Here is a 121,896-nt window from a genome sequence, read left to right as displayed (position 1 = left end):
AACTGATGGTAGACTTCACAAGGAGTCATTTCTGTCTCGGAAGAAAGGAAGCAAAGATGTGAAATGGTTGATAAATCCAATGACTTGCAGGGTTGCGATGATTTAGTTTGCGATGTAATCCAGAGAACAAACCCACAGAGCAATAAATGATCATCGCCTGACAAATTCCTTTCCCCTTGCATTCCTATCCCAAGCCTATTGACTGAGGAACTGGCACTGTCTCTCTCTCGTGGGACCCTGCTTGCTCCTCTCTTTGCTTGCCAACCAATTTGAGTCTGGATTTGAGAGTGTCGGTGGGAGGCGGGGGGGGGGGGGGGGGGGAGAAGGGGGGGGGGGGAAGGGGGAGACCTTTTCCACTGTGGGCAAGTTGATCCAGCAACCAAACACAGCATTTCAGGGGCTCCTGCAATACGGAATCATCCTGAGGGTCAGGCTAACTTATGAAAAGGGATCTTCCTTTCACTATTGACATGCAGTGTCAGCACAGAGGGTTTGGATTCCACATCGATACAAACAAGGAGCTGCAGAGGCAATGAACCAAGGAACAGCATCACTCTGCAGCTCAGCAGGGCAACTCTCCAGCTCCTGCTGGAGGCCACATCTCCGGACTCAAATTTGGTATGGAATCAAACTACGCGGCACTAAAGCTGCAGATACAACATAACGGAGGCATCTAGATAGTCCTTTGCATTGCGGTAAACTGAAATCTGAAAATTGTGAAGAAATTGTGTTTCGGGTGAATGAGGATCAGAATGAAGGTTGGTCTTCCCTCTGTAACACCTGTCCAAAACTACTTACTTGGTTTTGTGGCTTCCTATATTCTTTATGGCGGTGGGGAGTGGGTGGGGGTGGGTGGGGGCGGATGAACGTCTGTGCTATAACGTGGATCCTATCTCACCAGTTGGTGGTCATTGTATGGCATGGCCTGGTGCTTTAGTTTTGAGCCATCCCAACACCATCTCAGCTTGGTGCCCCTAACTATACGAGCGTGATACTTCTGTTTCCTGTGGCAGGGTATCTCAGGAGCAGTTTGGCTATTGATGGACCTCCTTCAACTCTTTCCACCCAAGGATTGTGAGCAGTGAGTTAAGATTCATCCCTCGCTCGATCAGGGTTCAAGCCAGATGCAAGGATTAGAAGGACCCTGCTTAGCTCCCTCAATTCACTCTCAGAAAAATTAAAATGGGCGGTAATAAAATTGGAAAATTATAAACTATTAATTTTCTGCACCATAAAGGATTTATTTGATTTATTATTTTTTTTAAAAGGGAATCAGGTTCACTGTTGCTACTAGAGGATATTTCCCTTTAAAACAAAAGAAATTCTCAGAAATATGGGTCCAAATTTGGAGGAATGTTAATTATTCAATTTGTTTCCACAAGTTTCAAAACCGGTTTACAGCCTCTCTTTACATTTAACTAAAATTTAATAAAAGCAAAGCTTTTTCTGTACTTTTTCCCAGCTGAGTGCATACACATAATCTCGCAAACATTCACAGTTTCATTAAAATGAGCACACACACTCACACATACACTCCATTGAATTATTACTATTTAAAAAAGCTGTTATTGTCTTCTGTACTCAGGATAAAATATAACGGTTTATATTTTATTTTACATGTTCAAGGACACATTTTGTCAAATAATTTCTATTTCCCCCCTCACAGTTCTCTAACGGTGAACCAAATCCATCTTATTTTTTTGCTCGTTTTCCAGTTCGGACGTCATGGAATGCAAGATTTTTGTTTGTTTAACAGAACTAACGAAGGCTGGAAGTGAGTGCTACATTTGACAAGGGGGGTTGGCACTTCGATTTCTAATAGTCACCTCAACAAATAACAGACCATTTTGCCATGCACTGCATGGTCTCGGTTTGAATTGCACCAGACAAGTCATTCACTTGCATTTGTGTTCACAGCATCGAAACTATATATTTCTTTCTCATTTTTTGAAAACAATTAAAAACAGTGAATGTGTTGCATTTTGCACATTACATCCCAACATTGTTTCACACTATGTCGATGTATCTCAGCTGGCACGGTCCAGCTGTTAAGATTGGTTCGGTACTTCTCACGGTGTGTGGCGGGTTGAATATAAAATCTTCGGCATCTCATCCCAAAGGCACAAACAGCAGATTGAAGAATTCAACCCAAATGATAAGGCTTGACATGAAATCGAGAAAAAAAGGAATTGGATCTAGGGATGCTTTGATGTTTTATATATAGGCTGGGAAAACAAATCTCTTATCTGACAAAATTAATTTTTTTCTTAATATAAATGTTCCGAAATAGAATTATAACTTTGTATACGCTTAAGGGGCAGAGCTCTGTGAAGCACTTGATTCAATTTGAGTGTGTGACCTGCTTGTGTCAGCTCTCTTCTGAGGTTTACGGTAATACGTGGTGGCTGCAAAAAGAAAAGAAATAAAAAGTTAGCGATTTATCTTTACGCTTTTGCACAAGTGGATTATTCATGGTTTGCTGTGGGTTAGGGCGGTAGAGTTGCTGCCTTACAGCGCCAGATACCCGGGTTCGTTCCTGATGGAAGATACAGTTTCCGCGCTGTATCTTGAAACTAAACTAAACCTAAATGCCTTGCCGATTGAAATAATTTCAATCACACCCTCCACCAACACGAGAGGAGATGGTGCATCAGGTGTAGTGAGGAGGTGGCGGGTGACGTGGTGTTGTACAACGCTTGCAAAGTTAGGGTGACATGGTAGGTAGGGCTGCCAACTATCTCACTCCCAAATAAGGGACAAAAGGTGACGTCACCGCCCTGCGCCCCTTGTGACTTCACCCAGCCAGCGGCCACGTGCTCCCGCTCCACCAATGGCGGCTGTCCCGGCCGGGAGGCAGGTTGCAGCACAACCTCCGACAGGCGGTGCCCGGGCCTCCGGGCCTACACTGTCTGAACCTACACTGTCCGGACCTACAGTGTTCGGGTCTACAGTGTCCGGGCCTACAGTGTCCGGGCCTACACTGTCTGGACCTGCACTGTCCGGACCTACAGTGTCCAGGCCTACATTGTCCAGACCCTACAGTGTCCGGGCCTACACTGTCTGGACCTACACTGTCCGGACCTACAGTGTCCGGACCTACAGTGTCCGGGCCTACAATGTCCGGGCCTACAGTTTCCGGGCCTACAGTTTCCGGGCCTACAGTGTCCGGGCCTACAGTGTCCGGGCCTACAGTGTCCGGGCCTTCAAGCCCCCCCCCCGAGTCTAATACGGGACAAGGGCGGTCCCGCACGGGACAAACCAATTTAGCCCAAAATATGGGATGATCTACAGTCCCGGCTAATACGGGACAGTTGGCAACCCTAGTGACAGGACAATTCTTTCTTAGCGGGTAAGTGTAAGTATCCAGCCTTGTGTGTATCCAGCCTTGTAACTATTCAGCCTTGACATTTGTGTAAGAACTACCTCAACGAGGATGTAACTGATTTGGAATGGCAGTGTTGGGCTGGGACCTGCAGATAAAGACTGAGCGATCCATGGGCTGCAGGCATCCTAGTGTGTGTGTGTGTGTGTGTGTGTGTGTGTGTGTGTGTGTGTGTGTGTGTGTGTGTGTGTGTGTATGTGTGTGCGTTTGTGTGTGCGTGTGTGTGTGTGTGTGTGTGTGTGTGTGTGTGTGTGTGTGTGTGTGTGTGTGTGTGTGTGTGTGCGTTTGTGTGTGTGTGTGTGTATGTGTGTGTGTGTGTGTGTGTGTGTGTGTGTGTGAAAACCACAGAGATGTTATGGAGCCGATTCAGTGGCCAGTGCTGCACACATCTCCCACCCATCAGTGTGTCAGGTACATGAGGGCTGAAAGATCTTAAGGCTTGTGATTTCCATTTCTCATTGAAATTTCTTCAAAGCGGTCGTGATTAGTTCCAGCCAAAGACACTAATGGGACATTCAAAACACTGTGCACATTTTATTTTACTGATGTGGACACAGCCCGGACCATCACACAAACCAACCTCTCTGCCAATAACTCCATTCACACTTCACGCTGCCTCGGCAAGGCCACCAGGATAATCAAGGATGAATCTCACCCCGGCCACTCCATCTCCTCCCACCTCCCATATGGCAAATGGTATAGAAGTGTGAAAACGCACACCTCCGGATTCAGGAACAGTTTCTTCCCAGCTGTCATCAGGCAACGGAACCATCCTACCGCCAATTAGAGAGCAGTCCTGAACTACTATCTACCTCATTGGAGACCCATCGGACTATCTTTGATCGGACTTTATCGGACTGTATCTTGCACTAAACGTCATTCACATCATCCCCTTTATCATGTATCTGTACATTGTGGACGGCTCGATTGTAATCATGTATTGTCATTCCGTTGACTGGTTAGCACGCAACAAAATCTTTTCACTGTACCTCAGTGCGCGTGACAATAAACAAAACTCAAACTCAAATTTGTGCATGAGCCCGAAGGAGGGTCCTGACCCACAGCGGCACCTATGCAGGTTCTCCGGAGATGGAGTTACTGCAGCACTCTGTGTCGAGGTTTGTACTTACTGTCTATGCAGGTTATCCTTGGCTGCTCCCACTGCCCGTTTGGCTGGCATTTGATGTTGGGGAAATGGCGCTGTAGGAATCCATTTTTACACCGATATCGTATCAAGGAATTAATTTCGAAACGCTCTCTCTTCTTTCCAAAGCTCTTGGCGTGTTCCACCTCCGGAGGTTGACCGCATGCAACTGGTTGGGGGTGGGGGAGGAGGAAACGAAGATCATTACTTAAAGAACCACCGATGGCTGATACTGTCCACTGAACCCGCCTTAACCCAGCCTAGCTCACTGGCGTCAGTTGTGTGTTGTGCTGGGAGAGCTGTACATTGTGCATTTAGGGCGGTCACGGTGGCGCAGCGGTAGAGTTGCTGCCTTACAGCGAGTGCAGCGCCAGAGACCCGTGTTCGATCCTGACTACGGGCGCCGTCTGTACGGAGTTTGTACGTTCTCCCCGTGACCTGCGTGGGTTTTCTCCGAGATCTTCGGTTTCCTCCCACACTCCAAAGACGTACAGGTTTGTAGGTTAATAAGCTTGGTAAATGTAAAATTTGTCCCTCGTGGGTGTAGGATAGTGTTAGTGTGCGTGGATCGCTGGTCGGCGCGGACCCAGTGGGCCGAAGGGCCTGTTTCCATGCTGTATCTCTAAACTAAACTAAACTAAACTAAACTAAGCTCTGCATTGCTTGATGGCATCAACTTTCAAAAGAACATCTAATATGTCAGTTCTGATGGATATTGATGATTTTGAGGGCGTCATGGTGACACAGCGGTGGAGTGGCTGCTGCCTTACAGCACCACAGACTCGACTACGGCTCGATCCTGACTATGGGTGTTGTCTGTACGGAGTTTGCACGTTCTCCCTGTGACCACGTGGGTTTTCTCCAGGTGCTCCGGTTTCCTCCCACACTCCAAAGACCTACAGGTTTGTAGGTTAATTGGCTTTGATAAAAAATTGTAAATTATTGCTAGTGTGTGGGATTATGCTAGTGTACAGCGTTATTGATGGGCAGCGTGGACTCAGTGGGCTGAAGGGCCTGTTTCCACACTAAAGTATGTACCCATAAAGTCTAAATCTAAAGTCTAAGCTAAATCCCTTACCCTCCATTTAAAAGCAAAGAAATCAGTTTGTTTCATGGCAAACATCCATCCCACAAGAGAAAAATCAATTAGTTCCTGGTGTGTGTAGCATAGTGTTAATGTGCGGGGATTGCCGGTCAGCATGGACTCGGTGGGCCGAAGGGCCTGTTTCCATGCTGTATCTCTAAACTAAACTCAATTAAACTAGTCAACGAACTCACTCCTAATTGTAGGTCTGTTGCCAAGTTCAAAATTGAAGCTAAATCAGCCAGGTTGACAGAAATTATTTTGCTGTGATATATCGTTTTTTTGTGTGATACACTTGCGAGTTGAAATAAATAGTAAAATAATCTGTGCATCTAACAAGAACTGTCTGAGTTACTCCAGCACTTTGTGCTTTTTTTGTAAACCAGCATTTGCAGTTCCTTGCGTCTGCAAGAAATTATGCCTGATACCTACTCATATCGATATTTGTTTCATTTATTTTTGCTTGAGAATATTTTTTGACCTGATCAAGGCCTCTGGCTCATCTTTAGATAAATATCCATGACTGACCTTGGATCAGAAAAGTCATAAAGCCTTGAAAAGAATTAAGATTATCCGACATTTCAGTTAAGTAGATTGTAGCAAGGGAGGAGTCTTTTGAAATGGACTCAAAGTTTTGACAAACTTTATTTCTTCTTAATGGTCTCAGAAGGATCAATTGTAATTGATCAATTGTGCAATTGTAAACTTGGTAACCAAGTTCCTAAATAAGGCCATTTTAGTGTTGTACTACCAATCATTAAAGAGTTCCTGACACTTCAGGTTCCTTGAAAGTTTCTTGAAAGAGACACCACAGGTAGACAGGGTGGTCAAAAAGGCTTTTGGCATATTGGCCTTCATCAGTCAGAGCACTGAGTATAGCAGTCGGGAGGTCATGTTATTGCTGTGGAAGATTTTGACGAGGCCACACTTAGAGTATTGTGTTCGGTTTTGGTCACCATGTGTAATAAGGAAAATGTTGTCAAGCTGGAAAGGGCGCAGAGAAGATTTACGAGGACGTTGCCAGGACTCGAGGGCCTGAGCTGCAGGGGGAGGTTAAGCAGGCCAGGACTTTATTCCTTGGAGCGCAGGAGGACGAGGGGTGAACTTATAGAGGTGTACAAAATCATGGGTGGAATAGATCGGGTAGATGCACAGAATCTTTTTGCTCAGAGTATGGTAAAAAAGCACAAGAGGAAATAAATTTAAGGTGAGGGAGGAAAGATTGAACAGGAACCTGAGGGGTAACTTTGGTACACAGAGGGCGTGGGTATATGGAACGAGCTGCCAGAGGAGGTAGTTGAGGCAGGTACTATTGTTACATTTAAGAGACATTTGGACAGGTACAGGGATAGGATAGGTTTGGAGGGTTATGGGCCATGGCGGGAAGGTGGGACTAGTGCAGATGGAACATGTTGGTTGTCATGGGCATGTTGGGCTGAAGGGCCTGTTTCCACGCTGTATGATGCTACCACTCTCTATGACTCTACGACAAGCATCAATCTGAAATGGAGACACAAAAAACTGCAGATTCTGGATACTTGTGTCAAACAGAGTGCTGGAGTAACTCAGCAGGTCATGCAGCATCTCTGCAGGGCATGATGGGTGACATTTCGGGTCAGAACCCTTCTTCAGAAGGATCTCAACCCAAGAGGTCATCTGTCCAGGTCCTCCAGAGATGTTGCCTGACAGGCTGAGATACCCCAGCACATTATAATCTGAAATGGGATTTAGCACAAGAATGCAGATAGTGAAAGTGAAGGAGGACAATAAGCAATGAGCAAAATGCATCTGTCATTGCCGTTTTCTGATTAATGTTAGGATCGGGTCTGTTTTACCAGAGTGTCTTCATAAGTTCATAAGCTCATAAGTTCTAGGAGAAGAATTAGGCCATTCAGCCCATCAAGTCTACTCCTCCATTCAATCATAGCTGTCGTATGTTGAAAGGCTGGAGCGATTGGGCTTGTATACACTGGAATTTAGAAGGATCAGGGGGGATCTTATTGAAACATATAAGATAATTAGGGGATTGGACACATTAGAGGCAGGAAACATGTTCCCAATGTTGGGGGAGTCCAGAACAAGGGGCCACAGTTTAAGAATAAGGGGTAGGCCATTTAGAACGGAGATGAGGAAGAACTTTTTCAGTCAGAGAGTGGTGAAGGTGTGGAATTCTCTGCCTCAGAAGGCAGTGGAGGCCAGTTCGTTGGATGCTTTCAAGAGAGAGCTGGATAGAGCTCTTAAGGATAGCGGAGTGAGGGGGTATGGGGAGAAGGCAGGAACGGGGTACTGATTGAGAGTGATCAGCCATGATCGCATTGAATGGCGGTGCTGGCTCGAAGGGCTGAATGGCCTACTCCTGCACCTATTGTCTATTGTCTATTGTCTATAGCTGATCCATCTCTCCCTCTCAACCCCAATTCTCCTGCCTTCTTCTCATAACCCCCGGCACCCTTACCAGTACCGAATCTGTCAACCTCCGCCTTAAAAATACCCATGCTAGATATTGGAAGCTTGTGTTATATAGAACTAGATGGTATGTTTGTGCGAATATTGAAATATCTCCAGATAACCAATCATTGTTACTTTTTAATTTTTTATTTGGTAAATGTACCATACTGTCTTATCATAATTTCTATTTATCTATCTATCTATCTATCTATCTCTCTCTCTCTCTCTCTCTCTCTCTCTCTCTCTCTCTCTCTCTCTCTCTCTCTCTCTCTCTCTCTCTCTCTCTCTCTCTACCTACCTACCTACCTACCTACCTACCTACCTATCTATCTATCTACCTATCTATCTACCTACCTACCTATCTATCTATCTATCTATCTATCTATCTATCTATCTATCTATCTATCTATCTATCTATCTATCTATCTATCTATCTATCTATCTATCTATCTATCTATCTATCTATCTATCGTTGTTTTTTTATTTTGTTTATGTTGACGATGTTGTACTGATTTGTATATACCCCTGTGAAAAATCGATAAAAACTTAAGTGAACCCCCCCCCTCACTGACTTGCCCTCCACAGCCGTCTGTGGCAATGAATTCCACAGATCCACCCCCCTCTGACATGGAGCACGGGTGTTACAGTGCAGGTGTAGCCCCAGCTTACCTGTTCCCTTCTTGCACGTGTAAGGCAAGTGGTAGTTGCAGGGGACATCATTCCACTGGCCATTCTCGTGCCATATCATCACCACACAGTCTTCGCCAGTGCTGAAGAAACTGTCCGGCTGATTGGGCCGCCAGTTCTCGTACAACTGTTGCAGAGAAAGAATGTCACCTTATCCTGAATAGCTAATAGAATTACGCACACAGAGGATAATACTAAACATAAACACCGAATATTTAATCAAACACCCCTCGCCTTTATCCACCTATCACTTGTCCGGCTTTGTCCCACACCCCCCCCCCCCTCCCACTGTGGCGCAACGGTAGAGTTGCTGCCTTACAGCGAATGTAGCGCTGGAGGCCCGAGTTCGATCCCGACTACGGGTGCTGTCTGTACGGAGTTTGTACGTTCTCCCCTTGACCTGCGTGGGTTTTCTCCGAGAACTTTGATTTCCTCCCACACTCCAAAGACGTACAGGTTTGCAGGTTAATTGGCTTGGTAAATGTAAAAAAAATTGTTCCTAATGTGTGTAGGACATTGTTAATGTGCGGGGATCGCTGGTCGGCGCGGACTCGGTGGGCCGAAAGGGCCTGTCTCTGCGCTGTATTTCTAAACTAAAACCCACTAAATGAATAGAGATCTGATATTGTCATTTTCTGATTAATGTTAGGATCGCCAGGTTGAGACTGGTTTATCCATGTCTTCTTAAACTCAAGGTGCAGAATTCCAGCTTTCTCCCCATACTATAATCAGTCAGTAGAAGGCTCACGACAGAAGAATAGTGAAAGGCTTGGATAGAGCGGATGTGGAGAGGATGTTTCCATTAGTGGGAGAGTCATAGCCTCAGAATTAAAGGACGTTCTTTTAGGAAGGAGATGAGGAGGAATTTCTTTAGTCAGAGGGTGATGAATCTGTGGAATTCTTTGCGACAGAAGGCTGTGGAGGCCATCAGTGGATATTTTTAAGGCAGGGATAGATAGATACTTGATTAGTACGGGTGTCAGACGTTATGGGGAGAAGGCAGGAGAATGGAGTTAGGAGGGAGAGATAGATCAGCCATGATTGAATGGCGGAGTTGATGGGCCAAATGGCCTATTTCTACACCTATCACTTATGACCCAAAACATTGTCTGTCCATTTCCTCCACAGTTGCTGCCTGACTCGCTGAGTTACCCCAGCACTTTGTGTCTTAATCTAAATGGAAGATCGGCATTCCACCCAATTATTAATTCTCCCCCCCACCCCCACTACGATCAGTCTGACGAAGGCTCCAGACCCGAAACATCGTCTGTCCTTTTCCCTCCATAGATGCTGCCTTAACCACTCAGCTCTCTGAAGTCACCACTAGACAATGAGATAAAACAATGGCTATTTGTGACTAGCTTCTTCAGTGATATTTCAATTAAGTTTGTAGGAAAAAAAAACTGCAACTGCTGGTTGAAATCGAAGGTAGACACAAAATGCTGGAGTAACTCAGTGGGTCAGGCAGCATCTCTGGAGAGAAGGAATGGGTGACGTTTCGGGTCGAGACCCTTTTTGATGAGTTAAAGATTTGTTTATTTATTCACTGCAGAATCTTGCCATTCATTTCCCCACGTTCACCAACGGGTGCTTTTTGTTCTTATTTCTCCTGTGACGAGCTTACATTTACTTTATCATAGAAACATAGAAAATAGGTGCAGGAGTAGGCCATTCGGCCCCTCGAGCCAGCACCGCCATTCAATATCATCATGGCTGATCATCCAAAATCAGTACCCCGCTCCTGCTTTCTCCCCATATCCCTTGATTCCGTTAGCCCTAAGAGCTATTAAATTTTTAAATTTTTTTTAGAGATACAGCGCGGAAACAGGCCCTTCGGCCCACGGAGTCCGCGCCGCCCAGCGATCCCCGCACACTAACACTATCCTACACACACTAGGGACAATTTTTACATTTACACAGTCAATTAACCTACATACCAGTACGTCTTTGGAGTGTGGGAGGAAACCGAAGACCTCGGAGAAAACCCACGCAGGTCACGGGGAGAACGTACAAAATCCGTACAGACGGCGCCCGTAGTCAGGATCGAACCTGAGTCTCCGGCGCTGCATTCGCTGTAAGGCAGCAAATCTACCGCTGCGCCACCGTGCCGCCTATATCTTACTCTCTCTTGAATACATCAAGTGAATTGGCCTTCTGTGGCAGAGAATTCCACAGATTCACAACTCTCTGGGTGAAAAAGGTTTTTCCTCGTCTCAGTCCTAAATGGCCCACCTCTTATTCTTAAACTGTGGCCCCTGGTTCTGGATTCCCCCAACATTGGGAACATGTTTCCTGCATCTAGCCTGTGCAATCCCTTAAGAATTTTATATTTTATATCGTCAAGGATCTCCACCATCCGGGCCGTGCCGTCTTCTCAGCGCTAGCGTCAGGCAGGAGGTACGGAAACCTCAAGTCCCACACCACCAGGTTCGTGAACCAACCTGCACAACCGTAATCCACAATGCACAATCCAAATGCACAACATTTAAGAGATATATAGGAAAATAACTGCAGATGCTGGTTTAAATCGAAGGTCGACACAAAATGCTGGAGCAACTCAGCGGGTCAGGCGGCATCTCAGGAGAGAAGGAATGGGTGACGTTTCGGGTCGAAACCCTTCTTCAGACTGAAGAAGGGTCTCGACCTGCATCGTCACCCATTCCTTCTCTCCTGAGATGCCGCCTGACCCGCTGAGTTGCTCCAGCATTTTGAGTCTACCTTACATTTAAGGGATAGGTCGTTAATTCGCAGTCAAAGCTCACCAATGGGCTGGAATCTGTCCAACGGAAATCCCCCTCGATTGTCTTGTCATTCAATCCAACCCATTGATAATCCTGGGCATAACCTACAAAGAGACAGCAAAAGGCACATCTTACTTTGGCCAGTACTTGGCAGAAGAAATATCATGGATATACTTTTCTTTCACTCTTGTACTTAAGTACGATTATGTTCATGTACAGTCAGATTTTACTGAACTGTATGCAAGAGAGGAATTTCACTCTGCCTAGGTACATGTGACAAAGTACCATTGAACGCCAAATTAAAGTCAGTGCACAGATGCTTCTTGATAGTAAAATACAAAGTCCTGGAGTAACTCAGTGGGTCAGGCAGCATCTGTGGAGGGAATGGAGAGGCAACATTTCGGGTTGGGTCGGAAGAGGCATTCCTGCCTGTTCCCTCCACAGATGCTGCTTGACCGCTGACTTATCCCAGCAGTTTGTGTCCTCTTAAAGATGCTACATCTATCCGAAGCAGCATTGACCAAAGTAATGTAGGTAAAATGGAATTGACAATACGATTGAAGGCAAGAAGGGAAAATAATCATTGTATTGGCCCTAAAAATAGGAATTAATATTGGAACAACGTGCACGCATGCAAGAACATTTATGAAGCGTTTTGAAAACGTAGCCTTTTGTAAGGAATTTGTGTTGTTGATGGAAAGGAAGTGTCTGGTTTGGGACAAAGCTAGTTGGAAGCATGTTCATTGATGGAAGAGGAGCGGACATTTCATTTGAGATTGGAGATGAAAGGTTAGAAACATTTAAAAGATGATGGAGACCAGATGAGAAGGTGACGTGATGTTGACGGTTTGAAACATAACACGTGATCCTTACAATGCGTTAAATACAGCGCGGACAATCGGCGACTGGCCGGGAACGTGGACGGATCCTGCGGCCGCCGTGAACGAAGACCCTGTGGGCCGATGCCTACAGGGGAAGCTCGGAAACCCCGGAGACTGGGGCTGCTGGCGGCTACAGATGCGAGGAGCGGGCCGGTGGGAGAGGGAACTGGGCATTGCCTCCAGCGCCTTCAAGGTCAGCTGTAGGAGGCGCCCCCGGGATACAGGGGCGGGCGGTCGATCTGGCGAGGAGAGGGACGTCGGTTGTGGGCCTGCAGCAGCCTGGGGCTTACCTGGGCTCACCTGGGCTCACCTGGATTGGGGGCACTCCAGTACTTTGGACTTTGTCTTTGTAAACGGCGCCAAGATATGGCGACTGTGCATTTGTGACCTGTGCAAAATAACTGTGCTGTGCAATGCATACGCGGCAATAACGAACCATGGAGCCATTGAAATACTCACTGTTGACAAAGGCCTGTTCCTCTGGAGTGGTAAGGCTGGCCAGGTGAGCTTCCTGCTTCCTGCACTGGTTCTCAGCCTCCTCCCATGTCTGTCTGTCAGCGAAGTGCTTGTAGCAGTGACCCTGAAACTTAGCCCAACCAACGTCACACTTCTCCACATCTACGGGGCAAAAGGTGTCCATTACACACTGCCACACAATCCTTTACTGCTGGAGCTCAGTTGCACACGCGGAACGCCATTCAGGAATTTGCTTCCAAAAATCATCATCGACAAATGATTGCAGCACACAAGCTTTCAGGAAACCATTCCCTTAAAACCAGGGAGATTCAACCACATGCTTTCACCTGTACTTTGTCACCCATTAACTTATGGCACTGTTGTGACTGTAGAGGTTGCAATGTTCAGCCATGGCTTATTCCTGTTCTTCATTGACCTGTGTGTTTGCACCATGTGACTTTGAGGTTCATTCCCTTGAACAGTTTGAACGTGACTCCTTTTCCTACCATTGCAATCACAGTTCCTACCGGTAGGCATACAATAAACAATAGACAATAGGTGCAGGAGGAGGCCATTCGGCCCTTCGAGCCAGCACCGCCATTCAATGTGATCATGGCTGATCATTCTCAATCAGTACCCCGTTCCTGCCTTCTCCCCATACCCCCTGACTCCGCTATCCTTAAGAGCTCTATCGAGCTCTTTCTTGAATGCATTCAGAGAATTGGCCTCCACTGCCTTCTGAGGCAGAGAATTCCACAGATTCACAACTCTCTGACTGAAAACGTTTTTCCTCATCTCAGTTCTAAATGGCCTACCCCTTATTCTTAAACTGTGGCCCCTTGTTCTGGACTCCCCCAACTTTGGGAACATGTTTCCTGCCTCTAACGTGTCCAACCCCTTAATAATCTTATACGTTTCGATAAGATCTCCTCTCATCCTTCTGAATTCCAGTGTATACAAGCCTTTAGCCTATACAGGAGGCTTCAGCCTATTCCCGTGTTGGTAGACTGGTACCTCACTCGGTTTGCTACGCTGCGGAATTCTGCTTCATTACGGTGTGGCCCCTCCCCTTGTTAATGAAGATGTACGCTTTGGTTGCTGAGAGGCTCTGCAAAGCTCCCCCCTCTGTCGGAAAACCTCCAGCAAAGAAGACCCCAGGGCTCCAATGTGGAGAGGCTCCGTACGAGGTATGGCGTTGGGGGTCGGGGAAGTTGGCAGAGTTGTTTAGTGGCGTTAGGAGCTGCACCCTGGGCTGCACAGTGCGGGAACCATGCTGGCATCTCCTTGATCCACACTAGCTTCTTCCTCGTCACCTCCTCTCAGAGATGGTAGGAACTGCTGTGTCTCCCCTCGTGTGCTTGTCATCACGGAGAGAGCGCGGCATCGGGAAGAGCTGTGCTGGCAAAGTGCACTTGGGACACCAGCTTCCTTCATACCTCAGAGAAGAACACTGGGCCTGAATGGTCTGAGGGCCAACTCTGAGCAACGGTTCACATCCAAGTGCTGAGACCAGGCTCCTTGTCCTTTAGTTTAGTTTAGGTTGGAGAGGCAGCGCGGAAACTGACACTTCTGGCCCACCGAGTCCGTGCTAACCAACGATCACCCATGCACGAGTTCTGTCCTGCACACCCGGGACAATTTACAGGAGCCAATTAACCTACAAGACCTGCGCGTCTTTGAAACGTGGGAGGAAGCCAGAGCACCCGGAGAAAACCCCACACAGTCTCAGGGGGAAAGTGCAAACTCCCTGCAGACAGCACTCGTAGTCAGGATCGAACCCGAGTCTGCAGCGCTGTGAGGCAGCAACTCTACCGCTGTGCCACTGTGCCATTCCAACCAACCCCAGCTGTTATCCTACGTGACCAACACCAGCCTCATTAGCACCCTCCCCACACGCCCATGGCTGAGTTGATTCCTGGCACCTTCGCTACAGTACATCAGTAATGCAGCTCTCTATACATTATGTTCCGATAACACTTTCTAACATTGACTCCATTATTCCCCTTGGTCCCAGCTGTGCTGCCTGAAAGCTGAGAAACATTAGTCCATCATATATCACCATAGTTATCGGCAGTGTATAAAATGGTAGAAGCCAAAACCCAACGGACACAGAACATAATCAGTCAAGCGCTGGAGAAAGTTATCAATTCAAAGAGGAGGACTTCAAAACGTCAAGGAGTTTAAAACTTCAAGGACAAAATCAGAAGGTTTATGCATTCAGTTAACTCTGTGGACCAGGCAAGTCTGCAAAAGTTCTTAAGATTTATGGCAGAATTTTCATCTTGATGTGGCCTGAATTCACACAGACGCAAGGACTTAGGAATGGCCCTGATTGTTGCTTCGTGAACCCTGAAACTCTGATTGATAATATCCCATGTACTTTGTTTAGTGAAAAGTCTGCACTCAAATATTTAAGTTGCCTCCACATGCCTCCTACACGGATCATGTGACAGATCAAAACTAGAAGATTAGATCAGTGGATGAACTGGAAGGAAAAGTGTGGAGAGATGAATAGATTCAGGCAAGGGCAGGAAGAACAGGTTAATAGTCATGCTGGGTCTAACATCAACATAAACTGACTTGCTGTTAATAGAAATTACAAGCTGTCTTAATTGACAAACCAGATCTATTTTTTTTAATTTGGTCTCCATTTATTGAATTTTTAAAAAAGTAAATGGGTTTGACACAAAACTAAAATTTAAAACTAAAGTTAAAACTTGAGTTTAGGGTTGGATGTACAACTATACTCATCATCTCCCAGACCTATCCCCATAACCTTTATATTTGTAATTCTCTTTCTTCCTTGCTAATAAAAATAAAAATAAAATATTAAAAAGAAAAGAAATTACAAGCTGTCTGATCCTCACTTCTACTCAAATAAATGACCATTGATGGTAAAATGGATAAACTAGTTTTCAAGTTTCTTGGAACAACAACAGTTAAAAGACATTTGGACAGGTATTTGGATAGGAAAGGTTTAGGCTATGGGCCAAACGTGGGCAGGTGGGACTAGCATGGGGCATCTTGGTCAGCATGGATAAGCTGGGCCGAAAGGCTTGTTTCCATGCGGTGTGACTCCATCAAGAACATTTGTCTATTGTCTATTGTCTATAGTTCGTAAGTTCATAAGCGATAGGAGCAGAATTAGGCCGTTCAGCCCATCAAGTCCACTCTGCCATTCAATCATGGCTGATCTATCTTTCCCTCTCAACCCCATTCTCCTGCCTTCTCCCCATAATCCCTGGCACCCGTACTAATCAAGAATCTGTCAATCTCCAGCTTAAAAATAGCAATTGACTTGGCCTGTGCTCCTTCAAAGGTTAAATGACTGTCTTATTCAAAAGATAAATGCGATCTATCTATCTTTGCAACAATCCAGCACCTGTTCACTTAACAAATAAAAAGTTTATTTGCTAACATTAAAGAAAATTGGGAGGCATCACAAAAGTGGCCAACTCTTTAATCTGTCAACCATAGCTCCCACCTGCATGGCAAAACTCCCAATACCTCAGTGCAGCATTTATCAAGAGAACAAAGTATTAACCCAGTCAGTGTGGGAAGGAACTGCTGGTTGAAACTGAAGATAGACACAAAAAGCTGGAGTAACTCAGTGGGATAGGCAGCATCTCTGGAGTCTCGGGTCGAGATCCTTCTTCAGACTGAGAGTCGGGGAAAGGGAAACAAGAGAAGAACTGCAGATGGTGGTTTAAATCGAAGGGTGAAACAAAATGCTGGAGTGACTCAGCAGGTCAGGCAGCATCTCTGGAGAGAAGGAACGGGTGACGTTTCGGGTCGAGACCCTTCAGTCTGAAGAAGGATGTCGACCCGAAACGTCACCCATTCCTTCTCTCCAGAGATGCTGCCTGCCCTGCTGAGTTTCTCCAGCATTTTGTGTCTACCCACAGGGGATATAGATGTTGATTTAGAGAGATATAGAACAAATGAACGAAAGATATGCTAAAAGGTAACGATGGTAAAAGGAGACAGGCCATCGTTAGCTGTGGGCTAGGTGAAAATGAGTTACAGACAATGAAACTCATCAGGAAGACATTGACAATGACTCGGCTGGGGGAAAGACAGAGAGAGAGGGGATGCAAGGGTTACTTGAAGTTAGAGAAATCAATACTCATACCACTGCGTTGTAAGCTGCCCAAACTTAACCCTGTCAGTGCTGGAGGGGAAAGGACAGATACCAGGGTGGCAACAATCAGGGTTGGGCAAAACAGAAATAAAAACTGTAGGTCATGCAGCATCAGTGGGAGAGAGTAAACTGCTCTGATGGAAAGCCAACGAGCTGAAATGGTTCATTTTGTTCCATCGATCCAGCATGTCCTGTTTATATTTCTGTTTTTATTTCAGATATCCTGCGTTTGCAGCGTTTTGCTTTACAGAGATGGTACACAGGAATTAATTGCATCGTGGTGAAAATTTTGCCAAAGGGTCAACAAGCAATATGAAATGGAGGAAAAAAAAGTCAATTGTTACAAAGGTTTGAACATAAGTAGCATTACAAAGATCTAGGTGATCTATAATAGTTTGTTCACAACATATGATGTGGAAAAGGGGACCACTTATACCATTGAGGTCGGATTATCAGGGATGATTTATCCCTATGTCTCGCATTAAAATAGTGCAGATTAATGATTGATTGATTGATTGATTGATCAATTGATTGATTGATTGATCGAATGATTGGTTGATTGAATGCAAGATTCAGCATTGAAACAAGCCCCTTGGCCCATGAAGCCCACACTGATCATCGATCCCCTGTTCTATGTTATCCCACGTTTGCATCCACTCCCATCACCCTTTACAGAAGCCAAAGAACCTACAAACCCTCACGTAGTTGGGATGTGGGAGGAAACTGGAGTATCCGTAGGAAACCCACACGGTCATAGGGAGAGCATGCAAACTCCACACAGTCAGCACCTGAGGTCAGGATTGACTTGGGCTCTGGCGCTGCGAGGCAGCAACTCTATCAGCGACACCACCGTGCTGCCCTCATGGTTGATGAGAATAGTCTTAACCTTACCTTGATATTATTCACGTAATGATCTAATTCTCAGTTTAGTATGGCATGGAATGCTGGTTTAATTGTTCACTTGGGGACTAAAGTGTGGATTCTGTCTCATATCATGAATATGTCAACTCAGGAGTTGAATTCAAAGTGAATAAAAATATAAAATCTTGCATTCTATGAATGCCAAAGCAAAAAGAGTAAGAAGCTCTGGAATACCAAAGGTGGCAGCAGATACGAAGCTGGAGACGATGAAGGGAGCGTTGGATCATTGACACCAATGCGGCATGGTGGCGCAGCGGTAGATTTGCTGCCTTACAGCGAATGCAGCGCCGGAGCCTCAGGTTCGATCCTGACTACGGGCGCCGTCTGTATGGAGTTTGTACGTTCTCCCTGTGACCTGCGTGGGTTTTCTCCGAGATCTTCGGTTTCTTCCCACACTCCAAAGATGTACAGGTATGTAGGTTAATTGACTGGGTAAATGTAAAAAAATTGTCCCTAGTGTGTGTAGTAGGATAGTGTTAATGTGCGGGGATCGCTGGGCGGCGCGGACTTGGTGGGCCGAAGGGGCCTGTTTCCGCGCTGTATCTCTAAATCTAAAAAAACCCAAAAAAACCCCATCTAACACCGCAATTCCACCCACTTTCTTCTGACCCTACTGATCCGCAATAATCAGTGACCATTCTTCACGTACTGTTTTAGTTTGTGATTTGACTGAAGGGTTATCTCAGCTAAGCCCAACCCAGTAAAATGCTACTTATGCAATTTTGGATGGTTGTCCCTTTAGCTTGTAACCAAGCACTTCTACCTGTAGAATTTGGCTGAACGACTTTGATTATGTGGAGGTATGCACAAAACGCTGGAGTAACTCAGCGGCTCAGGCAGCATCTCAGGAGAGAAGGAATGGGTGATGTTTTGGGTCGAGACCCTTCCTCAGACTGATGTCAGGGTGAGGGGGCGGGACAAAGATAGGATGTAGTAGGAGACAGGAAGACTAGTGGGAGAGCTGGGAAGGGGAGGGGAAAGAGAGGGAGAATTGGAGGGCAGGAGGAATCGCAGAGGAGGAGCAGTGAGAGAGCATGTTGCTAAACTCTCGTCGAAGAGAGGAGGAGAACTTATTCAAAGTGGACATACTTTGAGGAGAATTTGCAGTGGCGCGGCAAGATGATGTACATGGAAGCCGGCAGAGAGCAAAGAAGTTTTGCCTTTCTGTTCATAAGTGCTTGTGTACTCCCTTCCTTGTCCCTCCCTTCCCCTCCCCCTTCCCAGTTCTCCCACTGTCTTCCTGTCTCCACCTATATCCTTTCTTTGTCCCGCCCTCCCCGACATCAGTCTGAAGAAGGGTCTCGACCCGAAACGTCACCCATTCCTTCTCTCCTGAGATGCTGCCTGACCCGCTGAGTTACTCCAGCTTTTTGTGACACCCCCATTCACTCAATGCTCATTTGAGATCATCTTCATTGCAAGGTCACTGGATGGGGATGAAGATATTGAATTTGCAGAAGAATTTCCTATTCCATTGTCAAATCTGCAGTGGTCAATGATATCACTTGGATTATTCTTGGTGTAATCTTATAAATGCTTCTGTGCTAGATCCATTATCTACCTGCAAGTTCTATCATAATCCCTCCCCCCCCCCCCCCCCCCCCCCCACCTTTCTTGAACCAAGATTTAAACTCACAAGATTTAAAACTTATTGGTTTGTAGCTTGAATGTATTCTTGGCCACAAACTGAGATTGACACCTTAGAAGAAAAACCCAACAAACCATCAGCAGGGCAGCAGTTGAGAAACGTACGGCATTTTCGCATCCTTCCTGAAGCACCACTCAACATTATTATCAACTCAATGCTCTCTCTTGATCAGAGGTAACCACAGAGGAAAAGCTGCGAGAAATTTTTCCCTTTCAGATAAATAACTCAATAATGCGTTCTGGCCTTTTCCTACCTCCAGTTCCCTCCCCTCTACTTTCAGTCTGAAGAAGGGTCCCGACCCGAAACGTCACCCATCCGTTTTCTCCAGAGATGCTGCCTGAGCCGCTGAGTTACTCCAGCATTTTGGGCCAATCTTCAATAATGTGACTGCACCTTTCGTGGGCTGGCTCCTTCACGCCTACTCTGCAATCTATTCAGTTTTTGCTACAGATATGTCTGGTTGTAATATTATCCATTTGAGATAGCCGTCTGTTTCTCTTCAAAGGAAAATCAGATTCAGAAGATGAAGTGACTTTGAGTTGGACATCTAGTCTGGATTGGCTACTGGAATATTGCATAACATCCCAAACGTTGAAGCAACCTTAAGCATGGAAGTGGATCGTTGCACAGAATTCTGGAGATCTAGTGAAATCTTGGGATTGTGAGAATTTAATATTTAGTTTCGTTTATTTACAGCGTGGAAAGTGGCCCTTCGGCCCACCATGTCCACACTGGCCTCCGATCACCCATTCATGCCAGTTCTATGCTATCCCACTTTTCCATCCACTCCTGCACACCGGGGACAATTTCAAAGCTTTTCACGGTACCTCAGTACACATGACAATAAACTAAACCTAACCAAAAAAGACCTACACGCCCACACATCTTTGGGATGTGGGAGGAAACCCACACGGTCGCAGGGAGAACGTGCAAACTCCACGTAGACAGCGCCAGAGGTCAGAATCAAACCCAGGTCTCTGGTCCTGTGGGGCAGCAGCTCCACCTGCTGCATCGCTGTGCCGCCCTGAATGCTTCAAGCCAGCCAGGAGTCAAACCTAGAATTTTACAATCGATAATTAGACGCGTTATCCATTGCCCCACCTATCCCAATATTCCTCAGGACATATATTGGTTTGCACTTTTAAGATGAACAAGACGACTCTTTGGCCCCAGCCAGGTTGACGATGTACAGCAGCCTCACTGTAAGCTGACGAGTAAATGGAATGCAATGTGGAGCCCATACTAATGGTAGGATAGACACAAAATGCTGGAGTAACTCAGCGGGACGGGCAGCATCTGTGGAGAGAAGGAATAGGTGACGTTTCGGGTTGAGACCCTTCTTCAGACTGGTACGGGGTACTCATGGTCGGATTCCAGGTTTAATTGCTGCTCTCTTTCTTACCATGGTGATCTTAATTGCAGCACTTCTGGAGAAGTCGGGTATTGGAATTGGTTCAGTGCTCTGGTCCACAAAGACACGTGAAAGGAAATATCAGGCATGAAGAATGGTCACCGTTGACAACAATAGTCTAAAGGCGCAGGTAGGAATCAGTACACTCAGGAGAGAAGGGGGCAGATGTGTGTTGGGACTGAGCAGATTGGAGACACAAGTTGATCTCCTTGTGAAACTCTCTACAGTCCATATCAGAAATTTCACCGAAACATTGTCACAAATCACTGACAAAGTTTGAGTTTGTAAAATGTAAGTTTCTGTGTGATGATGAATCTCATCACACAGCTGATCTTCTTGAGATCCACCCCATTTGTCGCCTGGGACAAATTTACCTTGTACACTGCACAATGATAATAAAGTTTGTATTGTATTGTATTGTATTGTATTGTAAAATCACCCAAAGAATTGGCCTCCACAGCCGTCTGTGGCGATGAATTCCACAGATTCACCTTATTGCCCATATTCATCGTCACACAGAAACTTATATTTTGCAAACTCAAACTTTGTCAGTGATTTGTGGCAATGTTTCGGTGATTTTCCGATCTGGACTGCGGAGAGTTTCACAGAAAGGTCCAAGATATTCGTGGGCCTATCTTTTTTCCCCAGGCTTGGCGCTTCATTGGAAATAGAGGATGGTTTCCTTTCAATTAATCTAACATATTGGTTTAGATTTCAGTGTAGTTTAATTTAGTTTAGCGATACAGCACGGAAACAGGCTCTCCGGCCCACCGAGTCCGTGTCGACCAGCGATCCCTGCACGGTAAGACACTATCCTACACGAGGGACATTTTTTCACATTTATACCAAGCCGATTAACCTACAAGCCTGTACTTCTATGGAGCGTGGGAGGAAACCAAAGTTTTCGGGGAAATCCCACACAGTCACGGGGGGAATGAACAAACTCCGTACAGACAAGTACCCATAGTCAGGATCGACCAGGGGTCTCCAGCGCTGTGAACGCTGTCAGGCAGCAACTCTACCGCTGCACCTAAGTGCACGCAAATTTTCCCAATGTTGTGCACAAACTATCAAAACAATCACAGTCGGGTCCCTAAGAAAGAGAAGAAAATGTTAATCAGGGGAACTAAAATGAAACACTGTGGAAGTCAGACCCAGAATAAGTTGCCCGGGACAAGTCGGGCGAGAGTTTGTAAGCTTGTTAGTAGAATTAGCTGAAGCCTCTTTCTCGTACCAATTTCACAGAGGTTTCCTCCGTAGCTGGGTAGGCACAAGCATTTGACAGAGTCGATGCCATCCGCACAGGTAGCTCCATTCAGACAAGGACTCGAATGGCACTCGTCAATCTCTGCAAGAAATCAAGTTCCGCCATTAGGATTTCAAGCAGGGAATTCCTGGACAGGGTTGGGAGAAAGAGAAAGGGGATCCCTCTGCACACTTATCCGGACGGCATCCATTTGGTGCCATGATCAGCTCTATTGCCACAACTACCCTAGAGAAGCATGCTGAGCAATTGGAACCTGACTGATTGCTTGAGTCAGCTTCTGAATGGGACCCTTATCACCATTTAGAAGGTAGACACAAAATGCTGGAGTAACTCAGCAGGTCAGGCAACATCTAGGAGAGAGGGAATGGGTGACGTTTCAGGTCGAGACCCTTCTTCAGACTGATGGATGGGTCAGTCTGAAGAAAGTTCAGTCAGTACAAGGGTCTCGACCCGAAACGTCAACCATTCCCTCTCTCCTAGATGCTGCCTGACCTGCTGAGTTACTCCAGCATTTTGTGTCTACCTTCTAAATTATCACCATTTAGCTTAGTTTAGTTTAGTTCAGAGATACAGCGCGGAAATAAGCCTTTTGGCCTACCGAGTCCGTGCCGACCAGTGATCCCCACACATTAACACTATCCTACCCACACCAAGGACAATTTGCTTTTATACCGAGCCAATTAACCTATTAGCCTATGAGCCAATTAATATTAATCTATTAATATGAGCCAATTAACCTACGTCTTAGGAGTGTGGGAGGAAACCGAAGATCTCAGAGGAAACCCACGCAGGTCACGGGGAGAACGTACAAACTCCGTACAGACAGCACCCGTAGTCAAGATTGAACCCGGGTCTCTGGTGCTGCCAGGCAGCAACTCTACCGCTGCGCCACTGTGACGCCCACTCTGGCAAACATCCCTTTTGCTTCCCCTAGGATTTTGTCATCTTGCTTGAGTTGTCTTTGCCTGTTAAAGTTATTTTGTAGGAATTTGAAATGACAACATGAGAATCCAAGTAGCTTGTTCTGGGAAGACCTGTCAAGAACTAATCAGATTCCTGTCTTCCTCACTGGAATATACAGTTGGAATGACTTCTGACCATGTCATAGAGTCATAGAGTCATGAGATTAGTGTAGATGGGCAAAATGGCCAGTATGGGCAAGGTGGGCCGAAGGGCCTGTTTTACTGCTGCACGACTCTATAACTGTGAATGTGAGGCAAACATTGAAAATCATTGCGCCTTGTCAAAATTGGAGACTTATGTGGCTCGTCCTGCAACACGTCAAAAGCTAAATAACCTAATTCTTTCCTAGTTGATATTTCTAACGCTACATTCAGCTCCTCAGCAGCTTCATCATGCATGGCTCAAGATGGAGGCCTGTGGATAAGCACACAAGTCTTGCCCTTTCATTAGTACCTGCTGTAAGCAGAGGGTTACAGTTTTTGCAAGAGTTTAGGGATGAGGGATATTGGGGCAGGAGCATATATTGCATTCAAAATGGCGCCTAGTTTGCTCAGACATTGTGGCACTCGGGGGGTTGGGGGGGGGGGATGCAGTAGCTAACTAGCAGAGCAACATTGTTTGAAACTGTAAAACCTCAGTGATTTACTGAAGCAAACCTTCAGGACTGAATGCAAAGGTTTTACAAAGGTACAGGGAAACAATTGTTGAGCAAACTAGAGCAACTAGTAAAACAGTTAGTCACAAATGTCAGAGCATTCATTACACATTGTTCTTCAAAAATGAAAAAAAATAGTTCACAAATAATTGAATCAACTTTACTCGTCCAGTGTGACAATTGCATTGGGCTTAATTGACTACATCACACAATCCTATAATTGCAGCCAAAAGATATTGTGGGCTGCAGTCCGCATTTCCATTTCACACAAACCTTGGTGACTTATCCTGTAAAATAACTCTTCAGATACAAATATTAGACATGTTCATAACTTCATGCAAAGGGAATGGATTGCAATGGGAAATCCCAATGTTATCTGCAAAGGCACAGGTCAGGGCTGCAATCTCCAACCCAGTTTTACACCAGATCTCATGCTCTTTCCCAGGACAGCTCGAGCAACAGTGAGACGTGACCTTCATGTTCACAACGCAGTGGGTTGGCGTAAAAGGGATCGTGTGTAATACCAACGATGCAGAAATAATGAGTGGCTTTTCGTTCCTCTGTTCTCCTCTTGTAAATCAAACTAAAGCATTGCCAAGGAAATACAAGGAACTGCAGATGCTGGTATACAAAAAAAACCCTCAAAGTGCTGGAGTAACTCAGCATCTCTGGAGAACGTGGACGGGTTATGTTTCAGTTCGGAATCATTTGACCAACCGTCTGCCCCCTCACCTCAACCCCTCCCGTTACCTTTATCCACCTATCACTCACCAGACTTTCATCCCATGCCCTCCTCTATTCCAGTTTCCATTAGTTCATAAGGGATAGGAGTAGAGTTAGACCATTCGGCCCATCAAGTCTACTCCGCCATTCAATCATGGCTGATCTATCTCTCCTTCCTAACCCCATTCTCCTGCCTTCTCCCCATAACCTCTGGCACCCGAACTAATCAAGAAACTATCTCTCCCTTAAATATATCCACTGACTTGGCCTCCACAGCCTTCTATGGCAAAGAATTCCACAGATTCACCGCCTCTGACTAAAGAAATTCCTCTTCATCTTCGTAAAAGACCGTCCTTTAATTCTGAGGCTATGACCTCTGGTCCTAGACTCTCCCACCAGTGGAAACATCCTCTCCACATCCACTCTATCCAAGCCTTTCGCTATTCTGTATGTTTCAGTGAGGTTCCCTCTCATTCTTCTAAACTCCAGCGAGTACAGGCCCAGTGCCGTGAAACCCTCATCACATGTTAACCTACCCATTCCTGGGATTGTTCTTGTAAACCTCCTCTGGACCCTCTCCAGAGCCAGCACATCCTTCCTCAGATATGATGCCCAACATTGCTCACAGTTTCTCCTTCCTCCACCCCCCTCACCACAATCTGTCTGAAGAAGGGTCCCGACCAGAAGTGTTGCCTGTCCATGTTCTCCAGAGATGCTGCCTGAGCCGCTGAGATACCCAGCACTCTGTGTCTTTAACAGCATTGGCATGCACTGCATCATGAGCCAGCAGCTCAAAGGGACAATACCTGACACCTGACAGCCTACCCTGGGAAACCTGGAAGTGTCTAAATTCTCCGTATCAAGCCTTGCTGACCTGTAAGTATTTACTGTATCCACTGACCAGAAGTTTTGTATCACAGTCTGCAAGATGTGTAGGAAGGAACTGAAGATGCTGGTTAAAACCAAAGATAGACACAAAAAGCTGGAGTAACTCAGCAGGACAGGCAGCACCTCTGGAGAGAAGGGATGGGTGACATTTTGGGTCGAGTCTGAAGAAGGGTCTCGACCCGAAACGTCACCCATTCCTTCTCTCCAGAGATGCTGCCTGTCCTGTTGAGTTACTCCAGCATTTAGTGTCTACAATCTGCAAGATGCTCTGTATTAAAAAACAATTCTGAAGACTGCAAGCTCAAGTCGAAATCTTATTAGTTTCCACTGAACTCTGGTTGAATCTCTCCAGAATAATCCAATTGGACAAGAGAGCTGCAACCAAATGTAAATGCCACAGTTGATCATCAATTGCCTGAAAACAGGATTCGTTTAGCTTTTAATGTGCGGTTGTTGGAGTCGGATATCATAAGCTATTTCTATTTGATTCCATTTTGTATTTTGTTACCGTGACAACTTGCAAATGGAAAGAAATTGCCAATATAAGTCTGTAGTTTGATTGATCTTGGGATTGTGGGAATTTAATATTTGATTTAGTTTAGAGGTAGAGCATGGAGGCAGTCCCTTCGGTCCACTAAATCCACGGCGGTCATCAATCACCTGTTCACGCTAGTACTATGTTATCCCATTTTCGCATCCACTCCCTACACACTCAGGGCGATTTACAGGGATCGGTTAAACACATATCTTTGAGATGTGGGAGGAAACCAACTACCTGCGTTTGGCCCATATCCTTCTAAATCTATCCTGTCCATGTACCTGTCTAAATGCTTCATAAACGTTGCGATAGTCCCTGCCTCAACTACCTCCTCCGGCAGCTCGTTCCATACACCCACCAACCTTTGTGTAAAAAAGTTGACCCTCAGATTCCATTGAATCTTTCTCCCTATCACCTTGAATTTCTCCCCTCACCTTAAATTCCTGGGTAAAATGCTTCCAAGCCAACAATGAGAATAGAGTGTCACTTGGTGAGATGGCCGCTGTTGGGAATCTTATGGATGATATCAGGCAGGAGAGAACCCACTTGGTCTCACCCTGGCCCATGTCCTGCACATGAAGCACACTGGCCTCCACTGGACTGTTCTTTCAACGAGAGAGGCAATGTGCACACCTCATTCAGTGCAGTTTGTCTAATGTACATTGGCCCATTTACGTGAAAGAAATGCAAGGGCTGGCCACAAGTGCCTAAAAAGGGATAAAATTCAAAGTTGCTAATTGGGTAAATGTTGTCAGTATCACTCGGTGAATCAGAAGCAATGATTGCCATGTACCTGTTCGTAGGTTCATAAATGATAGGAGCAGAATTAGGCCATTCGGCCCATCAAGTCTGCTATACCATTCAATCATGGCTGATCTGCCTTCCCCTCTCAACCCCATTCTCCTGCCTTCTCCCCATGACCCCTGACACCCGCACTAATCAGGTACATGTCAGTCGCTGGCAGGCTGACTGAGGCTCGGCATGTTTTCATGTGCTGGCATCTCCTCTGGTCAGTGGGTGGTGTGGAGTAGGGGTGGGCAGTGGCCATGCTGGGAAGGAGGGGCAACAGACCACTTACCAGTGTCGAGGGGCTGTGACGTGTACAGGTGCACAGGTCCTGGGTCAGATCCAAAGATACTAGAGGAGCAAGAAGGACCACTCCGTCGATATCGCCTATACTTAAGTGTAGTACGCAAAGGAGCGTAACGTCCGCCATTTTAGTAAGCAAAACCCGCCGTCCGTTATGCCTCTCGCAGTGTAATCAGTGTTTTGGGGGAACAGTATGTGTGATGATACCATACAAAAACGCAGAATATATCTCATCTATCAATTCACAGATTTTTGTTATTTTTCTTTTTTAAATGTTTCTGCAAGTTTCTGCCCACCAAAATGGCGTCGTGACCTACTACGGATTTTAGGGTCGAGTGGTCTATCTTGCTCTGCTCTAGTATGTTTGGTCAGACCTGAGGCAGAACGCATTCAGTCCCAGAGTTGCACCACAAACCCACATCTTGCTCAGAGTTTAAACCATGAGTAAAGCAACGTGGTCAAAGTCTGGTCACAATTTGGTAAAACTTCCTCGTTGAGGAAGACAGAAACAGATGGAGACTGTCATGGGGGGGGGGGGGGGAGAACAATAAACAATGGTGGACCCTGCATGAGGGGGGGGCACCATGGAGGGGTGGTAGAACAGTAGAGGACCTGGCAGGGGGGTAGAACAATAGAGGACCTGGCGGGGGGGGGGGGGGGGTAGAACAATGGAGGACCTGGCGGGGGGGGGGGGGGATAGAACAATAGAGGACCTGGCGGGGGGGGGGATAGAACAATAGAGGACCTGGCGGGGGGGGGGATGGGGGAGGGGGAGAGAACAATAGAATACCTGGAGTGGGGGAGGGGGAGGGGGGGAGAAAAAAAGGAGGGGCTTTGTAATTTTGCCAGTGCCGTACGTCAAACACAAACACAAAACATGATTGGTAAATTTATTTTATTTTCACTGGTATTTTCACGATCATTTTGGTGTTTGCCCTTTTCCTTCCACTCTCCAGTGGTCCCAGTGTTACATGTTGAGAACTAAACTGATGGTCCTCAGCTCAGACTCTGGGGCATCTCACTTCAATCCCTCTCATTCTCTCTTCTAACTTTAGTTTCTATATCTGTAGACCTCCTCACCCAGTATCCTCCTTGTACAATGATGGTGCGATTTTACTTTTGAGCTCTGCAAGCTGTTCTTCAACAAATCAACCGAGACATGAATATGTCTCTTCTTCAGTCTGAAGAAGGGTCTCGACCCAAAACGTCACCCATTCCTTCTCTCCAGAGATGCTGCCTGACCCGCTGAGTTACTCCAGCATTTTGTGTCTACCATGAATATGTCTGACAATAGACAATAGACAATAGGTGCTAGGAGTAGGCCATTTGGCCCTTCGAGCCAGCACCGCCATTCACTGTGGTCATGGCTGATCATCCACAATCAGTACCCCATTCCTGCCCTTTCCCTATACCCCCTGACTCCACTATCATTAAGAGCTCTATGTTTGTGTTTGTCTGAGCAATGCTTTGGGATTAGCAAAGGGTACCCAGGTGTACCCAGGTACCCAGGTCTCAGTAAGGTAAGGAAAAGCCTACTGTTGATACTGGGTTTATCCTAATATGGGTGTATAATGGAACTGTGTATATCTCAGGCCCCCACTCTCCCAGCCACTCTATCCACATGGTCAGGAGCTACAGCATAGAATCTGAAGTAACTGTCAAACGTGCTTCTTCTCCCCGCTCCCGTCCGATATACAGTAGGTACAGAATCTTGAAAGCACGCACCACCAGACTCAGGGACAGCTTCTTCCCCTCTGTTATCAGGCTTCTGAACGGTCCTTCCATAAGACAGTGCACTGTTTGATTCGCCTCTACCCCATTACGGACACTAGACTTTGTCTCTGGAGCCGATGCGCTACGATGCTGAGAACTATATTCTGCACTCTGTATCTCCCCCTTTGCTTCGCCTGTTGTACTTGTGTTTGACATGATTGTATTTATACATAGGATTATCTCATCTGATTGGACAGCTTGCAAAACAAAAGTTTCCACTGTGCATGACACAATAATAAACCTAAACCCCCCCATGCCTAAAAACCTTAGGGACCATTTTGAATATCTTGGAATTCTTACAGTGTGGAAACTTCAATAAATGGGAGTTGATGGCTCATCACAGCCAGTGATCCAGGTGAGAACTGGCAGACTACACTACACTGCACATTTTAATGGCAGTTTATTCATCCTGTTATCTCCTCCATTTCTATACCTTCCTATATCTTCTCCGTGCCCCTTACATTCAACACCTAATCATTCCTAAATGTAAATGTCATGATCATTGGTGACCATGCCTTTGCCTGTTAAATTCAAGGGATACTCCTCACAAACCCTCTGTTCCCTGCATCTCTTTCCTCTTTTAAGACACTCTTTAAAGTTTGACTAAGACTTTGGTTATGTGCTTTTACGCCTTGATGTCTTGGTCAGTTCACTACCAGGTGCCATGTAAGAACGAAGGTTGACACAAAATGCTGGAGACAGCATCTCTGGAGACAAGAAATGGGTGACGTTTCGGGTTGAGTAGGTCTCAACCTGACACGTCACCCATTCCTTCTCTCCAGAGTTGCTGCCTGTCCCGCTGAGTTACTCCAGCATTTTGTGTCCATCTTCGGTGTAAACCAGCATCTGCAGTTCCTTCCTACACACTATGTAAGAACGAACTGTTCTTGTTGTCCTTGGCCCTGTAGGTCTCTTTCATTCCAAGCTCAGCGTACTAGGTTTCCATTTCAAATTTACTTCCCTGAATACCTCCCTGGTTGGAGAATCCCTGTATTACTGTCTCCAGAGGTCAGTAGACACTAAGGTCGGCAAATTGTGTTCATGCATCGATGAGTGACTGTGCCAACAGAAATCAATAAGCAAACTCAATCTACCTCTGAACGTGAAGCTGGCAGATGTGTTATAACAGCACATGCTGTACAGGACAGAGAGTCAGGATCTTCCACCACCAACCACGCCATTGCATTTTGGGAGAATTAGAAATGAACACCAGTGAAAGGTCACCTTCCGTGTGATTGAACAACCTTCCCGCTTGGCTAGGTAATGTAAGAGATGGCTCACGTACCTATTTCACAATGCGTGCCTATCCATCCGGCTGGGCAATTGCACACGGAGCTGCCGTCTCTCAACACGCATGTTCCTTGACCACAGGAGATGTCTTGGCACGGGTCAGGGACAACTATGGAGAGACCAGGAACATCACAGAGTGACACAGACACTTAGTATTTGGCACACGCAATAACCAAGAGATCCCGGCATCCAGGCACATAAAACACAACTGCAACCAGTCTCTTTATTACATCCAAATTTTTTTTTTTTTTACTTTAAGGATACAATATGGAAACAGGCCCTTCAGCCACACCAACTATTGATCCCGTTACTTTACTTTAGACTTTACTTTAGAGATACAACGTGGAAAGAGCCCCTTCGGTCCACCAAGTCCACACACCCAAAAAGTGATCACCCCGTACACCAACACTATCCTACACACACTAGGGACAATTTACAATTTACAGAAGCCAATTAACCCCCAAAAGTTTTTCCTCATCTCAGTTGTAAATGGTCTGCACCGACCAGTAATTGCACCATGCACACACACTAGGGACTATTTACATTTTTTTCTGAAGCCAATTAACCTACGAGCCTGTACGTCTTTGGAGTGTAGGAGCAAACCGGAGCACCCGGACAAAACCCAGGGAGAATGTATAAGCTTCACATAGACAGCACAGGGGTCAGGATCGAGCCTGGGGTTTTCATTCTGAGACAGTGGCTCTACCAGCTGTGCCACTGTGACTTCCCAATACACAATGTGAGACACTGGATTATCCTCACACCTACAGGCATGGACCCTGGAGTGCAACGATGGAAGAAACTGATAGGGATTTGCTCTTCTATTAACACCTGCACAAAGATGGTGCAAATTCCATGATCATTTATTGGGGTATGTTGGCAGAGAACTGGCTGGGCGGGCACGGAGGAACAGCAGTAGAGTTGCTGCACTTACAGCGCCAGAGACGCAGGTTCAATCCCGACTACGGGTGCTGTCTGTACGGAGTTTGTACGTTCTCCCCGTGACCACGTGGGTCTTCTCTGGGCGCTCCGGTTTCCTCCCACGCTCCAAAGACGTATAGGTTTGGAGGTTAATTGGCTTCGGTAAGAATTGCAACTTGTTCCTAGTGGGTAGGAAGGTGCTAGTGCACGGGATGATCGCTGGTCGGCATGGACTCGGTGGGCCGAAGGGCCTGTTTCCACGCTGTATCTCTAAAGTCTAAAAGTGAGGCAGCAGCTCTCCAGGCATTAAACGCTTGAGTGTACTCAACGCAATAACACCAAACTTCAGTGGAACTGAGTTCCAGAGTGATTTCAGTGCATCTGGGCTAATATTGAGTGCATGTGCGAGAGAATGAATTTCTATGCAGTGAGGCTTAAAGTACATGATCACTCATTTGCATCCATTGATTTCAAGGAACTGAATGTCGGGATGGGAACAAAATGAGTAGGCTCTCATCTGGTAACAACTTTCTCCTTTCAATCTCCCTGACAGGCTCGAGAATGATGAGGATAACCATTGACATTTTACCTGTCAAACACTCTGCTGATCAGGCAACCGACGATTAAATAAACCGGCATCCCTCGAACAAAGAATAAATAAAGACAGGCACAAAGTGCTGGAGGAACTCAGCAGATCAGGCAGCATCTCTGGAGAAAAAGGATGGGTGACGTTTCGGGTCGGAACCTTTCTTGAGACATCCTTTTTCTCCGAGACGCTGCCTGACCCGCTGAGTTACTCCAGCACTTTGGGTCTATCTTCCGTATAAACCAGCATTGTTTCTACAAAGAGTAAGTAAACTCTGAATGACCTTGAGCTGCGGTGAACATAGAAGCGTGCAGCGCAGAAACAGGCCCTTCAGCCCACAATGTCCGTGCCAAACATGATGCCACGTTAAACTAATCTCCCCTGCCCGCAAATGATCCATATGCCTCCATTCCCTGCATATCCACGTGCCTATCTAAAAACCTCTTAAACACCACTATCACATCTGCCTGCACCCCTTGGCAGTGCATTCAATGGAGGCCAATTCACTGGATGTTTTCAAGAGAGAGTTAGATTTAGCGCTTTGTGGCTAACGGAATCACAGAATACGGGGGAAAAGCAGGAACGGGGGCACTGATTTTGGACGATCAGCCATGATCATATTGAATCGCCGTGCTGGCTCGAAGGGCCAAATGGCCTCCTCCTGCACCAATTTTCTATGTATCTGTGTTCCAACCACCCACCTCTAACAAAATATACTGCAGAACTTCTTGAAACTTTGGTCCTCTCATCTTACAGCAGTCCTTAACATTCCCTCATTCGGACAAAGGTTCTCTGCCTACCCTTTTTTATAGTTTTACACATCTCTAACAGGTCCCTCAAACTCAGGCATTCCAGAGAAAACAATCCAAGTTTGTCTAACCTTCCTTATGTCATTCTCTCGAATCAAGGCTTCATTCTGGTAAACCTCTGCTGCATCTTTTCCAAAACCTCCACATCTTTCCTGTAATGGGCAATCAGAACTATATATAATCCTTCGAAGGCGACCTGACCAAAGATCTCCAAAGGTGCAACGTGACTTCCCCCGACTCTTGTACTCAATGCCCAGACAGATGAGGGCAAACATACCATACAATAGACAATAGACAATAGACAATAGGTGCAGGAGGAGGCCATTCGGCCCTTCGAGCCAGCACCGCCATTCAATGTGATCATGGCTGATCATTCTCAATCAGTACCCCGTTCCTGCCCTCTCCCCATAACCCCTTGACTCCGCTATCCTTAAGAGCTCTATCTAGCTCTCTCTTGAATGCATTCAGCGAATTGGCCTCCACTGCCTTCTGAGGCAGAGAATTCCACAGATTTACAACTCTCTGACTGAAAATGTTTTTCCTCATCTCAGTTCTAAATGGCCTACCCCTTATTCTTAAACTGTGGCCCCTTGTTCTGGACTCCCCCAACATTTGGAACATGTTTCCTGCCTCTAACGTGTCCAACCCCTTAATAATCTTATACGTTTCGATAAGATCTTCTCTCATCCTTTTTCGATAAGATCTCCTCTCATCCTTTTTCGATAAGATATCCTCTCATCCATCCGCCTCCTTTACCTCTCTATCTACTTGTGTTGCCACTATCAGGGAGCTAAGGACTTTGGGGTCCAAATTCCCTCTGTACATCAATGCTTTTAAGGGTCTTGCCATTACCTATATACTTTCCTCTTGAATTCAACCTCTGAAAATGTAATTAGAGTGTACAGATATCCCACTGCCGAAAGACACAGTCTATTTTCAATGCCTCTATCGTTTGGTACAGAATTTATAATGCATGGTGCAACACTCCGATCATGATTAAAACTGGCACTGAGGAGAAGAATGTGTATCAAAGTGCTTAGTACCTTCTGCTGCCGTGGGTTCATGGACAATTGGCACAGTATCCGGTGAGATTTGAGGCGAAATTGTTGAGAGGAGGACGGGTGCGGAAGGTGTTACTGCTAGGACTTCCACAGTCTCTGGATGTTCTTCAGCCGCTGAGCTGTCTATGGGTACTGAGGAAACCTCATCTCTTCCTCGCTGAGCTTCCTCGGGTAGTTCGACTTCTACATGGGTTATTTCCATAGTCTGTATTGCAATTGTGGCCAGCTCAAGCAAGGGAGCGTCGGTAACACCAGGTGCTATGGGGACGGGCATAGTGGAGGGCTCGGCAGGAGCTCCTGAAGGCTCTTCAACCACTTCTGGTTCTTCGCTGATGTCCATGATTCTGGAAGTAATGAATGTCTGGGAAAGTCCGGAAGCTTCGCCGCTAACCTCGTCTGGCTTTCCAGTGACGTCCTGCTCCCCGCTCACAACTGGAGTCCCAGATGGCTCTCCACTTATGTCCAGAACGCCGGACGCCACTCCGCTAACTTCAGGAATACCAGATGGCTCACCGCTAGTATCTGGAATACCGGATGGGATCTCGTGTATCTCAGACACCCCGGACGACTCCCCACTTGCGTCAGGAGCACCGGATGGGAACCCACTTGTCACGTCAAGCCCCGATGACTCCCCGCTTATGTCGGGAACGCCGGATGCTTCTGCGGATATTTCAGGGATCCCGGAAGGCTCCCCACTGGTGTCAGGAATACGTTCTTCAATCGGCCCCTTCCCCACCTCTACAAACTCAGTGACTATCGTTGGGTAAAGCTGGTCCTCTGTCGTAATCAGGACCACCCCAATCCCCGAAGCCTCACCACTTACATCCACCGCTTCCAACCTCTCCCCACTGCTCTCCGGCATTCCAGAAGGTTCCCCACTTATGTCAGGCATTCCGGAAGGTTCCCCACTAATGTCAGGTATTCCAGAAGGTTCTCCACTTATGTCGGGTATTCCAGAAGGTTCTCCACTAATGTCAGGTATTCCAGAAGGTTCCCCACTAATGTCAGGCATTCCGGAAGGTTCCCCACTAATGTCAGGTATTCCAGAAGGTTCTCCACTTATATCCAATATTCCGGAAGATTCTCCACTGATGTCCGGTATTCCAGAAGGCTCTCCACTAACATCGGGTATTCCAGAAGGTTCCCCACTGACGTCAGGTATTCCAGAAGGTTCCCCGCTGATGTCAGGTATTCCAGAAGGTTCTCCACTTATGTCAGGTATTCCAGAAGGTTCTCCACTTATGTCAGGTATTCCAGAAGGTTCTCCACTTAGATCAGGTATTCCGGAAGGTTCCCCACTAAAATCAGGTATTCCAGAAGGTTCCCCACTGAAATCAGGTATTCCAGAAGGTTCCCCACTTATGTCAGGTATTCCAGAAGGTTCCCCACTTATGTCAGGCATTCCAGAAGGTTCTCCACTAAAATCAGGCATTCCGGAAAATTCCCCACTGACTTCTGGAATTCCAGAAGGTTCCCCACTAATGTCAAGTATTCCAGAAGGTTCTCCACTTAGATCAGGTATTCCGGAATATTCCCCACTGAAATCAGGTATTCCAGAAGGTTCTCCACTTAGATCAGGTATTCCGGAATATTCCCCACTGAAATCAGGTATTCCAGAAGGTTCTCCACTTAAATCCAATATTCCAGAAGATTCTCCACTTATATCAGGTATTCCAGAAGGTTCCCCACTAACATCTGGAATTCCAGAAGGCTCTCCACTTATATCCAATATTCCAGAAGATTCTCCACTTATATCAGGTATTCCAGAAGGTTCCCCACTTATGTCAGGTATTCCAGAAGGTTCCCCACTTATGTCAGGTATTCCAGAAGGTTCTCCACTTATGTCAGGTATTCCAGAAGGTTCTCCACTTATGTCAGGTATTCCAGAAGGTTCTTCACTTATGTCAGGTATTCCAGAAGGTTCTCCGCTTACGTCAGGTATTCCAGAAGGTTCTCCACTTATGTCAGGTATTCCAGAAGGTTCTCCACTTATGTCAGGTATTCCAGATGGTTCTCCGCTTATGTCAGGTATTCCAGAAGGTTCTCCACTTATGTCAGGTATTCCAGAAGGTTCTCCACTTATGTCGGGTATTCCAGAAGGTTCTCCACTTATGTCAGGTATTCCAGAAGGTTCCCCACTAACATCGGGTATTCCTGAAGGTTCCCCACTTATGTCGGGAATTCCAGAAGGTTCTCCACTTATGTCAGGTATTCCAGAAGGTTCTCCACTTATGTCAGGTATTCCAGAAGGTTCTCCACTTATGTCAGGTATTCCAGAAGGTTCCCCACTAACATCGGGTATTCCAGAAGGTTCCCCACTAATGTCGGGTATTCCAGAAGGTTCCCCACTTATGTCGGGTATTCCAGAAGGCTCTCCACTAATACCCGGTATTCCAGAAGGCAGTCCACTAATATCAGGTATTCCGGAAGGTTCCCCACTCACTTCAGCTTCTGGCAGATGCGTTACATCAGCAGATCCTGAAAGAAAATGCAAAAAGAATCTTAAATCGCAGGCAAAATAGAGTAAACATTTCTTGTTTGGACAGCAGTCTACCTAGATCCTCATGCTTGTGAAGACATACCAAAGGTATTCCCACCAGTATCCTTCACGTCATTTTAAAATAAGTATTACTTGAACATAATTTGCAATTAACTATTCCTGGACCTTATGTTCTATTTTATAGCCTCCAAAAAGCAATTTGTGACCTGGTTCACACCAGGAATAGCCTTCAGACAGATTGAGCCAAATGGGACTAGCCCTGAATGATAACTTGGTTGGTACGGACAAGTTGGGCTGAAGGGCCTGTTTCCATGTTGAATGGCTGTATGATGCGATTGATCTGCTCAACCTACAAGCTCAAGACCACGCATCTGATTCACATCCATTAGCTCTTAGGGCTAGTGGAATCAAGGGATATGGGAGAAAGCAGGAACGGGGATGATCAGCCATGATCATATTGAATGGCGGTGCTGGCACGAAGGGCCGAATGGCCTACTCCTGCACCTATTTTCTATGTTTCTCTATTTCATTGTTTCTATCCCCCTTCCCCATCTCTAAGATAAGATAACACAGCTTCTACAGTTTAAGATTAAGGGGTAGGCCATTTAGAACGGAGATCAGGAAAAACATTTTCAATCAGAGAGTTGTAAATCTGTGGAATTCTCTGCCTCAGAAAGCATGGAGGCCAATTCTCTGAATGCTTTCAAGAGAGAGTTAGATAGAGCTCTTAATGATGGCGGAGTCAGTGGGTATGGGGAGAGGGCAGGAACGGGGTACTGATTGTGAATGATCAGCCATGATCACATTGAATGGCGGTGCTGGCTCGAAGGGCCGAATGGCCTCCTCCTGCACCGATTGTCGATTGATACAATGGAATTTTATTTATCCCAGGAGGTGAAAAATAAAGTTTGATTGTATCGTATAGAAGCTGGTGTTATCTTGTCTTTGCCTGGTGTCTTGTCTTAGTCTGCCTCTGTCTTATCTTGTCTGGTGTTATCTATGCCCGGGGCACTGCTAGTTATTAGCCTGGACCCCATATCCAGCCCAGCTAAAAACAGGCTATGTTAATTCACCTGTCTATTTCTTGGCCCAATGTTCATGTTCATAAATGATAAGAGCAGAATTAGGCCATTTGACCCATCAGGTCTGCTCTGCCAATCAATCATGGCTGATCCATCTCCTGCTCCTCTCCCCATTCTCCTGCCTTCTCCCCATAACTCCTGACACCAGTACTAAGCATAGGGTTAGAGTGCTGCAGATCCTCGTATTTCTACAGATGCGCCGTAGAAAACATGTTATCGGGATGCGTCACAGCATGCTTTGGGAACGGCTCCATCCAAGACCGCAAGAAATTGCAGAGAATTGTGGACGCAGCCCGGACCATCACACAAACCATCCTCCCTTCCATTGACTCCGCCTACACCTCGCGCTGCCTCGGCAAGGCCAGCAGCATAATCACGGACCAGTCTCAGCCCGGCCACTCCCTCTTCTCCCCTCTCCCATCGGGCACAAGGTAGAGAAGTGTGTATCAGTGCACGGTGGACGGCTCGATGTAATCATGTATTGTCTTTCTGCTGACCGGTCAGCACGCAACAAAAGCTTTTCACTGTACCTCGGTACACGTGACAATAAACTAAACTAAACTATAAAAATATGGTGACAGTTTATGATCCATCATTCTTTCAGGCATTGAGTTGCATCAAATCCATTCTCCATAGATACGGTGCACGCTGTTAGAAAATTAGGTCCTGCCTCTTATAACTTCATGTGACAGGAGGAGAATTAGGCCATTCAGCCCAACAAGTCTACTCCGCCATTCAATCGTGGCTGATCTATCCTTCCCTCTCAACCCCATTCTCCTGCCTTCTCCCCATAACTCTTCACATCGGTACCAATCAAGAATCGATCGATCTCTGCCTTAAAAATATCCACCGACTTGGCCTCTACAGCCTTCTGTGGCAATGAATTCCACAGGTACACCATCTTGTCTCAACGTCCCCTCATTTTCTGCACCTCGATTACATTCCCCTTCAGTCTTTGATGTCATCGCGAGTGGGCACCTTTAGAAATGAAGGGTGTATAAGAAAATAACTGCAGATGCTGGTACAAATCGAAGGTATTTATTCACAAAATGTTGGAGTAACTCAGTGGGTCAGGCAACATCTCAGGAGAGAAGGAATGGGTGACGTTTCGGGTCGAGTCCCTTCTTCCGTCTGAAGAAGGGTCTCGACCCGAAACGTCACCCATTCCTTCTCTCCTGAGATGCGGCCTGACCTGCTGAGTTACTCCAGCATTTTGTGAATAAATACCTTAGAAATGAAGGGATAGATTTGGAAATATATAATGTGCAGCGTGTTATTGGTGGACAGTTCAGTTCCTCCAGCATTGGGTGCTTAGTTGTAAAGCTCGATCAATACTTGCACCCTGCCTTCCCCTCAACAAACTCACCGGGTTCTGCTGTGGGAGTTGCCGATGGAAAGAGTGTTCCCGCATCTTCGGTTGTGATGTACAGGCCTGGGATGGCTCCTGTGGTGGGCTCGGAAGCCTGGGGTGCTGTCGATGATTCAGGGGGCAAGATCGCCACGTGGGGTGCCACCTGGGTCGCGATGGTCTCTTCAATCAAAGCCGTGGCGGCGGTGGGCGGCTCGGCGGTCTCCTTGACAAAGATGTCGGTTTTGCCTTGTTCCGCTTCCTCAGGCCGAACGGTCCTGGCAACCACCACCTCCTCCTCGGGAGTCCAGGTGACTTCCTCCACCAGGATGACGGGCACCGTCAGCTGCACCACCGCTGGCTCCTCCGACACCACGGCGACAACGGTCTCTAAAGCAAAAACGGAGACAAGACAACAGGAATGCCGAAGATTAATAGTTGAAACATTACTACACACAAACAGGGAGGCACGGTGGCGCAGCTGGTAGAACAGCTGCCTCACAGCGCCAGAGACCCGGGCTCGGTCCCGACCTACTACCTCACAGCACCAGAGACCCGGGTTCAGTCCCGACCTACTCCCTCACTGCTCCAGAGACCCAGGTTCGATCCTGCCCTCCAGTGCTGTCTATGTGGAGTTTGCACGTTCTCCCTTTGAGAATATGGCAATAAAACACTCTTGACTTGATTCTCTTGACCTCCAGCGGCTTCCTCCAGGTGCTCCGGTTTCATAAGTTCATACGTTATAGGCCATTCAGCCCATCAAGTCACCTCCTCCATTCAATCATGGCTGATCATAGTTTCCTCCTACGTCCTAAAGACACGCAGGTCTGTACCTTAATTGGCCTCTATAAATCGCTTCTAATGTGTATTAAGTGGATCAGAAAGTGGGTCAAGTAGAACTAGTCTGAATGGGTGATCAATGATCAGCATGAACCTGGTGGGCCGAAGGGCCCGTTTCCATACTGTATCACTAACATAAACTAAACCCGTCAATGAGCTTCAGGTTGTAAGTAAAACACAGAAAGCGCAATGGACAATTTTCCAAGGGTATTTGCCAATCTCACGCTGCGACAGGCGGCTGTGGAGGCCAAGGCATTGGGTATTTTTAAGGTGGTGGTTGACAGATTCTTGATCAGTATGGGTGTTAGGGGTTACGGGGAGAAGGCAGGAGAATGGGGTTGAGAGGGAGAGATAGTTCAGCCATGATTGAATGATGGAGTAGACTCGATGGGCCGAATGGCCTAATTCTGCTCCCTTAACTGATGAACATATGAACTGATGAACTGACATCATGACCTACTCCTTCCCTTTGGGCTCTGTGCTAACCCTCTGCCCTAGTTATGGGAGAAGATGGTGGGGAAGCTTCAGCGAACCTGCTGTCAAACTCACTTGAGTCGCCAACCACAGCTAGGTATGACTTAATTCATGCATTGGATTCTTTTCAGCAGTGGTGTTCTCCTGAACCATGGACTTCACCTCTCGCCAGGCTTCATAATAAGCCTTGCAATGCTGCTGTTTAAAATCTTATTTTGGGGGAAGATCAGGAAGACTGCAGAAAGATTTGTCTGTTCCAGCGGGGCGGCACGGTGGCGCAGCGGTAGAGTTGCTGCCTTACAGCGCTTGCAGCGCCGGAGACCCGGGTTCCCAACTATGGGCACTTTCTGTATGGAGTTTGTACGTTCTCCCCGTGACCCGCGTGGGTTTACTCCGCGATCTTCGGTTTCCTCCCGCACTCCAAAGACGTACAGGTTTTGTAGGTAAATTGGCTTGGTTTCTGTGTAAATTGTCCCTAAGTGTGTGTAAGGTAGTGTTAGTGTGTGGGGATCGCTGGCCAGGGTGGACTCGGTGGACCGAAGGGCCTGTTTCCACGCTGTATCTCTTAAACTAAACTATGCAAAAAGAGGGGATATAAAGTCATAGAGTCTCACAGCATGGAAGCAACTTGGCCACACCTGCCAACATGTTCCATCTACACTAGTCCCACCTGCTTGCGTTTGGCCCATATCCCATTAAACCTGTCCTACCTTTTTCAGTCAGAGTGTTTTGAATCTGTGGAATTCTCTGCCTCAGAAGGCAGTGGAGGCCAATTCTCTGAATGCATTCAAGAGAGAGCTGGATAGAGCTCTTAAGGATAGCGGAGTCAGGGGGTATGGGGAGAAGGCAGGAACGGGGTACTGATTGAGAATGATCAGCCATGATCACATTGAATGGTGGTGCTGGCTCGAAGGGCCGAATGGCCTACTCCTGCACCTATTGTCTATTGTCTAAAACCATGGCAAAACTCTTCACACATTCTTAGTTACATTCAATGTCATACTCAGTAGTGTTAACACCTCCTTTTCTTTACGCAAATCACCCTTGCCACTCTTGTGGCACCTGGGGTGATATCTCTTCCCTTGTTTGAGGGGTGTCCCCACCGGACTCTGCCCCCCAATGTCCAGCAGCAGAAAGCCCCTAGACTGTGGTCCTCCCCCACAGAGCCTTGGCATTGGCTGCACCGAGCTTCAGTGCGCCGAAGGGCCTGTTTCGGTGCTGTATTTCTAAACCAAACTAAACTGAACTAAAATAAAGTTTATTTTTGAAATAATAATATATTGGTTGATGGAGTTCAGAAGAATAAGTGTTGTTCTCCTTGAGACATGTAAGATTATGTGGGAGCTTAACACTGAGAGGATGTTTCCATGGGGGGGGGGGGGGGGGGGCTTGCAGAGATAGGAAGCACATTCCCAAGGCAAGTGGAGGCCCATTAAAGGCAGGGATTAGCAGGAGTTCCTTCCATCAGAGGGTGAAGAGTCAAGCATCAAGAGTGTTTCATTGTTATCTGTATCGACAACAGAACAATGACATTCTCACTGCCTGCAGCTTAACAACATCATAGACACAATACATGTAGCTGGGATATAATGAACAAAAAATGTATGCAGTTTGTACGTTCTCCCCGTGACCTGCGTGGGTTTTATCCGAGATCTTCGGTTTCCTCCCACACTCCAAAGACGTACAGGTATGTAGGTTAATTGGCTTGGTAAATGTAAAAATTATCCCTAGTGTATGTAGGATAGTGTTAATGTGTGGGGATCACTGGTCGGCGCGGACCCGGTGGGCCAAAAGGGCCTGTTTCCGCGCTGTATCTCTAAACAAAAAAAAAAAAACCTAAATAAATGAACAGCCACTATACCAGTGCAACTGAACCACAGAGTCCTTTGTGCAACCCAAGACAGTCCATGGAATTTCACAGACACAAAATGCTGGAGTAACTCAGCGGGATTTCATAGTGTTATGGTAGTGTAGCACAGGTTAGTGTTGTGCAGTGTTCAAGTGCAGGACGGTTTTTGGGAAGAAGCTATTCTTGAGCCCAATGGTTACGTTTTTGAAACTCCTACACCTTCTTCCTGATGGCAGGAGTGGTGAGAACATGGTCAGAGTGGTGTGGGTCTTTGATGATGCTGGCTGCCTTTTTGAGGCAGCATCTCCAGTAGATCCCTTTGATGGTGGGGAGGTCAGTACCCGTGAAGGACCACTCTCAGTAATCTCCTTCATTCCTGGGCGGTTGTGGAGTCATTGAGAAGGAGAGATATTTGTTCTGTTGGGTATTCGATGGAGACAGGGAACAGCATTGACTGATTGGGATGAAGCACAAATTTGAGGAAGGATATTCTTGCTATTGAGGGCATGCAGCGTAGGTTTACTAGGTTAATTCCCGGAATGGCGGGACTGTCGTATGTTGAAAGACTGGAGCGACTAGGCTTGTATACACTGGAATCTAGAAGGATGAGAGGGGATCTTATTGAAACATATAAGATTATTAAGGGGTTGGACACGTTAGAGGCAGGAAACATGTTCCCAATGTTGGGCGGGTCCAGAACCAGGGGCCACAGTTTAAGAATAAGGGGTAGGCCATTTAGAACGGAGATGAGGAAGAACTTTTTCAGTCAGAGAGTTGTGAATCTGTGGAATTCTCTGCCTCAGAAGGCAGTGGAGGCCAATTCTCTGAATGCATTCAAGAGAGAGCTAGATAGAGCTCTTAGGGATAGCGGAGTCAGGGGGTATGGGGAGAAGGCAGGAACGGGGTACTGATTGAGAATGATCAGCCATGATCACATTGAATGGTGGTGCTGGCTCGGAGGGCCAAATGGCCTCCTCTGCACCTATTGTCTATTGTCTGTTGTCTATTGTCTAAGCCAAGATCAGCTCAGCAACAATCTTATTGAACGGCAGAGTTGCTTTGAGGCAGCAACTTGTTTCTTCTGAGCTTGGGCTTTGTCTCAGGATGGAAATGTCAATGACTGGAGGGCATAACTTTGTGGTGAGAGGGGCAAAGTTTAAAAGAGAAGTGCAGGGCAATTTGCTTACACAGGCAGTGGTGGTAGAGACAGATACACTAGTGGCATTTAAGAGACTTTTAGATAGGCATATGGATATGCAGGGAATGGAGAGATATTGATCACTTGCAGGTCGAGGAGATTAGTCGATCTTGACATCGTGTTTGGCAAAGACATTGTCCGCTGAACTGTTCTACGCTCCATGTTAACCCGGACACCTGTCACCTGGCAGTGTCCTGAGGGTCAGATGTAGGACTGTGTAGAACAGCCTGCAGACTGACCCGTGAACAAGGAGCATGGGTTGGATGTATGGCAAACTACACAGCCGTGTACTTCAGTTCCAACTCTGAAGACAGAATTACAGCGCAGCGGCAGAGTTGCTGCCTTACAGCACCAGAGATGCTGACGTTAAATCCTGACCACGGGTGCTGTCTGCACAGATATTGTATGTTCTCCCCCGTGACCTGCGTGGGTTTTCTCCGGGTGCTCCGAAGATGTACATGTTCGTAGGTTAATTGGCTTGGCAACATTGTAAAACGTCCCTTGTGTGTGATAGTGTTAGTGCGCGTGGATCGGTCAGCAAGCACTTGGTGGGCCAAAGGGCTTATTTTCACACTGTATCTCTAGACTAAACTAAAATTTATGATAATTTTTCTCATTTTATTGCTTTTCTGAGCCACTTTGCAAGTTACGGGAGCAGAATCAGAATGAACTAATACTGCATCATTTCCTAGACAATGAGTCTTCATTCAGTGAGGGTGGGTGGGGTGAAAATGCATCAACTCTACAACCTGGTGTTAAAAGGGTGCAGAGAAGGTTTACGAGGCAGTTACCAGGGCTCGAAGGCCTGAGCTATAGGGAGAGGTTGAGCAGGCTAGGACTTTATTCCTTGGAGCGCAGGAGAACGAGGGATGATCTTGTAGCGGAGTATAAGAGGAATAGAGAATGTAAATATGCAGTCTTTTACCCAGAGTAGGGGAGTCAAGAACCAGAGGGCAATTGTTTAAGGTTAAGGGGGGGAGAGATTTATAGGAACTTGAGGGGCAACGTCTTTACACAAAAGTTGTTGTGTATATTATGGAATGAGCTGTCAGAGAAGGTAGTTGAGGCAGTTACTATCACATGGATAGGATAGGTTGAGAGAGTAATGGGTCAGATGCAGGCAGGTGGGACTAATGTGATTGGGACATATTGGTTGGCGTGGGCAAATTGGGCCGAAGGGCCGGTTTCCACGCTGTGTGACTCTATGACTCGGGGCGGCACGGTGGCACAGTGGTAGAGTTGCTGCCTTACAGCGCCAGAGACCCGGGTTCGATCCTGACCACGGGAGCTGCCTTTACGGAGTTTTACATTTTCCCCGAGACCTGAGTGGGTTTTCTCCAGGTGCTCTAGTTTCCTCCCACACTCCAAAGACGTACAGGTTTGTAGCTTAATTGGCTTGGTAAAATTGTAGATTGTCCTTAGTGTGTGCAGGGTGGTGTCAGTGTACAGGGTAATCGCTGGTCAGCGCGGACTCGGCGGGCCGAAGGGCCTGTTTCAGCGCTGTATCTCTAAACTAAACTAAACTAAAATTTACGCAACATTTTCTCATTCTAGTGTAGATTGGGTTGTTTAAATGAATACTGACTAGCTAATTAATTTATTGCATCGTATGGGAGGCGCATTCCCAATCTCGTTGTACCCCTGTACAATGACAATAAAGATATATTGTATTGTATTGTATTGTATTGTATTGTTCGGTATGGGCAAGTTGGGCCAAAGAGCCTGTTTCCACGCTGTGTGACTCTATGACTCTCTGACCCTTCATCTTCCTTCATATTTATATTTTGGGCAAAGTGAATGGCACTTTCTTCGAGCTCACCTCTGAAGCAGTAAACGTCGTAGCGTGATTGAGGGTCGGGGTAGCCGGTCTGATCCACGTTCAGGTAGATGGTTCGGACCCCGGCCTGCCCATTGCCACAGTAGGGTCTGGGGGTTTGGATGGGGTACCTCACGCTGCCATCCGACAGCCAGCCCGCGCGGCACCTGTCCATGCCCTGCCGCCACGCCGCATACAGCTGCCCCGTGGTGGCCGTCTTGGCGTTATGGCCATTGCAGTAGTCAACCGCTTCATCGTACGTGAATCCATCGGCCACCGTCGCGTGGAATACCTTCCCTGTAAATCACATGCAGGAACGGTGAGGCAAACTCAACAACTCTCCAGAGTTTGGTGCATTAAGACTTATTTTACCGTTCTAAGAATATTTCACATAGAGCATTATTGGGCAAATAGCATGCACAAAATTATCAAGGGCTTTCTCTCAATGCTGTTTGGAAGGTATCGGGCCTTAAATAGTCGCAACTCTCCTTAGGCCAAGCTTTCTCAGAGTCTCGCAAGTTCTAAGATGGTGCTAGAACAACGTGTGTTGTTCCAGAAGAGGATATATATGGGATAATTATCCTCATCAACGGTAGGCTTTGACCGGATAGCATGCCGAAGAAGCATTTCACTGCAGAAGCAAGGAAGTACAGATGCTGGTTTACACAAAAGGACACAAAGTGCTGGAGTAACTCAGCAAGGATGGCCTCCCATTCCCAGGACAGAAAGGTCAGTGTGGGAATGGGAGGGGGAGTGTTGAGCAACAGGGAGATCAGGTGGGTTTAGGCGGACTGAGCGGTTGTTTGAGTGGGCAGCGGCACGTCTCCGCGGTGTATCTGCACATTGTACCATTCAGAGCCTCAATGTAGCAGTAGACATCAAAGGTTTCCTCAGGCTTGCGAACTCCGTAGCTCCTTACACCGGGAAAGCCATCCTTGTCTCCAAAGCAACGCTCCCTGGGGTCCACCATGGGGTACCTGGTCGGAAGACATTTGAGAGATGAGAACCTTGCAAAGTTAACTGCTGGACAATAATGGAACGACAAACAAAAATAAAGAGCAGGAAGGCTCAGCGGTAGTAATGGCTGATCGGATTACTTACTGCAGGGCACCTTTTCAATCTCAATTATCAACTATTTCATAGAAACATAGACATAGAAACATGGAAAATAGGTGCAGGAGGAGGCATTCAGCCCTTTGAGCCAGCACCACCATTCATTGTGATCATGGCTGATCATCCACACAGATTATTATCTGTGCCCAACTTCTCCCCATATCCCTTGATTCCACTAGCCCCCAGAGCTCCATCTAACTCTCTCTTAAATCCATCCAATGATTTGGCTGCCTTCTCCCCATATCCCTTGATACCACTAGCCCCTAGAACTCTATCTAACTCTCTCTTAAATCCATCCAGTGATTTGTCCTCCACTGCCCTCTGTGGCAGAGAATTCCACAAATTCACAACTCTCTGGGTGAAAAAGTTTTTTCTCACCTCTGTTTTAAATGGCCTCCCCTTTATTCTTCGACTGTGGCCCCTGGTTCTGGACTCCCCCAACATTGGGAACATTTTTCCTGCATCTAGCTTGTCCAGTCCTTTTCTAATTTTATATGTTTCTATAAGATCCCCTCTCATCCTTCTAAACTCCAGTGAAGCAAGGAGGAAGCTGACTGGAGAGGCACAGACTATTGGAAGTTGTTTTACGTTTATTTCTCAGAGTTGGTCATTTTTATAAAGAGCAATTTTTTTTATTTTTTTTCACTATTCTGAATTCTGGAACTTCATGGACTCAAGGAGTAACGTGGTGGGCCAGAGGGCCTGTTCTTGTGCTGCGCTGCTACGTTATATGTGATAAGCAGGCTCATTCTCGAGGGCAATTTGGGATGGACAATTTAGGGTGGCCTTGCCAGCAATGTCCAAAGAATAGCAGAAGGTCATTTAATGCTCGCGGGAAGGCCCATTATCAGGGGATGCAAGCACTTGGATGAAAGGCCTCTTCGCTTCCCACAGGCCTCTACAGATCATTCATAGGTTCACTAGGTTAATTCCTGGAATGGCGGGACTGTCGTATGTTGAAAGACTGGAGCGACTAGGCTTGTATACATTGGAATATATCCTTCCTCAGCGAGCGTACTGTCTGATTCGCCTCTGTACCAAAGACATTGCACTTTGCCTTACAGGGGGCGCCGCACAATGGCTGCCTCGCCAACGGCCTGTCTTCGTCCTTTGTGTTTTTAGTTTGTTGTAAAATGTATGTTTCAGTTGATCTTTAGTTTTGCATTATGTGTGGGGTGGTGGGGGGGGGGGGGGGGGGGGGGGGGGAGAGGGGAAACTTTTCTCATCTCTTTCCTCGACGGAGATGCGACTTTTTCCGTGTGGTATCTCCGTCCGCACTGCGGCCTGACATCGTGGAGTTGGCGGCCTCTTGCTGGGACTTCTAGAGCTCCAAAACCGCGGACTCCAACATCTCAGAGCGGGTGATCCTTTTGCCAGGGGTCGGCCTCTGTTGCTCCAACCTGCGGGAGCTGCGGACTTTAATATCGTGGAGCTCGCGGTCCCTGGTTAGGGCACGACTTCGGGGACTCCAAGCCATAGGAGTTCGACCGCCCCGATGCAGGCGCTTAGACCGCCCTGACGTGGGAGCTCGATCACCAGCTGTGGATGGTTCAACTCCCCCGACCACGGGAGGAAAGGAGGAGAGACTTTATTGCCTTCCATCAGAGTGGGGAAGATGGAGGAGCCGCTGTGGTGGGTGTTTATGTCACATTTGGAGCGACTAGGCTTGTATAAACTGGAATTTAGAAGGATGAGAGGAGATCTTATCGAAACGTATAAGATTATTAAGGGGTTGGACACGTTAGAGGCAGGAAACATGTTCCCAATGTTGGGGGAGTCCAGAACAAGGGGCCACAGTTTAAGAATAAGGGGTCGGCCATTTAGAACTGAGATGAGGAAAAACTTTTTCAGTCAGAGAGTTGTGAATCTGTGGAATTCTGTGCCTCAGAAGGCAGTGGAGGCCAATTCTCTGAATACATTCAAGAGAGAGCTGGATAGAGCTCTTAAGGATAGCGGAGTCAGGGAGTATGGGGAGAAGGCAGGAACGGGGTACTGATTGAGAATGATCAGCCATGATCACATTGAATGGCGGTGCTGGCTCGAAGGGCCGAATGGCCTCCTCCTGCACCTATTGTCTATTGTCTATTTTATGTCGTTGTGTGTCTTGTTGCTTTTTGAGTATGATTATGGCAAACCAAATTCCTCGTATGTTGCAAAACATACTTGGCTAATAAATTACGATTATTATTGTGATCATGAACTGATGCACCACAATTCTGGGACCTACACCGATCAGTCAAAACATTACGGCCTGATGAGCCAAAACATTATGACCACCTCCCTAATATGCCGTTGGTCCTCCGTGTGCAGCCCCATACGCAGCAGGGTGCGATGCACTGTGTATTGTGACACATTCCTCCCGTGACCACTGTTAGAATTTTCTGTGACTTGTGCCACAGTCGACCTTCTGTCGGTTCGGACCAGACAGGATAGCCTTCGTTGCCCTCGCGCATCGATGAGCCTTGGGCGCCCAACACCCTGCCTGTCGCCGGTTTGTGGTTTGTCCCTCCTCGGACCACTGTCGGTCGGTACTCACCACTGCTGACCGGGAGCACCCCACAAGCCTTGCCGTTTCAGAGATGCTCTGACCCAGTCGTCTGGCCATAACTATTTGGCCCTTGTCAAAGTCGCTCAGGTCTTTACTCCTGCCCATTTCTCCTGCATCCATCACATCAACTTCAAGAACTGACTGTTCACTTGCTGCCTAATATATCTCACCCCTTGACAGGTGCCGTTGTAACAAGATAATCAATGTTATTCACTTCGCCTGTCAGTGGCCATAATGTTTTGTCTGATCGGTGTATATTCTCACTCTGTATCTTCCTCTTTCCTCTACCTATTGTACTTGAGTTTGACTTGACTGTATTTATGTATGGTTTATCTGATCTGATTGGATAGATTTTTTTTTAGATTTAGAGATACAGTGCAGAAACAGGCCCTTCGGCCCACCGGGTCCGCGCCGCCCAGCGATCCCCGCACATTAACACTATCCTACACCCACTAGGGCCAATTTTACATTTGCCCAGCCAATTAACCTACATATCTGTACGTCTTTGGAGTGTGGGAGGAAACCGAAGATCTCGGAGAAAACCCACGCAGGACAAGGGGAGAACGTAAAAAATCCGTACAGATGGTGCCCGTAGTCAGGATCGAACCTGAGTCTCCGGCGCTGCATTCGCTGTAAGGCAGCAACTCTACCGCTGCGCCACTGTGCCGCCACGGTGGCATGCAAAAAAAAAAGCTTTTCACTGTTCCTCGGCACACAGACAGTAATAAACCTGAACCTTAAAATGGCCGCTGGGGCCAGGAAGTTTAGTTTGCGCAGTATTTGATGGAGTGGGGTTTGGAGAGTGGGGTGTTTTACCTGACGGTCTGATCAGCAAGCCAGCCTGCGTCACACTGGTTGTATCCTCGTTTATAGGCTGCCTGCAGTTGCTCGGGAGAGGCAATGAAGGCACTGTTTTCCAGACAGGCAATCTGCGCTTCGGTGAAGTTGAGGGCGTACCTGCTTGAAATAGCGCGGTAGTGGAAAACAACTCCTGTTAAGGAACAAACAGACAGGCAATTGAGCTGAGCCATAATCAACATATCGCGGCAAAACACACCGAACGCTGAGTTTCACTGTCTGTCTAACTCGTTATCACCTACCCCACAGCCAACAATCGACCATTGTGGGCTCCACCTTTCCTTGATCATCATTACTTCTTTTTTGCATATCTCTCATTCATCTATATACTAAAACTCTCATTTGTTTGTTTGTTTGTTCCTGAACTACAGCCAAAACGGTACACGATAGCGCGACAATTTTAGGCCCACCTTACTCACCGTCGTCCCTTTGGTGCTAATGGAAGAAGTTTCATTGAAATCGGTGTTATATTTTTAAAGTTATTCACATTTTAAAGTTTAAATCTATCTTCCAGGGAGGGAGGGGGAGGGAGGGACGGGGGTGGAGGGAGGGGGAAGGAGGATAATGGGGTTGAGGGGGATGGAGTGGGGGGGAGGGGAGGGGAGAGAGGAAGGGAGGGGGGAGGGGGGAGGAGGTAGGGGGGAGGGGGGAGGGGGAGGGGGAGAGAAGAGGATGCTGAACCAATGCAGGAGAGGTTTGGCCCCAACGGGTCCGCTTGGTCTAGTTTGTTCAATATCTCTCTCTATCACCATCGATACCTCTCGTTTTCTTTCCCTTGGCTCTCAGTCTGAAGAAGGGTCTCGGCCCAAAACGCCACCTATCCGTCTTCTCCAGAGATGTTGCCTGACCTGCTGAGTTACTCCAGATTTTTGAGTCTAACTTCGCTGGAAATACTCAGCAGGTCAGGCAGCATTGGTGATGAATGAAACACAGAGAACATTTCACATCGATGACCTTGTATTGGAACTTGAAACGTTAACAGCTTCCCTCCCCTCAGATGCTGCCTAACCTGCTCGATGTTCAATAGAGAGTCAAGAGTATTTAATTGTTGTATGTACCAATATCGGAACAATGACATTCCTACTTGCAACAGCTTAACAGGCCCACAAACACAGTTTAATGTATAATGAACAAAAGCTGTGTCACTGTGCTGCCCGAATGGAGAATGAGATCTGAATTCAATATCGATATATGGAACTCAGAGGGTAAAATCAGATTAAAACACATAGAGTGTATTAGAACAAAAACATGACCAAATTTGAGTAAATCACTATGTTTAAGAGGAAGACAATACTTTAGAGAGTTGGAGAAAGAGCAGAGAAATATGATTAACACTGTATGTTTCAACGATAATAAATTAATTTAGTATAATTTAGTTTGGAGTTACATGGAAACATAGAAAATAGGTGCAGGAGGAGGCCATTCGGCCCTTTGAGCCAGCACCGCCATTCATTGTGATCATGGCTGATCATCCACAATCAGTAATCTGTGCCCAACTTCTCCCCATATCCCTTGATTCCGCTAGCCCCTCGAGCTCTATCTAACTCTCTTAAATTGATCCAGTGATTTGGCCTCCACTGCACACTGTGGCAGAGAATTCCACAAATTCACAACTCTCTGGGTGAAAATTCACATTTTAAAGTTTAAATCTATCTCCTCGGGAGGGAGGGAGGATAAGGGGGGGTTGAGGGGGATGGAGTGGATGGAGGGGGGCAGGGGGGCAGGAGGGCAGGAGAGGGTGCTGCACCAATGCAGTGCAGAAACAGGCTCTTCGGCCCACCGAGTCCGCGCCGACCAGCGATCCCCACATATTAACACTATCCTACACACACGGGGGACAACTTTATCAATTATACCAAGCCAATTAACCTACAAACCTGTAGGTCTTTGGAGTGCGGGAGGAAACCGAAGCTCTTGGGGAAAACCACACGCGTTCACAGGGAGAACGTACAAACTCCGTACAGACAGCACCCGTAGTCAGGATGGAACCCGGGTCTCTGGCGCTGTGAGGCAGCAACTCTACCACTGCGCCACCGTGCCGCCACTGTACGTTTTAAAAGGTAACAGTGAATAGAATGATTTAATCTCACCAGTTGGAGCCATTGGTCTGATGGGACACAGAGTCACACTCTGGTCCTCTTCGTCTGTAAGTGGGGTTGCCGCGGCAGGTGGAGCTGCTGTTAGCCCATCGGGCTGTGTCGCCAGGACATCGGGAACAGCCGTTGCCTTGGGAACAAGCTCTTCAGTGGTGTGAGGTGGAACATCCGTGACGCCCAGCCCCGCTGTGGCGGTCAGGTCTTCGATGGCGACAGAGACGGCGACCACACTCACCGGCACCTCTGGGCTGGAAATCTCTTTGGTGGCGTTGACTAGTTCGGGTAGGCCTGTAACGTTGGCTAGGATCATTCCCTCGGTCACGGTCTCTTCAGGGGCTGGAGAGATGGTCACCTCCAGGGGCTCCTCGGTAAATGGCAGAGATATTGGAGTGAAAGGGCTAAGTGTGAAAACATCTCCCCGTGCTTCTCCCTCTTCAGTGGTCTTGGTAAAGAACACCTCCACCTTATCAGGTATGGTTTGGATGGTAAAGGCACTTCCTTCATCGGTAAATGCCCCCTCAGGCTCTGTGGCCGGGTAGACAAGTGGAGTATCTGTGAATGCTTCAACATCAAACTTGCCTGTGGAGAAATAACAGCGTGTGGAAGGAATTATCAATGGGGAGGACACTACAAATGGAGGAACAGCACCTCGTGTTTCACTTGGGCACCTTACAACCCAGTGGCATGAATGTTGATTTCTCTCATTTCAAGTAACCCTTGCATTCCTTCTCCCTCCGCCCTTCCACCACCTTGGTCATCCTGCCAAGTTCCACTGTTTGCATCCATATATCCCCTTGTTATTGCCTCGCCCACATCCAACAACGGACCATTGTGGACTCTACCTTTCCGTGGTCATCAGTGGAGGCTCGGGCTTGTCCTGAGCCTTTTCACACCTCTAGTTTCCCGCTCCCCTGACTCTCAGAAGGATCTCGGCCCGAAACGGCACCTATTCCTTTTCTCCAGAGTTGCTGCCTGTCCCGCTGAGTTACTCCAGCATTTTGTGTCTATCTTCGGTGTAAACCAGCATCTGCAGTTCCTTCCTACACAGAACACCATTGAATCATAGACAATAGTTGCAGGAGGAGGCCATTTGGCCCTTCGAGCCAGCACCGCCATTCATTGTGATCATGGCTGATCATCCACAATCAGTAACCCGTGCCTGCCTTCTCCCTATATCCCTTGATTCCACTAGCCCCTAGAGCTCTATCTAACTCTCTCTTAAATCCATCCAGTGAATTGGCCTCCACTGCCCTCTGTGGCAGAGAATTCCACAAATTCACAACTCTCTGGGTGAAAATGTTTTATCTCACCTCAGTTTTAAATGGCCTCCCCTTTATTCTTAGACTGTGGCCCCTGGTTCTGGACTCCAACATTGGGAACATTTTTCCTACATCTATCTTGTCCAGTCCTTTTATGATTTTATACGTCTCTATAAGATCCCCTCTCGTCCTTCTAAATTACTACATTGATCTTTGTGTCTAGAAGTTTTGATCTATAAAGCTGAGGATACTCTGCACTCTGCATCTTTCTCTTCGTTCTCCCTACTGTACTTGAATTGGATTGATTGCATTTACGTGTAGTATTAACTGATTTGATGGGACAGCATGCAAAGCAAAGCTTTCCACTGTACCTCGCTACACGTGACAATAATAAACCTAAACCTAAAGCCGAACCTCAGGGAAGATGCCCTGTCTTGCACGGACTAACATCAAATTTAATTCTCCATCAATCAGTGGCCGATCAGAGGACAGAATGACCTGCTCCATGGACCGTTAGATCTTCCATTCAGGTAGGAACCCAGGCGAAAACTGAGTGTACTTTTAGTTTAATTTAGAGATACAGCGCAGAAACAGGCTCTTGGGGCCCACCTAGTCCGCGCCGACCAGCGATCCCCGCACATTAACACTGCCCGACACACACTCGGGACAACTTACAATTTTGCCGAAGCCAATTAACCTATAAATCTGTATGTCTTTGGACTGTGGGAGGAAACTGGATATTCCTGAGAAAACTCACGCAACTCATGGGGGGGATACAGCATCTCTACCGCTGTGCCACCGTGCCACTGAATGTCGGAGACAGTCTCACGATTAATGACACAGACAAAGATGTACAATATGCCAATAACTGCCCCCCATTAACCCTTTTTAGACACCCGATTAGAGATATTACCCCACCCCTCCCCATCTTCTCTGTTACTGAGAAACAGATGCGTTTTTTCTCTATCGCACTTCTAACAAAGGCTCCCTGCTTTGACATGCCAACTGTTTCTCTTTACACAGATGCTGCCCGACCAGTATTTTCTGCTTTCACTGGCTTACCACTGAAACAGTAGGCATCGTGACGATCGCTGGGATCAGGGTAGCCAGTTTGGTTGGTGAATCGGTAGAGGGTCCTGACTCCTAAAAGGTTGCCACCGCAGTTGGGTCTTCGGTTTGAGATCGGGTATCTCACACTGCCGTCCGCGAGCCAGCCAGTATTGCACTGATCCATGCCACCCTTCCATGCCAAGTACAGCTGCCCTGTGGTGGCTAACTGGGCACCTTTGTCAAAGCACGCTTCCATTGCCTCCTTGAAAGCATATCTTTCAGCCACGGTTATGTAGAAGACTTTGCCTGGAAACAGAAAGATAAAATATTTCGATCAGTTCATAAGTTCATAAGTGATAGGAGCAGAATTAGGCCATTCAGCCCATCATGTCTACTCTGCCATTCAATAACGGCTGATCTATCTCTCCCTCCTAACCCCATTCTCCCCATAACCCCTGAATCTATCTGTCTCTGCCTTAAAAATAGCCATTCACTTGGCCTCCACAGCCTTCTGCGGCAATGAATTCTACAGAGTCACCACCCTCTGACTAAAGAAATTCCCGCTCATCGCCTTCCTAAAGGAATGTCCTTTAATTCTGATGCTGTGACCTCTGGTCTTAGACTCTCCCACTCGTGGAAACATCCTCTCCACATCCATTCTATCCAGGCCTTTCACTATTCGGTAAGTTTCAACGAGGTCCCCCCTCATCCTTCTAAACTCCAGTGAGTACAGGCCCAGGTTAGTCATATCAATTGATCTAAAATTGCAAAACATTATTTGTACTACGACCGTTAACCCTGAAAAAAATAAGTAGGTGCATGGCACCCACATTCAGAAGGGCATGAGTGGTTCACATAGATAGTGGCGAAGGGGTGGGGGAGAAGGGTTGGTGGGGAGCCAGGGTCAGAGACTGGGCCACAATGACAAATAAGTAGAAGCAATGGGGCAAGGTTTGCCTTGAGCTGATGGTTTTTGGAGAGGGTGGGTAGTAGGCAGTGAGAGGCCTGCATTCAAGCAAGAGACAATGGTTATCATCATTGCTTCCTATGGCAGCCTTACTCTGAGGAGACCTTACATGGTTAGATATGACACCAAACAGGTTAAGAGATGTGAACATGATTCAAGATACAAATGTGTGGAAGGAGAAGTGTATACAGTCAATTGATCACTTTTATATGGAAGTTGAAGTCTTTTTTTTAGGGTTATTTTTGTGTCATTTAGAGTCATAGAGTCATGGAGCACGGAAACAGGCCCTTCGGCCCAACTTGCCCGTTGATCATGTCAGAATGCCGTAAGATCATGTCAGAAGTGATAGGAACAGAATTAGGCCATTTGGCCCATCAAGTCTACTCCGCCATTCAATCATAGCTGATCTATCTCTCCCTCCTAACCCCATTCTCCTGCCTTCTCCCCATAACCTCTGAAACCTGTATCTATCTATCTCTGCCTTAAAAATATCCACTGACTTGGCCTCCACAGCCTTCTGTGGCAAAGAATTCCACAGATTCACCACCTCCCACCTCCCTGTGTTTGGCCCATATCCTTCTAAACCTATCCTGTTCATCATCTATTCCTCCAGGTCTCAGCTTTGATTCCCTTTAAACCTTTCCCATCCATGAACCTCTCCAAATGAAGCTCAGTATCTTCATTTTATCTTCAGATTTGGATTTAAGATGTCCACAATCTTCCCGTGGGTACAGTCAGAGATCTGAGTGACAGGTTTTTGACACTGACATTAAGAATTATTTATTTGCTTTGATGGAGGTTGACATGGTACAGTTCATTGTCAGATAGATAGACAGGAAAAGTTTAGAGGGATATGGGGAATGCAGGAAAATGGGATTAATTAAGATGGGGCATCTTGGTCAGCATGGACTTTAGGCTGAGGGCCTGTTGGGATGTCAATATGGCTCCGTGACTTTATGACTGTATGATATCACAAAAAACTGGAGTAACTCAGCGGGTCAGGCAGCATCTCAGCAGAGAAGGAATGGGTAACGTTTCGGGTCGAGACCCTTCTTCAGACTGATGTCGCCCCCTCCCCTGACATCGGTCACCCATTCCTTCTCTCCTGAGATGCTGCCTGACCCGCTGAGTTACTCCAGCTTTTTGTGATCCCTTCGATTTGTACCAGCATCTGCAGTTATTTTCCTACACTATGACTCCATGAGGTAACTAACCCCATGAGAATTATCCAGGCCATATGCTGAGATAACAAGAAGTATTAGTTGAGTTTAGTTTATTGTCATGTGTACCGAGGTACAGTGAAAAGCTTTTGTTGCGTGCTGACCAGTCAGCCAAAATACAATGCATGATTACAGTCGAGCCATTCACAGTGTATAGATACACGATAAGGGAATAACGTTTAGTGCAAGGTAAAGCCAGTAAAGTCCGATCAAAGATAGTTTGAGGGCCACCAATGAGGTAGACAGTAGTTCAGGACTGCTCTCTGGTTGTGGTAGGATGGTCCAGTTGCCTGATAACAGCAATGTAATGTAACTTGGAAGCATGGAGATGAAATGGGATGAAGGGCTTTGTTCATCTAGTCTCATCTACTAATTCTGCAGCAACCAACAGACTAACCAGGGTAAATGGTGTCTCCGTGAAACACATTCATTAAGGGATCCTCTTCGATCTGCATGTTGGCTGGACCATGTCACCATCAACATTAACCACATCAGTTCCCAGGGTCTGATGAGGTCCTTTGCTCTTCCCATTCTCCCCAATGATCAAGGTTTCCAAACTGCGAACCCTTGTTCGAATTCACCCAGTGCTCTCTCCTTCCCTGCGTCCTGTATGGAGGGCAGACACAAAGTGCCGTGGTAACTCAGCGGCACAGGCAGCAACCAGCACTTTGTGTCTATCTTCGGTGTAAACCAGCATTTGCGGTGCCTTTCTACGCATCGGACCCTGCGCCGAGGATCCGAGTCTGGATTTCATCAGGGAGCAGCCAGTTCTTACCTTGTAAGTCTTTAGCAAAGCAATAAACGTCATAGGTTTCATTGGTGTCTCTAATGCCGTAGGATCTGACTCCCGGGTACTCGTCCATGTTACCGTAGCATCCCTCGCGTGGTTCATGAATAGGATACCTGGGGAAAGCATTGCAGAAACACGTCTCAGGGATACTCTTACCTCTGTCTGGTTATTCCCTGTACATATTGGACTTTGCTGTAAAAGGTTGAGCAAGGACAAGCAGGAACTAACAGTCTACGGCCAGACCAATGCCCTCCTACTTCAACGTTTGGATTGAGTTGACGATTATGGACGGGAAACGGCCACCAGTTGCCCACCGCCGCCCACGGTATAGGCTGGCGCCTTGAAACACGCATCAGGGGATCCCTATCGACCGTGATTCAGCCGGGCCGACCCAATACCACCTCACGCACAAGAAGCTGGAGTAACTCAGCGGGTCAGACAGCATGTGCGGGAAAGAAACTGCAGATGCTGGTTTAAATCGAAGGTAGACACAAAATGCTGGACTAACTCAACGGGTCAGGCAGCGCACAAAATGCTGGAGTGAGTCTGAGGAAGGGTCTCGACCCAGAATGTCACACATCCCTTCTCTCCTGAGATGCTGCCTGACCCGCTGAGTTACTCCAGCACTTTGTGTCTACCTTCGGGTCAGACAGCATCTCCGGAGGAAAGTATGCTGTCTGTCCCGCTGAGTTGCTCCAGCTTTTTGTGTCTACGGTTTAAACCAGCACCTGCAGTTCCTTCCTGCACACCACCTCACACAGTGAGCATGTGCCACATCAGTGCAGAGTGGGTTAGAAGCAAGGTCATCGGAATGAAGCCCTACATCCTAACAAGCTCTTACTTCACCTGTAATGGTCACTACAGAAATGTTCAATTGTACAATCCCCTCTCGTTTTCTATCGGTTATTAGTGAAGGATCTCTCCCACAGCCCTCTGAATGGGCACTGAGGTCAAAACCTTCTAAGGATGACCAATGAACGAAACCTCTCGCTATTTATATAAAGCATCCAACCGTTTTTTAAAAATAAAACAGATTTTAAATGTAATCATATTTTTTTTCACCAGGCACTTAAGGATCATAGATCCTTAGGTATGTAGGTTAATTGGCTGGGTAAATGTAAAAATTGTCCCTAGTGGGTGTAGGATAGTGTTAATGTACGGGGATCGTTGGGCGGCACGGACTTGGTGGGCCGAAAAGGCCTGTTTCCGGCTGTATATATATGATATGATATGATATGATAGACACAAAGTGTTGGAGTGACTTAAAAGGTCAGGCAGCGTCTCTGGAGAAAAAGGATGAGTGACGTTTCAGGTCAGGACTGAAGAAAGGTCCCGACCTGAAACGTCACCCATCCCTTTTCTCCAGAGACGCTGCCTGACACGCTGAGTTACTCCAGCAGTTTGCGTCTATCTTTGGGATAGTGTCTTGCGTCGGTGTGAGGGGAAATCAGTAATTGTTCCTGCTTCTTAATCAACATCCAGACACTCCTCCAGATGGTCAATTTGCAATGATGCTGATCTGAAGAAGGGTCCTGACTCCAAATGTCGCCCGTCCATTCCCTCCACGGATGCTGCCTGACCCGATGAGTTCCTCCAGCACTTTTGTGTTTTGCATTGATGGGGTCACGGGTGGTAACTTATTCATGTTATCATATCATATATATACAGCCGGAAACAGGCCTTTTCGGCCCACCAAGTCCGTGCCGCCCAGCGATCCCCGCACATTAACACTATCCTACACCCACTAGGGACAATTAAAAAAAAAAATGTTTTTAACATTTACCCAGCCAATTAACCTACATACCTGTACGTCTTTGGAGTGTGGGAGGAAACCGAAGATCTCGGAGAAAACCCACGCAGGTCACGGGGAGAACGTACAAACTCCTTACAGTGCAGCACCCGTAGTCAGGATCGAACCTGAGACTCCGGCGCTGCATTCGCTGTAAAGCAGCAACTCTACCGCTGCGTTACCGTGCCGCCTGGTCAAGGCCAAAGTTCATTGGTCATCCTTGGAAGGTTTTGACCAGTCACCAGAGGACCGTGGGTCTGATGGAACAGAGCTCGGAGATATCTATCCCCAATAACCACTAGAAACAAGATGGTATTTCACAATTCAACTGCTCCATAGTTACCATTACAGGCAGATTTTCTTTTAATCTAGATATATTTACTTAACAATTAAATGAAGTATTTACGGCTGGGTTGTGACTTGAACTCACATCAGCAGATATTTAGTCGAGGTCTCTACACATCTAATCTTTCCACTTCAATGTCAGGGGTTATGGGGAGAGTGCAGGGGAATGGGGCTGAGAGGGAAAGATAGATCAGCTATGATTGAATGGTGGATTGGACTTGATGGGCCGAATGGCCTAACTCTGCTCCTAGAACTCATGAACTCCCATGGGTTATGGGGATGAATGACACCGATAGAGCCACAGGTCAGCATCAGTCATTACCCTTGGGAGCGGAGGGAGGGGGTAAGTGGAAGATGTATTCTTGACAGTAAGGTTAGATCTTAGATCTTCCAGTCTGAAGATGGGTCTCGACCCGAAACGTCACTCAATGCTTATCCCCAGAGATGCCACCTGTCCCGCTGAGTTACCCCAGGATTTTGTATCTCTCTTCAGGTTAAACCAGTATCTGCAGTTCATTCCTACCTGGTTATATCATATCTGGTGTGCTAGAGCGTGAAATGAGGCATACACACACTATATAATTCATGTACATCTTCAGGTAAATGGAGCCAGGTCCCTCCATCATTTGTGGAGCTTTACAATGGATTGGAGGCTCGTGTATTGATTGGTTCCGTTGTAGATTTTTCCACACATGGACTTTGTTGTTCCCCCATTCCCCAAAGGTTAGACATGAGAGAGAGTGTGGCAGACACTGCCCCGGTCCATCTCAGGTACTGACCTCCCCAACGTTAGTGGGCACGACCTCAGAAAGGCAGCCAGCGTCAATAAAGACCCACACCACACTGGCCGCACTCTCGTTTCACTCCCACCCTCGGGAAGAAGGTACAAGTCAGAAAACTATGACCACCAGGTTCAAGAATAGCTTCTTCCCAGCAACCATCTTGAACACAACATGACACTAACCTCAACGATGATCTATCGATTGTCTTTGGTTGCACTAGTTACTTTGAGTCTTTCATATTACTATTGGGGAAATTAATTTTTGAATTTCTGTTTATTATATATTATCTATGTATTGAGTTTACAAGTCTGTTATGTTGCCACGTCGGAACTTAATTGTTGTGTTAACGGTGGCACAGCGGTAGAGTTGCTGCCTTACAGCGCATGCAGCACCGGAGACCCGGGTTCGATCCCGACTACGGGCGCCGTCTGTACGGAGTTTGTACGTTCTCCCCGTGACCTGCGTGGGTTTTCTCCAAAATCTTTGGTTTCCTCCCACACTCCAAAGACATACAGGTTTGTAGGTTAATTGGCTTGGTATAAGTGTAAATGGTCCCTGGTGTCTGTAGGATAGTGTGATTGTGCGGGGATCGCTGGTCGGTGCGGACTCGGTGGGCCGAAGTACCTGTTTCCGCACTGTATCTCCAAACTAAACTTAAAGCACTTCATTCCAGCCACTGTCACTGAGAAGTCCAGTGTCAGCTGGCTTTCTTCATAATTTCCTGCAAGTGGCATTGCAGGAAGGCATTGTAGACATACACCAACCAGCAAAACATTATGACCACTGGCAGGCGAAGTGAATAACATTGATTATCTTGTTACAATGGCACCTGTCAAGGGGTGGGATATATTAGGCAGCAAGTGAACAGTCAGTACTTGAAGTTGATGTGTTGGATGCAGGAGAAATCGGCAGGAGTAAAGACCTGTCTTTGACAAGGGCCAAATTGTTATAGTCAGACGACTGGGTCAGAGCATCTCTGAACAGCAAGGCTTGTGGGGTGCTCCCGGTCAGCAGTGGTGAGTACCGATCGACAGTGGTCCGAGGAGGGACAAACCACAAACTGGCGACAGACAGGGTGTTGGGCGCCCAAGGCTCATCGATGCGCAAGGGCAACGAAGGCTATCCCGTCTGGTCCGAACCGACAGAAGGTCGACTGTGGCACAACTCACAGAAAATTTTAACGGTGGTCACGGGAGGAATGTGTCACAATACACAGTGCATCGCACCCTGCTGCGTATGGGGCTGCACACGGAGGACCAACAGCATATTATGCAGGTGGTCGTAATGTTTTGGCTCGTCAGGTCGTAATGTTTTGGCTGATCGGTGTACGGCAATTAAACACTCGTGAGTCTTGAGGTTAGCGGGACAAAACGAGGGATTGGTCCAGACCTTACTGTTTGGTCAGCCATCCAGCCCGCATCACACTGATCATATCCATCATCGTAAGCTGCTTGCAGTTGTTCCGGGGTGGCGATGGTGGCAGTGTTGTCAACGCAAGCCTGCTGGGCCGTGTAGAAGTTGAGGGTGTACCTGCTGGAGATGGCGCGGTAATGGAAAACGATGCCTGGAATCAGAGCAGAAAAGACAGGTCTCAATCACCTTCCGGAGTTAAACCAATGCATTGACACAAGGTTGCCTGCTGTTTATCTAAGGCATGTGGCACTCACACTCCATTGTGCTAAGTGTGCTTGTCAAATGGACCCGCCCGCAATCAATGCCAAAGGATAATAGCACTGACTAATTATAACCATTAGGTTTTCATTCACAAAATGCTGGAGTAATTCAGCAGGTCAGGCAGCATCTCAGGAGAGAAGGAATGGGCGACGTTTCGGGTCGAGACCCTTCTTCATTACTACCTGTTGCTGAGATGCTGCCCGACCTGCTGAGTTACTCCAGCATTTTGTGAATAAATACCTTCGATTTGTACCAGCATCTGCAGTTATTTTCTTATACTAATTATAACCATTAAAACACAGTCAGATTAAATATTACATTTTTAATGCTACTGATTGTATGCTTGTTGTCACCTTCCCCTCAGCTAACAATGAACCATTCTACATTTCCTTATCAGCATCTGCTTTGATCTGTCATTTTCACACCTTAACTTCCACATCCCTAGGCTCCCTCTCCCCTGACTCTCAGTCTGAGGAAGGGTCTCGACCAGAAACGTCGCCCATTCCTTCTCTCCAGAGATGCTGCCCGTCCCGCTGAGTTACTCCAGCATTTTACGTCTGTCTTCGGTGTAAACCAGCATCTGCAGGAACCAGCCGTCCCTTCCTACACACTTCGTCTGACCCAAAACATTGCCCATCCACGTTCTCCAGAGATGCTGCCTGACCTGCTGAGTTACTCCAGCATTTTGTGAATAAATACCACTAATGGCAAGGTAGACACAAAATGCTGGAGTAACTCAGCGGGTCAGGCAGCGTCTCAGGAGAGAAGGAATTGGTGACGTTTCGGGTCGAGACCCTTCTTCAGTCTGAAGAAGGGTCTCGACCCGAAACGTCACCCATTCCTTCTCCCCTGAGATGCTGCCTGACCCGCTGAGTTACTCCAGCATTTTGTGTCTACCTTCAATTTGAACCAGCATCTACAGTTATTTTCCTGCACCACTAATGGCGATGCGTTCCAAGCACCGTCTATGTGTAAAAGCTTGCCCTGCACACCTCCTGTAGAACCTATCTTACACAGCTTCTATCTACATTCAGCTTTTTGGAAGTGGGGATTGGAAGCCAGTTTGGCCATAGCTGGGATTTTGCCCTTGCAACAACAGGTAGTCAGATGGAGATTTTCCAGCCACAGACCCACCAATTGAACTGGCAAAAGTAAATCACCTTTTAAGTGATGTGGTTGGCACGGTGGGACAACTGTAGAGCTGCTGCCACACAGCGCCAGAGACCCAGGTTCAATCCCTGACTAGGGGTGCTGTCTGTACGGAATTTTCACGTTCTCCCCGCGACCTTGTGGGTTTCCTCCGGGTGCTCCGGTTTCCTCCCACACTCCAAAGACGTGCAGGTTTGTAGATTACTTGGCTCCCGTACATTGTCTCTCATGTCATAGTATATGTGTCGGAAGGAACTGCAGGTGCTGGTTTACACTGAAGATAGACACAGAATGCTAGAGTAACTCAGGCAGGAATAGGTGTCGTTTCGGGTCGAGACCCTTCTTCAGATGGGCGATCGCTGGTGGGCGTGGACTCGGCGAGTCGAAGGTCCCATTTCCACGCTGTATCACCAACCTAAACACCTCAAATGCAAGGCGTGATAGCAGTCACACTAGAGAGTATTAGATAAAACAAATTGTTTACCTTTGACAACCAGCTCCACGACATCCTGGCTGTCCTCAATCCCATGCATCACCTCACAGCGGTAGATTCCCGAATCGCTCGACAGCACTTTGTCCAGCTCCAAGGTGGCGTCGTTGGGGATGTCAAGGTAGCTTGGAAGCTTGACTCGCCCTTTGTACTCCTGGCTGATCTTCACCTTGCCATCCGTCGCCACCACGATCACCGTCTCCTTCCCGCCTTTGGCGATCTTGGTCCATTTGATCCTTGGCTCCAGCGGGGATGGCAGCGGAGAGTCCGCAGAGAGCGGCGCGGAGGTGAGGAAGTAGCAGGGGAAGGTCACGGAGCTTGCCAGCACAGCGTTCAGTGGGGACTGCGAGGCAATCTTCACACTCAGTGCCTTGGCATCATCTGGCAAACACGGACAAAGAGGACACCTTGTCACTCCGAGAATGGGGAATACCACCACCACCACCAACAACACACTAATCACTCACACAAGTTCACAACTTATAGCAGTAGTATCCGCCCATTCGGCCCATCAAGTCGATCCCGCCATTCAATCATGGCTGATCTCGGCCTCCTAATCCCATTTTCTTGCCTTTTCCCCCCATAATCCTTGACACCCGTTCTAATCAAGAATTTGTCTATCTCTGCCTTAAAAATATCCACTGACTTGGCCTCCACAGCCCTCTGTGGCAATGTGTTCCACAGATTAACTACCCTCTGACTAAAGAAGTTTCTCCTCACATCCTTTCTAAAAGAGCGTCCTTTAATTCTGAGGCTGTGACCTCTGGTCCTAGACTCTCCCACCAATGGAAACATCCTCTCCACATCCACTCCATCTATGCCTTTCATTATTCTGTGTGTTTCAATGCAGCCGATTGCATGCTGTCCAGTTAATATAGAAACATAGAAACAGAGAAACATAGAAAATAGGTGCAGGAGGAGGCCATTCAGCCCTTCGAGCCAGCACCACCATTCATTGTGATCATGGCTGATCATCCACACAGATTATTATCTGTGCCCAACTTCTCCCCATATCCCTTGATTCCACTAGCCCCCAGAGCTCCATCTAACTCTCTCTTAAATCCATCCAATGATTTGGCTTCCACTGCCCTCTGTGGCAGAGAATTCCACAAATTCACAACTCTCTGGGTGAAAAAGTTCCTTCTCACCTCAGTTTTAAGTGGCTTCCCCTTTATTCTAAGAGTGTGGCCCCTGGTTCTGGACTCGCCCAACATTGGGAACATTTTCCTGCATCTAGTTTGTCCAGTCCTTTTATAATTTTATACGTCTCTATAAGATCCCCCCTCACATCCTTCTAAACTCCAGTGAATACAAGCCCAGTCTTTTCAATCTTTCTAACCAATGTCAAAACCAATGCCAACCTATTGAGAAGGACAAGAACACCAGTAGTACCAAATAATGAAAATGCTGGATAGAGTGCAGGTGGAAAGGATGTTTCTAGCAGTGTGGGAGTCTTAAACCAGAGGGCACAGCCTCAGAATAAAAGGATATACCTTTGGAATGGAGATGAGGAGGAATTTCTTTAGCCAGAGGGTGGTGAACCTATGGAATTCATTGCCGCAGACAGCATGTGGAACCAAGTCTTTCGGTATTTTCAAAACAGATTGATAGGTTCTTGATTAGTAAGGGAGCCAAAGGTTACTGGGAGAAGGTAGGAGAATGGGGTTGAGAGGGAATGAGCCTCATCAGCCATGATGGAAGGGCAGGGCAGACGTGATGGGCCAAATGGCCTAATTCTGCTCCTGTGTCTTATGATCTTATGAAGTTCTGGACTATCCCGACTTGGACATGTATCGCCACTTCCTCACCATTGCCGTGCCAAAGACCTGAGAACCCTCCTCCCATCAACACCGGGGATACTTTCACAACACATGTGGGTAGGAAGGAACTGTAGAGGTGAGTTCATGCACAGGGCTCTACCCTTCCTAGGTCATCTATTGCCGGCCCTGATTTATTCTGGCCTTTTCCTACCTCCAGTTCCTCCCCCTCTACTTTCACTCTGAATAAGGCGTTCCGACCCGAAACATCACCCATCCTTTATCTCCAGAGATGCTGCCTGACTCGCTGGGTTACTCCAGCACTTTGTGTCTGTCTGTCTTTCACAACACAGATGGACTCAGTGTAAAAAGTTTGTCCACTACCAGCTTCTCAAGGGCAGTCGGTGTTGGTCAATAATTGCCAGTCGCATTACTGATGCCCATAAATCATGTACAGAATGAAAAGGTCTAGTGTGACAATAAAAAAAAAACCATTCGCTACTAATATCCAGACACTTTCATGATGTATGAATCACAAACTACTTGGAGCATCCTTGCGTTGGTAAAACTAGAACATAGAACAGTACAGCCCTTCGGCCCACAAGGTCTGTGCTAAACATGATGCCAAGACCAACTCTTATCTGCCTGCAAGTAATCCACGTCCCTTCATTCCCTACATGTGCCTATCCAAAAGTCTCTGAAATGCCAAAATCGTCTCTTCCTGCACCACCAACCTCAGCAGCATATTCCAGGCACCCACCACCCTCTATGTAAAAAAAAACTTGACCCACACATCCCCTTTAAACTTTGCCCCTCTCACTTTAAAGCTACGCCCTCTAGAATTTGATATTTCTATCCTGGGGGAACAAAAAGGTTAGTTCTGTCTCACCTGCCCGTGCCTCTCGTTTTTATGTTATCCACTTCGATCAGGTGTCCCCATAACTCTCCGGCAATCTAGAGAAAATAATTCAAGTCTGTCCAACCTCTCCCCTTAGCTAATTCCTCTTATCCCGGCATCGTTCTGGTTAACCACCTCTGCAACCTTTCCAAAGCCTTCACATCCTTCCTGTAATGGTACGACCCAGATCTCCAGGCAATGCTCCAAATGTGGTCTAACCCAAGACCCTATAAAGCTGCATCATGACTTCCTGACTTTTACACTCAATGCCCCAAGCAGAAAGCAAGTATGCCATACACGAACACTACTATTAAGCAGGCACTTCCTTGAAATGCTCTGAAGTTTTGCAAAAATAAATTGTACCAGTGGCTTCCCAGTCAAGGAATGCAAAAGACTTGGCACAGGCCAAAGGCCAAAGGCACCTAGGCTCCAGTTAAATATATATTGTGGCTCAGGAAAGATTTATCGTTAATCCACGTTCCTATGTAAAAAGGACATTGATGAAGTTTGAAATGACCCTGAGGGGTGAGGATGAAGTGGCCGGTAGGTTGGTTCGCAATGGCATTCTAGAGGTACCGCGCGCACAGTGCTAGGTTTAGATGGAACATTTATTACAGGTTCGGGTTAAAACAATAACGTAACGATTGAGTTGACGATAGAGAATCATTAATCCATGACTTACCGGAAATTTCAACAGATATAGTTGCTGCGATCACCCGCAAACAGACAAACACTAAAAGCAGAGTGGTCATAATTTACCTGGGGGAAAGAAGGTCAGAAAGTTAGTCGGCGCCATTGTTGCAGAACAAATATTAATGAATGTCAAAGACGTTCTGTAAGGCAGGGAGAATTAGATGTTGGCTGCTTTAAGACATCATCTCATCGGCAACATTGGGAGATAGAAGAGGAGGGGTACAGAATAGAAACAGGCCCTTCGGCCCATCGAGTCCGCACCGACCATCGATCAACAGCTCACACCAGTTCTGCTTTCTCGTCCACTCCCTGCACGCTCGGGGCAGTTTACAGAGGCCAATTAACCCACAAACCTGCACGTCTTGTGGGGAGCGGGAGGAACCCAGAGCACTCGGAGGAAACCCACACAGTCACAAGGAGAACATGCTATCTCCACACAGACAGCACCCGAGGTCGGTCGGTCGGTCAAACCCGGGTCTCCGGGGCTGTGAGGCGGCAGCTCTACCGGATGTGTCAGAGTTCTGAGATCCTCAGAAGCAAGATTTCAGGGAACCAAAGATAAGGTTGATTTTATAATTAGATTTCTTGAAAAAGGGCCTGCAGTTTCATAAGGGAACTGAAAATTTCCCAATGCATCAGTCACCAGTCATCTGCAACCTGCTGATTAATTTGTTAGCAACATTGTTCGCTGGAGGACTAAGATTAGGAACGTCTCAGAATTAAGCAAGAACACCCACTGAGGGTCAATCAGGGCAGGTTTGGTATGTTCCATTTAACAAGATAGACCTGGGGTTTAATGCTGGACCATGAGCCCTGTGGACAGGGCTGATGAAAGAACATTACACTAGGTGTATCTATTCTGGATGTGCATGTTTGGAAGTCTATCAGCAGGACATGGACAGCACCAAACTGAGATGAGGAGAAACTTCTTCACTCAGAGGGTGGTTAGTCTGTGGAATTCGCTACCTCAGGGAGCTGTGGAAGCAGGAACGTTAAATAAATTTAAAACAGAAATAGATTGTTTTTTAATAGACAAGGGAATTAGGGGTTACGGGGAGCGGGCAGGGAAGTGGACATGAGCTATGGTTAGTATAGTAAGACCTGAGTAATCTCCTGGACATGTTTTGAACGCCTAGCTTGGGGTCGGAGAGGAATTTCCCGGATTTTTTTCCCAAATTGGCCTGGGTTTTTATCCGGTTTTTCGCCTCTCCCAGGAGATCACACGGTTCTTTTGGGTGGGAAGAAGGGCGATAGTGGGAAGGGGGTTGGGGTAGGATCAGCCATGATCGTATTGAATGGCGGAGCGGGCTCGAGGGGCCGGTTGGCCTACTCCTGCTCCTATTTTCTTGTGTTCTTGTGTTCATTGTCATTTTGCGATGTTGAAGGCATTTACCAGCTTCCTTTCATTGTTATTGAAACTATTTCAGTCTGAAGAAGAGTCTCGACCCGAAACGTCGCCCATTCCTTCTCTCCTGAGATGCTGCCTGACCTGCTGAGTTACTCCAGCATTTTGTGAATAGAAACTATTTAATATATCGTTTAAATGGTTTACAAAATTCAGCATGAGGAATAACACAGAACGGCACAGCACAGGAACAGGCCATTCAGCCCACAATATCTGTGCTGAACACAATGCCAAGACCATCTCTTATCTGCCTGCACCTGATCCACATCCATCTATTCGCTGTATATCCGTGTGCCTTTAATGCCACTATCGTTTCTGCCTCCACCAACTGCCCCAGCCAGCACATTCAAGACTCGCCACCTTCTATGTAAAAAGACGCACCACACATCTCCTTTGAAGTTTCCTCCTCTCACCTTAAAGCTATGCCCTCTAGTATTTGATATTCCCACCCTGGGAGAAAACTTCTGACTGTCCACCTGACCTATGCCTGCCATAATTTAATATACTTCCATCGTATCTCCCTTCAACCTCCACTGTTCCAGAGAAAACATTCCAAGTCTGTCTAACATGGGGTGAAAGCAGGAACGAGCTACTGATTTTGGCGGGACCTTCCATCTCCTGCGCGAGTCGGGAGCCTCGGTTGCCTTGGCAGAAGTCGAACTATCTGTCCGTGGGAGAAGCATGGGGGAAGAGAGAAGACATTTTTGCCTTCCATCACAGTGAAGGGGTGTCTGGAGGAGTCACTGTGATGGATGTTTGTGTTAGAATTGTGTGTCTTGTGTCTTTTACTCTGTACTGTTGTGGCTGCGTGGCAAATGATTTCCGTTCAATTCATTTTGAATGACAATAAAGGTAATTCAGATTCAGATTCAGATGATCAGCTATGATCATATTGAATGGCGGTGGTGGCTCGAAGGGCTACTTCTGCACCTATTTTCTCTATTTCTAACCTCTCCCTGTAGCTAGACTTGGCATCAATGCCCCTGACTGACGAGGGCAAGCAGACCACACGCCTCCTTTATCACTCTGTCTACTTGTGTTGCCACTTTCAGAGAGTTATGGACTTGGGCCCCGAGATCCCTCTGCACATTAATGCTGTTGAGGGTCATGCCATTAATTGTATATTGTCCCCTCACATTCAATACACCACACTGCTCGGATTAAACTCCATCTGCCATTTCTCTGCCCATTTCTGCAGCTGGTCCCTATCCTGCTGTACACTTTGACAACCTTCCTCACAATCCACCCCCCCTCCACCCCCCCCCCCCAGCAATCCTGGTGCCCTCTGCAGAGTAACTACTCAACCCGTCTATGTTTACATCCGAGATCAATACACACACGCGCACACACACACACACACACACACACACACACACACACACACACACACACACACACACACTAACTAATGATGTGAGCGAGTTACAGGGAGGGGGATGCTGAGTGACTCAATAGTGAGCAGAGGGGAAGCAATGGGGAGAATGTGCAGACTGCACAAAGAACAACATCCGAGGTCAGGATCGAACCTGAATCTCTGGTGCTGTGAGACCAGCCGCTCTACCAGCTGTGCCACTGTGCCGCCCTTAACTCTGCTCCTCTCTTCATCTATATCATCTGACCTGGTGTGACTCCAGCGTCTTCTGTTTCTATCCCAAGTTTAGTTTAGTTTAGAGATACAGCGCGGAAACAGGCCCTTCGGCCCATCGGGTCCGCGCCGACCAGCGATCCCCGCACACTAACACTATCCTACACCCACTATGGACAATTTTCACATTTATACCAAGCCAATTTATCTACAAACCTGCACGTCTTTGGAGTGTGGGAGGAAACCGAAGATCTCGGAGAAAACCCACGTAGGTCACGGGGAGAACGTACAAACTCCGTACAGACAGTGCCCGTAGTCAGGATCGAACCCGGCGCTGCATTCGCTGTAAGGCGGTAACTCTACCACTGCGACACCTTTAGTTAAAACATCCACTCATTGCAAGGTTTAATACAAACCTGTTCTTGGTTTTCGTGAGCTATTTTGATTCAAATGTTCCTGTCTGATGCCCATTGACTGCACGGAATATCATGCAGAAGCTCCCTCTGGTGGCTGAGTATCTGCACGGCAGGCAGGACGTGCCTCACCAGCTCTTGGCTTAGTCTGCAGTAGCTCAGCTTGGGGAAGACAGGTAAATGAGCTCACCGGGGTAATGTCAGCTTCGAGATACAGCGTGGAAACAGGCCCTTCGGCCCACCAAGTCCACGCTGACCATCGATCACCCATGCACTAGTTCTCTGTTCTGCACACCTGGGACAATTTATAGATGCCAATTAACTATAAACCACAGTTTGCAGCCCAGTGGTATGAACATCGACTTCTCCAACTTTAGATAGTTCCTATGTCCCTCCTTTCCCCTCCTCCTTCCCAGTTCTCCCTCTATCTTCCTGTCTCCACCTATATCCTTCCTTTGCCCCGCCCCCCTGACATCAGTCTGAATAAGGGTCTCGACCCGAAACGTCACCCATTCCTTCTCTCCCGAGATGCTGCCTGACCTGCTGAGTTACTCCAGCATTTTGTGAATAAATCGATTTGTACCAGCATCTGCAGTTATTTTCTTAAACTATAAACCTAAAGTTTGTATGTTCTCCCCGTGACCTGCATGGGTTTTCTCCGGGTGCTCCGGTTTCCTCCCACACTCCAAAGACGTCCAGGTTTGTTGGTTAATTGGCTTTGGTAAAGATTGTAAATTGTCCCTAGTGTATGTAGGGTGGTGTTAATGTGCGGGGATCACTGGTCGGTACGGATTCGATGGGCGAAGGGTCTGTTTCCGCGTTGTATCTCTAAACTGAACTAAACTAAACTAAACATCAGTGACCCTTTCTCCTCGCTGTTGGCAGGGGCCAGTCAGCTGCTACAACAACTCTGATTTCTGTCTGAAGTGGGCAACACCTCACTCAACGACCTATATTCCTTCCTCTGGCTTCACTTTTCGTGCCTCTACTATTCTTATTGCCTCCTCTTACAGGTTTTGCCTTTTCATCCCTGGCCTTTGTCCAGCCATTTGCCTATCACCAATAAACCCTCGCACCTGTATCCACCCATCACTCGCCAGACTTTGTCCCACCCATACCTCTTTCTCAGCTTCCCCCACCCGCACCGCACCGCAATTGGTCTGAAGAAGGGTCTCGACAAAAAAAGTTACCTATCCACGTTCTCCAGAGATGCTCCCTGACCCGCTGAGTTACTCCAGCACTTTGTGCATTTTTACAGTATAAACCCTCCACTATGCATTCACAAGACTTTCCAGAAATTTCTTATTCAGATACTAAATATATCACAGACTAAAGAAAATGTGCCGCTCGCTGGAATGTGCCATTTGTTTTGGCCGACCTCTCAGTCTGTTGCAACAGAGTCATAGAGTCATAGCTTGGAAACAGCCCCCTTTGGCCCAACTTGACCATACCGACCAAGATGCCCCATCTACACCAGTCCCACCTGCCCGCATTTGGCCCATATCCCTCTAAACCGTTCCTATCCATGTACCAGTCCAGGTGCCTTGTAAATGCTGTTATAGTTCCTGCCTCAACTACCTCCTCTGGCAGCTCGCTCCATACACCCACCGCCCTCTGAGTGAAAAAGATGCTCCTCAGGTTCCTACTAAATCTTTCCCCTCTCATCTTAAACCAATGGTCCTTGCTCCTTGATTCCCCTACTCTGGGTAAAAGACTCTGGGCATTCACCCTATCCATTCCCTTCATGATTTAATACAGCAGGCAGTGAAGAAAGCCAATGGAATGTTGGCCTTCATAACAAGAGGAGTTGAGTATAGGAGCAAAGAGGTCCTTCTACAGTTGTACCGGGCCCTGGTGAGACCGCACCTGGAGTACTGTGTGCAGTTTTGGTCTCCAAATTTGAGGAAGGATATTCTTGCTATGGAGGGCGTGCAGCGTAGGTTCACTAGGTTAATTCCCGGAATGGCGGGACTGTCGTATGTTGAAAGGCTGGAGCGATTGGGCTTGTATACACTGGAATTTAGAAGGATGAGGGGGGATCTTATTGAAACATATAAGATAATTAGGGGATTGGACACATTAGAGAGTGGGGCGGAGAGGGAAAGATAGATCAGCCTTGATTGAACGGCGGAAGAGACTTGATGGGCCTAATTTTGCTCCTTTCACATGAATACGGTTCACTGCCACCTGAACAGGTAGTCAGAGGGTTAGAAGGGAAACCATGAGATGCCCAATGACCACTGAAAGAGGGATTGATGCGTCGAAGGTGAACTTGCACCTCCCTTTCAAATCGTACATCTACATAAGAAGGCTTTATGCAGTATCCTGAGCCCAGAAGGGGCATGGCAAGACCGACTGCAAAATAAATATTTGACGGAGCTACTGTCAGCACCGTTTCCGCACCTTGGTGCCCGGAGTCCAGACTCAGAGCGCTGGGGAAGAGAGGAACCATGCAGGCGGACAGAGAGAGTTGGCATCACAGGAATCTAAATAAATACTTCTGTGTACTTTGTGTTTTTCCAGCTGTTTTAGGTGAAAAATTCCATTAAATCCTGATTCAGTTTTGGTCTCTTTTTAAATACTGGCCCTTTATGCAATTTGTTTATTGTTCGAAGCTCTGGCCAGGAGCAGAAAATAAGAATTTAATGGTAAATGGATAGCATTTAACAGGGAATAAGGAACAGAGTGGTTCATTCAAACCTGCAAAGTCTAACAGTGACTCAATGCTGCTTCTTGCTAATACACTGGATGTGAAGTCGACTCTATCTGTAGCCCTCTGCATCTTTTCTCCGCACCTTCCCCACCTCAGCTGAGTTGCACCCATGACTCCATCAGGAAAAGGTTTCGAGGGAGATACAAGGAACTGCAGATGCTGGAATCGTGAGCGAAGCACAAAGTGGTGGAGGAACTCAGCAGGTCACGCAGCATCTGTGGAGGGAATGGATGGGTCGAGATTTCGGGTCGAGACCCTTCTTCGGACTGATTCTAAGAATGCGCATTTGAAAACAGAAAACGAGTTCCAACGCAAAATGTCGCCGATCCATTCCCTCCACGGATGCTGCCTGACCCGCTGAGTTTCTCCAGCGCGTACGTAGCGTTGTGCTCGAGGAGTGGCTCAAACACAGGCAAGTGGGATTCTCTCAGGTAGACCACTTGGCCGGCATGGACAAGTTGGGCAGCAGGGTACGTTTCCGTGCCGTATGACTTTACGACGCTGGGATTCATCGTTAAATACATTTGCCTGCTGGTGGTCCTTGGAGAATGATAAGCAAACTTGTATCCATCAAACAGGACACCCCACGCTCCCTCAAAGGGCACTGGGGCCAATTTGGGGAACCAAAACACCATGGTGGTTGTCATGACCTAACTTGACATAAGCCAAGAATGGGGTGTGGGGTGGTTTGCCCTGGTGCTTCAGAGGTACACCATTGATAGGTTTATGCTGAGAACAGGGCATTAATGTGGATGGATGGTTGATGTCTAGTGTGGACTCGATGGGCTGTTCTTTTTATAGACAATAGACAATAGGTGCAGGAGTAGGCCATTCGGCCCTTCGAGCCAGCACCGCCATTCAATGTGATCATGGCTGATCATTCTCAATCAGTACCCCGTTCCTGCCTTCTCTCCATACCCCCTGACTCCGCTATCATTAGGAGCTCTATCTAGCTCTCTCTTGAATGCATTCAGAGACTTGGCCTCTGCTGCCTTCTGAGGCAGTGAATTCCACAGATTTACAACTCTCTGACTGAAAAAGTTTTTCCTCATCTCAGTTCTAAATGGCGTACCCCTTATTCTTAAACTGTGGCCCCTGGTTCTGGACTCCCCCAACATTGGGAACATGTTTCCTGCCTCTAACGTGTCCAACCCCTTAATAATCTTATCTCTCTATCTCCCCGTGACATGTTGTAGGATAGAGAGAGAATATATCATCGTGCTAATGTGCAAGAAAGAACTGCAGATGCTGGTTTAATCCAAAAGATAGACACAAAAAAGCTGGAGTAACTCAGCGGGTAAGACAGCATCTCTGGAGGAAAAGAACAGGTGACGTTTCGGGTCGAGACCCTTCTTCAGACTGCGAGTCGGGGGTGTGGGAGACAACAGACGTAGACGGTGACATAGAGAGATACAGAACAATTGAATGAAAGATATGCTAAAAAAAGTAATGAGGATGAAGGAAAAAGTGCATTGTTATCTGTGGGCTGGGCGAAAACAAGTTACAGACAATGAGACTAAGAAAAATGACTTTGGAAGTTGTACAATGATGTGGGGGGAGGGGGGGGGGGGGGGGGGAGCAGAGAGAGAGAGTTTTGAAAGGGTTACTTGAAATTAGAGAAATCAATATTCATACCACTGGGTTGTAAGGTGCCCAAGCAAAATATGAGGTGCTGTTCCTCCAATTTGCGTTGGGCCTCATTCTGACAATGGAGGAGGCCCAGGACAGAAAGGTCAGTTTGGCAATGGGAGGGAAACTGTTCACAACTTGAATCAGAAGGTCTTTCCGTGACCGTTGTGGTTTGAGTGCTTGTAAACTGGAAACCTGAAGCAGTCCAGTGCAGCTGCTAAATACCTCTCGATGTACCAAAGGCTCCGGGCAACACTTTCACGCCAACATCATTGATTTCCCCCCGTGATAACATCTAAAGGCGGCACGGTAGCGCAGCGGTAGAGTTGCTGCTTTACAGCGAATGCAGCGCCGGAGACTCAGGTTCGATCCTGACTACGGGTGCTGCACTGTAAGGAGTTTGTACGTTCTCCCCGTGACCTGCGTGGGTTTTCTCCGAGATCTTCGGTTTCCTCCCACACTCCAAAGACGTACAGGTATGTAGGTTAATTGGCTGGGTAAATGTAAAAAAATTGTCCCTAGTGGGTGTAGGATAGTGTTAATGTACGGGGATCGCTGGGCGGCACGGACTTGGAGGGCCGAAAAGGCCTGTTTCCGGCTGTATATATATGATATGATATGATAAAGCAAAATTTATCTGACACCACTATCAGGATTCTCTTCTGCCAAAGATAGGCACAAAGTGCTGGAGTAACTCAGCGGGTCAGGCTGCATCTCTGGAGAAATTAGTGAGGTGACTTTTTTGGGTTGGGACCCTTCTTCAGACCTGTTTGAACGTCACCTATTCCTCCTATCCAGAGATGCTGCCTGACCCGCTGAGTTACTCCAGCACTTTGTGTCTATCTTTCAGAGACATGGACAGTGATATTGTATGGGGAGATATAGAACAAATATCAAACACAACCCATCCCACACCCCAGACTGTCTGAAGAAGAGTCTCGACCTGAAACGTCACCTACTCCTTCACTCCAGAGATGCTGTCTGACCCGCTGAGTTACTCTAGTATTGTGTCTATCAGAACCTTTTCTATCCATTGATTTTGTAATTAATTTAGCAAAAAACCTTAATTAAAAAGTGCTGGAAATTAATATTTGCAAATAAAATAAATAGCGAATAAAGTTAACACCCACAATAGTGATCACAAACCTGCCAGATTATTGTAAACAAATTGCTTCACCTCTTCTCACCTCTGTGTGCACTGCCTCTCAATTTAGACTATACTTTAGACTTTAGAGATACGGAAAGAAGCCCTTCGGCCCACTGAGTCCGTGCTGACCGGTGATCTAACACGAACACTATCCTACACTGTTCCACCCGTACGCCTTTGGAGTGTGGGAGAAAACCTGACCACCCGGAGAAAACCCACGCGGTCACGGGGAGATCGTACAAACTCAGGACAGACAGCACCCGTCGTCAGGATCGAACCCGGGTCTCTGGTGCTGTAGGGCAGCAACTCTACCGCTGCGCCACCGTGACGCCCCAAATGTGTGCTGATATGACTGATGGTTAGATTTCACGCAATTGAGGTTGTGTCTTACCAATAAAATCCATATCCTGACAGTGAATAACTTTACTATACATATCTGCAACAGCTGAATTACTTTGATGAGTGAAATGAAACACGGCTTATCTGGTGTATTGATACGTAAGCTTTATTAATATCATAGTTATTGGTTCCCATAGGAAAGAGAGGCCACAGCATGGGTCGACTTCCGCGTCTAGTTTGAGCGTGACAAACTGGGGCTTGAAACTGGTGTCTGAAATTTAAATAAGGGCAATAACAGTGACGTGGGGAGAGCATTGGTGATGTGGACTGGGAACATAGACCAGTGTGTTGGACACAGGCTGATTCCTGGTATTCAGCGGTAGAGTTGTGGCCTCACAGTGGCAGAGACCCGGGTTCAATCCTGACTACAGGCGCTGTCTTTATGAAGCTTGCACGTTCTCCCCGTGACCACGTGAGTTTTCTCCCGGCGCTCCGGTTTCCTCCCACACTCCCAAGATGTTCAGGTTTGTAGGTTAATTGGTGAAAAGAATTGTAAATTGTCCCCAGTGTGTAGGGTAGTGCTCGTGTATGGGGTGAGCGCTGGTGGGCATGGACTCGGTGGGCCGAAGGGCCTGTTTCCACACTGTATCTCTAAAGTCCAAAGTCTAAATCAGCAGTGGTAGATGTTTAAAGAGCTTTTATATATTTCAGTAAAGGTATATTGCATGAGGAAATGTTCCGAAATGTCATCTATCCATGTTCTCCAGAGCTGCTGCCTGACCTGCTGAGTTACTCCAGCACTTTGTGTCTATTTTTGTAGGACAGTCCAGCACAGTAACAGGCCCGATTAGTTTAACAGGCACAATGTCCATGTTAAACTAATCTCATCTGCCTGCACATGATCCATATCCCTCCATATCCAAATGCCTTTTAAACGCCTCTATCATATCTGCCTTCACAACCATCTCTGGCGACTAATTCTAGTCGCCCACCACACTCCTGACCCACTCATCTATATACTAAAACTCTCGTTTGTTTGTTTGTTTGTTCCTGAACTACAGCCAAAAGGGTACACGATAGCGCGACAATTTTAGGCCCACTTTACTCACCGTCGTCCCTTTGGTGCTAATGAAAGAAGTTTCATTGAAATCGGTGTTATATTTTTAAAGTCATTCACATTTTAAAGTTTAAATCTCTCCTAGGGAGGGAGGGGAGAGGGGGTGGACGCAGGGGGGGATTGAGGGAGGGGGAGGAGGGAGGATAAGGGGAGTTGAGGGGGATGGAGTGGGGGGAGGGGAGGGGGGAGAGGCGGGGAGAGGGGAAAGGGGGGGAGGGGGGGAGGGGAGGAGAGGGTGCTGCACCAATGCAGGAGAGGTTTGGGCCCAACGGGTTCACTCGGTGTAGTCTCCTTTAAACTTTGCCCCTCTCACCTTAAAGCTATTCCGTCCAGTCTTTCACATCTCCGTGAGAAACAAGGATTATTTGTGAAGATCAATGAAGAACTGGAACATTTTTGGGAACCAGAAAAAAATGACCAAAAATGTTGAAAAGAAGACGAGAGATGAAACAAACAAACAACACAAAAACAGAGGAGCTTCCAAAGTGAACTAAATGTGGATTCCTTAGAGGTTGAGAATGGGGAATTAGAAATGAGAAACAGTGAGATGGAAATCCAAAATAATATATTTTCCATTAGCCTTCCCCATAGTAAACATCAATAATTGATAATTGACTGGGTACATAGTGGGAAGAACTTTAAGCCAACTCCATCATAAGAAAAAGGCATGGATAGAGTGGTTTTGGAGAGAATGTTTCCACTAGGGGGACCAGAGGCCAAAGCCTCAGAATGTAAGCTCCTACCTAAAAAAAGATGAGGTGGAATTTCTTTAGTCAGAGGGTGGTGAATCTGTGGAACTCATTGCCACAGAAGGTTGTGGAGGCCAAGTCAATGGATATTTTTAAGGTGGAGATTAACACCTTAAAGATGAGCCATGATCTCACTGGAGGGTGGGAGGCACAGAAAGACTGACTGACTCTCACTGTTTAGTTTAGAGATACAGCACAGGAAAAGGCCCTTTAGCCCACCGAGTCCGTTCCGACCAGCGATCCCCGCACACTAGCACTATCCTACACACTAAGGACAACTTACAGTTACCACTTTTAAATTACCACACCCGAAACGTCAGCCATTCCTTCTCTCCTGAGGTGCTGCCTGACCCGCTGAGTTACTCCAGCATTTTGTGTCTACCTTCGATTTGTACCAGCATCTGCAGTTATTTTCCTACTCTAAATGAATCTAAACCTCCTGCCTCACCTCCATCCAGCGACCCCACCAGTCCTTCCATCTGAGACATGCACCTCCTCCAAACTCTACTGCATCTGGTGAGTTGGTTTTCCTACAAGACACCTCTCCCCCATTCCCCCTCTGGTCTCAAGGCTTCCTGCTCAGCCTTTGAGAACCCTCAACCCTGGTCACTCCTTGTTCCACCAGTCTCCTTGACGTTAAAGGGCTTGTTAGTGGACATCCCCTTTAAGATATGGGACTGGCCTTTCTGCTCATGTTACTGCCCTAACAATGAATTAAACAGTTAGACAGGTACATGGATGGGACAGGTTTGGAGGGATATGGGCCATACGCAGGCCGTTTTGGGCAAGTTGGGCCGAAGGGCCTGTTTCCACGCTGTATCACGCTATGACTGCATGGCAGATGCAGTTTAATGTGGATAAGTGTGAGGTTATCCACTTTGGTGGTACGAATAGGAAGGCAGAGTATTATCTGAATGGTGTCAAGTTAGGAACAGGGGACGTACAACAAGATCTGGGTGTCCTAGTGCATCAGTCACTGAAAGGAAGCATGCAGGTACAGCAGGCAGTGAAGAAAGCCAATAGAATGTTGACCTTCATAACAAGAAGAGTTGAGTATAGGAGCAAAGAGGTCCTTCTGCAGTTGTCCAGGGCCCTAGTGAGACCGCACCTGGAGTACTTTGTGCAGTTTTGGTCTCCAAATTTGCGGAAGGATATTCTTGCTATTGAGGGCGTGCAGCGTAGGTTTACTAGGTTAATTCCCGGAATGGCGGGACTGTCATATGTTGAAAGACTGGAGCGACTCGGCTTGTATACACTGGAATTTAGAAGGATGAGAGGAGATCTTATCGAAACGTACAAGATTATTAAGGGGTTGGACACGTTAGAGGCAGGAAACATGTTCCCAATGTTGGGGGAGTGCAGAACAAGCGGTCACAGTCTAAGAATAAGGGGTAGGCCATTTAGAACTGAGATGAGGAAAAACTTTTTCAGTCAGAGAGTTGTGAATCTATGGAATTCTCTGCCCCAGAAGGCAGTGGAGGCCAATTCTCTGAATGCATTCAAGAGAGAGCCAGATAGAGCTCTTAAGGATAGCGGAGTCAGGGGGTATGGGGAGAAAGCAGGACGGGGTACTGATTGAGAATGATCAGCCATGATCACATTGAATGGCGGTGCTGGCTCGAAGGGCCGAATGGCCTCCTCCTGCACCTATTGTCTATTGTCTATTGATAAGCGTTTGTCGGCACTGGGCCTGTACTCGCTGGAGTTTAGAAGAATGAGGGGGGCCTCATTGAAACGTACGGAATAGTGAAAGGCTTGGATAGAGTGGATGTGGAGAGGATGCTTCCACTAGGAGACTTTAATTGGTACATGTGACAATAAATTGAATCTTGAATCTTGAGCATCTAAGACTAGATGTCATAGCCTCAGAATTAAAGGACGTTCCATTAGGAAAGAGATGAGGAGGAATTTCTTTGTTGAATCTGTGGAATTCTTTGCCATAGAAGGCTGTGGAGGTCGTCAATGGATATTTTTAAAGCAGAGATAGATAGATTCTTGGTTAGTACGGGTGTCAGGGGTAATGGGGAGAAGATAGGAGAATGGGATTAGAAGAGAGAGATAGATCAACCATGATTGAATGGCGGAGTAGACATGATGGGCCGAATGGACTAATTCTGCTCATGTCACTTATGACCTTATGACTGACTCTATGACTAGGCAGCTAACGCCAGCCAGGCGACCGACTCCTCGTAATGAACGTGGGCCATTCTCCACTCACGATCACGCCACCTGATTCCGGCGGCTATTGAATTTGGCTCTCGGGATGCTTTTCCTTCAGAGAAAAGCATCTAGAAATGCAAAAATCCTGAGTGGCATTTGCTAAAAATATGAATCTGATTACTTTATTCCAGTTTATTCAAAGGCTCCTGTGAATCAAAGACTGTCACTGAACGCCAAAACTTGTTGGAAATTTATTATTCTCCGGGGGTATTTTCAAAATTAAATTCAAGATGGGAACTGGGGCTATGAGGGTATTTCTGGGACAGGCGGCCCTGTGGCGCAGCGGTAGTGTGGCTGCCTTACAGCGCCAGAGTCCAGGGGTTCGATCCTGACTATCGGTACTGTCTGTATGGAGTTTGTACGTTCTCCCCGTGGCTGTAAGGGTTTACCCCGGGTATATCGGTTTCCGCCCACACTCGAAAGACTTAAAAGCTAATTGGCCTGGTATAATAGTCCCTAGTGGAATTCTCTGCCTCAGAAGGCAGTGGAGGCCAATTCTCTGAATGCTTTCAAGAGAGAGCTAGATAGAGCTCTTAAGGTTAGCCGAGACAGGGAGTATGGGGAGAAGGCAGGAACTGGGTACTGATTGAGAATGATCAGCCATGATCATATTGAATGGTGGTGCTGGCTCAAAGGGCCAAATGGCCTCCTCCTGCACCTATTGTCTATAGTGTGTGTAAGATAGTGCAAGTGTGCAGGAATCGTCGGTCGGCGCGGACTCAATGGGCCGAAGGGCCTGTTTCCATGATGTATCCCTAAACTAAACAGACTTTTGGTCTACCTTTCCAGGAGGCAGTGGATCAGCTTAGGAAGCTTAGTTCCTGCATATGATGACCTCAGCCAAGTCGTTTAGTCTAGACCCATAAGAAAATAACTGCAGATGCTGGTACAAATCAAAGGTATTTATTCACAAAATGCTGGAGTAACTCAGCAGGTCAGGCAGCATCTCAGGAGAGAAGGAATGGGTGACGTTTCGGGTCGAGACCCTTCTTCAGACTGATGTCAGGGGGGCGGGACAAAGGAAGGATATAGGTGGAGACAGGAAGATAGAGGGAGATCTGGGAAGGAGGAGGGGAAGAGAGGGACAGAGGAACTATCTAAAGTTGGAGAAGTGGATGTTCATACCACTGGGCTGCAAGCTGCCCAGCGAAATATGAGGTGCTGTTCCTCCAATTTCTATAGTCTAGTCTAGAAATACATCCGCCAACATTAACAATTTGGACATGGGAACATTACAATCACAATGTTTGGACAGGTACATGGATAGGATAGTATTAAGGAGTTATGGGCCAAACGCAGGCAGGTGGTACTAGTGTAGATGGGGCATGTTGGTTGGTGCAGGCAAGTTGAGTCGAAGGGCCTAGTTTCCACACTGTATGACTCTGACTTTAACCGAGTGCATGCACAGTTAAATGGAGGATTCATGATTCAATGAGGAACAGAGACACGACAGGACAATAAAATATTGAATATCAGACCTGCCTCAATGGAAGGATAGATTTGATACCATTATATTTCCTTCGATTTTACTTCAGGATAATCGAAAATGCATCACAGCCCATTAACTAATCATTTGTTTACTATTTTTAAATAGTGCTTAATATTCTGTGGACAATCCCAGGGTAAACCATCCCAACTTTTTGTGAAATGGACGATAAGGTGAGAAAATCTTTTGATCAGCTAACAATGGAACTGTCAACCATTGCAAAAGGACTGCTGGGGACCCTGGATGGAGGTCACTCTGTCTCCAGGTACTTTCCCCAGCCACCACAGGAGATGTACCACCTGCCCTTGATACCACCTCCGTCATCTCCATCCAGGGCCTACCAAGAGACCTTCCAGCAGAGACAGAGGCTCACATGCACCTCCGTCAACCTCATCTACTGCATTCAGGGGTTCCCGATGCGGCCTGCTATACAATGGCGAGACCAGGCCTAGACTCGCCGACCATTTCGCTGAACGCTTGCTCATTCCAAGGCCTACTGGATCTCCTGGTTGCTTAAGCCACTTTAACCTCCCTTCCCATTCTGGCCTTCATGTCCTGGACCTCCTCCATTGCCTGAGTGAGGCCACATGCGAATTGGAGGAACACTTGGGCAGCTTGCAAACCAGTGGTATGAACATTGAAGTCTCTAATTTTAGCTAACTTCTACAAACAACCCCCCCCCCCCTCCCCCCTTCTCCACGAAACGTTGGTTAACTAGTTCCATAGTTCACAACTTTGTTTAGTTTAGTTTAGAGATACAGTGCGAAAATAGGCTCTTTTGGCCCACCGGGTCCGCGCCGACCAGCGATCCCCGCACACTAACACTATCTTACACACATTAGGGATCATTTTTTTTTACATTTACCAAGCCAATTAACCTACATACCTGTTCGTCTTTGGAGTGTGGGAGGAAACCGAAGATTTCGGAGAAAACCCACGCAGGTCACGGGGAGAACGTACAAACTCCGTACAGACAGCACCCATGGTCATGATCGAATGTGCCGAAAGCCTTCTTGACCACCCTGTCTACCTGTGGTGCCACCTCCAGGGAACTATGTATCTGCACTCCTAGATCCCTCTGCTGTACAACACTATCCAGAGCCCTGCCATTCAGTGTGTAGGTCCTGCCCCGGTTTGACTTCCCAAAATGCAATAACTTGTACTTATCTGTATTAAACCCCATGAACCATTCCTCATCCTACTGCCCAACTGGTCAAGATCCTGCTGCGATGGTAGTTGGGGTGATGTGAAGGACACTACTACAATGTACCTTGTGCAAATTGTAATGCAAGTGTGGATTGAACCCACACTACATTGAGACACTGCCTAGAGATAGATGAGAGCTTGGTAACGGCAGAGTGCTCTTGAGTGACCATGATGTGAAAGGTGAAAGCTGCAGTCGTTAAGTTCTAATTTACTTCTGAGGGCTTGTCACCATTACCTACATGTCTGACCGTTTTGTGTCTGTTATGGTCTAAATCCCACTTCTAATTAGACGATGCCTGACCCTCTGAGCTCCTTCAGTGGTTAGACTTTACTCTAAAGCATAATTCTACATTTTATTCCACCTAATCATGTTACTATTCACCACTTGTATGTTAAAGAACAATTAGATCATTTGAAGGTAGACACAAAATGCTGGAGTAACTCAGCGGGTCAGGCAGCATCTCAGGAGAGAAGGAATGGGTGGCGTTTCGGGTCGAGACCCTTCTTCAGACTGATGTCAGGGGACGGGGATGGGGGGACGGGGAGAGGAGAGGGGAGGCAGGGAGGAGAGGGTGCTGCTGGAGAGGTTTGGGCCCAACGGGTCCACTTGGTCTGGTAGCATTTAGAGGCAGACACACCTATGTCATAGAGTCATCGAGTGACACAGTGTGGAAACAGGCCCTTCAACAATACCGCTTTGCACTCACATAACATTCACAAATATATGTCATCTACTTTAAAATATCTCTTTAGTAGATACAAAACGGGCATTAATGTTGGCTTTTTGACCAAGGAGTGATGACCAACTGCTTTTTGAAATAATGATATTAGACCTTTAAGTTCCACCTGACAGGGGAGGCTAGCCCTTGGTTTGTCATATCCATTTGATGTATAGTGTAGTACTGAAAATGGCACAATAATATGAGAAGGCGAACATATTCCAAGAAAACGGATATCAAAGGCAAGGTCGGAATCAAGGTTGGAATCCAACAGTAGACTACATTTCAAGATCCAGTCTAACAACTTAGTGCATTTCCAAGAGAATACCGTCTTGTCAAATGTACCACCCCTCAAATAAAATGTTGAACTGACAATGAAAGATATGGGGTCGTAGAGTCACACTGCAGAGAAACTGGCACTCCAGTTCATGTGACCAAGCTGACCATCACGCCTCACCTCTACTATCCCACTTCCCAGCACAGTCTCGAGCTAACTGTGCCTTAACCCAAAGAAAAACTCCAAGCAAATTATGACCAGAAATTTCCTCAAAGATACTCCCGCTCTGTGTTGGAGAATTCCTCCAAAATTATGCAATGACACGGAGCAAATGCAATTCTAACAGCGATACCTTCCGAGGAATCTACTCCACATCTAGTGGCAGTTAGTTAGCTTGCAATGGTGAGATTTGAATCTATTTCCTAGTGACACTTTTTAAATAAAAACTAATCTTAGTTTATAATTTTTTTTATCAGGTATGAATTCAACTTAATGACTCTTGTGCTGACATCCTAGGCATGAGTACTCCTGCGGTCAGTTGTAAGAATGGAGATTGTTTCTCTTGCCCAGTAACTAGTTCTACTTTAAGCTTTGCAGATAACTTGTGTCAAGGGATGTCAGCATGCTGCCCATCCTCAATTCAATCCAGTCGCAATGTTCAATCTATCCATTAAATACATAGACACCCATTTGTCTAATTCCACCCATTCTAATTGTATTGCATCTATACGTTGGTTGTTTGATCAATTGATTGATTGACGGACCAACTGATTTATTGATTGACTGATTGATTGGTTGATTGATTGATTGATCATCCGATTGATTGATTGGTTGATTGATTGATTGATCATCCGATTGATTGATTGGTTGATTGATTGATTGAAAGGTCCAGCATGGAAATAAGCCCTCAGCCCACCGAGTCCATGCCAACCATCTGTTCACCAGTTCTATTTTTTTCCATTTTTACATCCACGACCTTCACAAAAAAACCATTTACAGAGGCCAATTTTCCAAGAAATCCAATAGTTTTTGGAATGTGGAATGAAACCGGAGCACCTGGAGGAAACCCACACAGTCGGAGGGAGAACATGCAAACTCCACACATGCAGCACCCGAGGTGAGGATTAAACCTGGGTCTTTGGAGATGTTTAGCAACAACTCTACTCGCTGTGTGGTGTGTCATCCACATGCAACGATATCTCATATAAGTCACGATTTGACAGACAAACTCATAACTCGAACAAGACCAGTGCTGACACAGGTGTTTCCGCAGATTATCAATAGAAACTCTGGCTAATTCTTCAAATTTCCTTAGCCTGCATTGCTTAGATCAATATCAGTCCTTAATTTCATTTAAGACCCAATATTAATAATAAATTAAATTCACACTTTGTACAATTATCGTTTGCACAGTGGAATTTACCTGTAGGGGCTTGTCCCAAAATTACATATGACCTGATCCTACGACAGTCCATATCAGTGTCAAGTCAACTATTCAACAGTCTGGAAGAAAAATCCCATTAACAGGAACAAATGAGATTTAGAATAGTTTTCATTGTACAGTTTGGAAGGCTAAATAAAACCCGACTCCAGTGTGTGTTTCTTTGCAAGAAGTGTCCTGGGTTTAAACTTTGACTTTGAGAATTATGAAATGTCAACCAGTCTCTTGCCCGGAGTAGGGGAATCGTGGACCAGAGGACATGGGTTTAAGTGAAGGGGAAAAGATTTAATAGGGATATGAGGGGTAATTTTTTCACACAAAGGGTGGTGGTGGGTGTATGGAACGAACTGCCGGAGGAGTTAGTTGAGGCTGGGACTATCGCAACATTTAAGAAACTGTTAGACAGATACATGGATAGGACGGGTTTGGAGTGATATGGGCCAAGTGCAGGCAGGTGGTAGCTGGGACATGTTGGACGGTGTGGGCATTGAGTTGAAGGGTCTGTTTCCATGCTGTATGACACTAGGACTCTGAAACCTCAAACAGTAGTAATTTGAGCAGAGGTTTAGTTTAGAGATACAGCATTGAAACAGACCTTTCGGCCCATCGACTCCACGCTGACCAACAATCACAACCGTTCACACAAGTTCCATACTATCCCATTTTCTTATCCATTCCATACATGCTGGGAGTAATTTTACAGCGGCCAATTAATTTAGTTTAGCTTACTCTCACATGTACCAAGATACAGTGAAAAGCTTTTGTTGCATGCTAACCAGTCAGTGGAAAGACTTAACATGATTACAGTCAAACCATCCACAGTGTACAGATGCATGATACAAACTACAAATGCACATCTTTGGGATGTGGCAGGAAACCAGAGCATCTGTTGGAAACCCACACGGTCACAGGGAGAACGTGAAAACTCCACACAGACAGCCCCCAAGTTCAGGATCGAGTCGGGATCTCAGGAGTGCTGAGGCAGTAGTACTATCACCTGCACCTGCCGATAAGTCTTCCCAAGCTAACCCGAGTGTCATCTTCAGACAGACAAAGACGTACATGTTGGTAGGTTCATTGGCTTGGGTTTGTATACTTGGTATCTTGGTATAAGTGTAAATTGTCCCATGTATATGCAGGCTTGTGCAAATGTGCGGGGATTGTTGGTCGGTGCGGACTCGGTGGGCTGAAGGGCCTGTTTCTGTGCTGTATCTCTAAACTAAACTAAACAAAAAAACCTTTCCTAGTGTTCAGGAAATTTTATATTCATTTCCTGAATTTTGTCATACATGCAAATTGTTATTTCAAACATTAATATCTAAACTTCCATGGCATTAATCACCTTGGTTGGTTATGGTGACGATGAACTGTGCATATGGGTTGGAGTTTACTATCTAAATTCACTGGCACAATAATTTCAGAAGGCACTGCATGGTAGTGCAATGGTAGAGTTGCTGCCATCATCTGACCACTCCCTCCCAAGATGTTGCCTGACTCATTGAATTCCTCCAGCATTTTGTATTTTGCTCAAGATTCCAGCATCTGCAGTGTCTGATGTCTTCATATCACTGGGAAACTTCTGCAAAAAGGAAACATGGTCTACTTTGCTTGGAACTTAATTGACCTTCGGGGGCTTGACTGGGTGGATGTTCAGATGCCCTGGTGAGTGAGTCAGGTACAAAGGTATTCTCAGGTATAATGTGATCTCATAAAGGTATAATGGGACAGTTAATCTAAGCCAAAGATTCAGTCTGAAGAAGGGTCTCGACCCGAAACGCCACCCATTCCTTCTCTCCTGAGATGCTGCCTGACCTGCTGAGTTACTCCAGCATTTTGTGAATAAATACCTCTAGTATCTTTGATCAAAGCTGAGACGTGGAAGGATAGGATAGATTTAGAAGGATACGGGCCAAATGCAGGCTGGTGGGACGTGTGTAGACGGGGCATGTTGGTCGGATTGAGCAAGTTGGGCTGAAGGGCCTGTTTCTATGCCATATGAGCTATGACTCTAGAATTCTTTCCCTTAGAAGCCTGCGCATCTTTGGAATTCTCTATCTCTAAGGGCAGTAGATGTATAATCTTTCAAGAATATTGACGGCTGAGGTAGTTCCTGTACCTTTAGGGGAATCAAAAGCGATGGAGATTGAGCCAAACAATTGGAGTTGATGTCAAGATGACATCAATGTCCTTTTCATTGAGTACCAGAGTAACCCTGGGCCTGAGCGATCTACCTCGGCTCCCGTTTTGCAACTGCGCTGTGGTGGCAGTGGTTCTCAGACACATTTTGCACACTCTTTATATCTCTTATCCTGACAGGGGTGTCTGAAAAACGTGAAGGAAACAGTCATGAAGGCCGTTGGAAAGAAGTAAACAATTGGAAAAGCTTGAGTCTTTTCAGCGATGGCAAATGGGCGTGAGGGAATCGGTCCCACCTCCTCACTTTACTCTCCACTACAGAGGGACCATATACAGTACGTAGGAGACGTATGTCTAATGCTCAGTGGGAGAGACCAAGGGCAAATGTGAACCTGACATGCTTGTTCGTACAGAGACTAACTGACCCCTAGGCTGAAATAATTCCCCCATCACACCTCATTTGAGCCATAAGCAGACGTTGGCCAAACTTGGATTCTTTTCTCTGGAGCGTCTGAAGCTGAGGGGAGACCTGATGGAAGTTTATCAAATTATGAAAGGCACAAAGAGGTCAGAACCTTTTTCCCAGGCTGGAAATGTCAAAGGCTTGAGGGCCTAGCTCCAGGCTGAATGGGGCAAAGTTGGAAGGAGATGTGTGGGTTTTGTTTACACAGGTGGTGGTGGTGGTGGGTGCTTAAATCTAGCTGCCAGGGGTGGTGGTGGAGGCAGATACCATTGTGGCCTTTAACAGACGTTTAGGTATGGAACATGTGCAGGCAGATGAGATTAGCTTAGCTTGTCATGACATTCGGCACAGACGTCATGGGCCCAAGAGCCTGTTCCTGTGCTATCCTGTTCAATGTTCTAAAACGGTCTTCTTAGCAGGAAGCAGAGGACAGTGTTTGGTAGAGATGATGACCTGGATCTTGTATTGAAAGTTAGGCTGTTTGTCAGGGCAAATGTCACAAAATATGGGAGTCCTTCCCCCTGGTGTCTTCTCTTTCCTAGCTCTTGCCTGGCTGTTATGGTCCATTGATGGACTTCACGTGGAGTCCAGCCCGTTAACAATGTCACAGTGGTAGAGAGACCCCTTGGCAAACTAGCCCTATATTAAGCTGGGCACCGGTCTCTCATGAGGATGGCAGTGAAAGGCAGCTAGAAGACTCATTATGTTGCTTTTCAACCAACGGAGATTTGCTAAATACTTTAATCGAGGGACATGGATCAAACATGAGCAAATGAGACCAGTGTTGATGGGCAACTTGGTCGGCATGGACGAGTTGAGGCAAAGAGTCTGTTTCCATGCTGAATGATTTTAAATGTTCTAGACTTTTTATTCCGAATGGCACACTGCTAACTTCTGATCCTGACCATCAACATTCTTGCAGGGTTTGACAGCTGGCTAAGCCATGGGCTTTAGCCCGAGGGTGGTGAATCTGTGGGATTTGTTGCCCGCAGAAACGCGTGGAGCCCAAGTCAATGGATATTTTTAAAGCAGAGATAGATAGAGTCTGGATTAGTACGGGAGTCAGGGGTTATGGGGAGAAGGCAGGAGAATGGGGTGGAGAGGGAAAGATTGATCAGCCATGATTGAATGGCGGAGTAGACCCGATGGGCCGAATGGCCTAATTCTGCTCCTATCGCTTATTACATTATGACCTTAAGATGTATCTGGTTGTTGAAGATCTGTTTCAACTGTGAGCGAGTTTAGCTCCGCTCCTTCCTTCTCCCGTTCCATCTCTGTGCACTGGTGCGTACCTGCAGGGGTGGAAGCTTTGCTCATGGCCAGGAAGCTGCCCTTGGCAAATCCACAATCCTGGACACACCGTGCCGGCAGCAACGTGTGTGGCGGAAAGCTGCCGGCATGAAGTTCCAGCGGATGTTTACGGCAATGGTTAGAGCTAGGGTTTTCAAAGCGACTCTGAACTGTTTTTGTAAGTTATGCTTTCGTTTACAGTAATTGGGCCACTGTTCCTTCATGCATGGCAGATCAGATTTAGACTCGCGATACAGCGACTGATGTTTTCTGCGATCCCTTTGTAGTTTTTACCCGCTCTGTCCTTATGTATTGGCCTTATGGGGTCCATTATTTAGACTAATTATACTGCAGATCTTTAAGTCAACGAGATTAGTTTTGGACCAACATTGGTTCCCCTCCATTGAAAAACCTCTGAATGAATCAGGCAGCCACATCCAATCCATGTGTCCTAATGCAAGTGATGCTGAGGAAGAACAAGGACTGAATCCCCAACGATTTAAAGCTTTACTCTAAGTCGCTTGTAGTTCAGATTTGCAATTAGCAACCACATCCTTTCAAACTTCTAAAGTGACTTAATTTTTTTTTTTACATTGACGATGTTTAATGTGAATACGTGGAAAGTACTTTTTTCCTCCTTTGCTTTTAGAGTCAGATTTTTTTGTCCAGTCATATGAAAATAAGATTAATTTCATGGCAATCATTGGCATATACCAGAAGGGATTTGGCACTTTCGAGCATGCAAGGTTTTGCAAATCAAACTTGATTTAAAACAGAGACGCAAGTAACTGCAGATTCTGGTTTACAAAATAAGACACAAAGTGTTACTCAGAGGTTCAGGCAGCACCTCTGGAGAACAAGGATAGGTGATGTTTCGAGTTGGGAGGCATTTTCAGACCAGTCTAGAACACAGGGCATGGAAGAACTTTTGCTATCCATGTTCTTCAGAGATGTTGCCTGACCTGTTGATTTAAATCAGCGGGATGTAGAAACATAGAAAGAAACATAAAAGCATTGAAAGTAGGTGCAAGAGTAGGCCATTCGACCCTTCGAGCCAGCACCGCCATTCATTATGATCATGGCCGATCATCCAGAATCAGTACCCCGTTCCTGTTTTTTCCCCACATCCCTTGATTCCGTTAGCACTAAGAACGATATCGAACTCTCTCTTGAAGACATCAATACATGTGGAGGAAACTGGAGCACTCAGAGGAAACGCAACATGGTCACAGGGAAAAACTCAAACTCCACACGGGGAACACCCGAGGTCAGGATCGAACCTGGGTCTCTGGCGCATGAGGCAGCTCTACCAGCTGCTCCACTGGGCTGCCCCCGTATTGGCAAGTCCTATATTGACAAGGATTATTTATGGAAATAAATTCAAAAATACAACATTCCAATTGAATCAGAAAAAACGTGAAGGGAATTTTAGGTTTCCCAACCAATCCATTTAGGTCTCTTAGGATCAGGTGTGGCCCTTCTAAAACTCAAAGTGCCTCCCTTTCCAGATTAGACTCAAAAGGTTTCTGCCATGTAACTCTCTTAGTTGTTGAGTAAAGTGTCATATAAATGCATGTTTAGTTAAGTCTTTGGCCCACCGAGTCCGCGCCGACCAGCAATCTCCGCACATTATCACTACCCTACACACACTAGGCACAATTTTACATTTACGTTTATACCAAGTCAATTATCCTACAAACCTGTACGTCTTTTGAGTGTAGGAGGAAACGAAAGATCTTGGAGAAAACCCACACGGGTCACGGAGAGAAAGTACAAACTCTGTACAAACGGCATGCGTTGTTTGGATCAAACTCGAGTCTCTGGCGCTGTAAGGCAGCAACTCTACGGCTGCACAACCCTTGTTGTTATTCTATTAGTTAGGGCTGTCAGAGCAAGAAATAAAAATAAACCTGCAGTTCTCCTGGTCAGTGGTGGGAGTGAGGGGCTATCCTGCTGGAAGTGGAGGCAGGAACTGTTTATTTGTCTGTAAACTCCCTGTGTGTAGACTAGTACACATAAGGGTTCTTCCAGGTTCTTCATGGCCTTCTTACAGCACATGGAAAGACACCCCAGCAGAAGTGAGGCCTCTCAGGTTTGAGGGCGGCACATTGGCGCAGCAGTAGAGTGGCTGCTTTACAGCGCTGGAGATGTGGGTTTGATCCTGACTATGGATACTGTCTGTACGGAGTTTGTACGTTCTGCCTGTGACCACGTGGGTTTTCTCCGGGTGCTCTGGTTTCCTCCTACACTCCAAAGACGTACAGGTTTAAAGGTTAATTGGCCTCTGTAAATTATCCCTTGTGTGTAGGATAGAACTAGTGCACAGGTGATTTCTGGTCGGCATGGACTTGGTGGGCCGAAGGGCCTGTTTATGCGCTGTGTCTAAAACTAAAACTAAAAACTCAAGAAACGAGGGAAAGAAAGACAACAAAACATGCAGACATAGAAGAAATGAGAGGGTGCACAATAGTGTGAGGATATTTCCACGATGGTATAAGGCAACATGATATGGACAAGGTGCCTATCCATGTTCTCTAAATGCCACCTGACCCGCTGAGTTACTCCAGCACTTTGTGTCCTTTTGTGTAAACCAGCATCTGCAGTTCCTTGTTTCTACATTTCAACAAGATGTTAATGTTGGGTGACGTTGAATTCACTACTTATGCTCTTCTCTGACCTTCCTGAACTTGTCAACGTATCCAACTCTCTTCTCTTTTAATAGACATAAAACTTAAAACTCAATCATGTCTTGTGGATGTTTCACCTGATGAGAATCAGTGTAAAGTTTTGTTTTACTGCTGTTATACTGCGTGCACAGTTTATATGTGAAAGGCAAATGCAAGTACAAATACAAATACACAAACACAAGTTATTATTGTTGCTCAGCATCATCAAGGTCTAATTTCAGTTGTACCTTTTCTCACGTTGGTCTTGCTCCATATCAGGTCGTTGTTGTGGTCAAGATGTGAGTTCATGGTCAGCAAAGTAGTAACTCCAGTTTGACATACTCCAGAAGACTTCACCCCACATCTTATCTCCACGTCGTAGAGAGATACATCATGGAAACAGGCCCTTCGGCCCAACACGTTCATGCCGACCAAAATGACCCATCTAAGCTGGACCCATTTCCCAGCTTCAGCAAATGGGACCAGCTCTAAAACCTTTCCTATCCATGTACTTGTCCAAATGTCTTTTAAATGTTGTTATCGTACTTTCCTTCACAACGTACCCTGACACCTCATATACCTACCACCCTCTGAGTGAAAAAGGTTGCCCCTTCAGGCTCCTATGAAATCATTCGCCTCTCACTTTAAACCTATGTCCTCTGGTTTATAAGTCACACCACCTGTTAAATTGACCTCTATTCTGGTGACAACCAACAAACAGGTTCTCCAAGCAATGGAAATAACAGTGATAATTTTCATTCGCAAAGCTGGGTTTGCTCAGAATAGGCTTCGATTCACAAAGACTACGATCCTGTAGAACTGAGAAACTGCTAACACAATCATACCTTCCATCCATTTCTGCTTCCTGCCCATAGGGTATAGCATGCATTTACAATGTAAAGGGTGATTTGCAGTGGAGAAAAGCTGTCAGTGTAGGTGTGGCCCTTAAAACAATCATGGCATTTGTAAATTAAATCTCATTTGCCAAACTATTCTTAGATTAATTTTCCCCAGTTAGAGGAATATGTAAATCCTCAGGGAGGCATGGAGGCACAGCGGTAGAGTTGCGGCCTTACAGCGCCAGGTTCGATCCTGACCACGGGTGCTTGTCTGTACGGAGTTTGTACATTCTTCCCGTGACCTGCATGAGTTTTCTCCGGGTGCTCCGGTTTCCTCCCACACTCCAAACATGTACAGGTTTGTAGGTTAATTGGCTTGGCATAATTGTAAATTGCCCCTAGTGTGTAGGATAATGCTAGTGTACAAAGATTGATAGTTGGCGCGGACTCAGTGGGCCGAAGGGCCTGTTTCTGTGCTATATCTTTAAACTAAACTAAATAATTTATCAATTATCAAACCGATTCTTAGCTGTTGATAGCTCACTTCTAGTTTATGTGGACTGCTTGTTTGGTAATCTGAAAATCTACCCTTAAATCTATCTTTGAGTTCTGACGTTAATTCAGTTTCTCCCTCCACAGAGGCTGTCTACCCTCATGGGTAAATAAAGAATCATATGTTTTTATTGAAATCTATTTTTATATTTCTGGCTAATTTTAGATGCACTGCTTGTACCAATATGGTGGGCGGCTGTGGAAGGATGTATTTCATAATGCCATATCAAAATGCAAACATGTTTTAAGTCAATGGGATAAACACTGAAAGGCTAGGCCAATGTTTTGCCAATGTGTTCTTGCAATGACCTCAATCATATAGAACCAAAACATAAATATCCGCTTGTAGCACTTAAGGTAACCTGTAACATTTATGACATGTTTGAACGCTTAATTTTCCCTGTGCGTGTAAATAAACCAGGCAGTAGATTTAGTAGAGAGAATTAAACAGTGGACATGCTGTGCTAATGTTGCATCTCATCGTAGCAAACTGGCTTTCGTCAGATCCTGCCATGGTGCTCTATGGTTTTGGCACAGTTGAAATACCTCATCTTGTATAGAGTCATAGAGTGACACAGTGTGGAAATAGGGCCTTGCCCACACCGGCCAACAATGTCCCAGCTGCACTAGTTCCACCAGCCTGCGTTTGGTCCATATCCCTCCAAACCTGTCCTATCCATGTACCTGTCCAACTGCTTCTTAAACCTTGCCTTTGATAAGGTCCAACACAGGAGATTAGTGGGCAAAATTAGAGCACATGGTATTGGGGGTAGGGTATTGACATGGATAGAGAATTGGTTGGCAGACAGGAAACAAAGAGTAGGAATAAACGGGTCCCTGTCAGAATGGCAGGCAGTGGCGAGTGGAGTGGTGCAAGGCTCGGTGTTGGGACCGCAACTATTTACAATATATATTAAGGATGTAGATGATGGAATTAAAAGTAACACTAGCAAATTTGCAGATGACACAAAGCTGGGTGGCAGTGTGAACTGCAAAGAGGATGCTAGGAGGTTGTAGGGTGACCTGGACAGGTTGAGTGAGTGGGCAGATGCGTGGCAGATGCAGTATAATATAGATAAATGTGAGGTTATCCACTTTGGCGGCAAGAACAAGGAGGCAGATTATTATCTCAATGGTGTCAGATTAGGAAAAAGGGAAGTGCAATGAGACCTGGGTGTCCTTGTACACCAGTCACTAAAAGTAAAAATGCAGGTACAGCAGCGCAGCGCAGCGGTAGAGTTGCTGCTTTACAGCAAATGCAGCGCCGGAGACTCAGGTTCGATCCTGACTACGGGTGCTGCACTGTAAGGAGTTTGTACGTTCTCCCCGTGACCTGCGTGGGTTTACTCCGAGATCTTCGGTTTCCTCCCACACTCCAAAGACGTACAGGTATGTAGGTTAATTGGCTGGGTAAATGTAAAAATTGTCCCTAGTGGGTGTAGGATAGTGTTAATGTACGGGGATCACTGGGCGGCACGGACTTGGAGGGCCGAAAAGGCCTGTTTCCGGCTGTATATATATGATATGATATGAAGAAAGCTAATGGCATATTGGCTTTCATAACGAGAGGATTTGAGTAAAGGAGTAAAGAGGTCCTTCTGCAGTTGTGCAGGGCCCTGGTGAGACCACATCTGGAGTGTTGTGTGCAGTTTTGGTTTCCTAATTTGAGGAAGGACATTCTTGCTATTGAGGCAGTGCAGCGTAGGTTCACGAGGTTAATCCCCGGGATGGTGGGACTGTCATATGAGGAAAGGTTGGAAAGACTGGGCTTGTATTCACTGTAATTTAGAAGGATGAGAGGGGTTAAAATGTATAGAATTATAAAAGAACTGGACAAGCTGGATGCAGGAAAAATGTTCCCAATGTTGGGGGAGTCCAGAACCAGGGGACACAGTCTAAGAATAAAGGGAGACTGAGATGAGGAAGAACTTTTTCACCCAGAGAGTTGTGAATTTGTGGAATTCTCTGCCACAGAGGGCAGTGGAGGCCAATTCACTGGATGAATTTAAAAGAGAGTTAGATAGAGCTCTAGGGGCGAGCGGAATCAAGGGATATGGGGAGAAGGCAGACAAGGGTTATTGATTGTGGATGATCAGGCATGATCACAATGAATGGCGGTGCTGGCTCGAAGGGCCAAATGGCCTCCTCCTGCACCTATTTTCTATGTTTCTATGTTTTTCTATGTTTCTATTCAACGTTGGGATAGTGCCAGCCTCAGCTAGCTCACCTGGCTGCTTCCATACACCCAGCACCCTCTGCGAAAAAAGGTTACCCCTCAGATTCCTATATCCCCTTCACCATGAACCTATGATGTCCTCTGGTCCTCGATTCACTCGATTGGGCTACAGTAAATGTTCTGTCTGCCTCTACTGATGCAGTGGGCAACACCACTCTCTGACGCACCTCCCCATTGCCCAAGAGTGTGAGGGTACCGACATATAATCGTTTAACCTCGCTGCTTGTGGCTGGAGGATCATCTGTAATGGACCTCCACTGTCACCTCTGGTGTTTCTCGTGAACCCACTCCTTGTCCACATTCCACCTGCTCCCCACAAAGCACAATGTCTAAACCCCCCCCCCCCCCCCAGCTACCCCTTCCATCACCAGGTTTGCAGGCTGATGGTCTGACATCAAGTTCCAGAGAAGGGCTAAATTCCCTCAGCTAATCACTGGAACGCTAAAGCCATTGTCTTTGGTGTCGGGGGGAAAAAATATTACAGATGCTGGTTTCAACCGAAGATAGATGGACACAAAATGCTGGAGTAACTCGGCGGGACAGGCAGCATCTCTGGATAGAAGGAGTGGGTGACGTTTCAGGAAGAAGGGTCTCGACCCGAATCGTCACCCATTCCTTCTCTCCAGAGCTGCTGCCTGTCCCGCTGAGTTACTCCGGCATTTTGTGTCTATCTTCCATTGTCTTTGGGTGCCTGTCAAAGAGCCAGGCCCATGTCCATCGGCTCCATCCACTGCCCTGGGTCTGGTGTTTGGGAGGAGCTTCAGCCCATCTAGGGGGGGGGGGGGGGGGGCTAAGACCACCTATTCCTCTATTCTGAAGCTATTCGATTCACTGCTTTAGCTTCACCTCTGCTCCATGCCTCCACCACTGGGCTAAAGCACAGGGTCCACTTTTACAGGTGTCCGAAGTTGATTTTATCTGTGTCAGAACAGACACAAACCCACTCCATATGGTGACCACACCTCCCCAGCATTGCAACGATTCACAGCCAAAGCAAGTGAGGCTGGTAACAAAGAACAGATACTAAAAGTGGAGGGAGAGGGAGAGAGAAGGAGAGAGAGAGAGAGTGGGGGGGGGGGGGGGAGAGAGAGTGGGGAGGGAGGAAGGGGGGAGGGGGTGGGGAAGAGGGGAGGGGGAGAGAGAGGGGGGAGAGGGGGGTAGAGAGGTGAGGGGTTAAGGAGGAGGGGAGAGGGGGGGAGAGAGGAGTGGGGAGAGGGGAGGGGTGAGAGGGGAGGGGCAGAGAGGGGAGGGGAGAGGCGGAGAGTGGAGGGGGAGAGAGAGTGGGGAGGGAGGGAGGAAGGGGGAGGGGGGGGAGGGGCGGAGGGGGAAGAGGGGGGCAGGATGGAGAGAGAGAAAGAGAGAGAAAACTAGTACTGCTGTTAATAGGAATGAAAGTATGCAGATGTGTTTGGGCTTTTGGATGTAATAATGTGAAGAGAGCTTGTTTGTATGGAGGGGGGCTGTTGATAAGGTGGGTGTCTGTAACCCGGCGATCCACACAAACTGACCTTCCCCATTCGACTTCCCAAATGCTTCAGGTCATTTAAAGTTCTGCCGCCTGGGTCCAAACTCTCGTCGAGTTGTACACCCACCACCTCCTGCGGGTTGCCCCCGAGTCACATCGATCCCTGGTTGCACAATGGCTCACTTGTAAATTGTTGACCCATGCCTTCAAATCCCTCCACCCGTCCCTGCCCCACTCGCTCACTGTCTGCAGCCCCCCACGGTATCTGCTCGCCTCCAAAGTCTGGACTCTTGAAAACCATCTACGCCTTCAAACATCACGATCCTAAACTCTGGACCATCCATCGCAAACCTATTTACCTACCGGCCCCTTCATTCTTCCTCTGTGTAACCACTAAAGACAACCCTATTTGATTAAATAATTTGTATAAGAAAATTACTGCAGATGCTGGTACAAATCGAAGGTATTTATTCACAAAATGCTGGAGTAACTCAGCAGGTCAGGCAGCATCTCAGGAGAGAAGGAATGGGTGACGTTTCCATTCCTTCTCTCCTGAGATGCTGCCTGACCTGCTGAGTTACTCCAGCATTTTGTGATTAAATAATTTGGTTGCCCGTCCATTATATCATTAAGTGGCTTAGCATCAGATATTAGTTCCGCGATGCTCCCGGGAAGTGTGTGGCATTAAACTTCATCAACCTGTGTGGGAAGGAACCGCAGACCCTGGTTTAAACCGAAGATAGACACAAAAAGCTGGATTAACTCAGCGGGTCAGGCAGCATCTCTGGAGAGAAAGAATGGGTGACGTTTCGGGTCAGTCTGAAGAAGGGTCTCGACCCTAAACGTCACCCATTCCTTCTCTCCAGAGACGCTGCCTGTTCCGTTGAGTTACTCCAGTTTTTTTTACTTGTGTCAAACTTCATTAACCTGTTCAGTGCCGCCTCCGAGTAGACTCGGGTCAGGCCAATAGTGGGGGAGAATTTTTTTTGGCAGTGAACAGGTTAAAGATATTTACATCGACTGATTAGCTGAATGCCAAACTTGAAACCAATGATGCATAATTTGCGTTGTAAGACTCCCCAATACAAAGGTACATGGTACCATAAGTAATCTAAACTAGGTCGGATGCGATGCCATATTAGGAAAGAAAAAACATTCTCGCTAATTTAACAAAGAGGAAGAAAAACTGCAAAATTCCTCCAAACTCTCCGACTGACCCTAAACTGAATCACCATCTAACACTTGTTCCAGTTGTGCAGTTAAAACCTCTCCGTCAATGCTGTGGATGACACCGATATCAGCTGTGGTCTGTGATCAGTTTATTGATCTCGCATTTGTTCTCAGCATCACTGAGCTATTAAAGGTAAATCTGGGCAAGTGTGTACTTGCTCGCAGTTCAGGGACTGGAGGTGTACATTGGCCAAGGTCGTGGTGAAACACAGCTTGATTGCATTTGGGAATGAACACTACTTCTCTGAAGTCTGAACAATAGACAATAGGTGCAGGAGGAGGCCATTCGGCCCTTCGAGCCAGCACCGCCATTCAATGTGATCATGGCTGATCATTCTCAATCAGTACCCCGTTCCTGCCTTCTCCCCATACCCCCTGACTCCGCTATCCTTAAGAGCTCTATCCAGCTCTCTCTTGAATGCAGTCAGAGAATTGGCCTCCACTGCCATCTGAGGCAGAGAATTCCACAGAATTCCAAGGAAGAAGGGTCTCGACCCGAAACGTCACCCATTCCTTCTCTCCTGAGATGCTGCCTGACCCACTGAGATACTCCAGCATTTTGTGAACAAATACCTTCGATTTGTACCAGCATCTGCAGTTATTTTCATACACTACTTCTCCGAAGGTAGACACAAAATGCTGGAGTAACTCAGCAGGTCAGGCAGCATCTCAGGAGAGAAGGAATGGGTGGCGTTTCGGGTCGAGACCCTTCTTCAGAGTGTCATTCCTTCTCTCCTGAGATGCTGCCTGACCCGCTGAGTTACTCCAGCATTTCGTGTCTACCTTCGATTTGAACCAGCATCTGCAGTTATTTTCCTCTACTACTTATCTGAAGGGAATTTTGAAAAGCCTGTCCTCCATTCACGGGCTGAGGGATATTTACTTGAGTATTAATTTAGAAGCGTGATAAATTGATAATAAATCAACCAAAAGTAAATGGGTTTAGGTGTAGGCGGGAAATGGGATTGCAAATGTTGGAATCTTGAGCAAAAAAAACCTACTGCTGGAGGAACTCAGCGAGACAGGAAAATCCACAGACCACGTTTCGAGTCGGGACCATTCTTCAGACCGAGGGGAAAGGACACGTATTCTTTTCCACTGAAAGAGGCATCGACAAAGATGAGTGTGTAAAAATAAAATGAGGAGAAATAAAAATTTAAAATAAATGTGTTCAGGACCATTGCTGGTAAGACTGGTGGTAAGTGGAATTCTCTGCCTCAGAAGGCAGTGGAGGCCAATTCTCTGAATGCATTCAAGAGAGAGCTAGATAGAGTTCTTAAGGATAGCGGAGTCAGGGGGTATGGGGAGAAGGCAAGAACGGGGTACTGATTGAGAATGATCAGCCATGATCACATTGAATGGCGGTGCTGGCTCGAAGGGCCGAATGGCCTCCTCCTGCACCTATTGTCTATTGACTGGATTTATTATCACCCACCCATATTTGTCTTGCACTAAATGGTTTGCCCAGCCATTTCAAAAGCCAATTAAAAGTTAACCTGAAAACGGACACAAAAATGCTGGAGTAACCCAGCGGGCCAGGCAGCATTTGGTTCTTAGTCCTTCAAAATATTCCAAATGGAATTTAAACTGGAGGTTTAAACAGCATCTCTGGCGAAAAGAGATAGATGGTGTTTCGGGTCGAGACCCTTCCTCAGACTGAGAGTCAGGGGGGAGAGAGGGAAACGAGAGATTTGGGACTTATGAGTATAAGAAAATAACTACAGATGCTGGTACAAATCGAGGGTATTTATTCACAAAATGCTGGAGTAACTCAGCAGGTCAGGCAGCATCTCAGGAGAGAAGGAATGGGTGACGTTTCGGGTCGAGACCCTTCTTCAGACTGAGGGTCTTATGGGACTTGGGGACAGATGGGACTTATGAGTGGAAGACGTGCAAAAAAGTAATGATAGTCAAGGAAAGGTGGGGCCCACAATGGTCCATTGATAGCTGATAACGAGTTGTACAGACACGAAAACTCAACAGGACGCTGTTTTAGGGGGGAGAGAGGAAGACAGCGGGGGGGCAAGGACTCCACAAATATACAGAAACACACACACAAATGATTGCCCGGAATATTAAGAACACACACGTCCAAATTTGCCAACTAGAAACCCCTGAGTTCTCTCCTGTAGGAACTGAACTGGTGAAGGGTTGCATGTTTTTTTCCCCTTAGCGACCACTGTGAACCCTGTTAGATTTTAATCTTGGTTAGTTCCCAGCCAGAACTATTGATCCCAGTCATAAAGGGAGAAATATTTCCCCTGTCGCCATTAAGGTGCTCATTTAAAAGGCAATTTCTTCATCACCCTTCACGTTATTCGACCCCACACGCCAGCTGATGTTTAACGCGTTACTTGAAGTCGTTTGTTCGCTTCCTCTTGAACTGTGTCTGTGTAGACGCCTCAAAAAAAGTCCCTTCAGATAAGTAACGTTCATTTCCAAGGAGACCGGCAATGTGGGGCAAGAGGGCCGGCACAAAAATGAAAAATGACTGGGTTTTTTGTTTTGGAAAAGAAAAATGTAAACTTAAGGTTTCCGTTTCTATGTTGGATTCAGGGTTTGGGTTTTTTTCCTGTGTGTGTCTGTGTAAAACAAAAATCCAGCCCTTCATTTTCTTGGCTTCTGCAATCAGTCCTCGCTCTGTGAGTATGTGGTCCAACGCTGAGATGAAAACTACTTTTGTTACCGCTGGAGTGACATAGAGAGACCAGTGTGTTGGAGAACGGTGAGACCAGCGAGCAGAAGGGAAGCCGGAGACGGCATCTGGTGGCTGAAACTCTGCGCACTATTAGTCACTAATAGTGGGGATGGGTAACGGATAATGTACTGAGGAAGGGCCAGGAGCGTGTGATACAGCACTAAGACCAAGCATATCTACCATACCCCCCCCACATATCCACGGTGCATTGAAAATGAGAGAATAATCAAAACGTGCACTTAAACATGCCGTGCTATTTTTCAACCGTGATAAATTAATAATCGATCAATTGAAAGTAAACCGATTTTGTTATTCTTTCCTTTTTTTTTTAGTTTAGAGACACGGGCCCTTCAGCCCACCAAGTCCACGCCGACCAGCTCACACCAGTTCCATGTTATCCCACTGCACACTTAACCCACACACCCGCGCGTCGTTGGAGCGCGGCAGGAAACCGGAGCACCCGGAGGGGAACCCACGCGGTCCGGTCACAGGGAGAACGTGCAAACTCCGCGCGGACGGAGCCCGGGTCAGGATCGAACCCGCTTTCAGCAAGTGCTGAAAGGCAGCAGCCCCGCCATTCATTTTCCCGACACTTTAAAAACATTGTTAAAACAACGTTCTCTTCCAAAGCGGCGTTTAAAGTTCACGCAGGCAAATTCAACAAGGCAAGTTAAAATCATATACGGGTGTATCAGACAGCCACACGCTGCATTAATCTCATCCGGCAATATTTGAACATCTGTCTGAGAACAGCGATCGTTGGGTTGCTGCAGAGTGCGGCTCACACTAACCCCTCTGTGTCCTCAGTATTTAGACAGGAACGTCAGACTCTCCTGACTAGCCAACCTTTCCAATCTATTTCTTCCTCCCCGCATCATTCGAAACATTAAAGTACCAGACCGTGGAAACAATAATCTCGCCGGGGCCGCTTAGACACTGCATGGATTGTTATCAAACATCCTGGTGTTAGTAGTATAAGAAAATAACTGCAGATGCTGGTACAAATCGAAGGTATTTATTCACAAAGTGCTGGAGTAACTCAGCAGGTCAGGCAGCATCTCAGGAGAGAACGTCCCATTCCTTCTCTCCTAGATGCTGCCTGACCTGCTGAGTTACTCCAGCACTTTGTGAATAAATACCTGGTGTTAGTAGTCACTGACTGTCAGACAGCATCTTAGGTTATCCGCAATACAATCCAACAACAAAACGACTTGCTCTACAACCCGCGCGGTTAGAAGCTCCAGCATTAAAGAGAGCAGATTAATTAGCTTTTTCCTCTGGCATAAAATCTTTATTACATTCTCCCCCCCCCCCCCCCCCCCCCCCACCCCCTACATCTGGAACAGAAGCATTTCAACATCCAGTTAAATAAGTAGCACATGCTGTTTTAGAAACCCCCCACAGTTCCCTCAACGTTTGGAAACTGTTTGCTTTACTTAAATCTCGCCCACTCTCAAAAGGCCAGTTAGTTACCTTGTGCAGTGCTGTTGTTGAGAAATGTGAAAAGTACCATACACCTTGCAGAGAGACTGACTTCGTTTGAAAACCTTGGATCCCGGAGCTGGTGGGCACAGTCCTCGGTTCGTTCGTTCGTTCCTTCCTTCCGTGGTTGTTGTTTTTTGGTCGTGTGTGTGTGTGTGTGTGTGTGTGTGTGTGTGTGTGTTGCCTTTTTGTTGTTGTAGGTGCTTGTCCTTCTGATGGGGTTATCCGCGCCCGGGCAGGCAGGATCCGTGACTGAGAGAGGCAGAGAGGGAAAGACAGAGCAGACTTCTCCAAGCCTAGACCAGGAGCCACAGAATGGGCTGAGGAACTGAAATGCAAAAGGCTCCTCCTCTCAGCTGCTGACGGGTATCTCCCCTAATGCTGAGAAATGACCAGACTCGTGGATCCGCCTCCGTAGACAGCCGGCTGGGGTCGAGGGGCTGGCAGCTAGAGACCACAGAGCCTGGAGGTGGGACACACTCAATCACAGAGTAAGGGGGGTGGGAGGAGAGGGGGTGCAAGTATTCATGAGTGCAGCATCTTCTTCAGAATGCCACAAGGCAGACAACCACTGTGAACAACGCATCAACGTGACTGCCTTTATTCACAAAATGCTGGAGTAACTCAGCAGGTCAGGCAGCATCTCAGGAGAGAAGGAATGGGCGACGTTTCGGGTCGAGACCCTTCTTCAGACTGATTCAGTCATCAACGTGACTGCCTTAACTCTTCACAGAAAAAAAAAGATTTAAAGTGATTGTCACCTTTTCCAACCCGATTGAAAATCAAAATCTTTTTGGTGAAGTACACATTGGCTGTTTAGGAAGGCAAAGGGCAATAATTAACGGTCCTCATGTGGTGGATGGGGGGGGGGGAGAATTTCAGCAGCTGATTTTTTGTCTCCATTAGTGAGCGCTACCTGACACTGATCTTTGAAGCAGAACTTTGAACAACTGCAAACCATTGACAAGAGTAGTTTGTTTCAGGGAGCAAGGAGTGGTGGGGTGGGTGGGGGGGGGGGGTGGGATGGGTGGGGGGGGGGGGGTGGGATGGGTTAGGGGTGGGATGGGTGGGGGGGGTTTGGGGGAGCGGGGAGCAGGCATTGCCAAAGGATGGGAGGCGAGGTGATGAGATAAAGAGGCAGAAGGTGAGGGGAGGGGAAGGAGGTGAGAAAGGAAAACTCAGAGAGAGCCATGACGAAATGTGTAGGAAGGAACTGCAGATGCTGGTTTAAACCGAAGGTAGACACAAAATGCTGGAGTAACTCAGCGGGACAGGCAGCATCTCTGGAGAGAAGGAATGGGTGACGTTTTGGATCAGCTGAAGAAGTGTCTGGACCGGAAACATCACCCAGTCCTTCTCTCCGGAGATGCTGCTTGTCCCAGTCTGACAGCAGAGATGAGCTTTGGGGGGACTTGTACTGTGCTGTAAATGTACTGCACTCATTCCCCTTGTACTGCTCTGTACTACGTTCCCTTGTACTGTACTGTACTGATGTGTAGGAAGGAACCTGTCCCGCGGAGTTTCTCCAGCTTTTTCTGTCCAAGTTCTCTTGTACTGTACTGTAAATGTGCTGTAATACACTCTAAGTACACTGTACACTGTGGACGGCTCGATTGCAATCATGTATTGTTCTGCTGACTGGCTAGCACGCAACAAAAGCTTTTTATTGTACCTCGGTACACGTGACAATAAATGAAACTGAACTAAACTCCAACTGATTGTGGGTGGTTCTGATAGAACCAAGAAAATAACTGCAGATGCTGGTACAAATCGAAGGTATTTATTCACAAAATGCTGGAGTAACTCAGCAGGTCAGGCAGCATCTCAGGAGAGAAGGAATGGGTGACGTTTCGGGTCGAGACCCAAGGGTCTTCTCCATCTGAGATGCTGCCTGACCTGCTGAGTTACTCCAGCATTTTGTGAATAAATACCATATGTGTTTCTGATGATGAGGGTTTGTGTGACACCCTTAGTTGTATTACCCACGGCAGTTCAGCTTGGAGGTGATCTCTTTACTTTGAGCTAAAACCTCTTGCAGGAAACCATCAGTCATAGTGACGCACAATGTTCCAAGCCCGTGAAGCACAGAGGCACGATTCATGAAAGACAGACACAAGATGCTGGGGTAACTCAGCGGGACAGGCAGCATCTCTGGAGAGAAAGAATGGGTGTCGTTTCGGGTTGAGACCCTTCTTGAGAAAGTAGAGTCCCTGCACGTTATCAGTCTGTACCTACATTGCTTTTGCTAATGAGTGTCTAACAGATGTGCAGCGGCAGAGTTGCAGTCTTACAGCACCAGAGACGTGGGTTCAATCTTGAACACAAGAACACAACCGGCCCCTCGAGCCCGCTCCGCCATTCAATACGATCATGGCTGATCCCACCCCAACCCCCTTCCCACTATTGCCCTTCTTCCCACCCAAAAGAACCGTGTGATCTCCCGGAGAAAAACCGGATAAAAACCCAGGCCAATTTGGGAAAAAATTCTGGGAAATTCCTCTCCGACCCCAAGCTAGGCGATCGAAACTTGTCCAGGAGATTACTCAGGTCTTACTATACTGTGGGTGCTGTCTGTATGTGCCTTCTGTGACCGCGTGAGTTTTCTCCAGGTGCTCCGGTTTCCCCCCACACTTCAAAGACGTACAGGTTTGAAGGTTAATTTGCTTTGGTAAGCTGTAAAATTGCCCCTGGCGTGTGTAGTTTAGAGTGCAGTGCGATCATTAGACAGTGTGGACTCAATGTGCTGAAGGGCCTGTATCCTCACTGATTCTCTAAACCAATGTAAACTAAACTGGCCATTTAGCTTTCGTGATCAATTTGTCACAAATTCCTCCACACTTTTGTGGTTGAAGCGACCTGCTGTAAAATATTCCCCCGGGTCCATTAACGAAGGGAGTAGCTGCCTTGGTGGTTGAGTGAAAATGAAAGGCAGTTAGTGTGACTCAGGGACCAGAATACCTGATTAGTTACTCACTTGCTCACTATGTCCGTGTCTTGTCAATAACACCTTCCTTCTTCAATGGAATTTACAATGAAACAACATAAAATGTGAAGGTAGACACAAAATGCTGGAGTAACTCAGCGGGTCAGGCATCATCTCTGGAGAGAAGGAATGGGTGACGTTTCGAGACCCGAAACGTCACCCATTCCTTCTCTCCCGAGATGCTGCCTGTCCCGCTGAGTTACTCCAACATTTTGTGCCTACCTTCGATTTTTAAACCAGCATCTGCTTCATAAAGGTGAATCTCAGCACTCCTATTTCAAACACTGTCCACTTTGTGGATTCCAAATCATCTCCAGTTCCATTAAACCACAAATGTTTACCATGTCCTAATTCCTCTGTTCCACGCTACTGCCTGCTAAACCATCAGCGATCAGGCACGTTGGCCACGTTTATCTTGGCCACATTTACTGAAAATATAGAGCTCGAGGGGCTAGTGGAATCAAGGGATATGGGGAGAAGGCAGGCACAGGTTATTGATTGGGGACGATCAGCCATGATCACAATGAATGGCGGTGCTGGCTCAAAGGGCCGAATGGCCTCCTGCACCTATCTTCTATGTTTCTAAAATGTTATCTTCCCTTGTCTTGATAGCGACACTCATTAGCCCATGTCTCTCTGTGCCACCATCCTTTTCCCGAAGTTGGGGGAGTCCCGAACCAGGGGCCACAGTTTAAGAATAAGGGGTAGGCCATTTCGAATGGAGATGAGGAAAAACCTTTCCACTCAGAGAGTTGTGAAGTTGTGGAATTCTCTGCCTCAGAAGGCAGTGGAGGCCAATTCTCTGGATGCTTTCAAGAGAGAGTTAGATAGAGCACTTAAAGATAGCGGAGTCAGGGGGTATGGGGAGAAAGCAGTAACGAGGTACTGATTGTGAATGGTCAGCCATGATCACGGTGAATGGCATTGCTGGTTCGAAGGGCCGAATGGCCTACTCCTGCACCTATTGTCTATTGTCTATTGTCTATTTTTAATTAAAGAATGTACTAATGGATTCAATTTAATTTCTAACACCAATTTGCACGATGTGCTGGAGTAACTCAGCGGGTCAGGCAACATCCATGGAGGGATTGGATAGGTGACTGATCAATGGGGCCCCTTCCTCAGACAGATCAGTTTGACGCAGGGTCCTGACCCGAAACGTTACCTATCCATTCCATACACGTTTTGGGTTGGGACTCTTCTTAATGCAGATCAGTTTGAAGAAGGGTCCCGACCTGAAACATCACCCATCCATTCCCTACACCATTTTGTGTCGGTACCTTTCTTCAGGGTGATTGAAATGTTGCCCCAAAATTCCCTCCACAGATGCCGAAAATAGACACAAAGTGCTGGAGTAACTCCATAGGTCAGGCAGCATCTGTGGAGAAAGAGGATAATAGACAATAGACAATAGGTGCAGGAGGAGGCCATTAGGCCCTTCGAGCCAGCACCGCCATTCAATGTGATCATGGCTGATCATTCTCAATCAGTACCCCGTTCCTGCCTTCTCCCCATACCCCCTGACTCCGCTATCCTTAAGAGCTCTATCTAGCTCTCTCTTGAATGCATTCAGAGAATTGGCCTCCACTGCCTTCTGAGGCAGAGAATTCCACAGATTCACAACTCTCTGACTGAAAAAGTGTTTCCTCATCTCAGTTCTAAATGGCCTACCCCTTATTCTTAAACTGTGGCCCCTTGCTCTGGACTCCCCCAACATTGGGAACATGTTTCCTGCCTCGAACATGTCCAACCCCTGAATAATCTTATACTTTTCGATAAGATCTCCTCTCATCCTTCTAAATTCCAATATACAAGCCTAGTCGCTCCAGTCTTTCAACATTTTGGGTCAGAACCGTTCTTCGAACTGGGTGTAGAGGTGGGGTGGGTGGGGATGGGGTGGGGGGGGGGACTGTAGGTGGGAAAAGGCCAGTAAACCGGTTGTCCTGCACCCACCCATTGGTGGGTGGCTAATGGCCAAGATGGCTTTTGGTACATTGGCTTTCATCAGTCAGGGTATTGAATATGGAAGTTGGGATGCTATGTTACAGTTGTACAAGGCATTGGTGAGGCCACATTTGGAATACTGTGTTCAGTTTTGGTCACCCTGCGAAAGGATGCCATTAAACCAGAGAGAGGGCAGAGAAGATTTACGAGGATGTTTCCAGGGCCTGAGGGGCTGAGTTGTCGGGAGAGTTTGGACAGGCTAGGACTTTTTTCCTTGGAGCACAAGAGGCTGAGGGGTGAACCTGATATTAACCTCTTTGCACAAGGAACTTTGGACTTTGTTTTGATTTTTGTACTTTTTGTACTTTTTGTTTTTTTTAATTTATTGAACTTTTTTTTAACGTTTGTTTATTATTTAACCTATTGAATGATGTGTTTGCAAACCTGTTGTGCTGCCTGCAAGTGAGAATCCCATTGTGCTGTTAAGGTACCTATGATAATAAATACTCTTGACTCTTGAGAGGTTGATTGTGAGACTGATCAAACACAACATCAGAGGTATTTATTCACAAAATGCTGGAGTAACTCAGCGGGTCAGGCAGCATCTCAGGAGAGAAGGAATGGGTGACGTTTCGGGTCGAGACCCTTCTTCAGTCCGAAACGTCACCCATTCCTTCTTTCCTGAGATGCTGCCTGACCTGCTGAGTTACTCCAGCATTTTGTGACTAAATACCTTCGATTTGTACCAGCATCTGCAGTTATTTTCTTAAACACAACAACAGGATCAGGTATTCCATTACCAGGGCCTCAGGGTGTTTATGGGTTGAAGGATCATCCAAACCAATCTATGGAAAGACCGAAGATAAGATTCAAGATAACAGAGAATGCAATAAAATGGAGGCAGGACTTTTTTTTCACGTTGGTATTGGTTTATTTTGTCATAAGTACTGAGTATCCAGTCAGATCATAATGTACATTAGTACAAACAAGCCATGCACAAATACAACAGGCAGTGCAAAGAGGAGGGGCGGCACGGTGGCGCAGCGGTAAAGATGCTGGCTTACAGTGCCAAACAGCCAGGTTAGATCCAGACTATGGGTGCTGTCTGTAAGGCGTTTGTACGTTGTCCCCGTGACCTGCGTGGTTTTTCTCCGGCTGCTCTGGTTTCCTTCCAAACTCCAAAGACGTGCAGGTTTGTAAGTTAATTGGCTTTGGTAAAATTATAAATTGTCCCTAGTGTGTAGGATAGTGTTAGTGTAAGGGGATCGCTGGTCGGCACAGACTCGGTGAGATTAAGGGCCTGTTTCTGCGCTGTACCTCTAAAGTCCAAAGTCTAACGAAAAATATCAGTGGGTAATGTTACAGTGTTATAGCATTACGCTTACAAAGGAAGTGCAGGTAAGAAAAAGCGCAAGGGCGCCAATGAGATAGGTTGGGAGATTGGGACCACACCTTAATTTATGAGAGGTCTGTTCAGTAGTCTGCTAACAGTGGGGAAGAAGCTGTTCTAGAAGGTGGTGGCACGTGCTTCTGCCTGGCAGGAGAGAGGAGAAGAAAGAATGAGTGGTGTGTAAATGGTCCTTAATTGTGTAGTCTGCTTTCCCAAGGTGTACATGGAGATGATGCAGGGAGGCTAGTTTGTGGGCTCGTGGGGTTTGCGGGATAGTCTGGGCTACAGGCGGGAAAGTGGCAAAGTCCACAAAGGGGTGGCACGGTGGCACAGCGGTAGAGCTGCTGCCTCACAGTGCTAGGGACCCGGGTACAATCCTGAACTCGGTTGTTGTCTGTGCAGAATCTGCACGTTTTCCCTGCGACTGCGTGGGTTTTCTCCGGGTGCTCCGGTTTCCTTGTGATGTAATGAGATGAACTTCACACGCAAACGGGAGGAACAGCACCTCACATTTTGCTTGGGTAACTTGCAACTTAACAGTATGAACATTGAATTCAATTTCTAGTAACTAACCTGCCAACAATCCCCCACTCCCCCCCCTCCATCCCCTTCCCTATGCCCCAACCCTATTCACACCCATTTCTCCCCCTCTCCCCCTCCTCCTGTCCTCTTCCACCTATATTCCTTCATCTGGCTTCACAATTCATACCTCTTTTATGCTTATCCCACACTTTTTGTCTCTTCAACTTTGGCCTTTGTCCAACCATCTACCTGTGAAAAACCCCGCTCCCCCTCAACTTGTTTCCTCTTATCTGTTGCCTCCATCTCTCTTGCAGCTTTCTAGCGGGGGGGGGGTTGATGTTTCTGGTCTGGACCCTTCTTCAATGACACCAGCACTTCTCTTTACTGAACCTAGTCCTTTGCTTCCAGTCTTAATTTTATTTGTTCTGTGCACAATTAACTACAGATCCTGGAGCGAAAGTACAATCCAGGCAAGATCGAAAACATAAAACAACAGATTGTAACCAAACTATTTGAAACTCCACAGTCTCCCCTTTGTTGCCATGTGTGGGCTGGTATCAAAGGAAGTCAAGTTTTATTACAGCATTTCAATTCTTTCAAATGACTGCTCTTCAAAACAGTTTTTATTAATGCCTTCTTTTCAAAATATATGTTCTCACTCCCCACATCCTGGGGAGAGCAGGGAATTACTCTTGACAACAAAGTTTAGGGTCAAAAGTCAGAAGAAATTCTTGATGAAAATATTTCCTAGCAAATCAGTCAGGGGTGAACCAGTGGACCCGAGTCTAGGAAAGCACTGGACTAGGAAGAGTGCTAAACTAGCTACAGGATTAAAGATCAGGGACTGTCAAACTACAGGATATACTTCTATCAGATGTATATAATGTTATGTGAGGTGTAGACAGGGTAGACAGTCAGAAACCATTCCTCAGGGTGGGAAAGGACACAGCGGGCCTACGAGCTAAAATTCTGAAGAAGGGTCTCGACCCGAACCGTCACCCATTCCTTCTCTCCAGAGATGCTGCCTGTCCCGCTGAGTTACTCCAGCATTTTGTGTTTATCTTCAGCTCAAATTCTGAATTGGGGTAAGTTCAAATTTGATTTTTTTTAAATTTAGAGATACAGCGCGGAAACAGGCCCTTCGGCCCACTGAGTCCGCGCCGCCCAGCGATCCCCGCACATTAACACTATCCTACACACACGAGGGACAATTTTTTACATTTGCCCAGCCAATTAACCTACAAACCTGTACGTCTTTGGAGTGTGGGAGGAAACCGAAGATCTCGGAGAAAACCCACGCAGGTCACGGGGAGAACGTACAAACTCCGTACAGACGGCGCCAGGAGATGTAGTCAGGATCGAACCTGAGTCTCCGGCGCTGCATTTGCTGTAAGGCAGCAACTCTACCGCTGCGCCACCGTGCCGCTGTAGTTCCTATCTAATGGTATTAGATAGGAACTAGGTCATGTTTTGACCACGGTGTGGAGCCCGCAATGGCCGCCCGCCTCGCCAACAGTCCGTCTCGTTCCTTCCTTCATTGTCGTTTTTTAGTATGTGTTAAATGTATGTTTTAGTGTTCTTTAGCTTGTTATATGTGGGGTTGGGGGAGATGCTATTTTTTTCCGTATCGTATCTCCGTCTGCACTGCGGCCTAACATCGAGGAGCTGGCGGCCGATTCCAGGGAGACCGATTTTGGGAGCTCCAACCGTGGGAGTCTGCGGACTTAACATCGCGGAGCTCGCAGTCCCTGGTTAGAGACCGACATCGGGAGCTCCAGGTCGCAGGAGCTTCGACCGCCCCGACGCGGGAGCTTCGATCGCCCCGACTGCGGAGGTTCGACTGCCCCGACCGCGGGAGAATAAAGAGGAAGAAGGTTGTACTTTATTGCCTTCCATCATAGTGAGGAATGTGGGGAACCTGCTGTGGTGGATGTTTATGTTAACGTTTATGTAGTTGTGTGTCTTGTTGCTTTTTTTTAGTATGGCTGTATGGTAATTCGAGTTTCGCTGTACCTTAATTAGTACACGTGACAATAAACTGACCTTTAAAACCTTTGAGCCTTTGAAGTTGATTGGGGTAGGTTATTTGCAGGCAAAGGGATGTCTGGAAAGTGGGATGCTTTTAAACGTGTGATGACTAAAGGTCAGAACATGCATGTTCCTGTTAGAGCGAAGGGCAAGGCAGGTGGGAGCGAGGAAGATTTTTAGATTTAGATTTAGAGATACAGCGTAGAAACAGGCCCTTCGGCCCATCGGGTCCGCGCCGCCCAACGATCCCCGCACACTAACCCTATCCTACCAGGGATAATTTTTACATTTGCCCAGCCAATTAACCTACAAACCTGTACGTCTTTGGAGTGTGGGAGGAAACCGAAGATCTCGGAGAAAACCCACGCAGGTCACGGGGAGAACGTACAAACTCCGTACAGACAGCGCCCGTAGTCAGGATCGAACCTGAGTCGACGGCGCTGCATTCGCTGTAAGGCAGCAACTCTACCACTGCGCCACCGTGCCGCCCTGAGCTTGGATGATGAAAGAAATTGAGGCTCCAGTCAGGAAAAAGAAGGAGGCATGGGACGGGTAGAGGAAGCTGGTATCAACTGTATCCCTGGAGGAGGTTCGGGAACCGAGGAGCATATTTAAGAGGGAAATCAATAGGGCAAAAAGGGGCAGGAGATAGCTCTGGCTGATAATATAAAGGGAAATCCAAAGAGATTTTCTAACCACATTAAAGGAAAGTATTTAGCTTAGTTTAGTTTAGTTTAGTTTATTGTTATTGTCATGTGTACCAGGCTACAGTGTAAAGCTTTTTTGCTGCCTGCTAAGCAGTCACTGCCATGACTATACATGATTACAAGCAAGCCATTCCGGGTGTCCAGATACAGGATAAAGGGTGTATCATTTAGTGCAAGATAAAGTTCAATAAAGTCAGATTAAAGTTCGTTCAAAGGTCTCCAATGAGGTAGATGGGAGGTCAGGATCGCACACTTGCCATAATCCATTGCTACAGACGGTTGCGGAGGCCAAGTCATTGGGTATTATTATTTTGGAGATTGATGGGTTCTTGATTGGTAAAGGCATCAATGGTTATGGGGAGAAGGCAGGTGAAGGCGGGGAAGATAGATCAGCCATGATCGAACGCGGAGTAGATTCGATTGGCCAAATGACCTAATTCTGCTCCTGTGTCTTACTGCCTTTTGGTATTATGATTTATTGTGTTCGGCATTCTCTTCGGATCGTTCACCTTGTTGTGGTGAAGAAGCTTGCGTGCCCCCATGATTCCGAGATCGATGCCGTCGGATGCACTAGCTTCTGGTAGGGTCACCCATGGCGGTAAGGTCGAGGATGATGGTCCAGACCAAAGATACCAGAGGAGCAAGATGAACCACTCCATTGAAATCGCCCATACGGAAGTGCAGTACGCAAAGCAGCGTAACGTCCGCCATTTTAGTAAGCAAAACCCGCTGTTCGCTCTGCCTCTCGCAGTGTAATCAGTGTTTTGGGGGAACAGTATGTGGTGAGTCTGTGGAATTCTCTGCCACAGAAGGTAGTTGAGCCCAGTTCATTGGTTATATTTAAGAGGGAGTTAGATGTGGTCCTTGTGGCTAAAGGGATCAGGGGGTATGGAGAGAAGGCAGGTACAGGTTACTGAGCTGGATGATCAGCCATGATCATATTGAATGGCGGTGCAGGCGTGATGGGCCGAATGGCCTACTCCTGCACCTATTTTCTATGTTTCTATGTTTCTATGTGATGATACCATTAAAAAGGCAGAATATATCTCATCTATCAATTCACGGATTTTTGTTATTTTTCTTTTAAAATGTTTCTGCAAGTTTCTGCCTACTAAAATGGCGCCGTGACGTACTACGGTTCTTAGGGTCGAGTGGTCTATCTTGCTCTGCTCTATTATTTTTGGTCCAGACTAAGAACGATTGAACCTACAAGACATCAACGGCAGACCAGGCGGACGAAGTTATCTTGAACTCAACGGCTGTGAAGGCGGATGAAGGCTGCAACAGATCTATCAGCTCCAATTGTCTTGGTTCCCTTGCCATTGGAATGAGGTGATTGATTGGTGAAGGACCGTGTGCTTCTTGGAGTGCAACATCAAGTACACGTTAAACAAACACACGCACAGGCGTCTTCGTTCTGACATCGGAACGTAGACCTTGAGGGATGGCCACGACGACGACAATGTTCGGCATAGACATTTAATGGCTGATTCCTGTTCCTGTGCTGTACTGTTCTATATTCTATTTTTCTGGGATTGTCTGACCCAGGAACCATCTTCTTATAACACCATGTCAGGAGAGCTGATGTTAACTGTGCGCAGGTGAGATTTGAGATATACAATACAATACAATACAATACAATACAATACAATATATCTTTATTGTCATTGTACAGGGGTACAACGTGATTGGGAATGTGCCTCCCATAAGATGCAATAAATTAATTAGCTATTCAGTATTAATTTAAACAACCCAATGAAACAAATTGTAACAGTTTTAAAACAGAATAAAGTGCAAGTAGATCTGTGCCGGTTCGCTGTGCGATGTGACCATCCGGCTCAGCAGGACCGGTTCATAGTAGCTATGGCCCTGGGGATGAAGCTGTTCCTGAGTCTGGAGGTGCGGGCGTAGAAGGCCTTGTAGCGTCTGCCCGATGGTAGAAACAGACTGTTGCAGGGGTGTGAAGAGTCTTTGTGGATGCTGGTGGCTTTTCTGAGGCATCGTGTGTTGTAGATGCCCTCCAAGGCTGGTAGCTGTGTTCCGATGGTCCTCTGAGCTCTATGGACTACCCGCTGAAGAGCTTATGTGGGGACTGCATTGTCCACTGCTGGTGGAGCCATTCCCCTAGATTTCCGGCATCCCACGGCTTTTCCCAAACTCATGAGCTCTTTGTGTAAAGTCCAGCAGGAGCTACAGAGAGAGAAAGAGCTAACTTCTCAGGTCATAGAGTCATACAGCGTAGAAACAGGTCCTTCAGCCCAACTTGCCAACACCAAGCAGCAAGTCCCATCTACACTAGTCCCACCTGCAGTGTGTTTGGCTCATATCCCTCTAAACCCATCCTATCCATGTACCTGTCTAAACGTTTCTTAAACTACGATAGTTCCTGCCTCAATTACCTCCTCCAGCAGCTTGTTCCATACACCCATTACTCTTTGTGTAAAAATGTTATACCTCGGGTTCCCATTAAACCTTTCCTCCCTCACTTTAAACCCATGTCCTCTGGTTCTCGATTCCCCCACTCTCGGCCAAGAGGTGAATGAACGTTTGTCAGAAGCCATTTTGCACCTCCCAGGTACATCAGCATTGCAGCATCCACCGTACTTTGCTTTTGCGTCCTGCAGTAATTTGGGTATTTAAAGATTTCATCCTTGCGTACCACAGATGAAACCTGGAATGTGGCTTAGCGCAACTTCTAAAATGTAAAGTAGCACGGAGACACAAGAAACTGCAGATGCCGGTTCACCAAAAAAAGCACAAAGTGCTGGAGTAACTCAGCAGGTCAGGCAGCATCTCGTGAGAACATGCATTGGTAATGTTTCGGATTGAGACCTTCCTCAGTATAGTACCACGTCAGGTTTAGATGGGGCATGTTGGTTGGCATGGGCATGGGCAAGTTGGGTCAAAGGACCTGTTTGCACACTGTATGAGTATGAGTCTATGATCTTTTGCAGGAATTAAGCGATTTACAGGTACCCTTCTGCTCTCTTCACCCATGTTCATAAGATATCGTATTGCAAGGCACTCTTTGGCAATCACTATAACATGCAATTTCTGAAGGTCTGATTTGTTTTGTAATATTAACTATTCAGGTCCTCAACTAACTCTCTCAATGACTTGAAGTATCATTTTATTTTTGTTTCAGTTGCTTATCTTCAAATCTCCCTTCAAGATTTGGCTGAACTAACCTCCCCCATGTTCAGAGTCTTTTATGCATTAGGACCTCAGCAGAAGTAGTACCTGTCAAGATATGTGGTATGATCATAGACTTTAGAGATTCATAGTGGAAACAGGCCCTTTGGCCACCAATTGTGGACGACCAGTGATCATCCTGTACACTCGCACTATTCCACACACTAGGAACAATTTACAAATTTACCCAAGCCAATTAACCTATAGACAATAGACAATAGACAATAGACAATAGACAATAGACAATAGGTGCAGGAGTGGGCCATTCGGCCCTTCGAGCCAGCCTGCCTTCTCCCTGTACCCCCTAACTCCGCTATCCTTAAGAGCTCTATCTAGCTCTCTCTTGAATGCATTCAGAGAATTGGCCTCCATTGCCCTCTGAGGCAGAGAATTCCACAGATTCACAACTCTCTGACTGAAAAAGTTTTTCCTCATCTCAGTTCTAAATGGCCTACCCCTTATTCTTAAACTGTGGCCCCTTGTTCTGGACTCCCCCAACATTGGGAACATGTTTCCTACCTCTAATGTGTCCAACCCCTTAATAATCTTAAACGTTTCGATAAGTTCTCCTCTCATCCTTCCAAATTCCAGTGTATACAAACCTAGTCGCTCCAGTCTTTCAACATATGGCAGTCCCGCCATTCCGGGAATTAACCTGGTGAACCTACGCTGCACGCCCTCAATAGCAAGAACCTACAAACCTATTTGTCTTTGGAGTGTGGGAGGAAACTGGAGCACCCCGAGAAACCCATGTGGTTAAGGGGGGAACGTACAAACGTACAAACTGCGCACAGACAACATCGGTAGTCAGGACCGAACCCGGGTGTCAGGCGCTCTAAGGCAGCAACTCTACCGCTGCTCCACCGTGCCGCCCCAACCGCACAGAGTTGAATCAGAGGTTTGTTACTCAATATCTCAGCAGGCAGTGAAGAAAGCCAATGGAATGTTGGCCTTCGTAACAAGAGGAGTTGAGTATAGGAGCAAAGAGGTCCTTCTACAGTTGTACCGGGCCCTGGTGAGACCGCACCTGGAGTACTGTGTGCAGTTTTGGTCTCCAAATTTGAGGAAGCATATTCTTGCTATGGAGGGCGTGCAGCGTAGGTTCACTAGGTTAATTCCCGGAATGGCGGGACTGTCGTATGTTGAAAGGCTGGAGCGATTGGGCTTGTATACACTGGAATTTAGAAGGATGAGGGGGGATCTTATTGAAACATATAAGATAATTAGGGGATTGGACACATTAGAGGCAGATAACATGTTCCCAATGTTGGGGGAGTCCAGAACAAGGGGCCACAGTTTGAGAATAAGGGGTAGGCCATTTAGAACGGAGATGAGGAAGAACTTTTTCAGTCAGAGGGTGGTGAAGGTGTGGAATTCTCTGCCTCAGAAGGCAGTGGAGGCCAGTTCGTTGGATGCTTTCAAGAGAGAGCTGGATAGAGCTCTTAAGGATAGCGGAGTGAGGGGGTATGGGGAGAAGGCAGGAACGGGGTACTGATTGAGAGTGATCAGCCATGATCGCATTGAATGGCGGTGCTGGCTCGAAGGGCTGAATGGCCTACTCCTGCACCTATTGTCTATTGTCTATTGTCATCGCCAAACTTGAGCACATTTCTAATACTTGCACTTCGTCAACAATTCGCACTGATCCAAGATGGCGCCCAACCCAGCAGACTCTTTGTGCGCTGCTCACAAGGTGGGTCTGCAATCACGCATTACAATCACTCCATTCTTTTAAACCTCGGCTCCAACAGCAACATTTCTTACTTTAAAGATGATCTTCTTAATCCCCTCTCAGATCTGTCAATTCTCCAACCCTTGGACTATCTTTGATCGGACTTTACTGGCTTTATCTTGCACGAAACGTTATTCACGTTATTCCCTTTATCGCGTGTCTGTATATGGTGGAGGACTCTATTGTAACCCTGTATTGTCTTTCCGCTGACTGGTCAGCACGCAACAAAAGCTTTTCACTGTACCTCGGTACACGTGACAATAAACTAAACTAAACTAAACTCAATGACCTCTCAGCTGCACGATCTGACATGGAATGACATGGTGAAATAAGTGTTTACTTTGTTTCTCAATGCACTCAAGTAAAAATGAGCAAAACAAGTAGACTTTCAGAGAATGACTCTTCTGGTAAGCCAGAACAATCATTCATTTTGTAATGGTACAGGATCCAACATTTTATTTCCAACATTTGGCGAGACTAACTATAAGTACCAAGAAGTTATTGGCCCCTTTCTCATGTTTATCAATATCAATGCATACTCTTTGGAAAGTCATTAGTTTTTTTCCAACGCAATAAAAATGTATTTTCTTTCACAAATATTTCCATTTTTCCTTTGACTGGTAGCAATCCATTTGCATCTATCTCCTGACCAAAATGACTTCTCTTTGTGCACACAAGGATATGAATGGACACTTGGTGCTTTTGAGCTTCACACTGTGCTTGTGTGATTGCCCCGAACACTTCTAGTATTCAAGGATTCTTTTCTCTTATGGCCATTAGGTCATGGTTTTCTTTTAACAGACAGCAATCTATATTGGCCAGAAAGTTTAACAAGGGATAAGAGTCTGAGGTCGGGCAAAATGGGGACTAATTTGCGAAGAGTGGTTATGAACACTGAACTAAAGTCAAGAGTCAAGAGTGTTATCTTTGAAGGTGTTATATTTGAATGCACGCAGTATACTGAACAAAGTGGGTGAGCTTACAGCGCAGTTGGAACTTGATCGGTACGATGTTGTGGGCATCGCGGAAACGTGGCTGAAAGGATCAGAGCTGGGAGCTGAACATCCAAGGACTGAGGTGAGGAAAAACGTCTTCACCCAGAGAGTTGTGATTCTGCAGAATTCTCTGCCACAGAAGGCAGTGGAGGCCAATTCACTGGATGTTTTCAAGAGAGAGTTAGATTTAGCTCTTAGGGCTAACGGAATCAAGGGATATGGGGAGAAAGCAGGAATGGGGTACTGATTTTAGATGATCAGCCATGATCGTATTGAACGGCGGTGCTGGATCGAAGGGCCGAATGGCTTACTCCTGCACCTATTGTTCTATGTTTCTATGTTTCTCTGTACACATATTATCGGAAAAAAAGGCTGGTAGGCAGAGGGGTTGGGGTGACTCTGTTGGTAAGGATTGAAATTCAATCCTTGGCAAGGGAATGACACAGGATCAGAAGATCAGGGCAGCACAGTGGTGAGGTGGTAGGTTTGCTGCCTCACAGGGCCAGAGATCCAGGTTCAATCCTAACTATGGGTGCTGTCAGTACGGAGTTTGTACGTTCTCCCTGTGAAGGCGCAGAATTTCTTTGGGAGCTCCTACATCCCACAGATGTGCAAGTTTGTAGGTTAATTGGCTTTGGTAAATCGTCCCTAGTGAGTCGAGTAGAACCAGTGTACGGGCATGGACGTGCTGGGCTGAAGGGGCTGTTTCCACGCAGCAGCTCTAAAGTAAAAGTAAACTAAGCCAAAACTAATGTAGGATCCTTGCCGGTAAAGTTAAGAAACTGCAAGGGTATAAAGACCCTGATGGGAGTGATTCTGTACTTGCAGCTGAGGTGTGGGGATGCAACATAAACACTGATCTCTACATCCACTCCCTGGGGTCCACAAACACAGCACCATTAGACGGACATTCCCTCTGAACTGGACAGTTGATGAAGTGTTAGAAAATAACTGCAGATGCTGGTACAAATCGAAGGTATTTATTCACAAAATGCTGGAGTAACTCAACAGGTCAGGCAGCATCTCAGGAGAGAAGGAATGGGCGACGTTTCGGGTCGAGACCCTTCTTCAGACTGATGTCAGGGGGGCGGGACAAAGGAAGGATATAGGTGGAGACAGGAAGAGAGTGGGAGATCTGGGAAGGGGGAGGGGAAGAGAGGGACAGAGGAACTATCTAAAGTTTGCAGCCCAGTGGTATGAACATTGACTTCTCCAACTTTAGATAGTTCCTCTGTTCCTCTCTTCCCCTCCCCTTCCCAGATCTCCCTCTATCTTCCTGTCTCCACCTACATCCTTCCTTTGTCCCGCCCCCCTGACACCAGTCTGAAGAAGGGTCTCGACCTGAAACGTCGCCGATTCCTTCTCTCCTGAGATGCTGCCTGACCTGCTGAGTTACCCCAGCATTTTGTGGATAAATGGACAGTTGATGATTTAGCCATCACATCAGGCGCACTACAGTGATGGTGCTGATGGAGTGCTGCATTTGGGAGGCCAATCTTACTCAGATGGGATCTTACATTTTGTCTTACAAGTCCACCACCGGCAACTGATGGTCTGGCGCCTCCTTTAATCAAGCTAAAATTATGAGAGCGCACTTGAAACCCCCCCATGGAAGTCACCCTGAAAATGTAGCACCTACGCCGGGTGAGGTGACCGATCCCGTCCTCATTGGGACTTCCGCGGCCGATCGGCGGGTCGAGATTGCTCCCCCTGCTGCCGGGGGTCTGGAACTCCAGCAGACCCGTCCCTGTAGACCACTCCCACAGCCGATCGGCGGGTCGAATTTGCTGCCTGTGGCTGTGGCTCTGGAACGCTGGCCCGGCCAGAACCGGCAGACCCGTTCCCATGGCCGACTTTGCGAGTCGGTATCTCGGTCCACACCACCCCCCCCCAGGACGTGACCTCGGTCGGTCCGGCAGATTGGATAATACGGGATAATTGTGGAACCAAAGGTGCCGGAAAATCGGTGGTGGACCTGTACTTTAACGCTCACGAGAATGTTAGACTGATTGCCATGCTCTTTGAAAAAGAGCAGGGAGCCCTTGTGACAGGCCTTGTGTCTCTCACTCAATAAACCCCAGCACGGGGCCATTGCTTCACACAGCCATAGTCACAGCACTTCAAAGTAGTTAATTGAACAAATAAACTCTTTCAAAATGTTTCTGAGATGTGATAAGGTGGTTTACAATTCAGGTAAGCATCCTTGCTAAGACCGAGATTGTGTTAACCCAGATGAAATAATAAATCAGTACACCGTAGAGAAAAACAGCTTTCCCGGTCGGTAACACGTTAATGTTGTTGGGAGCTCCTCTGAGATAATAGACAATAGACAATAGACAATAGGTGCAGGAGGAGGCCATTCGGCCCTTTGAGCCAGCACCGCCATTCAATGTGATCATGGCTGATCATTCTCAATCAGTACCCCGTTCCTGCCTTCTCCCCATACCCCCTGACTCCGCTATCCTTAAGAGCTCTATCTAGCTCTCTTGAATGCATTCAGAGAATTGGCCTCTACTGCCTTCTGAGGCAGAGAATTCCACAGATTCACAACTCTCTGACTGCAAAGGTTTTTCCTCATCTCAGTTCTAAATGGCCAACCCCTTATTCTTAAACTGTGGCCCCTTGTTCTGGACTCCCCCAACATTGGGAACATGTTTCCTGCCTCTAACGTGTCCAACCCCTTAATAATCTTATACGTTTCGATAAGATCTCCGCAGCACAGTGGTGCAGCTTGTAGAGCTGATGCCCCACATCTTACCCATGTGAGGATCTTATTGAAACGTATAAGATTATTAAGGGGTTGGACACGTTAGAGGCAGGAAACATGTTCCCAATGTTGGGGGAGTCCAGAACCAGGGGCCACAGTTTAAGAATATGGGGTAGGCCATTTAGAACGGAGATGAGGAAAAACTTTTTCAGTCAGAGAGTTGTGAATCTGTGGAATTCTCTGCCTCAGAAGGCAGTGGAGGCCAATTCTCTGAATGCATTCAAGAGAGAGTTAGATAGAGCTCTTAAGGATAGCGGAGTCAGGGGGTATGGGGAGAAGGCAGGAACGGGGTACTGATTGAGAATGATCAGCCATGATCACATTGAATGATGGTGCTGGCTCGAAGGGCCGAATGGCCTACTCCTGCACCTATTGTCTATTGTCTATTATCTCCAGTGATCTGGCTTTAATCTTGACTTCTGGAGTTGTCTAGGTGAACATAGAACATAGAACATACTGTCGAACATTTAGTTTAGAGTTACAGCGCGAAAACAGGCCCTTCGGCCCACCGGGTCCGCACCGACCAGCGATCCCCGCATGCTAACACTATCCTACACACACCAGGGACAATGTTTACATTTACCCAGCCAATTTACCTACATACCTGTACGTCTTTGGAGTGTGGGAGGAAATCGAAGATCTTGGAGAAAACCCACGCAGGTCATGGGGAGAACGTACAAACTCCGTACAGACAGCACCCGTAGTCGGGATCAAACCTGTGTCTCTGGCGCTGCAAACAGCTGTAAGGCAGCAACTCTACCGCCGCGCCACCGTGCCACCCAACATAGAACACAGAACATAGAACATAGCACAGTACAGCACGGGAACTGGCCCTTCGGCCCACAATGACTGTGCTGAAAACGATGGCAAGGCCAACTCTTACCTGCCTGCACACATACCATTGACCTCCATTCCCTGCATCTCCATGTGCCTATCCAAAAGCCTCTTAAATGCCACTTTTGTATCTGCCGTCCCCACTGCTCCTGCCACCGTTTTCCAGGCACTCACTACCCTTTGGGTAACATAACTTGCCCGCACGTCTCTTTTAAACTTTGCCCCTTTCACCTCAAAGCTAGGCCTGGTATCCGGTACTGGATATTTCCATCCTGCGAAGTGGAGTCCGACTGTCTACCCCGTCTGTGCCTCTCATCATTTTATATACTTCTCTCATGTCTCCCTGCAACCTCCTGCAAAAGTAATCCAAGCCTGTTCATCCTCTCCCTGTAGATAATGCCCTCTAGTCCAGGTATCATTCTGGCATGGGGTTTGTGAGCTCTCGTTGTGACTGTGTCCACCCATATCCCGAACATACACGGGTTGGTCACGGTAATGATCCTAATGTGTACCTGAGTGATAGAATCGAGTCCGAGTTAAAGAGTGATACAGCATGGAAACAGGCCCATAAGCCCAATTTGCCAATGCCAACTAAAATGCCCCATCTACACTAGTCCCACCTACCCAGGTTTGGCCCGTCCCTCTAAACCTTTCCTGTCCATGCACCTGTCCACTTATCTTTTTCAATGTTGTTATTTTACCTACGTTCTCCGACTTCTCCAACTTTAGATAGTTCCTCTGTCCCTTTCTTCCCCTCCCCCTTCCCAGATCTACCTCTATCTTCCTGTCTCCACCTATATCCTTCCTTTGTCCCGCCCCCCTGACATCAGTCTGAACCTTCTTCGAGGTTCGAAACGTCACCCATTCTTTCTCTCCTGAGATGCTGCCTGACCTGCTGAGTTACTCCAGCATTTTGTGAAATAAACACCTTCGATTTGTACCAGCATCTGCAGTTATTTTCTTACACTACCTTCTCTGACAGCTCATTCCACCACCCTCTGGGTGAAAAAGTTGTGCCTCTGGTTCCTATTAAATCTTTTCTCTCACATTTTAAACTTCGGCCTTCTGGTTCCTGCTCCCCAACTGGGTAAAAGACTCCCTATCTATTCCCCTTATAATTGTTATACCTGTATAAGGTCACCCTGCATCCTCCTGCGCTCCAAGGAATAACGTTCCATTCTGTCTAACTTCTCCCTGTAAGTCAGCC

The 121,896-nt window shown here is 46.8% G+C and overlaps 1 protein-coding gene across 3 annotated transcripts; it reads right to left on the bottom strand.

Annotated features, from left to right (window-relative positions):
• Window positions 1-433: 433 nt before the first annotated feature.
• Window positions 434-101,883, bottom strand: LOC144608968 (aggrecan core protein-like). 3 transcript variants are annotated; one of them, XM_078427241.1, is made up of 19 exons: window positions 101,587-101,883; window positions 66,082-66,158; window positions 62,739-63,125; window positions 60,821-60,995; window positions 56,501-56,628; window positions 53,551-53,844; window positions 51,224-51,808; window positions 49,092-49,266; window positions 45,464-45,591; window positions 44,618-44,911; window positions 38,456-38,827; window positions 33,490-35,985; window positions 30,126-30,239; window positions 22,179-22,292; window positions 12,827-12,985; window positions 11,508-11,590; window positions 8,728-8,872; window positions 4,513-4,695; window positions 434-2,405 (listed from the first exon to the last, which is right to left on the bottom strand). In XM_078427241.1, exons 2-19 carry the CDS (start codon window positions 66,149-66,151, stop codon window positions 2,311-2,313), a joined length of 5,997 nt encoding a protein of 1,998 aa, XP_078283367.1. In that variant the 5' UTR covers window positions 66,152-66,158; window positions 101,587-101,883; the 3' UTR covers window positions 434-2,310. The 3 variants fall into 3 exon arrangements, with proteins under 3 accessions (XP_078283367.1, XP_078283369.1, XP_078283368.1); XM_078427243.1 differs by lacking the exon at window positions 22,179-22,292; XM_078427242.1 differs by lacking the exon at window positions 66,082-66,158.
• Between the last annotated feature and the right edge of the window lie 20,013 nt (window positions 101,884-121,896).

Source organism: Rhinoraja longicauda, chromosome 33 (genome assembly GCF_053455715.1).
Source record: "Rhinoraja longicauda isolate Sanriku21f chromosome 33, sRhiLon1.1, whole genome shotgun sequence".
Lineage (NCBI taxonomy): Eukaryota > Metazoa > Chordata > Chondrichthyes > Rajiformes > Arhynchobatidae > Rhinoraja > Rhinoraja longicauda.
This window is presented reverse-complemented; position numbering and strand designations above follow the sequence as displayed.

Coding starts and splice junctions, on each gene's coding strand:
- LOC144608968 (XM_078427241.1), bottom strand. CDS start 66,151: ATGACCACTCTGCTTTTAGTGTTTGTCTGTTTGCGGGTGATCGCAGCA. Junction 45,592..49,091: donor CTTGCTGATCAGACCGTCAG/GTAAAACACCCC, acceptor TCTTCCGACCAG/GTACCCCATGGTGGACCCCA. Junction 38,828..44,617: donor CGACGTTTACTGCTTCAGAG/GTGAGCTCGAAG, acceptor TTTTTGCTTTAG/AGACCGTTGTCGCCGTGGTG.